Consider the following 133,394-nt stretch of genomic DNA (forward strand, 5'->3'; position numbering starts at 1 on the left):
TCTCTGCTGTATCTGTGCATCATGAATCGTGCTGTGTGTTAAAGGGGGGGCCCACTGAGACTCTTTCGCCTGGGGCCCTCTAAAACCTGGAGCCTGCCCTGCTACGCAGCATCAATAGTAACAAGATATAATGTTAAAAATAAAAATCGCAATATTCTCACCTTCCGGTGTCCCGCACAGCGTTACCAATGCTCAAGCCAGCTGGCGTTCCCAGTAATGCATTGTGAAACCGCAACGTCAGAGGTCATTGCATGCAAGGCATTACTGGGAACGCCAGCTGCCAGGAGCATCGCAAGCATCGGTAACGCTGCGCAGGACCCCGACAGGTTTTATTATTATTTTTAACCTGGGTTGTGTTGTGTATGCGTTTTCGCAGCGGAAAACCGCTGCGGAGACGCATACACAACAGTTGCACATAGCCTCGACGGATCCGTCAGAAAAACGGGCCCAGTGCACCCGTTTTTTACAATCTGCACAGGATCCATCTTTTCAACATTTTGACAGATCCTGTGCAGATTGTAAAAACGGAAGTGTGAAAGAGGCCTTACTGGGAAGCCGCAGCAGCGCGCCACACATTGGAACACCCCTCATGCCAGCCTGCGGCATCGCCCCACTCCTGACTCCTCCAGCAGCAACCCTGGGACCCTGCTTCACCGCAGCCACCACCCCCAGTAAGCAATAAGACGAATGGATTATAAGAAGCACCATTTTATTTAAAAAAAAATCCTATTTTTTTCCCCTCAAAATTTGGGGTGCATCTTATAATCTGAAGTGTCTAATAATCTGAAAAATACTAGTAAATTAAGGAGATAAAAAAGCGCAAATACGGTCTTACCCTTCGGATTAATTGCAGTTTTTAACAAGGAGCTGCTACCTGATGGCATAAAGCAAAAGCATGTGTGTATCGGCTGCTGCAGATCCACGGGCCGCCAACGCGACCTTTTCAGAGACGTTTGTAAAGGATAATTTGTGGATTAAATCCGCGCTGCCACAATGATACAAATTCAGATATAATGAAGAACTCTGGTGGTTTATTCAACGCGTTTCAAGGCCTATCTGACCTCTTCATCAGGAAATTTACCACAAAGGCATGATGATTATCCTTTACAAAGAATCCAAAAAATACGGTAGTTGACAAAGTCGCTGGTCTGCAAATCTGCTCTATAGAAGCAAAAGACCTCTCAGTCCAGGAGACCACGATTGCTCCAGTAGAATGAATTTAAGGTCCTTCTGGGGAATTTGGTCCCAAGATTTTTTTAAGATTCATAAATTGAAGATTTTTGGGGGGGTCTTTGCGCTAATTTTTGATTCATTTTATTAGCAGCCTGGAATTTTACAAATACAGTTATATAAAAAAGTTTGGGCACCCCTATTTATCTTATGTTGAATAATCTTTGTTTTCAGATCATTAGACAGTTGTTTTGAGGAGCCTATGATGCCACTCTTCAGAGGAGATTCAAACAGGAGAACAACTTGCAAGTGGCCACTTTAAGTAGCTTTTCTCATGATTGCATACACCTGGCTATGAAGTTCAAAGCTCAATGAGGTTAGAAAACCAAAAAAAGTGCTTTAGTAAGTCAGTAAAAAGTAGGTAGGAGTATTTAAAACAAGAAAATGATAAGGGTGCCCATACTTATGCACCTGTCAAATTTTGTTTGAATGCAGATTGCACATTTTCTGTTAGTACAATAAACCTCATTTCAAGGAAACATTACTGTGTCCAACAGTTATTAGATATATGAAACTGAAATAGCTGTTGCAAATTTTTTTTTATAAAACATTAAGCTTAAGATTAATAGGGGTGCCCAAACTTTTTCATATAACTGTATAGGGTTCACCCTTCTCCAAAAGCTTGTGGCAGATAAGTAGAATAAGAAAGGCAAGGCCTGAGAGAACAAAAGTCATGCAACCATCCTGATGAAGCAGTATTTAAATCAATCACGTGTAAGAAGAAGCAGTGATATCCCTGAAAAGCACTCTGTGGGATGTGACCATAGTGAAGAAAGACTGCCATCTGCTGACCGGGCGCAATCAGGTGGAACAAATTTGTACCCGAAGAATTGCACGTGGAGCAGCTTCATGTGCTGGACCTGGTCAGATGACTCGCAGGAAGAGTTCCGGATATAAAAGCCCTGCGCAATAAATCGTAGGCAGAGAGGAGCAGATGCGGACCAGGGATGGCACTGAAGCCAGCGTTATAGGCCTCAGCTGGAAGTATGCGCCATCAGGGTGCCAGTCACTGCCTGACAAGGTTCAGACTACATCTGGGAAGACCCAGAGTTCCGACTGCGCCGGTCAAGACCAGGACTTGCGCCAGTCAAGACTCAAGAGACCAGATGTCGCTTATCAAGAGCCAAGCCCCAGTCCTTCCCGCTGCACACCCAGGAGATGTCAAGTAGCGAAGATCTGAGCTGAAACTATGACTAGAGGCACACCTGCGATTGCAGAGGCACAGCGCAAATAAGCAGGGCCGTCACTTCCACTTTTGACATACGGCACAAGGGCCGGCCGGGACCAGGACAACAGTTTGGGAGGGGTCCAGTTGGTACGTGGAAGACACAACCTGCTTTAATAGACTTGGGCACAAAGACTTGCGGCCTAGCAGAAAAACTCGATGATCCCCACTAGAGTTAAAGAGAGAACCTACGTGGTAACTCCCTTGAATGGGCATACCACCTTTGTAAAAAGGACAGTAGTATTATATAGTGAAGAACTATTGTTGCTATTTCATTTGTATCGTTATTTGGTATATTGTTGATTTGCTTTGTTATCACCGACTGTTTAGAATTACTGTAAATTACTATTGTATTTTAACAGAATTTATATTATTCACTGACAGTTCCTACCTTGCGCTATCCGTATGCTGCACCCAGTCACCTGCATTACATGTGTACTGTCCAGTGAGCTAGTGTATTTAATCCTATCAAGTGTGATATTATCTGCAGAGTCTGGGATTTCCGAGGTGGAATCATAATCCACCCGCGGCTGTTAACCCGTTAAATGCCACTGTCAATCTCTGACAGCGGCATTTAACTTGCGCTTCTGGCAAGTGCACCAGAAATTCCGCCGCCCATCAGTGAACCCAGCGACATTTAACTTGCACTTCTGGCAAGTGCATCAGAAATTCCGCTGCCCATCCGCTGCGATCGATTACGTGATCGCGGGTCACCGATGGGTTGGCATGACAACCAGGTCTCTAGCAGACAGCTATGATTGTCACTGCTAGATTGCTATGAGCGCCGCCCGGTCGTCAGCGCTTATGGCAAGTGAACAATTCTGCTACATACAGGCGATGATCAGATCGCCTGTATGTAGCAGAGCCGATCGGATTATGGTAGCTTCTAAACTCCCATGGAGACTAATGAAGCATGCAAAAAGTTTAAAAAAAAAAAAAGTTTAAAAATATTAAAAAAATATGTAAAAGTTAAAATCACCCCATTAAAAATAGAAAATCAAACAAACATACAACATTTGGTTTTGCCCAATCTATCATTAAAAAAAAAAAAAAAAAAAGAATTAACCTCATTGTTAAACTGCGTAATGAGAAAAAGTCAAAACGTCAGAATTACGCTTTTTGGGTCGCCGCAACATTGCATTAAAATACAATAACGGGCGATTGTATCTGCACCAAAATTTATCATTAAAAACTTCAGCACTGCATGCAAATGATAGGCCCTCACCCAACCTGAGATCACAAAAATAGGGATTTTTGTGTACTCACCGTAAAATCCTTTTCTCCGAGCCAATCATTGGGGGACACAGACCGTGGGTGTATGCTGCTGCCAATAGGAGGCTGACACTAAGTAATACAAAGAAAGTTAGCTCCTCCTGTGCAGTATACACCCTCCTGCTGGCTCTCAGCTAACCAGTTCGGTGCAAAAGCAGTAGGAGATCAATAACAATATATGTGCGTATAGCATGTCACATTATATATGAGTATAGCATGTCAAATTATAAAACAAGCACAAGCTAATAAGATGGTGGGAGCTGTGTTCCCCAATGATTGGCTTGGAGAAAAGGATTTTATGGTGAGTACACAAAAATCCATATTTATCCTTCTCCTCATTGGGGGACACAGCTCCCACCCTATTATTAGCTTGTCCCAAAGCAGTCCCTTGGTGGGGGAAACATCAGATCAGGCCCTGTGTAACCGCTACTTACAAGTGCGACACTGCAGCCTGCAGAGTCCGCCTGCCCAGACTCACATCTGTGAAAGTCTGGGAATTGTAGTGCTTAAAGAATGCCTGCGGACTGGATGAACCCGCAAGCTTGCAGTCGTGCTGTGCCGACGCCTGGTGCCTAGAATCCAAGAAACCTCGATGGACAGGGAGATAGGCTGACATCTAACACGGAAGGATTCCTGGATGGTGTAACAAATCCACCAAGCTAACATGGCTGATGAAACGGCTAAACCCTTCCTGTAACAATCAGGAAGCAGTCCTCTTACAGTGAGGTATCCCAAATAAAGTGTCCAACCTTCGGAAGGACGCCGTCCTCGAGACGTACCTTCTCAGAGCACTCACCACGTCCAGAATATGGGGAACCCATTCCCTTATGTGGACTGGTGCCGAAAGAGATGAGGAAAGAACGATGCCCTCATAACTGTGGGAATACAATACCACCTTGGTAACAAGGGATGGGGATTGCCTGTAGACAACCTTGCCTTGATGGTAATCAGGTCTGAAACAACAGAGCGGCAAGTTCCGAAGACACGTCAGGATGAAATCCCAGAGAGAAAAGGGCGATGTTCCCTGATAGTAAAGTCTGTCCGGATCAAAAGGAGTCTGCTGTAAGACTCCCAGGATCATTAAGGTCCCAAAAATCTAATGGTATGCGATAGGGAAGAACTACATGTGAAGACTCCCTGCGGGGAAGTCCCTATTTGCAGTTTTATTGCAATAAGACGGAAAAATACTAGTTCATCAAACGAGAAAAAACCTGACATGGTCAGTGAGGATCTCCCAGGATCACTGGGGCCCTTCCTGCTTCTGAAAAGATCTTGGAAGTAGTGGAAGAGGGGTGAAGGAAACTGGCACCATGGAAGAACCAGAGCATGCACTGTGATGGCTTCTGGCCCTGGAGGCCGAACCATGAGCAGTACATTGGCGTTCAGTCTGGATGCCATCCGACCTACATCTGGAGTGCTCCAGAGAAGACGGATCTGATGGAAGACTTCTGGGTGAAGTTCCCACTCACATGAGGCGGGACCATGATGGCGTTCGCCGCCCAGAGTTCTACACCTGAGATGTGTAGTGCCGAGATCACCAAATGATAGATTGTGGCCCAACAGAGAATGTGAGGTACCTTCGGCCATGATGCCTGACCGTGGGTACCTGCTAGATGATTGACGTATGGCACAGACGTGGGATTGTCGGATTGAATCGGATGGGGTGACTCACCAGAAGACAGTGGACCTGCTGTAGAACTAGCTGTACCGTTCGGATCCCCAGAACAATGATCAGGAGGAGAGGACTGGCATCGGTAGTCACTAATAACTGGGAGAAAGGATCTTCTCTGAATGAGGAAGGAGCTCAGAGACTACCCTCTGAAAGCCTGATTGACCTGCAGAAAACGAGAGGAGCGAAGGAAACCACTTCCATTGTCACCAATTTTCCTCAGAACACTCCTAGCAAATCTAATGGAATGAGGGGATCCCTGCTGAAAGGCCACAGCCTTGTCTCAAGGGAGAATCACCAAACTTCTGGAAGATTCCAGGATCATCCTCAAAAAGGATATCTGCTGGGCTGGAAATGAGGAAAAAACTTGGTTTAGCTGCCAGCCCAGGAGAGAGAGGGTATCGCAAGAGATATAGAAGACTCAGCACCGGGCTGAAGGAGCGGCTAGAAAGTCGACCAGGTAGGGCAGGACGACCATGCCTCTAGGGTGCAAGAGGAACATGACAGCCCCATAACGCTTGCAAACACTGGGTAGCAGTAGCAAGGCCGAAGGACAAGGTCGTGATTTGAAAATGCTGTTCGCGAAAGGGAAAGCGAAGGAATTTTGAAGAGGGAAAAACATAGGAATGTGAAGGTAAGCATCCCGAATGTCGGTGGATGCCAGAAACTCCCCCTTTTCCGCTGAAGTAATGGCTGAGCGGGGGAACTCCATCCGAAGAAGGGGGACCTTGTCAAGCTTGGTAGAAGTTTGAGGTTCAGGGTTGGCCTTACTTTTCGGTCCCCATTTTGGAACCAAGATCCCTTACATCTAGACCGTTCTGGAAAACTGATCCACTGCTGGTTGGGTCTATAGCAAATCAAAATAGTTAAGGTCTCTGACCAAGAGACCATTGCTCTAGCAACACATGCGGCGGCTAAGGCACGGTAGAGCGCTGAACTGGACACCGCAAGAGGGAACAAACTAGATATGCTATCTGACATTCGGTTGAATTTTTAATTGATGACCCATCGGGTAGGGATACTGGTAGGTATACCACTGGAGATTCTACCCGGTTAATATGCCAAGTGGCAGAATGTGCGGCTGCATGCAGGAGGAGGAAAAACAGTCTCTTACTATCGCAGCTCTCTTTTGACTGTGCAGAGTTAAAACGATGAACCCTCGATCCACCATCCTCTTAACAGGGAAGTGGAAAGGGATCGTCCGCCTTCTTGACTCATCTGCTGAATAGCAGAGATGCAGAGGATGTTCGGACGCCAAAAAAAGGAGCCTCTGTACATCCAGAGAGGTAAGGTCCCTGGGTGGACAGCGCTGCTTGTCCGGCATTAGGCCTGGCTGTAGAAGAGGATACATGGAGGCGACACTCAACGCGCTCGTCTATTGCTGGTGTGGGGAGATCGGTGTCCTTTAACCCCTTTCTGCCATCTGACGGAATAGTACGTCAGCTGGCAGATCCCGTGCTTTGAGGTGGGCTCCAGCGGTGAGCCCACCTCAAAGCCGCGACATGTCAGCTGTTTTGTACAGCTGACATGTGCGCGCAATGAGCACGAGCGGAATCACGATCTGCCCGCGCCCATTAACTAGTTAAATGCCGCCGTCAAGCGCTGACAGCGGCATTTAACTAGCGCTCCCGGCCGCGCGGCCGGAGGTGCTCGCACCGCTGACCCCCGTCACATGATCGGGGGTCATCGGTACATTGCCATAACAACCAGAGGTCTCCTTGAGACCTCTATGGTTGTTGATGGCCGATTGCTTTGGTCGCCACCCTGTGGTCAGCGTTCAAAGTACACCTGCATTTCTGCTACATAGAGGTGATCTGTGCTTCACCTCTATGTAGCAGAGCCGATCGTGTAGTGCATGCTTCTAGCCTCCTATGGAGGCTATTGAAGCATGCCAAAATAAAAAGTGTTTAAAAATATAAAAAAAATAAAAAATATATAAAAGTTCAAATCACCCCCTTTCGCCCCAATCAAAATAAAACATAAAAAAAAAACAAACAAACATACACATATTTGGTATCGCCGCGTTCAGAATCGCCCAATATATCAATAAAAACAAAGGATTAACCTGACCGCTAAATAAAAACGCCAAAATTACGTTTTTTTGGTCGCCGCGACATTGCATTAAAATGCAATAATGGGCGATCAAAAGAACGTATCTACACCAAAATGGTATCATTAAAAACGCCAGCTCGGCACGCAAAAAATAAGCCCTCACCTGACCCCAGATCACGAAAATTGGAGACGCTACGGGTATCGGAAAAATCGCGTAATTTATTTATTTTTTTTAAGCGAACTTTGGAATTTTTTTTTACCACTTAGATAAAAAAATAACCTAGACATGTTAGGTGTCTATGAACTCATAATGACCTGGAGAATCATAATGGCAGGTTAGTTTTAGCATTTGGTGAACCAAGCAAAAAAGCCAAACAAAAAACAAGTGTGAAATTGCACTTTTTTTGCAATTTCATCACACTTGGAATTTTTTTCCCGTTTTCTGTTACATGGCATGGTAAAACCAATGGTATCCTTCAAAAGTACATCTCGTCCCACAAAAAATAAAGCCCTCACATGGCCACATTGACGGAAAAATAAAAAAGTTATGGCTCTGGGAAGGAGGGGAGCGAAAAACGAAAATGAAAAAACAGAAAAAGCTCCGGGGGTGAAGGGGTTAAAAGGACCCGTCGCCCTTAAGAATCAGACCAGGCATGGTATCTCACGTCTTAGGGAGGGAACACCCCGCGTATTTTCATAATGGCTGAAAAAGGATACCGCGCTTGCAGAGGTTTCTGTCCAGTGGATCGCTTATCAGGAAGCTCCCTGTCCGGGTGAATGGCAAATGCTCTGCGAGGGAGTTTAGTTTCCTCATGAGGGGCGCTGCGTGATCTAGAGTAGAAACGAAGTCCTTGTCAATCTACAGAGATTGGTTGATGGTATAAATAGGCGAATCCATCCTTTTCTGAAGTTCTGGCGAGTCCAGAACCAAGGCAATGTCCGATCCATATTCAGAGACTTGTTCTCAGCAAATCATTGGTGAGGGATCAGGAAATGAAACTTCCGTTTTCTAGGCGCGTGTACGTTTCTAGAATAGTTGCGGCCCCTGCTAGCTGACGGCTTTAAGACCAGGAAATACTGGTCATGTGCCTTTAAGACCAGGTAATACTGGTCATGTGCCTTTAAGTCCAGGTAATACTTGTCATGCACCTTTAAGACCAGGAATACTGGTCATGCGCCTTTAAGATTGGGAACACTGGTCACGTGCCTTTAAGAGCAGGGAATACTGGTTATGTGGCAGGAAATACTGGTCATGTTAAGTACAGGGGGAAGATGCAGGGGAAGAGATCAGAACTTCCTTACCCGGAAGTATTTCGCGGTGTTCCGGGACATAGCGTGCCGGCGCATGTGCACTAATGCTTTTCGGCTTTGCCCGCAGTTGGGCAAAGCATAATGCGCGTGCGCAAGGCAAGATTGCCTTGAGCAGGCGTGTACTACGGAGGAGAGAATGAACTTCAATCCAATATTGCGGCCAGCATGCAGCCAACAGGTAAGGAAAGGGTGAATCAAACACCCGAAAACTCCGCCCATATGACCGAAAACCGGTCCCGCCAAATTCAGGTTACAGGTTCCCTTTAATGTAAAACCATAGCCCCTGTGTGTGTGTGCCGGCTGGGTGGACCAAGATGGCAACCGGAGTTGCAGAGGTAGTAAAGTCTCGTAGAGAGCGAGAGGCGCAAATTCGGGGGGTGGGGCCACATACGTGATGTGGGCGGAGCCTTGTGACTTCCATGAATAGGCCCAAGCCGGGGCCTAAATTTCTGCAGCCGGCATGAGCAATACCAGCGTTGCTGAGGGAAGCGATCGCTCCCGTGCCAGGGAAGAAGCGCCAGAAAAGGTGGGCGGAGCCGCCTTAGCGTGGGTGCGGCTTCCGGAATGCGGCCTACACATCGGCCGAAGCCGGGTGCTAAATTTTTGCAGCCGGCCAAAGCGTTACCTCAGAGAGGTGGGCCACTGGGAAGCTGAGGATGCCTGTCAGCATGTGAATATCCCGCTGCAGAGGCCCACCGCTGATCCACTCACCATCGGTGGGAGTCCCGGCATGGAGCCGCCGCGATGACTGGGTTTTGGCGTCGAGGAAAGTGAGCACTCTACTGTTCTGCTGCAGGTCAGATATTGCAACGTGGACAGTGCAGGGATAAACCTCAATCCATCATCCAGGTGTTTTTTTTTAATCAGATAAATTTTTATTAAGGAAAATCAATGATAACAAGTGACATCAAGCTGTTATTCACAGATAATCATATATTTTATGAACATAACTCCCCCTTCCTTTTCCCTCCCTATCCCCCCCCTTCGAGACCCCTTTAATGCTCTCCCAAATTCCCATCAGATATTCCTTCCCCAATTCAAATACAATTGTATAGTATGAACATCATCTATAACATTATGCATCCTCCCCACAATTCTAATCCCATTCTATCCATGGCTGCCAAATCTTTTGAAATACATCTAGTTTTATTTCTCTTAGTATAGATACTTTTTTCCAATAAAATTATATGGTCCGCCTGCGTAAGAAAGTCTCGTCTAGTCGGAGGTTCCTCCCTGATCCAGAACCGAGCTATCAATTTCCTTGCTATGAATAACAATCTAGTAATCGCCAGTTTAACCATAGATACCGCTGCTATTTCTTCCACATAGCCTAATATACAGACCAAAGGGTCTCTGGGAATGACACACCTATATACCAATTCAATCCGATTCAATACAACTGTCCAGAAGGTAGACAATCTAGGGCAGTGCCACAGCATGTGTAACATGTCTGCCTGTTCCTGCGAACATCGTGGACACTCGGAATCAGACCTCAAACCCATCTTGAACAGTCTATCGGGAGTTCTGTAAGCTCTATGAATCACGTATAATTGAGACATCCTCCCAGGTTCGCTCATAGAGATCTTAGTCACATATTCTAAAATAGATTCCCATCTATCATCATTTATCTCTCCCAATTCAGCTTCCCATTTCACTCTAGACTTGATGGGATGTTTGGCTAGAAAGGTGAATAATAAATCTCTATACACTTCTGAAATTGCCCCCCTTGTCCCGCTGTTCTCCAAAATGGAAGCCAGCGTGATATCTATCTGGATCTCAATAAGTTTTCTCCGACATTGCGACCGATACGCATGCTGAATTCTTTTATAATGATATAAATTTAAATGTGATAACTGTAATTCTGTTTGTAACTCCACAAATGACTTAAGTCCCCCTTGACCCATTAGCTGACCCATCTTTCTAATTCCTGCCTCTCTCCATGGCCCATATCCTTCCATTTGCTTAAATTCTTGTAAGTTTATATTATCCCATATAGGTGAGTATTTGGTAAGGCCTGTGACACCCCTAATCTGTTTAACTTTTTCCCATACCTTATGAATTAGGAGAACAGTAGGAAACCGAGAACCCAGTTTCAAAAATTGCCCCCTTCCAAACGCTCACCCAGAGGCCATTTTCCCATCAAATACCTCAAACTACTGGGTGATTACCCCTTTCCCATCTCCTCCTCCCATCCTCCAATATGCTGGCATTGTGCTGATAAAAAATATACCCAAGGGTTAGGGAGCGCCAAGCCCCCTTCCGCCTTTGGCCTCTGCAAAGTTTCTTGTTTAAACCTTGGGTTTTTTCCCCCCCATATTAGTTCGCCAAACAGCGATTTAATTTTATGGAACCTACTCTGCGGAATCCAAATTGGAGAATTATGCAGTACATATAACAACTGCGGCATCACAATCATCTTCAAAAGGTTCACTCTTCCAATTACAGAGAGATGTAGTTTCTTCCATGCTGAAATTTTGGTACGTATTTTTTGTAGCAGAGGGCTTAGATTAAGTTCTTCAAACCTCGTCAGAGGAAGGGTGATTTGTATCCCCAAATATTTAAATTTCGAAACTACCTTCAATTTTGCTGACATTTCCACCTCCTCAGTACCCTTTTCTACCTCATCAATGGGCATAATGCACGATTTGTCCCAATTTATTTTGAGTCCAGAGAATTCCCCAAATTCCTCAATTAATGCCACCGCGTTATCCAGATTCTCCCGAGTCCCCCAAAAATAACAAAATATCGTCAGCATACAGAGACACCTTCTCCTCCTTCATTCCATAGACAAATCCTTTTATCTCTCGTGCCTCCCTTATTTTAGCAGCCAAGGGTTCCACAGCTAGGGCAAATGGCAACGGAGACAATGGGCACCCCTGCCTTGTACCCCTATGCAATGAGAAACTATCAGATAATTTATTATTTACTCTAATTTTTGCCATTGGAGAGGAGTATAGCAACCCCACCCAAGATATAAACTTAGGCCCGAACCCAAGGCACAACAGAACCGACCACAAGTAATTCCATTCTACACAATCAAAGGCCTTATGGGCATCCAAAGACACCACCACTCTCTTTCCAGCATTTTCAGCTGGAATTTGCATATTTAAATATAGTCTCCTTAAATTGATTGCTGTAGATTTGTTGGGAATAAATCCAGATTGATCTGGGTGGATTACTTTATCAATCACATGGATTAGTCTGTTGGCCACCATCATCCCTTTGTTAGGGTAGTGGAGAGGAACCGTTCGCCTCCTTGTGCCATCCGCTTTCACAGTGGTGGGACAGTGGGGGCTGCTCGGACGCCATAGAGGGGCCTCTGTACATCCACGGAGTTCAGCCTCCGGGTGGACAGGGCCAGTTGTCCGGCAATAGGACTGGCTCCAGGAGAGGATACATGGAGGCGACACTCCATGTGGTCGCCTGCTGCCGGAGTGGGGAGATCAGGACTCGAAGGAACCGTCGCCCCTGAAGTGAGCTCAGGCATGGCTTCCCACGTCGCAGGGGAGGATACGAGGAGATGACACTCCGCGTGCTCACCTGTTGATGATTTGGGGGAGATCGGAACCTTGAAAGGATCCGTCGCCCCCTTCACTCCGTTAATTAAAAAATAAAATTTTACAGAAAAGTAAAAAATAAAATAAAAACCTTGGGGTCTGAACCAGACCCATGTGCCTCCTACAGACACTAAGCAAGAACTGGTTAGCTGAGAGCCAGCAAGAGGGTGTATACTGCAGGGGAGGAGCGAACTTTCATGGATCACTTCGTGTCAGCCTCCTAGTGGCAGCAGCAGCATACACCACGTTCTGTGTCCCCCAATGAGGCATAGGAGAAAAAATAGAGAGGCTATGGGCATCAGAAAATGGCGCAATTTTTTTTTTTTTCAAACAAACTTTGGAATTTTTTTCACCACTTAAGTAAAAAAGAACCTACACATGTTTGGTGTCTATGAACTTGCAATGACCTGTAGAATCATTATGGCCGGTCAGTTTTAGCACAGATATAAGTTCCTTACACAATGCGGATGACGCTGCCGCTCTATATAACACCACAATAACTGTAGCTTTGGAATCTGCTGCCCCACTTACACATACCAAAGCTCGCAAAATCAACAGACAGCCCTGGCACACCAGCCTGACCAAAGAACTGAGGCGAACTTCCAGGGCTGCTGAGCACAGATGGAACAGATCCCACTCCAACGAGCACTTCATCGCATTCAAACAGTCCCTCACTACTTTCAAGACCACACTCGCCACAGCTAAACAAACCTACTTCTCATCGCTCATATCCTCCCTGTCTCACAACCCTAAACCGTTATTCAACACCTTCAATTCTCTCCTCCGTCCCCCAGCACCTCCTCCCTCCCCACTTATCGCCGCTGAAGACTGCCTTATTTTTCAAGCAGAAGATTGACAACATCAGAGACAGTTTTGGTCAACAACCCCCAGAGCCCTTCCTCCCGACTTCCCAGCCCTCCACCTCCAAAACCAACTTCACCACCATTACAGAAGATCGACTCTCCACTCTACTCTCAAGATCACAGCTCACCACATGTGCTCTTGACCCGATCCCATCCCACTTCATCACAAACCTCACCACAGTCTTCATCTCAACCATAACCCATCTCTTCAACCTATCACAAACAACTGGTGTTTTCCCCTCTAGCTTTAAACATGCCTCCATCACACCTATCCTAAAAAAGCCCTCTCTTGACCCATCCTCTGTATCTAGCTATCGCCCTATATCACTTCTCCCCTATGCCTCCAAGCTACTGGAACAACACGTCTACCTTGAACTGTCCTCCCATCTATCTTCTTGCTCCCTCTTCGACCGCTTACAATCTGGCTTCCGGTCACACCACTCCACTGAAACTGCCCTTACTAAGGTCACCAATGACCTCAACCACCAAAAGCAAGCGACACTACTCTGTCCTCCTCCTCCTGGACCTGTCGGCTGCCTTTGACACAATGGACCATTGCCTATTATTACAGACCCTCTCATCCCATGGCATCACAGACTTGGCCCTATCCTGGATCTCATCATACCTAACAGACCGGACATTCAGAATCTCCCACTCACACACCACATAGCCCTTTCCACTTCCTGCCGACTTCAACTCAAAAATATTTCACGAATCCGTTCATTCCTCAACCAAGAATCTGCAAAAACCCTAGTCCATGCCCTCATCATCTCTCGCCTTGACTACTGCAACCTCCTGCTCTGGGGCCTCCCCTCGAACACTCTCACACCCTTCCAATCTATTCTAAACTCTGCTGCCCGACTAATCCACCTGTCCCCCCGCTATTCCCCATCAATCCCTTCGCTGGCTCCCCATTGCCCAGAGACTCCAGTACAAAACCCAACCATGACATACAAAGCCATCCACAACCTGTCTCCTCCATACATCTGTGACCTCGTCTCCCGGTACTTTCCTGCACGCAACCTCCGATCCTCACAAGATCTCCTTCTCTATTCCCCTCTTATCTCCTCTTCCCACAATCGCATACAAGATTTCTCTTGCGCATCACCCCTACTCTGGAACTCTCTACCACAACATATCAGACTCTCACCTACCATCGAAACCTTCAAAAAGCCTGAAGACCCACCTCTTCCGACAAGCCTATAACCTGCAGTAACCACCGATTTACCAAACCGCTGCATGACCAGCTCTACCCTCGCCTACTGTATCCTCACCCATTCCTTGTAGATTGTGAGCCTTCGCAGGCAGGGTCCTCTCTCCTCCTGTACCAGTTATGACTTATATTAAGATTATTGTACTTGTTTTTATTATGTACACCCCTCCGCACATGTAAAGCGCCATGGAATAAATGGCGCTATAACAATAAATAATAATAATTTAGTGAACATGGTGATTTTTTTTTTTTTTACCATTTTCCAGTACACTATATGCTAAAACCAATGGTGTTGTTAAAAAGTACAACTCACCCCATAAAAATCAAACCCCCACATGGCCACTTTAACCCAAAAATATAAAAGTTAGGGCTCTGGGAAGAAGGGAAGCAAAAAATGAAAATGCAAAACCAAAAATACCTCTGGTCGTTAAGGGGGCCACAATACAGAAAACACATTTTAATAGGTGACATGTGGCTGTGCCTTTTATAACACTAATATGCATAATATTAACATGTATCAAAAACCTAATATACAGTATTTTCCGGTGTATAAGACGACTTTGTAACCTCTGAAAATCTTCTCAAAAGTCAGGGGTGGTCTTATATGCTGGGTGTCGTGTTATAGGGCGGGTGCAGAGCAATCTGCGGTCGCCGCATATGACGAGGTGAGGGGGTGCCTCACCGGGAAGGTGTAAGTGAAGCAAACTGCAGGCGCCCAGGGTATGAAAAAAAAGAGAGCGCGGCGCTGTGCCCAGAAAGACATGCCTTCGTCACCTGTCTGGCCCGCTCTTGTATCCTATTACCTCCTTCTCTGCCTCTCAGTTCTCGCACATGCGCCACTTCACTGCAGTCCTCAGGAGAGAAATCTGAGAAGCGGAGGAGGTAATAGGATGCAAGGGCGGGCCAGACGGGTCACAGAGGCATGTCTTTCTGGGCACAGCGCCGCTCTCTCTCTTTTTTTCATACCCTGGGCGCCTGCAGCTTGCTTCAATTACACCTTTCCGGTGAGGCGCCCCCTCACCTCATCATCGGGACCACTCCCCCACCATGTGCGGTGACCTCAGAATGCTCCAGACCTGCCCTATAAGACACCCAGAGTATAAGATGACCCTTGACTTTTGAGAAGATTTTCAGGGGTTAAAAAGTCGTATATCCCAAACTCTATATTTTAACTGGAAAAGTTGGGGGTCGTCTTACACGCCGGAAAATATGGTGTATCTTTTCGTTTATATTTCTGTGACATTCACTTATGCACCTACAATTACACAAATTCTTCAGCAAATTTGTTTTCAGTTTTACCCAAATCTTAACTTAATCATCCATTTTCATAGTTGATTTTATAAAATGCTGTCAAAAATTTCCAAACATCAGAGTCCATTTGGCAAAATATTTATTTATAATAAATCTGTTCAAAAGCAGTTGGTCACATCAGTTATTCATTGTACATTATTGGGCTATTACAATGGTATTGGTAAACGTATATAAACGAACTGCTTTTTTTGTACATTTTACAAAAGGAAATTAAAAACAAAGGAAGAAAAAAAAAAATCAAAGAAAAAAAAAAAACAACAGAAACACATGGAAAAAAGAACAGGCGGATTCCGTTAAGACAAAAGGCAAAGCAGGATGAGTCATTTGCACTCAGGCAATTGCTGCCATAATTGTTACCCGTACAAGTCCTCTGCACCATGAATGCAACAAGGCTTTAGTTTAGGTGCAGGCTCTGAAGAACGGAATCAGATGTCATGTACAGCAGCAGCTCCGGTCAACTGAACAACAGTACTGTATGTCAACACTGGGAATGGTTTCTGATAGAATTTCAAGCTGCACACAGTACTTTATACACCAGAATAAAACACATTACTCCCATTCAGTAGTTCCTGGTGGCTTTGATGTCAAATCATACATTACTCGAGAAATTCCTGGGATCTTCTTAATTTCAGTCACCATTTTCAAAACAACCTACAAATAGTAAAGGTGGAAATAAATAAACAGTTTAAAAAAAAAAGTACCGTATATATTTTGGAGACAAGTCTTATATGCCAGTTCATTGCAGATTCTATTCTATTAAAATGGAAAGTTTTGCGAAATTTATTTTTGCATTATTGATTAGAGAATACATTTTAATACGAAATGACATGTACTGGTTTAACATGTATCTGTTTAATATTTTTCTTCTGCCACCGCTGGGGGCTTCCATTTTTATCTGCGGTTTTATAAGTGTCTGAGCACGACACTAACACATACGGCAGCCCATGTGCATGGGAGATTGCAGTAGATGTCTGGCCGTATCTTCTATGCTGTGACCTGGGCACATCCCCTGGGCTGTCCAGTTCTTATGTGTGGAAAGAGTTGTGTGCCATTTAATTGCAATTCAGAGCTTTGCTCTAAATGACAATTTACCCAGTCACCATTAAGACAAAATTCTGCAGCAAGAGGTTACAGGAGTGTGAGAGGAGAGGCGAGTAGTGATGGAGAAGCGACTGCAGGTCAGGCAGCGGCGGTGACAAGAGCTCCGGCGGTGAGCTCTGCTCAGGCAGCCTGGTATTTTACTACCAATACAAGGCTACCAAGCTATTTTCACTGCTGGAAGAAAAAAAAATCATTTCAATTTAAAAAAAAAAAAAAATGATGGGTTAGGGACAGTAAAAATACTGTATTACTTGTTGTCTACTATGGTATTTTTTACTGAAGGGAGTTCGTGTTCGTATCAGAGGAAAAAAATATCACATCCGTGCGTCCATAGTACAGCCATCGAGTGCTGATCACTAACACATCAGTGATCAGCCTGTTTTTTTTTTTTTTAAATGTATTTAGAAGAGAAAAAAAAACTAAGATTACAACTAGTGATTAGTGAGTGGACTCGTTGCTCGGGTTTTCCCGAGCACGCTCAGGTTGTCTCCGAGTATTTGTGACTGCTCAGAGATTTAGTTGTTGTTGACCCAACTGCATGATTTACAGCTGGTAGACAGCCTGAGAACATGTGGGGGTTGCCTGGTTGCTAGGGAATCCCCACATGTAATCAAGCTGTCTAGTAGCCGCAAATCATGCAGCTGCGGCGAGGAAAACTAAATCTCCGAGCACTAACAAATTCTCGGCGGACACCAGAGCGTGCTCGGGAAAACCCGAGCAACGAGTATACTTGCTCATCACTAATTACAACACACAAATAAAAATTTGTTACACACCGCACACGTGAAAAAATGTTGTCCTGCTCATCCCAAATACGGTTTTCAGCGAAGGAGGCATACGTTTCCATGCCTCAAACACTGACAGTGAGAGAGAGGATGCCACCTTCCTTTAATTTTTCATCCTCCTCCTTTAGTGATACCGAACCACGGCCCAGGACAGGAACTGAACCAGCACCCACCTACTACAATACTGACCCCATATGGACTTTACTCCCATGAAGATTATGAGCCACTGATTCCCGATTTTGTGGTGAAAAGGAATCAAACCAGCCTCACAGAAATTGAGTTTCAATCTTTCTCTGAGGATTTAGTAAATCTCATGGTGGCTCAGACAAATTTGTAAAACCCAGCAATTTTTGTCACGGTGTACGTGCCGCAAAGGGACATCTGTGTGGATGAGGCCCCAATCCATTTCAAGGGGAGGCTCAAAGTCCGTCAGTACCTGCCAGGTAAGAGCAAGGTACGGAATTAAGCTCTACAAACTGTGCAAGAGTACCTCAGGGTACATCCACAAATTAAGTGTTTAGGAAGGGAAGGACGCCCGGATTGAACCCCCTGAATGCCCCTCTGTCCTGGGAGTGAGTGGGAAAATTGTGTGAAATTTAGTGCACCCACTGCTGGATCAAGGTTATCACACCTCTATGTAGATAACTTTTATTCCAGCATCCCACTCATCAAGTCCCTCTCTGCCCAAGCTACCACAGCCTGCAGTACTGTCTACAAAAATCAGAGAGGCCTACCTAAGACACTATTTAGGCAGCTGCTCAGAAAGCGTGATAGCAGAGCCCAATGTAGTGACAACATGCTGGTGGTCAAGTACAAGGAAAAGAGGACTGTCCTTTTCTTGACTACCATACATGATGATGGCAGCATCCCCAGAACTATACGAGGTACCTCTACACAGGTCCACAAACCAAACTGTGTACAGGGGTACAACAAGTACATGGGGGGAGTTGATCTCTCTGATCAAGTCTTCCAGCCGTACAGTGCGATGAGAAAAGCCAAGTTGCGGTACAAGAAGCTTGCTGTGCACATCGTACAGATGGCAATGTACAATGGTTTTATGCTATCACAATGTGCAGGTCAGACCGATGTACGTTCAGTTCCAGGAGGTAGTAATCAAGGCCTTAATCTTTGGATACCAGGAAAAAGCGGGCCCCAGTACTTCCGGAACAGACGTTGCTCGTATTGTACCCAGGCCAACATTTCTCTGAGAAGGTCCCTCAAACCACAAAAAAATAAATAAAGAGGTGCCGAGTGTTTTACAAAAGGGGATATGCAAGGACCCCTGCCCAGACAACTGGGCAGGTGTATAAAAGAATGCTTTAGACTGTACGACATATCAATGGACTACTGAATTCAATTCCGACGTACACAAGAAAACTGATTTATGCCAATCTGAGGTACACTATACAACTTACGTATGCCCACCTGATGCACTCTAGACAATTTACATATGCCACTACATTATACAATTCACACACCAGATCAACTCCAAAATAGGGCCACCTGTAGGGGATTCCACTGTTTACGCATATCAGGGTCTCTTCAAACGCGAGATGATGCCCACAGACCATTACATCAAAGTCTGCATTCCAAAACGTCACTCCTTTCTCTTATGAGCCTTCCTGTAAGCCCACACAGTGGTTTTCCTCCACATATGGGGTATTGGCATACTCCGGAGAAATTGCACAACAGATTTTAGGATCCATTTTCTACAATCATAAAGCAACTACTGTCTCCTTCACCATTATCCTGTAGACTAAGTCCGCCAGGACAGGGCCATCTCCGCTCTGTACCAGTCTGGCATTGCTAATTTGCTCACCGTAATTTAGGTTTGTATTTTTTATGTAACAATGCTTCATGTACAGCAACAAGGAATCAATGGGGCTATAAAAATAATTTCAGCTGGTCATTTTGTGCAGCGGATTTTTTTTACGTTTCATGTAGATGAGATTTCGTAAGATGTAGCAAATTTTCCAGATGGAAAATTCACTGCACAACCGCCTCGTGTACTCACCCTTTGAATGCTGCAAACTACAGGTCATTCATGGCCAATATTGAATTATTTGGTAGCTGCCTAAGTTTTTTGAAATGCACTGCCCCAGGCGATCCCACCAATACCTAGCTCATGCTTTTAAGTGGGCTTTAAAAACCTCTCTAGACAGGTCTATCACCTCACTTCACTAACGTAACTCTGTCCTATTCCCCCTTTCTAAATTTTTCTCAGAATCTGGTTCCTCCTATTCATCTGTCTCCACATCCTCCATGCACCCTATAGCAATTAGTAACTGCACTTAGATACTGGCCAAAAATCTTACTCTGTCGTCTCATTGGGGGACACAGGACCATGGGTGTTATGCTGCTGTCCACTAGGAGGCAACACTATGCATAATATGAAAAAGATTAACTGTGGCTCATCCTCTGCAGTTTACACCCCTGGACGGCGTCAGCCTTCTCCAGTTTTTGCTTAGTGTCGCATAGGAGGCCCACCTAAATTTTTTTTTACTCCATTTTTTCCGACGGGATTACAGATGAAGAAAAGTGGGTCTCCTGCGAGACTCCCGGCATGGCTCCTTCCTCGGCCCCCTATTACGGGGTGCCCGGTTGAAGTCGAGATGGCTATTCACCATGTCGCTCCTTCCCCAGTCCCTCGGGTGCTGGTTCTAAGTCGAGCCCCCCCTCCTTCCCCAATTCCTTTTGGTTTCTGTGTTGAGGTCGAGGCGAGGATAAAGCCCCCTGATGGTGACAGCAGCACCCTCCCTAATCCCCCTCTGGGGGCATTAGGTTGAGACGCCTCAGGTAGGGCCTGTACAGGCAGCACTCTGCAGCTCCCAGCAGCATGGGCCAACACACTGCGGCTGCATCCAGGGACCCCAGCTGCGGGATCCTGTCGGGGCCGGGGGGAATGCAGGCAGGCATGGCACATCTGAGACACAGGGCTCCCTGCTCCCCTGTCTCTGCGGCAGCACCAGCTCTATAGTGCCTCAGGGAGACCCCTCACAAGGCCCCCCCTTCCGCTTATAGCCCCACCGCTGTACTGCCTTTAAATCCGGGGAGTCCGGTTCAGATCCGACCCCCTCCCGGACTTCCGTGCCGGCCTGGAGCCTTTCTGGGGGCAAACTGGTGGGGTAAGATCACTTCTGGGTTTTTTACTCGGCTGTGAATCCATATTCCCTATAAGGCTCCCCTATAGGTTCCTCTGCATAGCCACCCCTGTAGGGTCCTCTGCATAGCCAGCCCTTCTGCACTCTGTGCACTATGCCGGGCTCAAGGTCCAAGAGAACCAGGCAGGACTGCTATTATGCATTCTGCACAGCCTGCAGGACCTCTCTCCCCAGTGGGAGCACGTACCCGCACTGCCAGGACTGTATCCAGACTACTGTGTCAGGGCCCCAAGAAGCCCCTGCCCATGCTTCGGTGTCTAATGTCACGCCGGAATGGGTCACTCAGATGTCGCAATCTATGATGCAGCCTATAGATAACCTCCACATTGCTTCAGGCTCTGCAAAGTCATGCCTCGGCTATGACTGCTACCCAGCAAAGGGAGAGCTTGACTCAGGGACAGGACGACCTTGGCACATCCACGTCTAGGTCAGGACGCAAGCGGACCCATAGGTCAAGTCCATCTGCGTCATCCCATAGCACACGGTCATCCCCTTCTAGGGAGAGACACCGTAGTTCCAGGTCATCTAGACCGTCCCCTTCCAGGGGCAGACAATGCAGATCTCCGCAATCCCCGACCAAAGAAGGCCTCCGCCCCAGCTCAGCCAGCAGGGGACGAGTCAGTGAAACACCGGATTCGAAAGGCATCTGTGACTCCGACTCAGACAAGGAAACGGAGGGGTCCCCGATCCCAATCCCCCCTAGCTATTCAGCGCTAGTTGAGGACAATCTCTTCTATCCATTGGATGCTGGACCTTTCTGATCCACCACCAGAGGCCCCAGAACACAAGATTTCCTTTGAAGGAGCTCTGAAGCCGCCTAAGGTTTTCTCTAACCACCCAGAGTTTAAGGCGATCCTTAAAGCAGCTCTCTCAGCCTGAGAAAAAATTCGCTATTCGCAAATATCTGGAGGCAAGGTACCCCTTCCCACAGAAGGACACCAAGGAATGGACAGATCCACCCGAAGTGGATCCTCCAGTCTCTAGGCTAGCAGCACAGTCCCTCCTTTCACTGCCAGATAGCACAACCCTCAGGGACGCAGCAGACCGGCAGGTAGAACGCATGGCCCGTTCAATTTTCGAGGCTGCATGGGCATCCCTGGCTCCCGCGTTCGCTTCAGTTTGGGCTGCAAAGGCCATCCTGGCTTGGGCCCAAAATTTACAAGCTGGCCTCCAAGCATCCGCTCCTGAGCTGTCGGACCAAGCGGTTCAAATAGCAGTTGTGGCAGATTACACGCTACATGCAGCTCTGGATTAAGCAAGGGGTGTAGCGGGGATAGCATCAAAAGCCATTACAATTCGGCGTATCTGCTGGCTGTAGGAATGGAAAGCGGACGCAGCCTCAAAGTAGTCCCTCACGCACCACCCCTACCTCAGCGGGCGACTTTTCGGTGAACAGTTGGCCACTATGATATCCAACGCCACTGGGGGTAAGAGTACCTCTCTTCCCAAACTGAAACCTAAACGCACTTACAAGAAGCATAACCAAACTCGATTCAGATCCTTTCGGAACTCCTCGGGCTGGTCCGTCTCGCATCCAGCACAAAATCGTAACGGTTTCCCACGCAGGGACAACTCACGTTCGACGCAAAGGTCGGACAAGACCTGGCAGTCAAAAGCAGGCCAGTCTAAGCCCAGAGAAGGAAAATCTCAGACTTTCTCCTCATCATGACTCACGGACTCCAGAAAACACCACACCCGTAGGCGGCCGACTTTTGCTCTTTCATGAAGTCTGGCTGCCCATTACAGAAGACAGGTGGGTCAGGGAACTAGTGTCTTCCGGATACAAGATAGAGGTCACCTCCAATCCACCGGACCGATTCTTCCTCTCTGTCCCCCCAAAGCCACCAGCCAAGGCTCGTGCCTTCCACCAAGCGGTCTCCTCGCTTTTTCAAGCAGGAGTCATAGTACCGGTCCCCATGGCCGAGCGCTTCCGAGGGTCCTACTCCAATCTATTCGTAGTTCCCAAGAAAGGAGGTAGAGTACAGTCCATACTGGACCTAAAACAGCTCAACAAATATGTACGGGTCCATCACTTCCGCATGGAGTCCCTTCAGTCCATCATTGTGTCCATGGAGAAGGGAGAATATCTCGCCTCCATAGACATACAAGATGCATACCTGCATACCTATTGCACTCGCCCATCAGAGATTTCTCAGGTTCGCAATCGACCAGGACCACTACCAGTTCGTGGCTCTCCCGTTCGAACTTGCCACGGCTCCGAGTGTTTACCAAAGTCATGGCAGCCACCATGGACGTTCTGCTCTCCAGAGGCATTGTAGTCGTTCCATATCTGGACGATCTACTCATCAAGGCTCCCACCTTCAAGGACTGCGAGCTCAGCGTCTCAATCACAATCGACACTGGGCTGGTTAGTCAACCTAAAAAAGTCATCACCAACCCCGAGTCAGTCTCTGACCTTCCTGGGAATGCTATTCAACACCTCCAGGGGTCTAGTGCTCCTTTCCAAAGACAAGGCACTGGCTCTCCGCCTAGGAGTTCGCACCCTCCTTTGCAAACCCCCTCGATCTCTCTGGTTTGACATGAGAGTCCTCGGCAGGATGGGGGCGGCAATAGGAGCGGTCCCATTTGCCCAGTATCACCTCAGGCCTCTCCAACTAGCCATCCTCAAGTCCAAGGACAAGAACCCTTTCTCTCTCGACAGGGAGTTCCGGCTAGCGTCGATATCCAGGAGGTCCCTGCACTGGTAGCTCAAGCCAAGGGGAAATCCTTTCTCACAGGTCAATGGAAGGTTCCGACCACCGATGCTAGTCTGACGGGTTGGGGTGCGGTGCACCTACACCACAAGGCAAGTGGTCCCCAGTGGAAGCGACCATGCCCATCAACATCCTGGAAATTCGTGCCATCCTCCTGGCATTGAGGGCCTTCCAACACTAACTGGCAGCTTCACATCAGAATACAGTCGGACAATGCCACGGCTGTGGCATATGTGAATCACCAAGGAAGGCCCACAGTACCCAGGCGATGCGAGAAGTGTCACACATCCTCCACTGGGCAGAGGACACAGGGTCGGTTCTCTCGGCGATAAACATTCCGGGTGTGGACAACTGGGAAGCAGACTTCCTCAGCCGACAAGGAATAGACTCGGGAGAGTGGTCTCTCCATCCCGAAATCTCTCACCAGATCTGCCATCGCTGGGGGACCCCGGATGTGGACCGAATGGCATCCCACTTCAATGTCAAGGTCCCCAACTTCATGGCCAGAACTCACGATCCGCAGTCGCTCGGAGCAGACGCTCTGGTTCAGGACTGGACCCAGTGCCAGCTTCTGTACATTTTTCCACCTCTCCCAGATATGCAGAGTGGTGAGGAAGATCAAGCAAGAGAGAGTTCGAACCATGCTAATCGCACCGGACTGGCCCAGACGTACATGGTACGCCGACATTGTACAACTTACAGCAGACACCCACTGGTGTCTCTCCGACCGCCCCGATCTTCTATCACAAGGCCCGTTCTACCACCAGAACTCAGGGGCCCTCAATTTGACGGCGTGGCCCTTGAAACCTGGGTTCTAATCCAGGCAGGGCTTTCGCAGGACGTCAGTAGGACCATGATCAGGGCACGGAAGCCAGCCTCTGCCAAGATTTATTACCGTACCTGGAAAGCTTTCTTTACCTGGTGCGAATCTCATGGCCGGACCCCATTCCCTTCCCAAACTACTTGGTTTTATCCAATCGGGTCTGGAGACCAGGCTGTACCTGGTCTCACTTAAGAGCCAGGTGTCAGCCCACTCAGTGCTTTTCAAAGGCACATTGCTACCAAGCCGCAAGTAAGGAAATTTCTTCAGGGGGTTTCCCGATTGGTTCCCTACAGACGACCACTAGAAACGTGGGACCTTAACCTGGTCCTGACAGCACTGCAGGAACCACCCTTCTAACCCCTTAAGGAGGTCCCGCTCCGCCTTCTATCCCAGAAGGTGGTTTTTCCTGGTGGCAATCACCTCGCTACGCAGGGTGTCTGAACTGACAGCACTCTCCTGCAGACGGCCCTTTCTGGCTTTTCACCAGGACAAGGTAGCCCTCCATACGGTCCCATCCTTCCTTCCAAAGGTTGTGTCCAACTTCCACCTCAATGAGGAAATTTCTCTGCCTTCCCTTTGTCCGGTCCCAGTTCATAGAGTGGAGAGGGCTCTGCATATGCTTGACCTTGTCAGGGCATTGCGTATATAAGTGTCTAGGACTGCGTCCTTCCGGAAGTCCGATTCTCTTTTTCTTCTTCCGGAAGGCGGCCGCAAGGGTCTGCCAGCTTCCAAAGCTACCCTTGTCAGGTGGATCAAATCCACCATACAAGAGGCCTACCGCTTTAAGAATTCTCCTCTTCCAGACGGTATTACGGCACACTACACGGGCGGTAGGGGCCTCCTGGGCCATTCGGCACCAGGCTTTGGAACAACAAGTGTGTAAGGCGGCCACTTGGACTAGCCTACACGCGTTTACTTAACACTACAGAGTTCATACCGAGTCCTCAGCGGACACGAGCCTGGGTAGATGTGTTCAGCAGGAGGTGGTGCCCCAAGTGTAGGGGCCTTTCTACACAATATTCGTCCATTGCTTCCAACCCAGGGACTGCTTTGGGACGTCCCATGGTCCTGTCCCCCTCAATAAGGCGAAAGAGTAAAAGATTTTTGTGTACTCACCGTAAAATCTTTTTCTCTTAGCCTCTAATTGGGGGACACAGCTCCCACCCTGTTGCCCTTTCCGGGCCGTTGTTACTGTTGAGTTCTCATATAGTTTTCTTGAGCTCGTACATAGTTGCCTTCTTATAGGCATGGTTATGTTATTCATGTTATGTTCCTCCTAATGCTTTTGCACAAAACTGGAGAAGGCTGACACCGTCCAGGGTTGTATGCAGAGATGGAGCCACGGTTAATCTTTTTCAGATTATGCAGAGTGTCGCCTCCTAGTGGTCAGCAGCATAACACCCATGGTCCTGTGTCCCCCAATAAGAGGCTAAGAGAAAGATTTTATGGTGAGTACACAAAAATCTCCTTTTTTACTATAACTGTTCACATTTTACGCCAAGTAAACTGTAAAATTACTCAGGTTATTACAGTTGTGTATACAAAAATTGTGTAGGTTTTTCGCTATATATGTACCAATATGTATTTGACAAGGAACAAAAAAAATTGGTATCATTGTGGGAGGTGAAATGAAAGACTGTGTGGCCTGGGCTTCATTTATTACAAATCTCCGGATAAAAAGAAAGATTATGTAAGAAAAACATGTAAATAGAAAAAAAAAAAATAATACCTCTTCTGGAATCTCATTGCCAGGAGTAGCAGCAATGCCAGTCATAAAATCGCTGGTGATAAAAGTGCGGATAACCACAGACCTCTGACATGACGGCTGTTTTTGCAGAGGATCTCGATCAAAATGTAATGGTGTCAAAATAACCGGCATCTGGCTTATCTTGCTGGCATAACCTGTGCAAATAAAGAGAAATAAACCACGGGTACAGGACTGTATGGAAAACTATACTATATGGTACTATACCTAGTGGAGACGTAGCGAAATTAGACACAGTCAGGTTTGTATAGCAGGTTTGTATTTTACATAAAAAAACAAAACAAAAAGCACAATTCTATTAAAAATAAAAAACTAAAATACCTACCTTGATATTAACGAACTATCCTAATAAACAGGTCAATATCGGTTTGGTGGCAGTCCGACACCCCCACTGATCTGCTGTTATTAGCACCGGGGAAAGCTAGATGTAAAGACTGGATGGTCTGGTATAGCAGAGCCGTCAAGTACTACAAGTCCTAGTCCTGCCACCACTAGAGCTGACAATACTGGGGTATCACATCCGCACCAATCAGATATTGATGACCTATGCTAGGATAGGTCATCAATATCATTTGCCCGGAAAACCGCTTTAAAGGGTTAAACAAAAATATATATAAAATATCTTGTCAATTAAGAAAAAAGCAGTGTGCAAGAAAAAAACAAACAAACAAAAAAAATGTGAGCATACCCAACATGAAATTTGATGAGGTGCAAAATAATTCCGTAAAGTAAATGCTAATAGTTACTTGGTGTAATATGAGGTCTTCCCTAAAGTTTCCCTCTAGCATATCCTAACACACTATATATTGGTTTAACTTTTAGTAACTTTAAAAAGAAATAAAAAAAATGATAATACCCCTCACTGGAAACTGCATACAGTCCCTTACATATACCAAATGTGGAGGACAAATAGTGCATGCACCTAACCCAAGGAAAGTTTTCTACAACTCCGCACAATCCTTACCAGATTCTCTTAAGATATTATGTGCCTCAAAGTCAGCTTGCCGCAATGTGCTGAGCACTCCTGTTGTTAAAAAGGTAGGAGTGACATCAGTGGGGGGCTCTTTCACCGGTGGTCCAAACACATATACAACTCTGCAAACGAAGATGTACAGAGCAGGTTAATCGAACCCCAAATAATCAGAAGGCAAAATATTGGGCATTTGAGGACACTGGAATACCACACAGTATGGTGCCCGCACAGACTAGACGAGTAGGTGACTTACCTGTTAATGTTGTGGCACATGCGAGGAATTAGTCTGGATAAGTACATGAGAGACTCCCAGTGCGGGGCGTCTTTACTGGAGATACCACAAACGTAGCTGTAAGAGCGACAGTCGCCCTACAAGAAAACAAGAACCTGTCTAATCACCTTGGTACCGCCAAACACAGAAAAAGAATTCCATATTTTTTTTATTTTTTTTGCCTGTGGAAATCAGATAGCTTTCAAAATGATTGGTTGTTAGGGGGCTGACAATTTTTGTTGACACATTGTTGAGGTACGCAAGAACAGTTCTCATGTTCAGCCAGAATAAGTTAAGTAGAAAAAGTTTAGTAGAAAAACGTAAGCGTTTAATTTACGGGGGTCTTTTTTAAAATAGATTGACTCTTTGTTTTCAAAATACATCTTTATTTTATTTTCTGCACAAGATTATATGAAGCATCTACCAAAAAGGTATTACAGTAACTGAATGGCCCCCAGTAAATATTTGGAAGAGGTCTCACTGGAATGCTCTGTGAGCATGCTCTGTAAGCTGTGCACAGGTCACTGCGCAGGGAGCAGGTGAGTTGTGACCATCACCTGTGGTGAATGGTGCGATCCAGTGTGTAAACGTGTGCCAAAGCTTTGCACTTTAAATGTACATGGTTCCCCGTGCAGCACAATATCCTTATTCTACAATCAACCCTCTTATCTACCATTGAAACGGTTGTAGGAGATGTTTTTCTTGAAGAATTGGGCATCTCTTGGAGATATTCATTATAGTCACATAATATACTATATTTTTCTTTAAAGGGGTTGTCCAGTCTAAAACGACAAGTCTGAAGTCACTATGTGATTGCAGACTTGTGAATCCTTACAGCACACGCACTGTGCTCTAAGGATTTGCTGGTGTCAGACCCGGGGACGGAGGACACAGGACCACAAGTATGCAATATGCACACTCCTAGCCAGAATCAGACTGGATATTTGCCGATGCGGTCAATGCAAGCGTACTGTGAGAAGCCAGAAACGGTTGTTATCAGATTCTGTCAAGGAGCATGCACAAAGCATAGTTGTGGTCACATGACCGCCGTTCTCAGCGTCGACACTAATGAATCCTCAAGTACATGTGCTAGAGGAAATACCCTTTAAGTGTTACAGAGAAAAAAAAAGCAAACAAAAAAAACAAGTCTGCTTGTTTTTTTCACGACAGTAACTTCACGGTATAATGTCTTAGCTTGAATTTTTCACAAAGTATGAACAAGAATCCATAATTATGGCCAAGTAAAAAGCTGAACACAGTTAGTGGGCAATTGTATCCATGAAATGGCGCTCTTTTTGGCACTCCAATGAGCCATAGTGAACAAGCTACATGTTGCAGTGAGCATATGTGAGGACCCCATTTCTCAGTTATTTCCCCTGGTCAGTAAGATGGAACATCACGTCGCTGCTTTATCCATGTTACGTAGGCCGCTTTTATGTTATTTATACTTTAACTCAATATTTTTTTCTTCAAAATACTAGGAAAAATTTTAAAATGGTAATCTTAACTGAGCACACAAACAAAATAACCTTTTATATCCAACAGAAATACCAGAGTAACTGCACAAATACAAGTCCTGACCTGCACTCCAACAGTTTTGATAGGTAACAAGAAGGCATTCAGTGAATGTAGACTAGTGATGTGCATCAGTTTCTCCTGGTCCTCTTCTGTTGTACAAGCTTTGACTCTTTGAAGGAGTGTGTGAGGCTGCAGGGGTTAATAAAATAGATAAGAAACACATCATTACAGTATCAAAGCGGTGCAATGTGCAGGCCGCTCAGGAGCATTTTCATACATACTATATAAAGGACATGATTAATATATCTATAATGTTGAATATATACAACCATATGTGTGTGTATGTATATATACAGCATCATGGATTATACATGTATATACACAGACATATATCTCTATTAGTGATGAGTGCACGTGCTGGGATAAGGTATTATCCGAACATGATCGGGTGCTAACCATGTATTTTCCGAGCACGCCGCATGTTTTGTGGCTGTTCGACACCCAGGACACATGAATGGATTGCTTAACAAATAGGCTATCCCTGCATGTGTTCTGGTTGTTGAACAGCCGCGAGACTTGCAGCCGCTGGGACTCGAACATATTATTCAAGCACGCTGAAGACACTGTTAGCACCAGGGCATGCTCAAATAACACCTTATCCGAGCACGCTCGCTCATTACTAATCTTCATTTATATAAAAAACTACCAACACATATATTCTCACTGCCTGTCATGACGTATTATATCTATCTATATCAACGTTTCCCACACGTCATGTTTTCATGATTTCCTTAGTACTGCACAGATGATGGCATTATTAAGGTATCAGACATTGCCACGTTCTCTCACCTGTGCAATACCAGGGATAACCCCAAAACATGATGTGATGAAGGCCGTGAGGACAGGGTTTGGGACCTACACACACACTAATTAAAACGTGTTTTCTGGGAAAGATGTGCTAGGACGCAACTCTTAGATACCTGGGGATCAGACCATCAAGTGAGCCACAAATTCTAGTAGTGTAATGTTCTTGAACGAGCTGACCAACAATTCCAGGCACAGTTGCCCCTATGGACAAGTCACCACGTCTGAGTACACATGGCAGGTGCAGAATTTTTTGTTCCGATGGTCATGGGCTCTGACCACCTCCGATTACTCATTGATCATTTACTAGGCCGTTACTGTGGGTTGTTTTTCTGTTTTTATAGAAATCACCCCTTAAAGTTTTACTGCTGGTCTATAATTTTAATACACTGCAAACAGGTGAACAAATACCTGATTAACCACAAGATTAACAGAATTAGCACACATACCTTTTTAACACTTGCTGAATAATCTGCAACTATTTTTAATATGTTGTTTGTTTCAGCAAAGTCTTTGCAGACATAAGGCTCTTCGGCACATATAACACGAATTGCTAATCCGGGACCTAAAAGGAAAATAATACTTTAAATTAAATGAAAAATTGATTAGACGCATTTTACTCCAGAGCAACATTCATCAACCGCTCATCAAGACTGGCGCGCACAACACCAACGATACAGTCTCCTCCACTGCAGGTTTCTTTATTGCTTTTGCTTGCGTACCTGGGAAGGGATGTCTGCTCACGAGTTCCTCAGGAAGCTCAAGTTCTCTTCCCAATATACGAACTTCATCCTTGTGAAAATCTTTTAATGGCTCTATGACTTTTCCCTAAAGAAAAGGTAACAGTAGTAATCTTATTAATGTGGAGCACAGAAGTTGCTGAAAGGAAAATATTTTCTGTCTGCCATAAATTCTCCTACAAAATTACTGCATAAAATTTCTGAGATCCAACGACACCAGTCAGTCTGAATAAAAGTTAAATTTTACTTCAAGAGGTCAAATTTTTCCCCATTCGCCCCTATAAAAATTAAATATTTGGGGCCAACACAACATTTTAGCAGTGAAAAGAATTATTCTTCATTCACCACCCAATGAAATAAAATTCTGTGAGGCACATGTGGCGTCAATATGCTCATTGCACGCCTAGATGAATTCATTGAGAGGTGTAGTTTGTAAAATGAGGTGACTTATGGGGGGGTTCTGTTGTCCTGGCACCTCAGGGGCTCTGCCAATGTGACATGGCACCCTAAAAACCATTCCAGCAAAATCTGAACTCCAATATGGCGCCTGTTCCCTTTTGAGCTTTGCAGTGTGCCTCAAAAGTAGTATTCCCCTACATATGGGATACTGGCGCACTCAGGAGAAACTGCACAAAAAATATTGTAAGGTATTTTCTCCAGATAACCTTGTGATATTTGTGAAAATATAAAAAATTTGGGGCTAAAAACATTTTTGTGGGAAAGATATATATTTTTATTTTCACAATTCTACCTTATAAACTTCTGTGAAGCACCTGTTCTTACCACCCATCTACATACATTCCTTGAGGGGTCTAGTTTCCAAAATGGGTTCACTTTTGGGGCGAGTTTCCACTGTTGAGGGACATATGGGGCATTCCAAACGCGAAATGGCTGCTAATTATACTGGCCAATTTTGCACTCCAAAAGTTAAATGGCCCTCCTTTCCTTCCAGCCCTGCTGTGCGCCAAAACAGTAATTTTCCTCCACATATTGGGTATCGCATACTGAGGAGAAAATGTATCCTAACATTTGTTGTGCAATTTCTCCTGTTTTTGGGGGGAAAAAAAAAAAAAAGTAAAAATCTTAATTTTTCCTTCCACAGTGCATTTTCCTTCAGGTGCATCAGTGAAGCACCTGAAGGGTTAAGAACCGTCTTGAATGTGGTTTTGAAAAGTGCAGTTTTTAGAATGGTGTCACTTTTGGGAACTTTCTGTCATATAGTGACTCAAAGTCACTTCAAATGTGATATGGTCTCTAAAAAAGGTTTTGTTTTGTTGTAAAAATGAGAAAATGCCCATCAACATCTAACTCTTATAACTTCGTAACAAATGTAAAAAAAAATTATGTTTCAAAAATTGAGCTGAAGTAAAGTAGATATGTGGAAAATGCTTCTAATTAACTATTTTGTGTGACATATCTCTTATGTCCTTAAATTGGAGAGTTAACAGTTTTAAAATGTTGAAATCGTCAAAATTTTTGCTAAATTTCCGATATTTTCACAAAAATAAGCAAGTCACATTGAAGAAATTTTAAGGCTATCGTCAAGTATGAGAAAATCTCAGAATCAGTGGGATACGTTAAAGCGCTCCAGAGTTATTACCTCAAAGTGACACCGGTCTGATTTAAAAACCGAGGCCTGGTCATTAACCTACAAAGTTTTTTTTTTTTTTATAAATCACACTACGTATAATAAAAAAAAGTCAGTTCTATCAAAATGTAAAATTAAACACAAATCGTAAACATTGTAACGAGAATAAAAATCCATACACCAGAATTGTGGTTTTCTGGTTTACACACACAAAAAATAGGGATTTTTGTGTACTCACCGTAAAATCCTTTTCTCCTAGCCAATCATTGGGGGACACAGACCGTGGGTGTATGCTGCTGCCACTAGGAGGCTGACACTAAGTGATACAAAGAAAGTTAGCTCCTCCTCTGCAGTATACACCCTCCTGCTGGCTCTCAGCTAACCAGTTCGGTGGAAAAGCAGGAGATCAGTAACATCATATGGGCATATAGCATGTCACATTATATATATAGGAGAGTATAGCATGTCAAATTATAAAACAAGCACAAGCTAATAATAGGGTGGGAGCTGTGTCCCCCAATGATTGGCTAGGAGAAAAAGGATTTTATGGTGAGTACACAAAAATCCCTATTTCTCCTTCGCCTCACTGGGGGACACAGACCGTGGGACGTCCCAAAGCAGTCAGTGGGTGGGGGAAACAACAGATCAGGCCCTGTGTAACCGCTACTTACAAGTGCAACACTGCGGTCTGTAGAGTCCGCCTGCCCAGACTCACATCTGTGAAAGTCTTGGATTTATATTGCTTCAAGAATGCATGCGGACTGGACGAACCCGCAAGCTTGCCGTCATGCTGTGCCGACGCCTGTTGCCTAGAATCCAAGAAACCTCGATAGACAGGGAGATAGGCTGATATCTAACACGGAAGGATTTCTGGATGGTGTAACAAATCCACCAAGCTAACATGGCCGATGAAACGGCTAAACCCTTCCTGTAACTGTCAGGAAGCAGTCCTCTTACAGTGAGGTAGCCCAAATAAAATGTCCAACCTTCGGAAGGACGCTGTTCTTCGAGACGTACCTACTCAGAGCACTCACCATGTCCAGAATATGGGGAACCCATTCCGTTATGTGGTCTGGTGCCGAAAGAGATGAGGGAAGAACGATGCCCTAACTGTGGGAATACAATACCACCTTGGTAACAAGGGATGGGGATTGTCTTTAGACAACCTTGCCTTGATGGTAATAAGGGAAAAAAAGGTCTGAAGGACAGAGCGGCTAGCTCTGAAGACTCGTCAGGATGAGGAGATCGCAGATAAAAAAAAAAAGGGGCGACCTTCCCTGATAGTAAAGTCTGTTCGGATCAAAAGGAGTCTACTGTTAAGGTACCGTCACATTAAGCGACGCTGCAGCGATATAGACAACGAGCCGATCGCTGCAGCGTCGCTGTTTAGGTCACTAGGAGACGTCAGACACCGGCAACAGCAGAACGATGCAGGAGCGATCCAGTGACGTACTTATCGTTCTCGCTGGTTGTTCGCTCCATGAAGAAACATTGCAGGCATCGTTGCTTTTGCTGTCAAACATGACAAATCACGCCGACTTGATGACCAAATAAAGTTCCGGACTTTCAGCTACGACCAGCGATGTCACAGCGGGATCCTGATCGCTGCTGCGTGTCAAAACACAACGAGATCGCTATCCAGGACGCTGCAACATCACGGATCGCTGTCGTTCCTCGTTGGCAAGTTGCTTAATGTGACGGTACCTTAAGACTCCCAGGATCATTAAGGTCCCAAAGATTTAACTGTATGCGATAGGGAAGAACCACATGTGAAAACTCCCTGCGAGAAAGTCCATATTTGCAGTTTTGTTGCAATAAGATGGAAAAATACTAGTTCAGCAAACGAGAAAAAACCTGACATGGTCAGTGCGGATATCCCAAGATCACTGGGGCCCTTCCTGCTTCCGAAAAGATCTCGGAAGTAGTGGAAGAGGGGTGAAGGAAACTGGTACCATGGAAGAACCAGAGCATGCACTGCGATGGCTTTTGGACCTGGAGGCCGAACCATGAACCTAGAGTACATTGGCGGTCAGTCTGGATGCCATCCGACCTACATCTGGAGTGCTCCAGAGAAGACGGATATGATGGAAGACTTCCGGGTGAAGTTCCCAGTCACATGAGGCGTCCGCCGCCCAGAATTCTACACCTGAGATGTGTAGTGCCGAGATCACCAAATGATAGATCGTGGCCCAACAGAGAACGTGAGGTACCTCGGCCATTACGCCTGACCGTGGGTATCTGCTAGATGATTGACGTATGGCACAGACGTGTGATTGTCCGATTAAATTGGGTGGGGTGACCCGCCAGAAGGCAGTGGATCTGCTGTAGAACTAGCTGTACTGTTTGGATCCCCAGAACAATGATCAGGAGGAGAGGACTCGCATCGGTAATCACTAATAACCGGGAGGAAGGATCTTCTCTGGATAAGGAAGGAGCTCAGAGACTACCCTCCGAAAGCCTGATTGACCTGCAGAAAACGAGAGAAGCGAAGGAAACCACTTCCATTGTCATCACCAATTTTCCTCAGAACACTCCTAGCAAATCGAATGGAATGAGGGGATGAGTGAACAAGTGCGCGAGCTCCCTGTTAAAAGGGCCACGGCCTTGTCTCAAGAGTGAATCACCAAACTTCTGGAAGATTCCAGGATCATCCTCAAAAAGGGGGACCTTGTCAAGCTTGGTAGAAGTTTGAGGTTCAGGGTCGATCTTACTTTTCGGTCCCCATTATGGAACCAAGATCCCGTAGATCTAGACCGTCCTGGACAACTGATCCACTGCTAGTTGAGTCTATAGGAAATCAACATAGATAAGGTCTCTGACCAAGAGACCATTGCTCTATCAACACATGTGGCGGCCAAGGAAGGGTAGAGCACTGAACTGGAGGCCGCAAGACGGAACGAACTAGATTTGCTATCTGACAGTCTGTTGTATTTTTAATTGATGACCCATCATGTAGGGATACTGGTACGTATACCACTGGAGATTCTACCCGGTTAATATGCCAAGTGGCAGAATGCGCGGCTGCATGCAGAAGGTTAGGAAAAACCGTCTCTTACTAATCGCCGCTCTCTTTTGACGGTGCGGAGATAAAATGATGAACCCTCGATCCACCATCCTCTTAACAGGGAAGTGGAGAGGGATTGTCCGCCTTCTTGCATCATGTGCTAAATAGTGGAGATGCAGAGGGTGTGTTTGAATGCCAAAAAGGGGGGCCTCTGTACACCCACAGAGTTAAGGTACCTGGATGGACAGGGCTGGTTGTCCGGCGTTAGGCCTGGCTGTAGACGAGGATACATGGAGGCGACACTCCATGTGCTCGTCTATTGCTGGTGTGGGGAGATCTGTGTCCTTTAAAAGGACCAGTCGCCCTTAAAAAAAAAAAAAAATCAGACCAGGCATGGCATCTCACGTCTTAGGTGGGAATACGTGGAGGGAACACCCCGCATGTTTGCATATTGGCGGAAAAAGGATACGGTGCTTGCAGAGGTTTCTGTCCAGTGGATCGCTTATCAGGACGCTCCCTCTCCGGGTGAATGGCAAATGCTCTGCGAGGGAGTTTAGTTTCCTCATGAGGGGCGCTGCGTGATCTAGAGTAGAAACGAAGTCCTTGTCAATCTACAGAGATTGGTTGATGGTATAAATAGGCGAATCCATCCTTTTCTGAAGTTCTGGTGAGTCCAGAACCAAGGCAATATCCGATCCATATTCAGAGACTTGTTCTCAGCAAATCATTGGTGAGGGATCAGGAAATGAAACTTCCGTTTTCTGTGTACGTTTCTAGAAAACTTACGGCTCCTGCTAGCCGACGGCTCACTTGAAGGAAAGCGACATCTATATTGGTCCTGCGAGCACTCCGAGCCACAGAGGGTTCACGGACGGACTCAATCTCTTGTCAGAGAATCCATGGGTTGCAGCAGTGACGAAACCCACTCAGGGAACTAGGTACTCTGGGATAAGCTAGGATTGGCGGCGGAAGGCTCCTGAGCTCATTTACGGTGACCGGCTTCGGACTGGCCATATGCCCTTAAGACCAGGGAATGCTGGTCATGTGCCCTTAAAGGGAACCTGTCACCTGAATTTGGCGGGACAGGTTTGCGGTCATATGGGTGGGGATTTCAGGTGTTTGATTCACCCTTTCCTTACCCGCTGGCTGCATGCTGGCCGCAATATTGAATTGAAGTTCATTCTATGTCCTCCGTAGTAAACGCCTGTTTAGTAAATCTTGCCTTGCGTAGGGATGTATTACGGAGGACACAGCATGAACTTCAACCCAATATTGCAGCCAGCATGCAGCCAGCGGGTAAGGAAAGGGTGAATCAAACACCCGAAAACCCCACCTATATGACCGCAAACCTGTCCCGCCAAATTCAGGTGACAGGTTCCCTTTAAGACCAGGAATACTGGTCATGTGCATTTAAGACCAGGAATACTGGTCATGCGCCTTTAAGACCGGGTAATACTGGTCATGTGGCAGGAAATACTGGTCATGTTAAGGACAGGGGGAAGATGCAGGGGAAAAGAGCAGAACTTCCTTACCCGGATGCAGAGTCGTTGTGCCCCTTTAATCCAAAACCATAGCCCCTGCGGGGGGCGGAGCAACAGACGTGATGTGGGCGGAGCCTCGTGACATCCATGAATAGGCCCAAGCTGGGGCCTAAATCTCTGCAGCCGGCGTGAGCAATACCAGCGTTGCTGAGGGAAGCGATCGCTCCTGTGCCAGGGAAGAAGTGCCAGAAAAGGTGGGCGGAGCCGCTTTAGTGCGGGCACAGCTTCCGGCCTACACATCGGCCAAAGCCAGGGACTAAATTTTTGCAGCCGGCCGGAGCGTTACCTCAGAGAGGTGGGCCACTGGGAAGCTGAGGCTGCCTGTCGGCATGTGAATATCCCGCTGCAGAAGCCCACCGCTGACTGGATCCACTCACCATCGGGGCGCGTCCCGGCATGGAGCCGCAGCGATGACTTGGTTTCAGCGCCGAGGAAAGCGCGCGCACTCTACTGTTCTGCTGCAGGTCAGGTATTGCAGCGTGAACGTTGCAGGGATAAACCTCAATCCATCATCCCTTTGTTAGAGAAGTGGAGAGGAATCGTTCGCCTCCTTGTGCCATTCGCTTTCACAGTGGTGCGACAGTGGGGGCTGCTCGGACGCCATAGAGAGGGCCTCTGTGGACAGGGCCAGTTGTCCGGCAATAGGCCTGGCTCCAGGAGAGGATACATGGAGGCGACACTCCATGTGCTCGCCTGCTGCTGGTGTGAGGAGATCGGGACCATGAAGGAACCGTCGCCCCTGAAGTGAGATCAGGCATGGCTTCCCACGTCGCAGGAAAGGGTATGGGGAGGTATACTCGCCATGCTCGCCTGTTGATGATTCGGGGGAGATTGAAACCATGAAGGGATCCGTCGCCCCCTTCACTCCGTTAATTAAAAAATAAAATTTTACAGAAAAGTAAAAAATAAAATAAAAACGTTGGGGTCTGAACCAGACCCGTGTGCCTCCTACAGACACGAAGCAAGAACTGGTTAGCTGAGAGCCAGCAGGAGGGTGTATACTGCCGGGGAGGAGAGAATTTTCATAGATCACTTAGTGTCAGCCTCCTAGTGGCAGCAGCAGCATACACCACGGTCTGTGTCCCCCAATGAGGCGTAGGAGAAAACAAATTCAGCTTGCCACAACAAAAACAAGCCGTCACACAGCTCCATTGATGGAAAAGTAAGAAATGTATGGGTCTCGGAAAATGGCGAGGGAATTTTATTTTCTGTTTCCTTTTACAAGTTTCTGAATTAATTTTTTCACCACTTAAATAAAAAAAAAATACAAGTTTTATTTTTACCATGCAATAAACACTGTAAAGAAACTGAAAATGCATATTTTTCACCATTTCACCCCACTTGGAAATCCCCCCCCCCATTCCCATACACTGTATAGTTGTATAGTAAAGTTAATTGGAATTACACTAACTGCAACTCACCCAGCAAAAAACAACACTAGTTAGTCAGAAAAATACAAAAAATTAAGAGATCTTGGACAAAAAGGGAGGAAAAAAAACAAAAGCGCTAAGAAGAAATATTGCCTGGGAGTGAAATCCATATACAGGGATGAACCTAAACTATTTGTGGCCACACAGAAGGTAAAGTGCACCCCTTCACCCCCTGGCCCTTTTCCGTCTTTGCGGTTTCTTTTTTGCTCTCCTTCCCAGAGCTATAACTTTTTTATTTTTCCATTAATAAGGCCATGTGAGGGCTTGTTTTTGGCGGGATGAGTTGTACTTTTAATTGACAACATTGGTACTGGAAAACAGGGGGAAAAAAATCAAAGTGTGGGGAAACTGAAAAAAGTGCAATTCCCCTTTTTTTTTTTTTTTCTTTTAACATGTAGACCAAGCACTAATACTTATCTGCCAAAATGATTTTCCAGGTCATTCTGAGTTCGTAGATATCAAAACGTGTATAGGTTTTTTTTTTTTTTTTTTTTAATTTAAGAGGCGGGAAAAAAAATCCAATGTTTGCTAAAAAAAAAAAAAATTGGCTTCATTTTTCAAGACCTGTAGGGTCTCTGTTTTCCGGGATCTAGGGCTGGGTGAGGGCTTATTCTTTGCGTGCCGAGCTGATGTTTTTATTGATTACATTGGGGTAGATCTGATTGTTGCGGTGACCCAAAGAACATAATTCTGGAGTTCTGACTCTGTCGTTACGCCGTTTACCAATCAGATTCTTTTCATATATATTGATCGATTGGTATCACCGCATTCAGAATCTCCCAAAACGTGTATTTTTTTAATGGTTTTATTTATTTTGAATTGGGCAAAAGTGTGTGTGTGTGTGTGTGTGCGCGCGTGCGTGCGTGCGTGCGTGCTTGTGTGTGATCATTTAAACTTTTATACATGCTTATTGTTTTATATATTTTTATAAACTTCTTTTTGGCTGCTTCAATAGTCCTGGGAAACTAGAGGCTGCGATCAGCCTATCGCTTGTGCTACATAGAGCAGGTCTTCAACACTTCTCTGTGTAGCAGAAATGCTCATGTGCTAGGAGCACCGACCGCTGGGCGGCGCTCATAGCTATCTGGCTATGACAACCACAGGGGTCTCCTGCAGACCCTGGGTTGTCATGCCAACCCATTTGGCAACTCACGGTCATGTGACTCCGGCACCGATGGGCGGGATTAGTGACGTACTTCCGGCGTGATCATGTTAAATGCCCCTGTCAGAGATTGACAGCGGCAGTCAACATATTAACAGCCACGGGTGGATCGCAATTCCACCCGCGGCTGTTTGGGGCACATGTCAGCTGTTGAAATCAGCCGACGTGCCGGAAAAGATATGGGTTCAGCGCCAGCTCCCACATCAAAGGTGGAGACCCGACATGTGCCGTACATGTACGGCACAAATCATGAAAGGGTTAAACATATCTATTAAGTCCCATAGGCACAGATTAACAAACAGCTGAAACTAATAACTATGCTACTTGTAGACAAGGAATCATTAATAGCCTAAATGAATTGGTCATTTCCAGGTGCACGGACATTACCTCTTCTCTCAGCTTCCTGATGAGTTCTGTATCATTGTGATGAGTTTTAATAACTTCTGCCTTAACGCTGGCAATGAGAGACGCACTTTCAATCAGATCTGGTCGTAACGTGCCTTGTGCAAGGAAAACTTCATCAGGGTTAAGGTTCATTTCACCAATAACTTCATTGGCAATCTAGAATCAAAGTATAGTATGTATAGGTTACTGTACATACTAATGTCAGGGTTACATGATCATTAAAAGCTCGTTAAGATGTCTGCCAGTGTCTTACACTGATCTATAGGCCGCCGACATATACACACCTTTACAAAGGTGTCACCAATAATTTTCCTCTTCTCCTCTGGATTTGTCGTCATGTTAAGGGTCTTGCTGATTCTTTTACGTGGAGTCCTGTCCTCCTCGGATATTGGCAACGTTGTGGTACCATTGTAAAATGAGTGTGCTGCGTTCACAACTGTGGAGAACACGAGGGATGAATGATTGTTTGTCTATAGGACATGAAGAACCAGGCTAAGTATGAGTCTGTTCTAATTAAAATGGTGATATACAGTAATTGCTACAGATTGAGCTGCTGGCTAGGTGAATGTAGAATAAGACGACCATTATAGGAGCGTGTGATTAGGTCAGAGTAACTAAAATGTAACCTGGTTCTTCATAAACATACCAATGTATCACCCAACTTTACTCTGAGTGTGTGGCCGCCAACTGCATTTTGCATTACCACTTCCACAAAACTAAGGACACGCAAGTTTCCCAGACTCAAAAACAAGGCAAACTTGTAATTTTACTTACAGCTTCAAACATGGAAAGTGTATGTAGGATTTTAAAAAGGGTAAAGAAAAGCTATAGGCTCAATTCAGATTTTTTAACCCCTTTCTGACATCGGACGTACTATCCCGTCGAGGTGGGGTGGGCCCCTATGACCACGGACGCGATAGTACGTCCAGCGCGATCGGCGGCGCTCACGGGGGGAGCGCGGCCGGGTGTCAGCTGCCTATCGCAGCTGACATCCGGCACTATGTGCCAGGAGCGGTCACGGACCGCCCCCGGCACATTAACCCCTGGCACACCGCGATCAAAGATGATCGCGATGTGCCGGCGGTGCAGGGAAGCATCGCGCAGGGAGGGGGCTCCCTGCGGGCTTCCCTGAGCCTCCCGCAGCAACGCGATGTGATCGCGTTGCTGCGAGGGTCTTACCTCCCTCCCTGCCTGCTCCAGACCCGGATCCAAGATGGCCGCGGATCCGGGTCCTGCAGGGAGGGAGGTGGCTTCACAGTGCCTGCTCAGAGCAGGCACTGTGAAGCCTGCAGCACTGTAAGTAAGATCAGTGATCTGACAGAGTGCTGTGCACACTGTCAGATCATCGATCTGTGATGTCCCCCCCTGGGACAAAGTAAAAAAGTAAAAAAAAAAAAAATTTCCAAATGTGTAAAAAAAAATATTCCTAAATAATGAAAAATAAAAATAAAAATATTATTCCCATAAATACATTTCTTTAAATAAATTTAAAAAAAAACAATAAAAGTACATATATTTAGTATCGCCGCGTCCGTAACGGCCTGACCTATAAAACTGGCCCACTAGTTAACCCCTTCAGTAAACACCGTAAGTAAAAAAAAAAAAAAAAAAAAAAAAAACGAGTCAAAAAACAACGCTTTATTATCATACCGCCGAACAAAAAGTGGAATAACACGCGATCAAAAGGACAGATATAAATAACTATAGTACCGCTGAAAACGTCATCTTGTCCCGCAAAAAACGAGCCGCCATACAGCATCATCAGCAAAAAAATAAAAAAGTTATAGTCCTGAGAATAAAGCGATGCAAAAATAATTATTTTTTCTATAAAATAGTTTTTATCGTATAAAAGCGCCAAAACATAAAAAAATGATATAAATGAGGTGTCGCTGTAATCGTACTGACCCGAAGAAAAAAACTGCTTTATCAATTTTACCAAACGCGGAACAGTATAAACGCCTCCCCCAAAAGAAATTCATGAATAGCTGGTTTTTGGTCATTCTGCCTCACAAAAATCGGAATAAAAAGCGATCAAAAAATGTCACGTGCCCGAAAATGTTACCAATAAAAACGTCAACTCGTCCCGCAAAAAAACAAGACCTCACATGACTGTGGACCAAAATATGGAAAAATTATAGCTCTCAAAATGTGGTAAACGCAAAAAATATTTTTTGCAATAAAAAGCGTCTTTCAGTGTTTGACGGCTGCCAATCATAAAAATCCGCTAAAAAACCCGCTATAAAAGTAAATCAAACCCCCCTTCATCACCCCCTTAGTTAGGGAAAAATTAAAAAAATGTATTTATTTCCATTTTTCCATTAGGGCTAGGGCTAGGGCTAGGGTTACAGTTTGGGTTGGGGCTAAAGTTACAGTTAGGGTTTAGATTACATTTACAGTTGGGAATAGGGTTGGGATTAGGGTTAGGGGTGTGTCAGGGTTAGAGGTGTGGTTAGGGTTACCGTTGGAATTAGGGTTAGGGGTGTGTTTGGATTAGGGTTTCAGTTATAATTGGGGGGTTTCCACTGTTTAGGCACATCAGGGGCTCTCCAAATGCGACATGGCGTCCGATCTCAATTCCAGCCAATTCTGCGTTGAAAAAGTAAAACAGTGCTTCTTCCCTTCCGAGCTCTCCCGTGTGCCCAAACAGGGGTTTACCCCAACATATGGGGTATCATCGTACTCAGGACAAATAGGACAACAACTGTTGGGGTCCAATTTCTCCTGTTACCCTTGGGAAAATACAAAACTGGGGGCTGAAAAATAAAAATTTTGTGGGAAAAAAAAAAGATTTTTTATTTTTACGGCTCTGCGTTATAAACTGTAGTGAAACACTTGGGGGTTCAAAGTTCTCACAACACATCTAGATAAGTTCCCTGGGGGGTCTAGTTTCCAATATGGGGTCACTTGTGGGGGCTTTCTACTGTTTAGGTACATTAGGGGTTCTGCAAACGCAATGTGACGCCTGCAGACCATTCCATCTAAGTCTGCATTCCAAATGGCACTCCTTCCCTTCCGAGCCCTCCCATGCGCCCAAACGGTGGTTCCCCCCAACATATGGGGTATCAGCGTACTCAGGACAAATTGGACAACAACTTTTGGGGTCGAATTTCTCCTCTTACCCTCGGGAAAATACAAAACTGGGGGCTAAAAAATAATTTTTGTGGGAAAAAATGTTTGTTTTATTTTTACGGCTCTCCATTATAAACTTCTGTGAAGCCCTTGGTGGGTCAAAGCGCTCACCACACATCTAGATAAGTTCCTTAGGGGGTCTACTTTCCAAAATGGTGTCACTTGTGGGGGGTTTCTACTGTTTAGGTACATTAGGGGCTCTGCAAACGCAACATGGCGTCTCATCTCAATTCCTGTCAATTTTGCATTGAAAAACAGGATTTTTGGATGCTTACCGTAAAATCTGTTTCTCGGAGCCTTCATTGGGGGACACAGGAACCATGGGTGTATGCTGCTGCCACTAGGAGGCTGACACTATGCAAATAAAAAAGTTAGCTCCTCCTCTGCAGTGTACACCCCACCGACAGGAATTATGATATTCAGTTAGTGAGAAAGCATTAGGAGAAGCAACGTGTAAAAGAGAAAGAATAATATAATAATAATAAACTTTATTTATATAGCGCCAACAAATTCCACGGCGCTCTACAGATTAACAGTTTCAAACACTCAAAGAGTGTTCAAAGAACCCAAACGTAAACCGTAAACAGAGCTGTTCAACTTGGGAGGATGCTGTGTCCCCCAATGAAGGCTCCGAGAAACAGATTTTACGGTAAGCAACCAAAAATCCTGTTTTCTCTATCGCCTTTCATTGGGGGACACAGGAACCATGGGACGTCCCAAAGCAGTCCCTGGGGTGGGAAAACAGACTTCCATCAGGTCCGAGGACTCACCACTGCCGCCTGCAGAATCCTTCTGCCCCGGCTGGCATCCGCCGAAGCATAGGTATGGAACTTGTAAAGTTCAGCGAAACGTATGGATGGAAGACCAGATTGACGCTTTGTAAAGCCGTCGGGCGAAAGCCCAGTGACTTACCACACAGGAAGTGTCGACTGCCCGGGTAGAGTGAGCCCTTATCTCAGGAGGGGGGCACTCTGTTCTTGACCCGGTAAGCTTCCAAAATTGCCGTTCTGGTCCAGCGAGCAATAGTCGCCTTGGAAGCCAGCAGGCCTCTACGCGCTCCATCAGGGATGGCGAAAAAGAGAATCCATCTTTCAGAAAGCGGCCGTGCTAGCCAGGGAGATCCTCACTGCCCTGACGAGATCCAGCATGTTCAACGATCGCTCCAGAGGATGAGTCGAAGATGGACAAAAGGAAGGTAGCACGATGTCCTCGTTGAGGTGGAAAGGTAAAAACCACCTCGGGAAGGAAGGAAGGCGGAGGCCTAGGACCACCTTGTCCTGGTGGAAAAACAAGAAAGGAGGTCGGCAAGAAATGGCCGCCAACTCGGAAACGCGGCGGATGATGGACACTAGAAAAGCCACCTTCCGAGATAGAACTGACAGGGAAAACTCCCTGAGAGGCTCAAAAGGGGGGAACCCCGAAGAACGTCCAACACAACCTTTAAATCCCATGAATCCACAGAGGCTCTGTACGGGGGGACAGAGAGGGCTACTCCTTGAAGGAAGGTCTTAACCTGTGGCTGAGAAGATAACGTCTTCTGAAAAAGAAGAAGAGCGCAGAAACCTGGCCCTTTAGGGCACTAGATCGAAGCCCCAATCCAGTCCTGCCTGAAGGAAAACCAAATGAAAGGCAGGGAGAAGAACATAGGTGAAAAGCGGTTGGACTCGCACCAACGAAAGTAAGCCTTCCATGTACAATAGTAGATCCTGGAAGACGAAGGCTTCCTAGCATGGATTATAGTGTGACTCATCCGGGCCGAAAGACCGGACGCTCTTAGAACTATGGTGTCCACAGCCACGCCGTTAAACTGAGCGACAGATAATTCGGGTGGCAGATCGGACCCCGAGACAGCAGATCAGGTCTGTCTGGAAGGCGCCAGGGGGTGTCCGCGAGAAGGTTGACGATCCCCGCAAACCAAGAACTCCTGGGCCAATCCGGGATGTCAGAATAACCGGCACCCCTTCCGCCTTGATCTTTTTCGACAGCTTGGAAAGCAAAGGAAGGGGTGGGAACCGATAAGGGAGCACGAACTGCGATCAAGGAATGGCCAGAGTGCCAATACTACTGCGAGAGGAACGCGGGACCTTGGGACGACCCGAGGGATCTTCCTGTTCAATCAGGACGCCGTGAGGTACACCTCCGGAGTCCTCCATCGAAGAGCAATCCGATAGGAGACCTCCTGAAGTAAGGACCATTCCCCTGCCGCGAGACCCTCGTGGCTGAGGAAGTCGGCGGCCTAAATGTCCACGCCACGGAAATGCACTGTGGATCTCACCAGGACCGTTGCCTCTGTCCAAAGTAGGATCCTGGAACCTCGGCCGAGGCCAGAGAACTCCGAGTCCACCCCTGGTGGTTGACATATGCCACTGCTGTGGCATTGTCTGTCTGGGTTCGAATTGGCAGGCTCCTGAGAATCCTTACCCAGTGAAGGAAAGAGAGAAAGATGATCCGGAACTCGAGGACATTGATCGGCAGAGAGGACTCCTGCGCCGACCAACAACCCTGAAAAGAACAGGTGACAAAGCCCCGCGCCTCAGCCGGGCAGGCTGTCGTCACCACCTGCCAGGAAACTGGAAGGAAGGATATGCTGTGAAGGATCTGCTCTGGGATAAGAGAAGTGACCTCGGCCACCAGTCGAGGAACCGTTTGACCCGGGAGATAGCCGGATCGGACGATGCAGGGAGAAGACAGGCTTGTCCCCCTGTGATAGAATAGCCTACTGAAGAAGTCTTGAATGAAACAGGCGAAGGGAAAATCGCTTCCGATGTTGCAACCAACCTCCTGAGGACCTTTATGGTCCATCGGAAAGAAGGGGAGCCGAGAACCCTGGAGCAAGCGAACTTTCCGACAAAGGAGGGATATCTTGTCTTCAGGAAGGAAGACTCTGGTCCGACAAGTGTCGAAGAACATGCCCAGAAATACGAGGCGCGGAGAAAGAACAAGACGGGACTACTTCCTGTTGACGAGCCACCCGCAAAGGCTAGAGTGTCGGGGAAGATGGATAGACTTTCGGGAGCCTGAAACCGAAATTCCTGAGCCTCTATGGAAGCGATTACTGAACGAGGGAATTTCATCCTGAAATGTCTCAGACGAAACGTCCTGTTCAGCAATTTGAGATCCCGACTGGGACGAACCTTGTCGTTCTCTTCCGGTACAAAGAGATTCGAAGAGAAGCCTGTGAACCATTGAACCGTTCTTTTTCTGGGACGGGAACGGTTACCCCGGCTTTGAAGAGAGACTCGATGGCTGCGAAGAAACCCGGAACTAGAGCAGGGTCTTTTGGAGGTCGGGATTCAAAGAAACGATCCCGGGGTCGTGAAACGAACTCTATCTTGTATCCCGAGGATACAACTTCCCTGACCCATGCGTCCTCCACCGAGGAGATCCAGACGTCCCTGAAGAAGTGGAGACGGCCGCCCAGCCTGGGAGGTGGGTTGACTACTAGCCGAGAGTCATGCAGAGGTGGTTCTTCCAGTCCTGGACCTGGAGGATCTACCCTGGGAGTAGCGAGGACGCCAGGAAGGAGTGGGCCTAAAGGATACCGTCGTCTTCTCTTGACGGGCTTGTGGGCTCTGTTGCTGCTGGGAGAAGGAATTTGATGCCGCGAAGCGCCAAAAAGACCGAAATTAATGTCTAGGAGGAGGGCATCAAGGCTTGGCCTGGGGAAGAAGGGAACTCGTGCCCCCTGTAGCGTCCTTCATTATTTGGTCTAGCTTAGAACCAAAGGGACGAGACCCCTGAAAAGGCAGGCTGCTAAGGGACTTTTTAGAAGACCAATCCGCCTGCCAGGCCTTAAGCCAAACTGTTCGGCGGATGGCAACCGCGTTGCTGGACGCCTGAGCCGCACAAGACGCGGCGTCCAGGGAGGCGGAGACCAGATATTCACCAGCTTGGGAAATCTGGTTGGCAAGTTCCGCCAGCTGTCCGGATGGAACTCCGTCCAGAATGCCCTGACTGAGCTATTTGGCCCATTTGGAAATGGATTTTGAGACCCAAGCGGAAGCAAATGCCGGGCAAAGACTAGCTGAGGCCGCTTCAAAGGCTGATTCCGCAAAAGATTCTACGACTATCGTTAGAATCCTTCAGAGATGCTCCGCCGGACAGTGGGAGGACTGTGTTGGTGGACAGTCTGGAAACTGGAGGGTCCAACAAAGGGGAGACAGTCCAATTAGCGGTGAGCTCCGGAGGAAAGGGATATAAAACGCCAAGTCGCTTTCTTCTCTGAAAGCGTCTGGTCGGGTTCTCTTTCTCTGGTCATAATCTCTTCGAATTCCGAGTAAGGAGCGAAAAACTTGGAAGGTGGTTTAGCCCGTCTAAACGAAACCGCCTGATCTGCGGGTTTCGTAGAGGACTCCTTGATGTCACAAGTTAGATTTATCGCCCCAATGAGATTCTGAACCATATCCCTCCTGGTAGCGATTTGGTTCGAATCCAGCTCCAAAACATCCTCCGAAGGCGCATCAGAGAACGCCTCGCCTGACTCAGGGGAGGAGGATCGGGAGGACGCCGACCGCAGAGGAGGACCGAGTGGCGAGATGGAGCGAGAAGAGGACTCAGACCGTCGTTCCTGTCTGGACCTTTGCGGCTAGCCATGGAGGGTTCGGACGGAGCGTCCTGCTACCCGCTGGCTACTGCGGGGTTTTGCAGGGGTAGCCGATCCAGCACAGACACCAAAGTTTGAGACACCTGACTTAGGTCGGCCACCGATTGTGACAGAGCGGAAGCCCAGCCTGGGATGGGGGTATCACTCCGGGACGGATCGGCCGGTGGATCCTGAGCGGTGGGAACAATCGGATTGCTGCAGGCCTGACAGAGCGGTAAGGACGAGAGCGGCCCCCTTTAGAGTTAAGACATGTTGGAAAGGTCCCTGAAGAAAATGCCAGTGGATTAGGGGACAGTGGGACAGAGGGGGGTGTCAGTCTGCAGTGCAGAGCTACTCACGGCAGACGAGAAAACGGATAACAGGATACTGCCGGCCTGGATGTCCCGCTTGCGTGGATCTCCGGAGAAAATGAGTGGAGCTCCTGCCCTGCGACCTCTGGTGCTGCAATCCGCGCAGATGGTGTGCTGTGAAGAAAGCACACTGCGGAGCTCTTTGACAAAAAGTGCGGGTCATGTGTGGAAAAAACTCCTGTCCTGTGTGACGTGGAGGAAGAGGCTGAGTCAGTCAGGATGGCGCCGGTGGGCGGAGAGTGCAGGGCAGTTTGTCGGGCGGGAGAAAGCCCGCCCGAAGAAACCGGAAGTGGAGGAGCGCGGTACCGGAAGTAGGCCCCTGCAGAAGCCGGGACCTAAATTAGAGGCCGGCGCGCCGGAACAGTGCGCCGCAGAGCCGTGCGGCAGCCTGCCAGGGCCGCCCGAGGGAACGAAGAGTCCAGTCGCGGCGCCGGAAGTAGGCCCCGGCCGGAGCCGGGACCTAAATTAAAAGGCCGGCGCCGCCGGAGAAGAGATCCGCGGCGCCGGCACAATACGCCGCAGGGACTAAGCAGCGCGGCAGTCTGCCAAGGCCGCCGCGCAGGAACAGAAAAAAACAATTTGGCCGCCGAACAGTGCGGCCCAGGGGGAAGCGGCGCGGCAGACTGTCAGAGTGTCGCGCTGATGCAGAGAGAGCACTGCGGCTGAAGAAGAGACAGAACCAGCGTCCCTAGCCTGCCATCACCGCAGCTCAGAAGGGAGCGCTGCTGCCCGACTGGCTGCGATGCTATTCTGGGATTCCTAACATATAAGGTAAAAATCGTTCCTCAGGGACCTCTGCTCCCCCACACTGCGAGTGATCTGGGAAAATGGAGCATGGGAAAATACTCACCTAAACATCCCACGCCGTTACTAACCTGAGGGGAATGAGACGTCCATGGAGCTGGTGATGGACGTCGTCGTCACCTCCAACCGACAGGCTCTGGAAGGCGAGTGGGTGGGGGACGGAGCCAGGACCGGACTTCTGAGCACGCTTGTGTGCTAGGATCTTGGTCCTGGAGAGGGATCTATGAGGATACGGGGTGGCAGTACACGCCGTACTCATAGACCGCATTGTGGGACTACAGGTGTGACTGTTCACCCTGTATCCCTTCCGGAAAACCTGAAAAGAAACGACGCACATTGAGGTAGATAAGGGTCTAATGAAAGACCCGTGTCCACCTCCTACTGACACTAAGCTAAACTGAATATCCTACTTCCTGTCGGTGGGGTGTACACTGCAGAGGAGGAGCTAACTTTTTTATTTGCATAGTGTCCGCCTCCTAGTGGCAGCAGCATACACCCATGGTTCCTGTGTCCCCCAATGAAAGGCGATAGAGAAAGTCAAACAGCGCTCCTTCCTTTCCGAGCTCTCCCATCTGCCCAAACAGTGGTTTACCCCCACATATGGGGTATCAGCGTACTCAGGACAAATTGTACAACAACTTTTGGGGTCCAATTTCTTCTCTTACCCTTGAGAAAATAAAAAATTGGGGGCGAAAAGATAATTATTGTGAAAAAATATGATTTTTTATTTTTACGGTTCTGCATTATAAACTTCTGTGAAGCACTGGGTGGGTCAAAGTGCTCACCACACCTCTAGATAAGTTCCTTAGGGGGTCTACTTTCCAAAATGGTGTCACTTGTGGGGGGTTTCAATGTTTAGGCACATCAGTGGCTCTCCAAACGCAACATAGCGTCCCATCTCAATTCCTGTCAATTTTGCATTGAAAAGTCAAACGGCGCTCCTTCCCTTCCGAGCTCTCCCATCCGCCCAAACAGTGGTTTACCCCCACATATGGGGTATCAGCGTACTCAGGACAAATTGTACAACAACGTTTGCGGTCCAATTTCTTCTCTTGCCCTTGGAAAAATAAAAAAATTGGGGGCGAAAAGATAATTTTTGTGAAAAAATATGATTTTTTATTTTTACGGTTCTACATTATAAACTTCTGTGAAGCACTTGGTGGGTCAAAGTGCTCACCACACCTCTAGATAAGTTTCTTAGGGGGTTTACTTTCCAAAATGGTGTCACTTGTGGGGGGTTTCAATGTTTAGGCACATCAGGGGCTCTCCAAACGAAACATGGCGTCCCATCTCAATTCCAGTCAATTTTGCATTGAAAAGTCAAATGGCGCTCCTTCGCTTCCGAGCTGTGCCATGCGCCCAAACAGTGGTTTACCCCCACATGTGGGGTATTGGCGTACTCAGGACAAATTGTACAACAATGTTTGGGGTCCATTTTCTCCTGTTACCCTTGGTAAAATAAAACAAATTGGAGCTGAATTAAATTTTTTGTGAAAAAAAGTTAAATGTTCATTTTTATTTAAACATTCAAAAAATTCCTGTGAAGCACCAGAAGGGTTAATAAACTTCTTGAATGTGGTTTTGAGCACCTTGAGGGGTGTAGTTTTTAGAATGGTGTCACACTTGGGTATTTTCTATCATATAGACCCCTCAAAATGACTTCAAATGAGATGTGGTCCCTAAAAAAAAAAAATGGTGTTGTAGAAATGAGAAATTGCTGGTCAACTTTTCACCCTTATAACTCCCTAACAAAAAAAAATGTTGGTTCCAAAATTGTGCTGATGTAAAGTAGACATGTGGGAAATGTTACTTATTAAGTATTTTGTGTGACATATCTCTGTGATTTAATTGCATAAAAATTCAAAGTTGGAAAATTGCGAAATTTTCATAATTTTCGCCAAATTTCCGTTTTTTTCACAAATAAACACAGGTACTATCAAAGAATTTTTACCATTGTCATGAAGTACAATATGTCACGAGAAAACAATGTCAGATTCACTGGGATCCGTTGAAGCGTTCCAGAGTTATAACCTCATAAAGGGACAGTGGTCAGAATTGTAAAAATTGGCCCGGTCATTAACGTGCAAACCACCCTTTGGGGTAAAGGGGTTAATCATTTTTCTTTTATACATTGCAATCTAAAAATGAGACCTTTTAAGTAAACACTTTTTATTTTTAGTTACCGTATTTTCTGGTGTATAAGACGACAGGGCGTATAAGACGACCCCCAACTTTGCCATATAAAACATGGAATTTGGGCTATACCCGCCGTATAAGACCGGGGTCATCTTATACGCCCAGTCATCTTATACAGCGTGTGGATCCCAGGGTCTGGAGGAGAGGAGACTCTCCTTCAGGTCCTGGGATCCATATTCATGTAAAAAATAAAGAATAAAAAATATGGATATACTCACCCCTCCGACGGACCCTGGCTCTCAGCGGTGCAAGCGTCTGCCTCCGTTCCTAAGAATGCAGTGAGTGAATGACCTGCGATGACGTTGCGGTAACGAGACTGCTCACGTGACTGCCCATGTGACCGTGACGTCATCGAATGTCCTTCACTCACTGCATTCTTAGGAACGGAGGCAAACGCTTGCACCGCTGAGAGCCAGGGTCTGTCGGAGGGGTGAGTATATCCAATATTTTTTATTTTTATTCTTTATTTTTTACATGAATATGGATCCCAGGGCCTGAAGGAGAGTCTCCTCTCCTTCAGACCCTAGGAACCATCCAGGATCGCTCCGTGCACCCGTACCCGGCGTATAAGACGACCCCCGACTTTTGGGACAATTTTTAGGGGTTAAAAAGTCATCTTATACGGCAGAAAATACGGTACTTGTAAATGATTTATGGAAAATTAAATTGTACCCTAAAGGGAAAGACAAGTTTGATGCTAGAAAATGGTGTAACCCGGAACTGTAAATCAGATGCCAGAGCACGAACATCTCTCAAAAATCACCATACAACAGATAATGCCTGTGTACAGACTGGAAGATGTATGGAAACATCAGCAGACAAGGGGCAGCAGCCGACAATCCACAATTCCAAAAGCCTTTACCACTATTGTGCCTGTAATTGGGCTACCCCAGAAGTGAGCGCACCCCCCGCTCATCTGTCTATATTGTGGTAGGAGGCAGGGTGTTTTTTTTTTTTTTTTTTTTTTTTGCAGCAACTATTATCTTCTGTTTTTAAACTGAAAACTCATTAAATGCTACATTTCATATTAGACGGTCATCCTGAAAGATTTTTTATTTTTTTTTAAAGTTCCAGCCTCATAGGCTCTAAAAAACCTATTAATGTAGTTTGTATAGGGAAATTTGAAGACAGCCGCTTTAAAGGCATTCCTTATAAAAAAAAAAAAAGATCCCAGTTACCTAAACTGCTGGTGAGAAGTCGCTGGCTGCTGATGTCCAGATCTGCCCTGGCTGTATATATACACTTATGGAGAACTATTAACATTTTGCACAATCTCACAGTAAATGTAACTTTTAACGACAACTCCTATATTGAAAACTTCTAAAATGTTCTGATTAAAGGGGCATAGAAAAGACGTCCCATTAAAGGAGACAGACCTTTAACTTGGATCCCCAGCTTTTTCAGTGCCTCCTCCACAGACTGACTCTCTCTTTTCCGCATAAATCCATTGTCTATATGAACGGCGATAACTTGGTCTTGGTTTAAGGCTTTGTTCAGCAGAGCGGTGCAGACTGTAGAATCCACTCCTCCACTCAACAGTACCTGGAGGGGACGATAACAAAACCTTTCCACGGCACTGCGTATGAATCCAACTACAAACTATTACCTCCGGCCATCTATATGACAATTACAAATGTGCACTTATTACTCACCAAGACCTTTGATGAACCGACTTTCTCCTTAATATCCCGTATACATTCAATCTCCCTATTCTGAACTGTGAAAGTGCCGCTACACCCAGCAACATCATACAAGAAATTCTTCAACATGACTTTGCCATTCTCAGTCAGGCCAACTTCTGGGTGGAACTGTACCCCATACAGCTTTTTGGATTCATTTGCTATGCCTTGGAGAAAAGGAAAATAAAAATAAAAAAGTGTAACAATTCTATGAATAAATCACGTTTCATATTTGTCAAATTTTAAGAAATAGTATATTGCTTGATTAAATAAATATTTTTTGTTTACTTTCTATTGTACCAACCACAGATACGTTCTAGCAGCGGTAGCAAAACATGTGCCGTGCTGATTTTCTATTGAGCTTGTGAGCGCTGCACGTAAACAGGCCAGGATTGCTGGAGCAGGATTTTAGCTTCCAAATCCCAAAAAATCGTCATTTTAATTTAAAAAAAAAAAAAAAGGGAAAAAAAAAATACAAATGAAAAGCAGTAACATTGTAACATATCTTTAAAAAAAAAAAAAAAAAGCCTCCTCCTGAACTGATCATTCATTTTCAATTCACAGATAAAAAGATAAAATTGGTCTTCAGTAGACACAGATTTTCACATTATTGCTATTGGAGATGTCTGCGTCTATTTCCTCCCTTCTCCATTGAATTTTAAAAGCACCAGCTGCCATCTCCTATGTCAGTAAGGTGGTTACCTGCGTTCACTTGGTACATATTTTATCCAAGAATTAAGAGTGAAAGATCAGTCCAGTAGTGGAAAGTAGTAGTTTTCTCTTCTAAGATATATTACAAAGTTGTTTTCATGTCTTTATTGATCTAGGAAATAAAAATGTAAACGATGGCTACGCTTTAATGGGAACCGGTCATCAGAAAAAAGGCTATTAACCCGAAGATATGGGATTAATCTGCAGGTTACCAGCGTTCTTAACATGCACGGAGCCCGCATTTAGTCCAACACAGCGGGGAGAAAATTAACTGGTAATCTGGTAACACCCAGATGTCAATTTACTTCTACATCTATGAGGGGCAACAGCACAACACAATGATACAAGGAAACATGCTCATGAATTGTTATTTCAGGGTACTACAAGTACTTACTAAAACTTATGTGTCAGGAGACATGAAAGGTCCTCCTTAAATTACAACTAGAATGCACAGTGCAAATACAAGTATATTTTTTTGGGGGGGACACAGACATTGCCAGTGCTAGCATCAAAATATGACAAGAAACCCCAAGTGCACAAATAAGAGCAGGCTGCGGCTACAGCTAGGAGTCTCAGCACTTGCTACATCCAGTGATAAGATGCAGGCTTCCATCTGGAGGATAGGTTATTACCCCGGTAGGGTATCTGTAAGCGTGGGACAGATCCATCCCTATAAATAGCACTTGTAAGAAGAAAACTCTGATCTGGCTATTACAGAGGAGTAAGAGCAATTAATCACTACAAACAGACGTGCATGTACAAGCAAGGCGACCTGGAATCACATGGCCATACAGTCACATATATACCTGCTACTATGTTTCCAGATTGTGCTACCACCTTAAATCCGTCAGCAACCTTGTCCACGCTGTCTCCATGTGTCAGCAAAACGACCTCCTCCTTCTGCAGCCCCCTGCAAGCAAAGAGCAGAACTATTACAGAAGCCCAGACAGTTTCCATGAAACCTTATCGGCAAGGAGATAACATCACTGCGACTCGGAGCCCGGCCAAACACACCAGCTCTACGGCTAGCTGGATTTGGTCAATTATCAACCTAGAAAACAGGCAACATCACAACAAACATCTCAGTAATTCATCTTAGACCACTAGGAAAGTGCGGAGATCATAGTGATAGGACACCTCCTACCTGAACAGAGAACATGTATTGTCAATGCCGACGCTGAAAACGCCATCTTCCCTCACATTTTTCTTGTGGACAGTCCCTCCAAATACTTTATTCATCATCTGCAGGTGACATGATAGAGTAGTTGTGTATGAATATAACGCAAGCAATACATTATTCTACTTTCATAAGGATTCGTCTTAAAGGGGTTACTGGGCGCCAATGAAGTTATGACCCCACACCTGCTGATACAAGTGCATAGTGAAAACAAGATCTGGGCATGAAGGCAGTCGTGTCCTACAACCCCTGGCAAAAATTATGGAATCACCGGCCTTGGAGGATGTTCATTCAGTTGTTTAATTTTGCAGGAAAAAAAAAGCAGACATGGCACAAAACTAAAGTCATTTCAAATGGCAACTTTCTGGCTAAAAGAAATCAAGAACTAAAAATGTGGTAGTCAGTAATGGTTACTTTTTTTTAACCAAGCATAGGGTAAAAATTATGGAATCACCCTGTAAATATTCATACCCAAAAATAGCACCTGCATCAAATTAGATCTGTTCACTATAGTCTGCATCTAAAAAGGAGTGATCACACCTTGGAGAGCTGTTGCACCAAGTGGACTGACATGAATCATGGCTCCAACACGAGAGATGTCAATTGAAACAAAGGAGAGGATTATCAGACTCTTAAAATAGGGTAAATCATCACGCAATGTTGCAAAAGATGTTGGTTGTTGACAGTCAGCTGTGTCTAAAATCTGGACCAAATACAAACATGGGAAGGTTGTTAAAGGCAAACATACTGGTAGACAAAGGAAGACATCAAAGCGTCAAGACCGGAAACTTAAAGGGAACCTGTCACCCCGTTTTTTCAAGAAGAGCTAAAAATAGCGTTAAATAGGGGCAGAGCTGGGCTTTACATTAGTGTATTTTGGAGCCTTTATTCCCCACCTATGCTGCCGAAATACCTTTGTAAAGTCGCCGTTTTGGGCTGTCACTCACGCTGGTCAGGTCATATGGGCATGGTGACAGCGCTGTTTCTCCCCCAGATCTCCGTTGGTGGCGTAGTGGTGTGCGCATGTCCAAGTGGCGAATCCACTGCGCAGCTTCAAGGAAAATAGCGCGATCTGCGCTATTCATCCGTTTATCGTGGGCGCGGCCATCTTTGTGAGGCCATGCGTGCGCAGATGGTTCTTCTCGGCTTCCCGGGGCTTCAGGAAAATGGCCGCGGAATGCCGCGCGTGCGCAGATGGAGATCGCGGCAGCCATTTTCCTGCAGCCGAGATGCGAACTCGGAGCCGGGTCCATGTTCATTACTGTAATAAGTGGTACCATGTGACCGCTCACTACAGGAAGAAGCTGCCGGCATCCGAAGAACCAGGGACCGCGCCAGGAGGCTGAAATTGCCCCCTCTCGCCTTATACTCGAGTCATACGCAGGGGAGGGGGAGCGGAGCTGTGTAATAATACTCACCTGCTTCTGGCGCGGTCCCTGCATGTCTTTTCCCCAGCGCCTTCTTCCTGTAGTGAGAGTTCACATGGTACAGCTCATTACAGTAATGAATATGGACCCGACTCTACTCCCAAAGGGTTGGAGCTGCATATTCATTACTGTAATGAGCTGTAACATGTGACCGCTCACTACAGGAAGAAGCTGCCGGCGCCGGGGAACAGACGTGCAAGGACCGCGCCAGGAGCAGGTGAGTATAACTCAGTGCGCTATATTCACCTGCTCCCCATTCCACCGTCGGCACCGCTGCATCTTCCACGTCCTCTGTAGTGATGCTCAGGTCAGAGGGCGCGGTGACGCGACTAGTGTGCGCGCCGCCCTCTGCCTGAGCGTCAGTGCACAGGACGGAGAAGACACAGCGGCGGTGGAACGGGAAGCATGTGAATATAGCAAGTGCCGGGGGCTTGAGAGGTGAGTATGTCATTTTTTATTTTTTTTAATCGCAGCAACAGCATAGGGGGCAAATATCTGTACGGAGCATCTTATGGGGCCATGTGCAGCACTCTATGGGGCAATTATCAGTATGGAGCATCTTATGGGGCTATATGCAGCATTATATGGGGCAAATATCTGTATGGGGCCATGTGCAGCATTATATGGGGCAAATATCTGTATGGAGCATCTTATGGGGCCATGTGCAGCACTATCTGGGGCAAATACCTGTATAGAGCATCTTATGGGGCTATGTGTCGCATTATATGGGGCAAATATCTCTGGAGCATCTTATGGGGCCATAATTCACATTTGTGGAGCATTATACGGGGCAAATGTGTCTATGGAGCATCTTATGGGGCAATAATCAGCATTTGTGCAGCACTATATGGGGCATATTTTAATATGGAGCATCTTATGGGGCCATCATGAACTGTATAGAGCATTATATGGGGCTCCTGATTCAATATGGATATTCAAAAACACAACCTACTGATGTCTCAATTTTACTTTTATTGGTATCCATTTTTATTTTTGAAATTTACCAGTAGCTGCTGCATTTTCCACCCTAGGCTTATACTCGAGACATTAAGTTTTCCCATTTATTTGTGGCAAAATTATGGGGGGGGGGGCAGCTTATATTCGGGTCGGCTTATACTCGAACGTTTTGCCATAATAATCTTCAAACATGTGATTAACATGCAAACCGTGATAATATGGTAATGTTTTGTAGTTGATTATCTGCGTTATGTGATATGTGTATGTAAATTAACTGTTTAGCATAATTGTAAGAACATTGATGAGAACCTGATGCCAATGGCAGACCTCTCGGATTTTCAAAGAGGCCAAATTGTTGGTGCTTCTATGGCAGGCCCTAGTGTAACAGAAAGTGTCCGAATGCTTGGCGTGTCAAGAGGTACTGTCTCCAACGTAATGACTGCGTTTGAAAGAGAAGGAAAAACGTCCGCAGCAAAGCACAGGTCCGGCCGAAAGTCAAAGTTGATAGAGAGACCGTCGGACTCTAAAGCTAATTGTGACAGAGGATCGCAAGACCACGGCTCCGAAAATCACTGCTGAGCTCAATGAACACCTACAGAATCCAGTTTCCACAAAAACTGTTCACCGGGAGCTGCACAAATCTGGATTCCACAGAAGAGCTGCAATTAGGAAACCGCCGTTAAGAGTGGTGTAGAAACCTCCAGAATTGGTCCCTCGAGCAGTGGAAACATGTGATATTCTCAGACGAATCATCGTTTACCCCATTTCCAACCTCCGGCTGAGTGTACGTTTGGAGACAGCCAAAAGAAGCATTCCATCCAGACTGCCTTCTCCCAACCGTAAAACATGGTGGAGGTTCTGTGATGATCTGGGGTGCTATTACGTGGAGATCCGCCGGGCCAATGATATCCCTTCATGGAAGAATTAACAGCATAGATTATTTAGGCATTTTGGGCGACCAAGTGCATCCAACGGTTCAAGCCATCTTTCAGGAAGATAATTCATATAGCTAGAATCGTTAAAGCATGGCACGAGGAACATTCTAATGAAGTTGAGCATCTCATCTGGCCCCCGCAATCCCCAGACCTTAACATTATTGAGCATTTATGGTTGATTTTAGAGATTCAAGTTAAACGTCGATTTCCGCCGCCATCGTCGCTCAAAGAACTGGAGGGTGTTTTAACTGCAGATTTGGCTAAAATTCCTTTGGAAACAATTCACACCATTATTTTGTCCAACCCCTGCATGATAGATGATATATATATATATATATATATATATATATATATATATATTTATTTTTTATACACGTACATACAGTACAGCCCAAAGGCTTGGACACCTCATTTAACGATTTTTCTGTATTTTCATGACTATGAAGACTGTACACTCACACTGAGGGCATCAAAACTATGAATTAACACATGTGGAATTATATACTTAACAAAAAAGTGTGAAACAACTGAAAATATCTACTATATAATTGTCTAAGGGTCACTTCCATCCGTCCTTCTGTCTGTGTCAGGGATATTCATTGGTCGCGGACTGTCTGTCATGGAAATCCAAGTCGGGCACAGTCCGGCGGCAACATGGCCGTCGCTGATCCTTCCCGCAGTCAGTGCCTGCTCCATATTCCCCTCCAGTCAACCCTCACACAGGGTTAATAGCAGCTTTAATGGACCGCGTTATGCCGCGGTATAACGCACTCCATTAACCCTGTGTGACCAACTTTTTACTATTGATGCTGCATATGCAACATCAATAGTAAATAGATCTAATGTTAAAAATAATTAAAAAAAATAATTTATTCTCACCCTCCGACGTGGCGCTGTCCTCGGCAGTGCAAGCGGCAGGTTCCAGTGCTAAGGATGCTATGGGAGAAGTACCTTCCATGATGTCACGGTCATGTGACCGCGACGTCATCACAGGTCCTGTGCTCTTACCAATCCTGGGATTGGAAGCTGCCACGTGCACCGCACACTGATGCCAGGACTACAAGGGGCCTACGGAAGGTGAGTATACATTTATTTTTTTATTTTAAGTCTTTTTTAACCACGCATATAGTGCCCACATTGCTATATACTACGTGGGCTGTGTTACATTCTGCGTGGGCTGCGTTATATACTACATGGCTGCTATGTACTACGTGGGCAGTGTTATATACTATGTGGGCAATGTTATATACTGCGTGGACTGCGTTATATACTACATGGCTGCTATATACTACGTGGGCAATGTTATATACTATGTGGGCAGTGTTATATACTGTGTGGGCTGCGTTATATACTACGTGGCCACTGTTGTATACTGCGTGGCCTGTATTAACGCATCGGGTATTCAAGAATATGTCAAGGCCTGTGCTATATACTATGTGGCTGCTATATACATATTAACACCCGATGCGTTCGAATCGGGCCACCATCTAGTGTCTTATATTCTAGGTTCTTCAAAGTAGCCACCTTTTGCTTTGATGACTCTTGGCATTCTCCTGATGAGCTTTAAGAGGTAGTCACTGGGAATGGTTTTCACTTCACAGGTATGCCCTGTCAGGTTTAATAAGTGTGAATTCCTCGCCTCATAAATGGGGTTTGGACCATCAGTTGTGTTGTGCAGAAGTCTGGTGGGTACGCAGCTGATAGTCCTACTGAATAGACTGTTAGAATTTGTATTATGGCAAGAAAAAAGCAGCTAAGTAAAGAAAAGCGAGTGGCCATCATTACTTTAAGAAAAGGTCAGTCAGTCTGAAAAATTAGGAAAACTTTGAAAGCGTCCCCAAGTGCAGTGGCAAAAACCATCAAGCGCTACAAAGAAACTGGCTCACATGAGGACCGCCCCAGGAAAGGAAGACCAAGAGTCACCTCTGCTTCTGAGGATAAGTTTATCTGAGTCTCCAGCCTCAGAAATTGCAGGTTAACAGCAGCTCAGAATAGAGACCAGGTCAATGCCACACAGAGTTCTAGCAGCAGACACATCTCTACAACAACTGTTAAGAGGAGACTTTATGCAGCAGGCCTTCATGGTAAAATAGCTGCTAGGAAACCACTGCTAAGGACAGGCAACAAGCAGAAGAGACTTGTTTGGGCTAAATAGCACAAGGAATGGACATTAGACCAGTGGAAATCTGTGCTTTCGTCTGATGGGTCCAAATTTGAGATCTTTGGTTCCAACCATCGTGTCTTTGTGCGACGCAGAAAAGGTGAACGGATGGACTCTACATGCCTGGTTCCCACCGTGAAGCATGGAGGAGGTGGTGTGATGGTGTGGGGGTGCTTCGCTGGTGACACTGTTTGGGATTCATTCAAAATTAAAGGCATACTGAACCAGCATGGCTACCACAGCATCTTGCAGCAGCATGCTATTCCATCCGGTTTGCATTTAGTTGGACCATCATTTATTTTTCAACAGGACAATGACCCCAAACACACCTCCAGGCTATGTAAGGGCTATTTGACCAAGAAGGAGACTGATGGGGTGCTACGTCAGATGACCTGGCCTCCACAGTCACCAGACCTGACCAAATCGAGATGGTTTGGGGTGAGCTGGACCACAGAGTGAAGGCAAAAGGGCTAAGCATCTCTAGGAACTCCTTCAAGATTGTTGGAAGACCTTTCCCGGTGACTACCACTTGTAGCTCATCAAGAGAATGCCAAGAGTATGCAAAGCAGTCATCAAAGCAACAGGTGGTTACTTTGAAGAACCTAGAATATAAGACATAACAAAAAGTGTGAAACAACTGAAATTAAGTATATAATGCCACATGTGTGAATTGATAGTTTTGATGGTGTGTGTGTGTGTGTGTAGCCATTTTCCCACCTTAGGGGTCAATGCTCCAAGTGCTCCTATCACCGCTGGGATCACTGTTGCTTACATCTTCCACAAGTTCTCCAGTTCTCCTTTGAGGCCCTGGTATTTTTCCAGCTTCTCATTCCTCCTTTCTGATGTTGCTGTCACTTGGCACTGCCACATCTATTATTATTGCCATCTTCTGATCCTTGTCTACTATCACAATGTCTGGTTGGTTAGCCAACACCTGCTTATCCGTCTGGATCTTGAAGTCCCACAGGATTTTAGCCCTTTCATTCTCCACCACTTGTTCTGGTGTCTCCCAATTTCTGTGCAGATGTTCCTATATACTATCACTGCTACTTGGATGTGGCGTTCGGTATACGCTGTTCCTGATTGCATTTTGCATCCTGCCCTATGTGTTGCGCGACGGTTTCTGAGGTTTCTTTGCATAGTCTGCACCTTTTGGTATTGTCTTGTGTGGTAGAGTCCTGCTTCTATGGATCTAGTACTTGGTGCTTGTCTTGTGCCGCTATGATTAGTGCTGTCTAGGAGTCCAGCTTTCTCCAGCCATTGGTAGGATTTCTCCATGTCGGTCATCTCCATTATCTGTCGATGGTACATCCCATGCAGCGGCTTGTTTTGCCATGACGCTTCATGTTCCTGCTCTTCCTTCCAGATCTGTTGTTGCCTTAGGCTTTCTCTCAGCATCTCATCTTTTGGTGCCATTTTCCTGATGTATTCCTGGATACTCCTCGTTTCACCCGTGATGGTGGCTTGGATGCTTATTAAGCCTCGCTCACCCTCCTTTCTGCTGGTATACAATTTTTGTGTGTTAGACTTAGGGTGGAGACCTCCATGCATTGTGAAGAGCTTTCGTGTCTTCACATCTGCAGCTTCAATCTCTTCTTTTGGCCAGCACACTAGGCCAGCAGGGTATCAGATAAATGGCAGGGCACATGTATTGATGGCGCGGATTTTATTCTTCCCATTGAGCTGGCTCTTCAGGACCTTACTTACCCTTTGATGGTATTTGGATGTATATATATCTCCCACTGATCTGCAGGCAATTAAATACAGTATATACTTGAGTATAAGCCGACCAGAGTATGAGCACCCCTAATTTTGCCACAAAAAAAGATGGGAAAACTTATTGGCTCGAGTATACGCCTAGGGTGAGAAATGCAGATGCATGTAAAGAAGCTGCGGAGACACCATCACGTGTTTCTCGATGCAAGCAGTGAATAGCCAGGCCTTTCCCCGGGAAGGAACAACCACGGGAAGGGCAGCATCCTATGAAGGAAAGCCACCTATGCCAAGCATGGTATCCATCCACAGACAGCTGTTTCGGGGTTTTTGCCCCTCATCAGTGTGGAGTAGGAATCTGGCTATTAGGAGCAGTGCCTAGTAAAAAGGCTATAAAGGCACAGATGATTGGCCTCGGGGAGACCAAAACATCCAACACCGCGGGGCAAAAACCCCGAAACAGCTGTCTGTGGATGGATACCATGCTTGGCATAGGTGGCTTTCCTTCATAGGATGCTGCCCTTCCCGTGGTTGTTCCTTCCCGGGGAAAGGCCTGGCTATTCACTGCTTGCGTCGAGAAACACGTGATGGTGTCTCCGCAGCTTCTTTACATGCATCTGCATATTTCCCATAAGGGATGGGGGCAGTGTTTTGGAATCACTGCGTTGAGAAACACGTGATGGTGTCTCCGCGGTGTTGGATGTTGCTGCTCCATAGAGGTTGATGGACCCATAAGATGCTCCATAGAATAATATGCCTCATATGCTGCGATTTGAAACAAACAAAAAAAAAAAAATTTACATACTCACCTCTCATCGCTGGGGGAGAGGTGCCAGTGTCCTGAGCAAGCGGGGACACCGGCGCTCTGTGGGGGCCAGGTGCCGGAGTCACCGCTGAAGCAGGCCCCCGGCACTTGCGATATTCACCTGTCCCCGCTCCACTGCCGCTGTGTCTTCCGGCTCTCTGCAGTGACTGTTCAGGTAGAGGGTGCGCACTAAACCCGTCATCGCGCCCTCTGACCTGAACGTTACAGCCAGAGGACGCAGAAGACAGTGCGGTGGTGGAACGGGGACAGGTGAATATCACATGGCTCACCCTCCCCAGTCATACTCACCCCCACCTGACGCGTCTCTGCAAGTCCCTGCTTCTCAGATGGTCTCCGGCAGCTTGTTCCTTGTTCAGCGGTCACATGGTACCGCTCATTAAAGTAATGAATATGCATTCCACGCCAATGGGAGTGGAGTCGCGTCCATATTCATTACTTGAGTGAGCGGTATCACGTGACCGCTGAACACAGGAAGAGCTGAGGGAGTCGGAGACCATCTGAGAAGCAGGGACGTGCAGAGACATGTCAGGTGGAGGTGAGTATGATGCGACAGCCGCCGCTCCCCCTCCCCTGCCGACCCCCTGGGACAATGACTCGAGTATGAGCCGAGAGGGGCACTTTCAGCCTAAAAAAAAATGGGCTGAAAATCTAAGCTTATACTCGAGTATATACGGTAGCTTGAAAAATTATTAAAAGAAAAAAATTGAACATGACAGTTGGAGGTCGACTTAAGACCCCCATTGCAGTCATCTTGGTCTCCTTTTGAAACTCAGCCACAAGCTAAGCTTAAAAGGGAACCGGTCGCCAGTTTTGGCCAATATAAGCTACGGCCATCACCTTTCAGGACGATATACAGAATTCTGTAATGATATATATCTGCCCCCAACCCAACCTGCAAGAGAAGAAAAATAATTATTATACTACCGTGCGTGGCAGTTCGGTCCGAGGGGTGACGCTCTCCTTGGTCCGGCGCCTCCCATATGCTTATGATCTCCACCCTCCTGCTTGCATGATCCATAACATTTTCCTTGGCACTGCGCTCCTGCACAGGTGTACTTCTCTGCCCTGTTGAGGCCAAAGCAATGTACTGCAGTACGCAGGTGCCAGGGCTCTCTGACCTTTTCCGGCAAAGAGGAAGGAGCGAGGAGGAGATTGTGGATGATGCAACGAGGCGTCATCCACACGAGCAAGCAGGAGGGCGGATCGCAAGTAGATGGGTGGATGCCACACACACTACTGAGCATCATTTCCTTGTCTTGAGGCATTTCCACTGAAGTTGGATCAGCCTGTAATTTGATTTTCCACATCGTTCCAAATCCAGACCTCCATGGGATATGGATTTTGATTTACATTTATCACTTTTATATTTTATTATTCTCAGCGCATTCCACTATGCATTGATAAACATTTACAACTGAAATATTTCAGTGATATCTAGGATGTGGCATTTTACTGTTCCCTTTATTTTTTGAGATCGATAAATGCACGCACAGTATGTTACAGAAGTGAGTACACCCCTCACATTTCTGTAAATATTTTATTATATCTGTCATGGAACAACACTGACGATCTGACACTTTGATACAATGTAGTCAGTGTTCAGCTTGTATGACTATAAATTTGGTGCCCTCTAAATAACTCTCACAGCCATTAATGTCTAAACCACCAACAAAAGTGAGTACACCCTTAAGTTAAAATGACCAAATTGTACCCAATAAGCCATTTTCGCTACCCGGTGTCAAGAGACTTATTAGTGATAAAAGGTCTCAAGTGTGAATGGGGAGCAGCTGTGTTAAATTTGGTGTCATCACTCACACTGATCACCAGAAGTTCAACATGGCACCTCATGGCAAAAAACTCTGAGGATCTGAAAAAAAAATTCTTACTCTACATAAAAATGGACGAGGCTATAAGAACATCGCCAAAATCCGGAGATTGAGGTGCAGCTCAGTGGCCAAGACCATGCAGCGGTGTAACAAGTCAGCTTCCATTCAGAACAGGCCTCGCCAGGGTCGACCAAAGAAGTTGAGTGCACGTGCTCAGCGTCATATCCATAGTACATCTATTTTGAAAAGATGACCAAGTGCTGCCAGCATTGCTGAAGAGATTACAGGGGTGGGGGTCAGCCAGTCAGTGCTCAGACCATTCACCACACACTGCATCAAACTGGTCTGCATTTCTGTCATCCCAAAGGGAGCCTCTTCTACAGATGATGCACAAGACAGCCAGCAGAGTAGTTTGCTGAAGACAAGCTGACTAATGACATGGATTATTGCAACCATGTCCTGTGGTCTGATGACCATGGTAAACTCATTTGGTACAGATGGTGTTAACCAGGTGAGGAGTACAAAACAGTGCAGGGCACCCTTTCAAGGTGATAACGATCCAAAACACACCTCCAAGACTACCCCTGCCTTGCTAAAGAAACGGAGGATAAAGGTGCTGGCCTGGCCAAGCATGTCTCCAGACCTAAGCCCTATTGAGCATCTGTGGGGCATCTTCAAAAGCAAGGTGGAGGAGCGCAAGATTTCCAACATCCACCAGATCGGTCCTTGATGTCATCATGGAGGAGTGGACGAGAATTCCAGTGGCAACCTGTGACGCTCTACAGACCACCATGTTCACAAGAGTTTACGCAATGCTGGAAAATAATGGTGGCCACACAAAATATTGACACACGAGCACAATTTGTCCATTTACACTTAGGGGTGTACTCACTTTTGTTGCTAACAGTTTAGACATTAATGACTGTGTGTTGAGTTATCTAGAGGGCACACTATGTTTACACTGTTACTGAAGCCATACATGGACTACTTTACAGTAGTAAAGAGAGCGTACATTCATTACGTGCACACACTCCCACTTTCCCCACCCACTTAAAAGGTGGGGGAAAAAAAAAAAAAAGGAGTCACATGCTTACATTTCCAGTAGTAAAATATATTAGTTTATAGTAAACGGGGAAGAAAAAAAAAATTGGCCAGGGAAGAAACTGGCAATGCAGGAGTACAGCACTGCTTGCTTTTATCATTCAGATGGCGCCCCGTGGAGGCAATGACTCTGGCTCACATGATACCAGGTAGGAATTACACAGAAATTGATACTATGTATAACCCCTCTGGCAGATTGAGTTAAAGAAAAGCAACAATTTACAAATACCTGCATGCCATAGCAGATCCCAAGCACTGGCTTGCCAATGGTGAATATAGCAGAGTCAAACCATGGAGCATCTTCAGCATACACGGAGTTTGGTCCGCCTGATATGATGATCGCTCTATAAAAAAAAAAAAGTTTTGTATAAAAGATCAAATAAAAATTTAAATGTAAAAGCGTTTCATATTATCCATCATATTTATATCAACAGCATATACTGATCAGAGAAGATGTAGCATTCTCATTAGTCAAGAAACGAATTGCCATTATTAAAGCACCACTCTGGTGTTTATTTTATTTCAGGGCTGGAGTGGTGCCGCTAATGTAAATTCCATGCCCCTAGTATATTTACCAAAAGCCAAAGCCTTCTTTAACCAACACCACTCCGCTTCATCTCCAGCAGTCTGTGACCTGTGGAATCGTTCCATCGTTTACTGGGAGATCTGGAAGTCACAATTCAACGCAAGTCTAAGAGGCAGTACAAGGCTCTCAGACAACATTGTGAGCTTGTGATAGTACCTCGGACTTTAAGTCAATCAGAAGTTGAGGTCACAAGTATGGAGCGCCAGACCGAAGTGGCAACGGGAAGAGCTGAAGATGGTGAGCAGCAAGTATAATACTAGAGACAGAAGTGGAATAACTCCAGCGGTTAAAGAAAAACCGCTGGAGTGGTGCTCTAACATACATACTCCTTTGGAGCCTGGGAAACTCCATGGGTATTACCCCCTTCCCAGGCTATAAAACATCACCCCCTAGCAGTTAGCTTTCCCTCAGCTTGTTTAAAAAAATTACATGGAAGCCAGCCAACGCCATTTTTTGCTGAAAAAGCTTTCATTAATTAAATAAATGTACTGTAAGCTGCACACACACTGTACTAATTGTATTTGTCACAGTGATCTGTATATCTACCTATGCTATATGTATTTACTGTATGTAATCCATCTATTCTATCCTGTCGGCTCCTGCTGTGATTTTACACTACGTGGCTGCTGAATTACCGGCTTTGCTTCTACAGTGCTGTGCAAATTAATTGGGACACAGCACTTTAAGTAAAATTGTAAGTTTTACCAGTCAGTGATTCAAACCAGTTTTAAAATATAATAAATAAATCTTGGTCAACTAGCCAGTGGAAAAGGGTCATTTTCAGAATTAGTATGTAACCGTGCATTATAACATTTTATTTTTTTTGCTTTGTCCCAATTAATTTGCACAGCACTATCTATGTAATATATATACACACATATGTGTGTGTCACTGACATTTATATATTCTGTGTGTAGAACTATTCTATTCTAACCTGTCACTCTGATTTTACTGTATGCGGCAGATGAATTGCTGGCTTTTCAAAAGGAGACCGATGAGTAAAAGTCAGACAGAACTCGCATGGTCCGAGTGCTGTGCGATTTTGTAGCGCACCCATAGGCTTGCATTGGCGAGTCTCGGTGACAATCGCAGCATGCTGCGGTTTTACATGCGCGCCGAATCCAGCTGAGAAAATAAACGCTGATGTGAGCTGCCCCATAGATTAACACTGTGCCGAGTGCTATGCAATGTTGTCTCGCATAGTACTCGGCCGTACTCTATGGTAGTGCGACTCCAGCCTTCCTATACAAATTAGATAGCCACACAAACAACCTGATGAATTCATTCAACCAGTTATTTAGTGTAAAACATGAACGGTTTATATAAGTCAACAATGAAAAACTTGTCTGGTCATTGAGGCTGTTTCAGACTAAATATTTTCAACATAAAAAGTATATTTCTACAAAATAAGAAAAAAATGCTTTGTCATTTTAACAGTAGGCGATTAAAAGAAAATAAAAAAAAAAAATAAGTGATCTGATTTTCTGCAGGACTAGTTCCACTACCACCTACATTTTCTTATGGTGGGCAGGCATGGTGTTGGGAAATGAACAATTTCCTGCATTTGTGGAGACAATTCTAGCTACCCCAGTCCATCAGATGTGAGATGACTTATCTCAGGACTGATATATGCAGGGGATGTGAACGAGACGCCTCCATAATCTTCCCATGAACCCATAATATAAAGTCTGTGTGGGAGAGAGTCTGTCTACATGACACTGGCATCCTGCAGAATTCTTATATAGAAACATTTCAAGGTTATGTGAAAACCCAGATAGCAGAAGGAGTAAATGGCAGCGGGGCCCTTACCGGAATCCCTGCTCTCGGATAGCAAACGCCGGCGTCTCCAGAGGATAGATCTCCGACTGCACAAAGAACTCTCGCACCCGGCGGTCTATCACTTTCCCATACTGTGCGCCAGCATCCAGAATCACCACGGCCCCCTCGTAGTGATGCTGGCCATCCTTTACTTCAGCTCCGGGCTTGGCAAGCTAAATAAAAGAAATGCAGGTATTAGGACAGCGCTCACAGGTCTCTTATTACCATTCATCCATGTGGATAGGACTGCAAGAAAATTAAAACTATATAAATCTGGACTTTGTTTTTACCTTGGCCATAACAGCCTGGGAATATGGGGCAGAGACCAGGCTGCTGTGTTAGTGGGGTAACTGGCAGAGGGTCCAGTAACGACACTGAATGAGCCCACGGCAGATTATACCCGCACACACGTGACCACACACAGGAAGGCATCAATGGCCGGAGGACAAGACTAATTCTATTAAATGCTGTTGCTACAGCTCAATAGGAGGAGGGTGAGGAGCCATGCCAGGACCATGTGAGGGCATGGAGACGTTATCTGCACACATCCTGCTCATCAGCCTCACGCCGGAGAATCACAAGACTCCAAGTCATGAGTCGCGGCCATTCCAAAGTGGAGTGGCGGCCTATAGCAACCACACACCGTCGTTTAGAAAATGGCAGCAGTAACCTCAGACATCTTTATACAAATGGGTGTAGCTGCTGAGCTTTCCCAAGAAATGCCAGAAGATTTTTCTTCTTTTTTTCTTGGTCTTTTCATTGTTTTAGGCTGTCGGCAGGTTTTTTAGCCTTCCCATTGCCTTTTATTGTGAAGTATAGAGCATCTCCAGAATGGCAGACACCCGAGGAACGGTCAGCTGCCATCTTTTAACCACTTGGTGTCTCTGGAAACATGAAGTGGTTAGAAGACACGAAAAAGACTGAACATGTGCACAGCAAGTCGTCTGTACATAGAAACACCATACATCTGCTCATTATTCAGGAGGGTTTCGGGGCAGATCCACATGGAAGACATTGTGCACAAATCCTCATTGGTTACTACTGCGACCTGGCAATCTCCCAGATGGCATTGTGTAGTAATGATGGCCTAGTTGCCCACAGCAACCATACACCGGGTTATTAGCTACAATCCTCAGAAGACATAGGGAAAAGGTAATGACGAGGCAAACTCCTCTAAGAGTAATAGATCTGAGCACTGTACACATCAGAATGACAATGGCCGGACCCACCGACTGCAGAAAGGATTTCAACATGAGTAATCCATTGCCCCATCAAAAGCAGAGTCACACTCGGACCAGGTGGGCATTCATATAAGAGGGGGCAGAAGAAGCCAACAGCTGAATGGCATCTAAACGTGAAGTGGCAGACATGGGGCATCCACTTATCAAAATTGCAACTCAGAGCAATAGTGTTCTTACAGGGAACTACTCGTACAAGTCCACCAAGAGGAACTATATTAGAATGAGCGACAAAGTATTAGATGAAACTTATCCAAATCCATCAGTTATGGTAGGACCGGGTGACCATCTAACGAGTGTGCGAGTTTACCCACACGTCCCAGTTACCAGATGTTGGAGAACAGAAGAATGGGGCAAGATAAGTCTCCCGACTCCCTAATACACATGAACCCCAACAGAAATTCTGGCACATTTAGAAAGGACAAAAAGGCGAGAATCATGAGCCTGTGTAAACATGGCCCAATCAGCCAACAAGCGAGCAGAACGCTTATTTACTGGGCGAGAAAAGTCACCATCACAAGCAATGCATGGAGCCGTGAAAACAGGCGAGATGCTGCCGCTGACATGACACTGTATGGGGGCAGAACGATCACATTAATGACAGTCGCCTCCTGTCAGTTGTCATGGGCCTCTAAACACAACAATAAATGAGCACCGGTAAAGTGCTGGACTATACACAGGTCTATCTACAGTACCCGAGAACAAAACAATTGACTTGTTTGGGTCCAACACATCCAGAATACCTCTGACCACCCTGATCTGATTCCGCGTAGTGTCGAAAAAACCCCATACACATAGGCCGAATTGCTTTATTCACTGGCACTTTACTTTTTTTTTTTTGTTACAACTTTTGGATGTGTTACCAGAAGTCAGACACACAGCAGAATTTCCACCCCAAAAATTTGATTCTTATTATAGAACCTACAAGGAGGATGAAGTTTCATTAAAAAAAAATAATAATTGGGAAATTAACTGTGTAAGCCAATCAGTGCCCATTAATGGCCTGTTTAGACAGTGCAACCCAAATTTTAGGCGCACAGAATGATTGCAAGTACCCATCTTGTGTCCATAGAATATTATGGGCAGCACGTCCCACTTACAGAAGACAATGTGCTGTTAAGAACGATTATTTTTAACCCTGTATAAAAGTGATCGCAATTGACAAATGAGTATTTTGCTTGTTTGTTGGGCAATTGTCAGCCTGTTCAGACGGGCCGATAATCAGGAAAGAGCATTCCTATCAACCCTCGCTCCCCAGACGCCAGTCAGCTTCCGGTCCTGACCAGCCGCACACCTTGGCAGCATGCCATCTGCCACATATAAGCCTGCTAGTCAGCGTCTGACACCACGCCCCTGATGAAGCGTATCGCGAAACGCGTGTTGGGGTCTCTCTTCCCATGTCCAGAGCAGGATGGTCCTCGTTGTCATTCTATGCCTCAGCATTAGCAGTTATCTGGTATATCCGGGTTAATGTTAAACTTTACACATGCACTTTGAATAAGCTTTTCTCTATATGTATACCATGAATTTATGCTATGGTATTTAGCCCTGTTTAAGGTTTTGTAGGGTTGCCTATTCTTATTATTGCACTTTATACAATATTAGCTATTAGATCACATACCTATATAGAGTCGCTACCCTTGTATCCCCCTCTTGACTTGCTCCAGGCACATATATAGACTACTAGATTTTACCAGCTTGCCTGCACGTGGCATCTCGGTGTCGCCACCCTTTCTGTATTGCGTCTTATAACTGCCTTAACTTAAATGTCTTTATTTCTAAGATTTTCATATTAATACATCTTTTGAATCTTGCTTTGGCATCCATTCCTTGCAGGTATTTGCTCCCCATTTAGCAGCTTGTATTATAGCCGGCATCACAAGTCTATGAAACACGGACTGTGCTCAGATCATCCACCAGATCTCCTCCACCAGATCTCCTGACAGTCACATATACGCCCATGAGACAGGTCGGGCCGAGGACTGCAATCCAAACACGGACCGCTGCCCCGAGCCCAAGTGTGGACCCTGGAGCACGGACATGTATGGGGTGGGGGTAGATACCGTACACGAGCGAGCGTATGGCCAGACCATCACTAGAAATATGTATTAAATGCACAGGCTCTTTTGGATAACTTATGGACCATCTATAGTCTCGATAGGAGACCACTGTAGGTGATCTCCTCATGTTTATAGAGACCCCCATACTGCAATTCCCACCATGTGCTCAGTTTGGGACCTGGCTACTGCTCAATTATAGGATAGTTGTTATATCCTGGAAGTGAGGGGGAGGGGGAACATGAAGGTCTACATGAGGAGGATGGGGAACATTAGGGCCTACACAGGGGAAGGGAGGCTTCAAAAGTTTACTAGCTTTTACTAATGTTGAAACCCCAAACAGGAAAAATGGGGTGAAAGCAAAGTGGTAAAGGGTAGTGGGGGTGACACAGCCGCGCTGTTATTGTGTCTCATAGAAACTGCCCATTCCAAAATTATCCAACTGAATTTGGTTAAGAAGCAGTCGCCCCTCCGAGATCCGAGTACTGCTGAGCACATGGAGGCTCAGTGGTTAGCACCGCAGTGCTGGGGTCCTGGGATCTAACCCCACCTTGGACAACATCTGCAAAGAGTTTGTATGTTCTCCCCGTGGGTTTCCTCCCACACTCCAAAGACATACTGATAGGGAATTTAGATTGTGAGCCCCATTGGGGACAGTGATGATAATGTGTGCAAACTGTAAAGAGCTGCGGAATATGTTAGCGCTATTTAAAAATAAAGATTATTATTATTTAAGCCCTGGCATGGGGTCAGCACCAGATGCCACCACCACTGGGCCTCACTGCACATGTCAGAGCAGCCGCAGGGCAGCACTACCAGGAATAACACCGGAGCCGGGCAGCACCAGGGGAATCACACACCTATACGGGCATCTGCAGCCACACAGACCACTGGGGCACGGCAGGCCCTCCGTGTACACCCCCGCACTGTCAGACACCACTTAGGGCTCAAAAAACAATCCCTTTAAAGGGCCTCTGTCACCCCCTCCAGCCGTTATAAACTAAAAGAGCCACCTTGTGCAGCAGTAATGCTGTATTCTAACAAGGTGGCTCTTTTAGTTTTTGGTGCATTTATTCCCAAAATAAAGCGTTTTATTACTTCTCCAAAATACCTTTCTTTCGCCAGGAAGGCAGGTCCTCACCCCCCTGCTTGAAACGCCACACTGCCGTCACTCAAATCTTCAGGGGTGCCGGGCGCCGCCCCCTCCGTGCTGTTTTCGCATGAAATCCGGCTCCTGCGCTGTGTAGTACTGTGTTGTGCAGGCGCAGTGAGCTCTGGCCGTCTGACGTCACAGCCAGGCTTGCAGACTGCGCCTGTGCGGCCACCCTGCCTATGAATCCCAGCCCCGCACTGTGCATAATGCATAACACACTGCGGGGCTGGGATTCCCAAGGTGGGTGGTCGCACAGGCGCAGTCTGCAAGCCTGGCTGTGACATCAGATGGCCAGAGCTCACTGCGCCTGCGCCAGACAGTACTACACAGCGCAGGCGCCGGATTTCATGCGAAAACAGCACGGAGGGGGCGGCGCCCGGCCCTCCTGAAGAATTGAGTGACAGCAGTGTGGCGTTTCATGCAGGGGGGTGAGGACCTGCCTCCCTGGCTAAAGACAGCTATTTTGGAGAAGTTATAAAACGCTATATTTTGGGAATACATGCACCAAAAACTAAAAGAGCCACCTTGTTAGAATACAGCATTACTGCTGCACAAGGTGGCTCTTTTAGTTTAGGGGGTGACAGAGGCCCTTTAAGGGCTACAGAGTCAGAATTGAGTGAGGGGTAAAAGATTCTGTCAGGATCCCTTTAAGGTCCCTATTGAAATGAATGTGAATGAAAGTTGCGTTTCCACAACAGCGGAGACCCCATCCCTGCAGCACATATAACAATGGAAGGCTTCTCCCCACATTCCACATGGTCTGCCCCGATCTCTTCCGCGGACGATCGCCTGCAGCGGCGGTGGCTGTGCTCGGATCTGAGGGGATCTGGGAGCAGAATCCTTTCACATCCGACCAGTGTGAACTGCGCCTAATTACAGGGACAGTGCCAAGGTCTCCAGGCCCAGAGGCCCCCACATGGCGCACACACATGCCGGCGGGCAGCCCCATGACAGCCCGGCACCGCTGTGCACCGTCACCGCACACAAGGCCTCGGCGGTGCGGGCTCTGCCCCCGGCTCAGTGCTGCCCCCCGGCACAGTGCTGCCCCCGTCTGTCCTCCCCCTCTCGTCACTGACCTTGGAGTCTCCGTTACATAGAGCCATGAGTGGCCGCGGGGTGAGCGGCAGGGCGGGATGTCTCTGAGCCTCGGCTTTGGCGCCGGAGAGAATGCTGGTACAGAGTGTGTGATCCGCAGTCTCCCCGCCTCCTGCTCGTCCGCCACTAGGGGGCAGCTTAGAGCTTCAACTGAAACCGAGACGGACTCTCACGACGCCATGTTATGTCCGGGAGAGACCCACTTTATTGTTCGCTCGCGTTGGAGAAACCGTCACAACTCTAACGTAAAGCAAGACACCGGGGTCCACGCTGTACGTCCGTGCTCCCAGCGCCTCGATACTGACTGCTGCCACCAACTACAAGACCTGCAGGAAGGTGCGTGCCCTCATTAAACATGGCGTCCGCAAAGTCTCGTCACGTGCGTCACATCTGTGGGAGCCAGGCCTCGATCCCGGTACAGCGGGATTGGATTGGGAGGTTGCTGGCTCCTCAAAACATCTTCCCCAAGAAGCAAAATACCGAACACTCAGTTCCGGACAGGTTTCATGACTTGGAAATTGTGCTAGGCCGGAAGGTATTACCAAGCTGGCCGGTGAGAGATGGTAGTGATGAGCTGTCAGTGCCAGGTAAGAGAGGACGGCGGCGAAATGGGCACAAGAGACCCCCGGTGTCCACGTACGGGATGGAGGGACTATCACTCCCAGCATGTCTATGCACTGTGGGAGTAGTACTAAGCACAGGCACAACAGTACACGGTGTACACAACACACGGGACAGTACACGGTGTACTTACATTACACACACGGGACAGTACACGGTGTACACACACGGGACAGTGCACGGTGTACACACATTACACACACGGGACAGTACACGGTGTACACACAGGACATACACATTACACACGGGACAGTACACGGTGTACACACAGGAGATACACACATTACACACGGGACAGTACACGGTGTACACACAGGACATACACACATTACACACGGGACAGTACACGGTGTACACACAGGACATACACACATTACACATGGCACAGTACACGATGTACACACAGGACATACACACATTACACACGGGACAGTACACGGTGTACACACAGGACATACACACATTACACACGGGACAGTACACGGTGTAGACACACGGGACAGTACACGGTGTAGACACATTACATGGGACAGTACACGGTGTAGACACACGGGACAGTACACACACGGGACAGTACACGGTGTAGACACATTACACGGGACAGTACACGGTGTAGACACACGGGACAGTACACACACGGGACAGTACACGGTGTAGACACATTACACGGGACAGTACACGGTGTAGACACACGGGACAGTGCACGGTGTACACACATTACACACACGGGACAGTACACGGTGTACACACAGGACATACACATTACACACGGGACAGTACACGGTGTACACACAGGAGATACACACATTACACACGGGACAGTACACGGTGTACACACAGGACATACACACATTACACACGGGACAGTACACGGTGTACACACAGGACATACACACATTACACATGGGACAGTACACGATGTACACACAGGACATACACACATTACACACGGGACAGTACACGGTGTACACACAGGACATACACACATTACACACGGGACAGTACACGGTGTAGACACATTACACGGGACAGTACACGGTGTAGACACACGGGACAGTGCACGGTGTACACACATTACACACACGGGACAGTACACGGTGTACACACAGGACATACACACATTACACACGGGACAGTACACGGTGTACACACAGGAGATACACACATTACACACGGGACAGTACACGGTGTACACACAGGACATACACACATTACACATGGGACAGTACACGATGTACACACAGGACATACACACATTACACACGGGACAGTACACGGTGTACACACAGGACATACACACATTACACACGGGACAGTACACGGTGTACACACAGGACATACACACATTACACACGGGACAGTACACGGTGTAGACACACGGGACAGTACACGGTGTAGACACACGGGACAGTACACGGTGTAGACACATTACATGGGACAGTACACGGTGTAGACACACGGGACAGTACACACACGGGACAGTACACGGTGTAGACACATTACACGGGACAGTACACGGTGTAGACACACGGGACAGTACACACACGGGACAGTACATGGTGTAGACACACGGGACAGTACATGGTGTACGCACATTACACACAAGAGACAGTGCACATTATACACATGGAACCACCTTCATCTACAATCTGAGTGTGACAATTATCCACCCCAAGTCTAATACGTGCTGGATAACTCCTAGATATCATGGTGTAATGTGGGTCATCAAGTTAACTGGGATATATATATAGTATATATAATATATTTGTGGTAGAGCGGCTCACTCAGCTGGACACAGAACACTGTCCCTTTAAGAAAATGCTTGGTTTATTGAAGACAGCATAAATCAAGCTTTGGAACGTAAACATAGCCTTCTGGGCACAACAGTAAAATAAAGAAACACGGTTCTTTTCCTAGCAGGCAGCAATGTTCACTGTTCAGATCAGCACACACTTTCCTGGAGTCCTTTCTCTCCAGGTGCCTCCTGAATACTGAAGGCTTTGGTAGTCAGCAATATAAGCCCAGACCTTGTGATCCCACCATCATGTGACTGATCACATGATCCTGACATCACACAGGTCCTGTAAGGACACTGCAGGGGAGATACGTGGACCTCCTCCCACCCGCTCTATGAATGTCAACTAAAACCAGCCCATCATATGACTTTATATAAAACTTTTTTAATAAATTTGTAAAAAATACTACATTTCTGTATGTCTTTTCCGTCAAGATGGGGTGCAGAGTGTATATTAATGAGAAAAGAAATTAACTTTTACCTTTTTGAATTTACTAAATGGCTGCTATGAAACAGTGAAAAATGCAAAGGGGTCTGAATACTTATAATATATATATATTCATGGCCAAAAGTATTCACACCCCTGCAATTCTGTCAGATAATACTCAGTTTCTTCCTGAAAATGATTGCAAACACAAATTCTTTGTTATTATTGTCTTCATTTAATTTGTCTTGAATGAAAATAACACAAAAAGAATTGTCCTAAAGCCAAACTGGATATAATTCCACACCAAATATAAAAAAGGGGGTGGACAAAAGTATTGGCACTGTTCGAAAAATCATGTGATGCTTCTCTAATTTGTGTAATTAACAGCACCTGTAACTTACCTGTGGCACCTAACAGGTGTTGGCAATAACTAAATCACACTTGCAGCCAGTTGACATGGATTAAAGTTGACTCAACCTCTGTCCTGTGTCCTTGTGTGCACCACATTGAGCATGGAGAATAGAAAGAAGACCAAAGAACTGTCTGAGGACTTGAGAAACCAAATTGTGAGGAAGCATGAGCAATCTCAAGGCTACAGGTCCATCTCCAAAGACCTGAATGTTCCTGTGTCTACCGTGCGCAGTGTCATCAAGAAGTTTAAAGCCCATGGCACTGTGGCTAACCTCCCTAGATGTGGACGGAAAAGAAAAATTGACAACAGATTTCAACACAAGATTGTGCGGATGTTGGATAAAGAACCTCGACTAACATCCAAACAAGTTCAAGCTGCCCTGCAGTCCGAGGGTACAACAGTGTCAACCCGTACTATCCGTCAGCATCTGAATGAAAAGGGACTGTATGGTAGGAGACCCAGGAAGACCCCACTTCTTACCCCGAGACATAAAAAAGCCAGGCTGGAGTTTGCCAAAACTTAACTGAAAAGGCCTAAAACGTTTTGGAAGAATGTTCTCTGGTCAGATGAGACAAAAGTAGAGCTTTTTGGGCAAAGGCATCAACATAGAGTTTACAGGAGAAATAAGGAGGCATTCAAAGAAAAGAACACGGTCCCTACAGTCAAACATGGCGGAGATTCCCTGATGTTTTGGGGTTGCTTTGCTGCCTCTGGCACTGGACTGCTTGACTGTGTGCATGGCATTATGAAGTCTGAAGACTGCCAACAAATTTTGCAGCATAATGTAGGGCCCAGTGTGAGAAAGCTGGGTGTCTCTCAGAAGTCATGGGTCTTCCAGCAGGACAATGACCCAAAACACACTTCAAAAAGCACTAGAAAATAGTTTGAGAGAAAGCACTGGAGACTTCTAAGGTGGCCAGCAATGAGTCCAGACCTGAATCCCATAGAACACCTGTGGAGAGATCTAAAAATGGCAGTTTGGAGAAGGCACCCTTCAAATATCAGGAACCTGGAGCGGTTTGCCAAAGAAGAATGGTCTAAAATTCCAGCAGAGCATTGTAAGAAACTCATTGATGGTTACCGGAAGCGGTTGGTCGCAGTTATTTTGGCTAAAGGTTGTGCAACCAAGTATTAGGCTGAGGGTGCCAATACTTTTGTCTGGCTCATTTTTGGAGTTTTGTGTGAAATGATCAATGTTTTGCATTTTGCTTCATTCTCTTTTGTGTTTTTTTTTTTCATTTAAGACAAATCAAATGAAGATAATAATACCAAACAATTTGTGATTGCAATCATTTTCAGGAAGAAACTGAGTATTATATGACAGAATTGCAGGGGTGTCAATACTTTTGGCCATGACTATATATTCTGAGACTTCCCAGATGACATCTGACCAGTACCCGTTTCTGTTTGAGCTAAAAAAATGTCTTATCATCTGGATTCAATGGATTAACATCATATTGTTTGGGTTATTTTCCTGGCATGTACAGAGGGTAGACCCATTGTGGCGCATTGTCGGTACCTGCCATATTCACCGATCAGCAGGGACATTTAACCTCTGTTATTTTGTGCCATGTGGTGTAGCATAAGTCACCAGTACCCAGGACAAGGGAAGTATTTTGAGCCCCTCCAACCATTGGACCATCCAGTATCTCCCAAGTACATGTATTGTACTTTACAGGAAATCTTTCTCCTTGGATAATACTATTAACCTGCAGATATAGGGTTAATCTATAGGTAAATAGTGTTACAAAGCTGTCCATCCACCTTACTGAAAGTGCGAATTTGGGAGAAAATGAACTTCTTTTCTCCTGGGAGCCGCCGGCTTTCAATCATGGAGATGTGCTTGGAGGGGCTACAGTCACCGCTGACAGCACAACACTGCTCTCTACACTGTGAGCGGGGCTGGCAGCATGCCCTGGCACTGTGACTGGCAGCTGGTTGTGCAGGGCGAGCTGTCGGTCCATGTTGCTGGTTCTGCCTGCAGCTGCTGCTGACATTAGAGTGCTCATTAGAGAGCGGTCAGTTTAACTTGGATGTGAAAGGCATCTTTTTTTCTGGGTCTAAAACCACTTTCATGGACTTATCTTCCGACTAGTGATGAGCGAATGTGCTCAGATATGGTGTTATCCGAGCGTGCTTGTGTGCTAACCGAGGGTCTTCAGCGTGCTTAAAAATTATGTCTGAGTCCCTGTGGCTCTTAACAGATGCAAAACATGCAGGGATTACCTAACAAACAGGCAATCCATGCATGTGTTGCGGCTGTCTAATAGCTGCAGGGACTCACACATATTTTTCGAGCACGCTGAAGACATTCGCTTAGCACACGAGCATGCTCAGATAACACCTTATCTCAGCACATTCGTTCATCACTACTGACTTCTGACTTTGTCCTTTCATTCTTTCCACAGATTTAACATTTCCAGAACGGAGATATCCAAAGAAAGAATCAAAAATGACCCTCACCCAGAAAGATAGCAGACAGCGCCGCCAACATTTGCAGTTTTCTGGAATGAACAGTGACAACCAAAACTACCAAGATGAACTGGAGGAAGGAGACAGAGAGGCGTTGTTACAGGACTCAGAAGTGCCTGCACACAGAGGACTGTCCGGCCTCCGAGGAGAGCTGGGGAATATCCTCTTACTGCTCTTCCTGTATATTCTGCAGGGAATTCCTTTGGGACTGGCTGGTAGTATTCCTTTGATTCTACAGAGTAAAAATGTTAGTTACACGGACCAAGCCATTTTCAGCTTTGTGTTTTGGCCTTTCAGCCTGAAGCTGCTGTGGGCACCATTGGTGGACTCTCTGTACATCAAGAGGTTTGGCCGCAGGAAATCCTGGTTAGTTCCTACACAGTACCTTATAGGGCTGTTCATGATGTACCTGTCCTTAACAGTCGATGACCTTCTCGGTGGAGAACATGGACCTGATATGTTGGCTTTAACCGCTACTTTCTTCCTGTTTGAATTTCTGGCTGCCACTCAGGACGTTGCTGTGGACGGCTGGGCCCTGACCATGCTCTCCAGGGAAAATGTAGGCTATGCATCTACATGTAACTCTGTAGGCCAGACGGCTGGATATTTCATGGGGAACGTTCTGTTCTTAGCTCTTGAATCTGCAGACTTTTGCAACAAATACTTAAGATCTACGCCGCAGCCTAAGGGAATGGTGACACTTCCAGGTAGATTTTCTTTCCGTCTTTCTGGCTTATAGTGTTTATCAGTTCTTATGAATGTGAATTGTTTGTCCAAGTTCTAGTGAACAAAAGTTTCCCACCTTAAATCCACATTATATGCCATGTGTCTGATTGGGGTCTCACCTATTGGAAGCATAGGGGTCTCCTTATCTTTGTGCTGCAAGTCAAGAAGGCCATGTCCAGTGGAGAGAGGTGGTCACAGACATACACAACTCTCACTATTGCAGTGTGTGGGAATTAAAATGTTTTTCTAATTTCAGAAAACCCCTCGGCCTAACTGCAACTTGTTAGTGCTTTCCTCATCTTCCCTGCTGAGTCTCCACCGTTGCTCTTGCTGTCTGTTATTGTCTGCAGCTCCTGATGTCATGAAAACAACGCTGCAGCTAATCGGTGAGCTCAGCGGCTCAGCTCAAGTAGACGGCACAAGCTGCTGAGAGCCGCGGAGCTCACCGATTGGCTGCATCACTGTTGACGTCAGCTCTGCAGACATCAGGAGCAGCGGAGGAGACTCGCCTCGATCTGGGGAAGATGAATCAGGGTTCATTGAGACGTCATTCATTTTTCTTGTATGCAAAAAAAAAACGTTCTAGGCTTCATCAGTGATTTTCATCTGTGTTTGGTCAGTCTGTTTTTTGCCATCTGTTTTACTCATATGAAAAAAAAATGATGGAGGTTTCTTAACCCCTTAGTGACAGAGCCAATTTGGTACTTCCCGACCTGTGACGCCACGTAGGCGTCATGAAAGTCGGTGCCAATCCAACCTGTGATGCCTATGTGGCGTCATGGCAGGTTCGCGTCCCTGCAGATTGGGTGAAAGGGTTAAGTAAAATTTCACCCGACCTGCAGGGACAGGGGGACTGCTACTTGAGCCCAGGGGGGTGTCCCCCCCCCCGTGGCTACGATCGCTCTGATTGGCTGATGAAAGTGATGTTTCACTTTCAATCAGAACAATCGTAATATTTCACCAATGAAAATTGGTGAAATATTACAGTCCAGCTATGGCCGATGCTGCAATATCATCGGCCATGGCTGGAGACCACGATCTGCCCCCACCACCGATCTCCTCCCCTCCGTCCTGTCCTCTGCTCCCTTCCGTCCTCCTGTCCGCTCCCCAAGCTCCGTTCCCACCCCCTCATACTTACCAACCCCCGGTGTCCGTCCGTTTTCTGCATGGGCGCCGCCATCTTCCAAAATGCGCAGTGCGCCCGCCAAATCTGCCGGCTGGCAGATTCGATTATTCATTTTGATCACTGTGATAGATCATATCACAGTGATAAAAAAAAAAGTAAATAAACCCCGCCTTTATCACCCCCATAGGTAGGGAACATAATAAAATAAAGAAAATATATTTATTTTTATTTTTCCACTAGGGCTAGGGTTAGAACTAGGGCTAGGGTTAGAACTAGGGCTAGGGTTAGAACTAGGGCTAGGGTTAGAACTAGGGCTAGGGTTAGAACTAGGGCTAGGGTTAGAACTAGGGCTAGGGTTAGAACTAGGGTTAGGGTTAGAATTAGGCTATGTGCACATGGTGCAGATTTGGCTGCGGATCCGCAGCGGATTGGCCGCTGCGGATTCGTAGCAGTTTTCCATCACGTTTACAGTACCATGTAAACCTATGGAAAACCAAATCCGCTGTGCCCATGGTGCGGAAAATACTGCTCGGTATCTTCCGCAGCATGTCAATTCTTTATGCGGATTCCACAGCGTTTTACACCTGTTCCTGTATAGGAATCCGCTGGTGAAATCCACACAAAAAACACTGGAAATCCGCGGTAAATCCGCAGGTAAAACGCACACTTTTCAAAAACGGTGCGGAAATTCCGCACACAAATCCGCAATGTGGGCACATAGCCTTAGGGTTGGATTTAGCGTTAGGGTTGGAATTAGGGTTAGGGGTGGAATTAGGATTAAGATTAGGGTTAGGGGTGTGTTGAGGTTAGGGTTGTGGTTAGGGTTGGGATTAGAGTTAGGGGTGTGTTGGGGTTAGTGTTGGAGTTAGAATTAAGGGGTTTCCACTTTTTAGGCACATCAGGGGGCTCCAAACGCGAAATGGCGCTACTATTGATTCCAGCCAATCTTGCGATCAAAAAGTCAACTGGTGCTCCCTCCCTTCCGAACCCCGTTGTGTGCCCAAACAGTGGTTTACCCCCACTTATGGGGTACCACCATACTCAGGACAAACTGGACAACAACTTTTGGGGTCCAAATTCTCCTGTCACCCTTGTGAAACTAAAAAAAAATGCTGGCTAAAAAAATCATTTTTGAGGAAAAATGATTTTTTTATTTTCACGGCTCTGCGTTATAAACGTCTGTGAAGCACTTTGGGGTTCAAAGTGCTCACCACACATCTAGACAAGTTCCTTGGGGCGTTTAGTTTACAAAATGGGGTCACTTGTGGGGGAGCTGCAATGTTTAGGCACACAAGGGCTCTCTGTACACAATATGGTATCAGCTAATGATTGAAGTTAATTTTCCATTCCAAAAGTCAAATGGTGCTCCTTCCCTTCCGAGCCCTGCCGTGTGCCCAAACAGTGGTTTACCCCCACATGTGAGGTATCGGTGTACTCAGGAGAAATTGCCCAACACATTTTAGGATCCATTTTATCCTGTTGCCCATGTGATAATGAAAAAATTGAGGCTAAAATAACTTTTTTGTGGGAAAAAAAAAAGTACTTTTTAATTTTTATGGATCAATTTGTGAAGCACCTGGGGGTTCAAAGTGCTCACTATGCATCTAGATAAGTTCATTGGGGATCTAGTTTCCAAAATGGGGTCACTTGTGGGGGAGCGCCAATGTTTAGGTACACAGGGGCTCTCCAAACGCGACATGGTGTCCGCTAAAGATTGGAGCTAATTTTCCATTCAAAAAGTCAAATGGCGCTCCTTCCCTTCCGAGCCTTGTCGTGCGCCCAAACAGTGGTTTACCCCCACATATGGGGTTTCGGCGTACTCAGGACAAATTGGACCACAACTTTCGGCATCCAGTTTCTCCTTTTACCCTTGGTAAAATAAAAAAATTGTCGCTAAAAGATCATTTTTGTGACTAAAAAGTTAAATGCTCATTTTTTCCTTCCATGTTGCTTCCGCTGCTGTGAAGCACCTGAAGGGTTAATAAACTTCTGGAATGTGGTTTTGGGCACCTTGAGGGGTGCAGTTTTTAGAATGGTGTCACTTTTGGGTATTTTCAGCCATATAGACCCTCAAACTGACTTCAAATGTGAGGTGTTCCCTAAAAAAAATGGTTTTGTAAATTTTGCTGTAAAAATGAGAAATCTTAACCCTTATAACTTCCTAGCATGAGATCAAATAAATCCGGTACTCAAATATCTGCAATAAGGTTTATTTAGATAACGCAATATCTCAAGATTCATAACTTTCGGTCCAACAATTGGACCTTCATCAGACTAGGATTGAAAACAAATAAACAAATGAGTCAACCTATAAATGCCTAACACTTAAGGTACCTTCACACTAAACGATATCGCTAGCGATCCGTGACGTTGCAGCGTCCTCGCTAGCGATATCGTTCAGTTTGACACGCAGCAGCGATCATAATCCTGCTGTGATGTCATTGGTCGGGGCTAGAGGGCCAGCACTTTCTTTGGTCGCTGGCTCTCCCGCTGACATCGCTGAATCGGTGTGTGTGACGCTGATTCAGCGATGTCTTCGCTGGTAACCAGGGTAAACATCGGGTTACTAAGCGCAGGGCCGCGCTTAGTAACCCGATGTTTACCCTGGATACCATCCTAAAAGTTAAAAAAAACAAACGCTTCATACTTACCTTCGGCTGTCTGTCCCCGGCGCTGTGCTTTCCTGCACTCACTGTGAGCACAGCGGCCGGAAAGCAGAGCGGTGACGTCACCGCTCTGCTTTCCGGCCGCTGTGCTCACAGCCAGTACAGAGAAGCAGAGCGCCGGGGACAGACAGCCGAAGGTAAGTATGAAGTGTTTGGTTTTTTTACTTTTAGGATGGTATCCAGGGTAAACATCGGGTTACTAAGCGCGGCCCTGCTCTTAGTAACCCGATGTTTACCCTGGTTACCGGCATCGTTGGTCGCTGGAGAGCGGTCTGTGTGTCTGTGTGACCAAACAGCGACGCTGCAGCGATCCGGATCGTTGTCTGGATCGCTGCAGCATCGTTTAGTGTGAAGGTACCTTAAGCAATCATGTTACAAAAGAGATTTCCATACAACGTCACATTAGGTAGCCACACACGATAAACAGTAGTATATGAAATGTATGTAAAGCACAAATGCACTAGAGAAAAAAAACATTTTTAAAACCTTATTGGTGGTTTCATAAGACGCACAGTCGATGAGAATATAAATTTGATAGATCCAGAGAAATGTCACTAACAGTAGCCATAACACATATAGAAAATACGTAATTTTCCTATCGCCACGACAGCACCCACAACGAGAGAGGGGATCCGCCCACCTTCCGGACAGGAACCTACAGGTTAAAAAGGGGTGGTCCCCCTCGCCCTCCAGTTTTGGGTTCCTGTCCGGACGGCGGGAGCCTACAGGTTTCGTTCTCTTACCCGTGTCCGCCAAGCCTCTGTGCGGTGTCCGGGGGGAACGGCAGAGTCGGGGGCCCGGAAGCAGCGTCGGGGGAAGTCCTGTGTCCAGCTTCCCCCCTCGTCTGGCAAGGAGCGGTGGCGTTCCCGGGGGAAGGCACGCCGCCCTGGGTCGTCCACACGCGCGCGACGCTGCAGGAGCAGGTCGGCGCTTATGACCCGGAAGTGAACCAACGACTTCCGGAGGAGGCCGGGAGGAGGAGCGCGGGACCTTTGAAAAGAAGGCAGCTCTTGGTGAGTGGTGTGCGGCAACATGTCTTCCACAGGAGACGCCGAACACCGACAGGAGAACAGAGGAGCAGCAGCAGATCTCATAGTGGAGATGTGGCACGCGGGCAGCAGGATCCTGGCAACCCGACGTCACGTCGCACCTCACCCCCTCAGAAACCGGTACTCTAATTTAATCAGCAGTGGTGAGTGTTATATTTGAGCCATTGGCTGATACAACTGTCTTCTATACTATGCTTTGTTGTAGGGGAAAAAGGTCTCAAAATCTAAGCATAAGCAGTGTGCGTTATGCACGGAGCCACTACCTGACACCTATTTAAAGAAATTATGTCAGACGTGTATATGCCGTATGTTAGAGGAAGAGGGCCCCCCCTCCGTGTATCAGATTTGAGGGAAGTAATTAGGGAAGAAATAAAATCGTCCCTTAAATCTAGACGGCATGAGAAGAGCAAGTGCTCGGAGAGTTCTTCACCATCCTCCTCAGATGAGGAGGGAAGACCTTGCTTTTCCACTGACAATATGGAGACTTTAATTAAGGCAGTCCGTGCAACTATGGGGGTTGCAGAGAGTAAAGAACCGAAAACAACCCAGGAGATCATGTTCGCAGGGCTGAGCCAGAGAAGTCGCAAAGCTTTCCCGGTGGTAGATTCCATTAAAGATCTGGTCAAACGGGAGTGGGACAAGTTGGATAAAGGGTTCTTACCTTCGGCCGCAAAAAGAAGGTACCCCTTTGAGGATGACACCTTATCCCAGTGGATGAAGATCCCAAAAGTAGATGCGGCAGTAGCCTCTACCTCGAAAACAGCCTCGCTACCATTAGAGGATGTAGGACTCCTTAAAGATCCTTCAGACAGGAAGGCTGACATGCTCCTTAAGAAGTTGTGGGAAGCGTCATCTGGAGCCTTTAAGCCCGCAATCGCAGGCACCTGTACGGCTAGATCAATTATGGTCTGGGTAACTCAGCTGGAAGAACAGCTTAAAGCTAAAGTACCCAGGGATAAATTGTTAAATTCCCTGTCTCAGGTCAGAGAAGGAGCGGCTTATCTAGCTGATGCCTCGATTGATTCCCTGAGATTGGCTGCAAGATCGGCGGGTCTTTCAAATGCAGCCCGGTGGGCACTATGGCTAAAGACCTGGAAGGGGGATGCTCAGGCAAAAGCCAAATTGTGCTCCATTCCGTGTAGGGGTGAGTACCTATTCGGCCCGGTGCTGGATGACATCCTTGCAAAGGCAGAAGACAGAAAGAAGGGATTTCCTAAAACATTTTTCCCACTTTTAGGAACGCCTTCCGGAGACGCATGCCCTTCAGAAAATTCCAGTCAGACCAACAGGGATATAATCGTGACTGGGAAACGTCGGATCAAAAGAAGAAAGGTGGATACTATAAGAACCCTTCATCTTTCTCAAGACGTAGACGTAATTACAGATAGAACAGATCTACCAGTAGGGGGAAGACTACGGTTCTTCTCAGCAGAATGGAAAAAGATAACTTCTAGTGCCTGGATAATGGGGGTAGTTGAGTCAGGGTTAAAATTAGAATTTTTGAGAACTCCCCCAAATCATTTTGTAATAACATCACTGGACACTCCGGCCCAACAACAGGCCTTAGAATTAGAGATTCAACAATTGCTTACAAAGCGAGTTATTGAAGAAGTACCAAAACATCAGGAGAAGACGGGCTTTTATTCTCCGCTATTCTTAATCTCTAAACCTGATGGGTCCTTTAGGACTATCATAAATTTACGTAAATTAAATAAATATCTTCAGTACCACGCTTTTAAGATGGAATCCATTAAATCAACAACTAAGCTTTTGTTTCCTAGGTGCTACATGTCGGTCTTGGATCTAAAAGATGCGTACTACCATCTTCCAGTTCACAGAAATCACCAGCAATTCCTCAGGATGGCAGTATGGGTAAACCATCAGATTAAACATTTTCAATTTTTGGCAATGCCCTTTGGCCTGTCCATGGCACCTAGAGTTTTTACAAAGGTTGTTTCGGAAGTAATGGCCCATATCAGGGAAAAGGAAACCCTAGTAGTGCCTTATCTAGACGATTTTTTGATAGTTGGAAATTCAATTGCTCAGTGTACGTCTAGGGTAAATGCCATAATATCATCCCTACAGGAACTCGGATGGATTATCAACTGGGAAAAGTCAAAACTGGAACCCACAAGACGTCAAATGTTCCTAGGAGTTCTTCTAGACTCAGAAGATCAGTCATCCTTCCTACCAGAAGAGAAGAAGCAGAAGATCGTTCAAAGGATCACGACCGTAAGGGAAGTTCCAAACTTAAGTTTAAGAGACGCAATGTTTCTACTGGGATCTTTGACTGCATGTATATCGGCGGTGAGATGGGCTCAGGCTCATACCCGAATGCTTCAATACGAAGTTCTTCAAGCAGAGAAAGATTTTCACGGTGCTCTAAGCAAAAAGTTCAAATTATCACCCGCCACTCTTCACGATCTGAGATGGTGGCTCAATCTAGCACATTTGTCAAAAGGAGTTCTCTGGACCATCACTCCGGACAATGTAGTTACAACAGATGCCAGTCCGTTCGGTTGGGGAGCCCATATGGGAGACATTCTAACCCAAGGGCGATGGTCGATTCAAGAGTCCCAGAATTCCTCAAATCTAAGAGAGCTTGCTGCAGTCAATCAGGCTCTTCTTTGCTTACTACCATCCCTGAGGAATTCGCATGTACAGATACAAACAGACAATATGACTGTGGTAGCCTACATAAATCATCAGGGGGGGACAAGGTCACGATCCCTAATGACCACTACAGCACAGATATTGTCTCTGGCCGAGAATCACTTACAATCCCTGTCGGCAGTTCATATAAAAGGGGAACTCAATATAGAGGCGGACTATCTCAGTCGCCATTCCCTTCGTCAGGGAGAGTGGTCCCTAAACCAACAGATATTCGACCAAATAGTCAATCTGTGGGGATTACCGATAATAGATCTATTTGCTACGAGGAAGAACAGGAAGGTCAGGAGGTTCGCATCCTTACACATAGCAGACCAACCATTCATAGTGGATTCCCTTCGTGTCCGTTGGGACTTCCAGCTGGCATATGCCTTTCCCCCAATGTGTCTGATTCCGATAGTTCTCAGAAAGATCCGGGAGGAAAGAGCCAGAGTGATTCTAATCGCCCCCTTTTGGCCCAGGAGGCCTTGGTTCTCTCTCCTCAGGACAATGTCTGTGTCCGATCCCTGGGTGTTGCCAGTGGTTCCGGAACTCCTTTCTCAAGGTCCATTTCGTCATCCAAATTTGGAGACTCTTCACTTAACGGCTTGGAACTTGAGAGGGAGCTTCTGAGGGAGAGGGGGTTCTCTAATGCTTTAATAGCCACCTTATTGAAAAGCAGAAAGGAGGTCACTACGAAGATCTATACAAAAATTTGGAAGAAATTCCTTATGTTTTATCAGCAACCATTAGAAGATAAGGCTCCGATTTCAGCTATTTTAGAATTCCTTCAGAAAGGCTGGGAATTGGGTTTAGCAGTCAACACTCTAAGAGTTCATGTTTCAGCCTTGGGAGCTCTATATAACAGTGATATAGCTGGTAATAGATGGGTTGCTAGATTTATTAAGGCATGTCAGCGTTCTAACCCAATCCATATTGTAAGAATACCCCCTTGGGATTTAAATTTGGTGCTTGAGGCGTTGACTGAACCTCCTTTCGAGCCATTAGACTCTATTTCAATAAAAAATTTAACCTTAAAAACAGCTCTACTTTTAGCATTAACATCTGCCAGGAGGGTCAGTGATATACATGCGTTATCAGTAGATCCTCCCTATCTAATAATTCTCCAGGATAAGATTGTCTTAAAACCTGATCCTGCATACTTGCCAAAAGTAGCAACTAAATTTCATAGAAGTCAGGAGATTTATTTACCATCTTTCTATGAAAGTCCAGGTTCAGAAGAGGAGAAAAAATATCATACCCTAGATGTAAAGAGGGCGATATTAGAATACCTGGATAGGACACAAAGCTGGAGACAGAGTAGGGCTCTGTTTGTTTCTTTCCAGAATCGGAAAAAGGGTTCTGGTATCACGAAGAACTCTATCGCTAGATGGATTAGAGAAGCGATATGTCTTGCCTACTCTGCCAGGGGAGTAACACCACCAGAAGGCATCAGGGCGCACTCCACTCGGGCTATGGCATCATCCTGGGCGGAGAAGGCAGATGTCCCCATTGAAATGATATGTAAGGCGGCAACTTGGTCATCACCTTCCACCTTTTATAAGCACTATCGCCTTGATCTATCTGCTAATTCCAGCTTACAGTTTGGCCGTTCAGTACTTAGTGCTGTGGTCCCTCCCAGTTAAATAGTCTTTGTAAGTCTCTCGTTGTGGGTGCTGTCGTGGCGATAGGAAAACCGGTTTTTACGTACCGGTAATAGGATTTTACAGAGTCCACGACAGCACCCATACATTCCCCCCCCCCGTATTTAGTTACTTATTCCTGCACTCTGTTGGAAGGTGTGCCTTAGAGATCACTCTATAGAGGTGGTGGTATTTAGTAGTGTTTAAGATAATATTGTCATGTACTGATTCATTGGCGGTATCCCTTGTACTCTGGAACACAAACTGGAGGGCGAGGGGGACCGCCCCTTTTTAACCTGTAGGTTCCTGTCCGGAAGGTGGGCGGATCCCCTCTCTCTCGTTGTGGGTGCTGTCGTGGACTCTGTAAAATCCTATTACCGGTACGTAAAAACCGGTTTCATGAGAATATGGATAAATTACAATAAGTGCAATATCACTGAAAATGGCTATCACATATAAAGATTCCGTAATATGTGAAAAAATACGTAATTTGTTAAAACAATAGATTCCATGCAACAAGTGCAATGTCCCTGTAGATCACTGTAACACCTATAGAAATAATTATAATTATGCACCATGTGGGTTATTGGAGGTAAAAATGAAAAATCTTTTTGAAAAAAAACTCTAGAAAAAAATAAGTAAAAAAAAAGTTTCCTTTGGAAGGGAAAGTGAAAGATGCCCACAGTGTGTATATTTTCATAGTATATAGGATAATATTGCTGTGGAAATATAGAACGTACCATAGGCAGCGCAAGATATGCGTTGCCTATGGTACTTTCTATAATGGCACAGCAATCCGGTAAGCATATCTTATAGCCAGTGGTATCTTTATATGTGCTTTATGTATTTTGTCTATCCTATATACTATGAAAATATACACACTGTGGGCATCTCTCACTTTTCCTTCCAAAGGAAACGTTTTTTTTTTTGTTTTTTTTTTACTTATTTATTAACCTAAGGGTTAAAAGTTGACCAGCGAGTTCTAATTTTTCCAACAAAATTTAGAAAACCATTTTTTTTAGGGACCACCTCACATTTGAAGTGAGTTTGGGGGGATCAATATAGCAGAAAATACCCAAAAGTGACACCAGTCTAAAAACTGCACCCCTCAAGGTGCGCAAAACCACATTCAAGAAGTTTATTAACCCTTCAGGTGCTTCACGAGAACTAAAGCAATGTGGAAGGAAAAAATGAACATTTTACTTTTTTCACAAAAAAATTTACTTTGGAACCAAACTTTTTTTATTTTCACAAGGGTATCAGGAGAAAATGGAACATAAAATTTGTTGCGCATTTTCTCCTGAGTACAATACCCCCCCCCCCCGCCCATGGACCCATAGACTTGTATGGGAAATTTTGATCTGTGAATCATACCAGAATGGGGCATGTCTTAGTCTTTTGCACGGACCACTCAGTCTGAGAAAATACACGGACGTGGGGACAGCCCATGGACTGTAACAGCTACGAGTTCTACTTAAGAAAATACACCGAACCTGTCTGTGAAAAACTGACATCTGAATGAGCCCTAAGATGCCACAAAAAATGAAGCGCCATTAGTGAAAATGTTATCGGTCTTGTGATGCAGCAACACAAAGGAACATGGCCTTAAAGGGAATCTGTCAGCAGGTTTTTGCTATGCAATCTGAGAAAAACTTCATAGAAAAACAACATAAAAGAGAGACTAAAAATCCTCCAAAAATTGAAGAAATAATACAGCACTAAGGACCTCAGTGCTTACCTGTCCAGGTCTTCTTTCTTCTATGTAATCTGAGAGCCTGATTCCAGCGATGCCACTTACTGGGGTATCACCACACCACTGATTGGCAGTGTCCATTGTCAGATCAGCTGGACTGGCCTGCATGTGAGACCTAGTCAGGATGTAAAAATCTCTTGCTGGTAAAACACACAAACCTGCTGACAGATTACACACATTTTTGATCAGTGTGCTGTGGGTGTGCAAAAAAGAAGGAACATCAGGATAACTATTATTAGTCAATCAATGTGTTAGAGGACATGAGGTCTGCCTGGGGAATAAAATCATAGTGCGCGATCATGGACGAGGCGGTCCGGTTCAGATGTCTGAGCGCTCCTGCACAGGCACAAACTATGAGTGTGAACACGTCCTAGCACTGGTTTCTGGCTTGCAGGAATAAATGGTCCCATTATTATGGTAAGCAGGACTCTTGAATATTGTGGGGAATTAAAATGCAATTTATATGATAAAGCTTTATTCCATTTTTTTTGCATAACCATTAATCTTTATTTAGTTCAGACATGAATCCTTTTTCCAGCTCACCTGTAGTCAAACCTGAAAATTCACTGTCATTTACTTTAGGTGAGCCGTTATCATGCAGGGCACATGTAAAAAACACAAAATGTGCTCATTAGTAAGTCTTTGGATTTTAGCGATTAATTGAAAGGGGTTGTCCACTACTGGACAAACACTGATTAATAAATTCAGGGCCCCACAGAAGATATAAAAAATCTATACTCTCCTCCCGCGGCTGTGACATTTCAACCATTTTGGCACTAGTTCTTGGTGTGACTTGACCGCTGCAGGCAATCAGAGGTGGCTGATCGGCTGCAGCTCATCGATATTCCGCCTGTAGATTGTGGTGGTGTGTGACCAATGCAGGTGATGTCATGTTACCCACCAGGAACTGCCGTGCCGACATCGCTGGATCAGGGCAGCTGCGGAGGTCAGAATACATTGTTTTTATTGTGGACTGGGCCCTGAAGTGATTAAGCAGTGGTCGTCCAGTTGGACAATTCCTTTAAAAAACTAAGATAACTATTCTGATTTAACATCTTGCTCGTCCACTTGGGAAATACTGCCCAGCACTCTACTACTCCGGTTATACACTAGTGTGAACCTGGGTGTTAAAGTGATGGCGATTCTGGACAATGAATCAGTATCAGATTATTCATGATGGCGATTTCTGCTTAGCCTATATGTAGACTGAGAACGTTAAAGGGGTTTTCTACCTTTAGGGACAAAATGCTTGTGTTTGGGGCTAAGATTAATTGCCTTCTATAACATCTGTGTTGCACTGTCTAGTGCTGGCTGCAGAATGAGTTAACTGAGAATCTGTCAGCTGGCTATGATGGGGGAGTAGGTAACTCTTTTGTCTGTCTTTTTTTCTAAACTCCTCAACTGATTTATGACCCCGGATCACATCAACATTGTATGTGAAGGAAACAAAGTGACTGTAAAAGCAAAACCGTGCAACAACCCAATTGCAAAAAATGATTTTTATCCCCGAATACATACATTTAGGTAACCAAATCTCTCCCAGAGGTGGCTATTCCCTTTCAGGCAGTATGTTGTATCCATGCATTGTAATGCCATGTAAGGCTATGTGCACACGTTGTGGATTCTCTGCGGATCCGCAGCGTTTTTTTGCAGTGCAGAAACGCTGCAGATCCGCAATTGATTTACAGTACAATGTAAATCAATGAGGAAAAAAAAATGTGCACACTTGGCAGAAAATCCGCTGCGGTTTAAATGAAGTAGAATTAACAGTAAAAAGAAAGCATTTGCACTACTAAAGCAGGATGGCACCATTGAAGCTCTAAAAAACTATAGGGAGAAAAATACTTTATCTAAAAAACTAATTAAAGCTGCCAAAAAGGAAACAGAGAAGCACATTGCTAAGGAGAGTAAAACTAATCCCAAACTGTTCTTCAACTATATCAATAGTAAAAGAATAAAAACTGAAAATGTAGGCCCCTTAAAAAATAGTGAGGAAAGAATGGTTGTAGATGACGAGGAAAAAGCTAACATATTAAACACCTTCTTCTCCACGGTATTCACGGTGGAAAATGAAATGCTAGGTGAAATCCCAAAAAACAATGAAAACCCTATATTAAGGGTCACCAATCTAACCCAAGAAGAGGTGCGAAACCGGCTAAATAAGATTAAAATAGATAAATCTCCGGGTCCGGATGGCATACACCCACGAGTACTAAGAGAACTAAGTAATGTAATAGATAAACCATTATTTCTTATTTTTAGTGACTCTATAGCGACAGGGTCTGTTCCGCAGGACTGGCGCATAGCAAATGTGGTGCCAATATTCAAAAAGGGCTCTAAAAGTGAACCTGGAAATTATAGGCCAGTAAGTCTAACCTCTATTGTTGGTAAAATATTTGAAGGGTTTCTGAGGGATGTTATTCTGGATTATCTCAATGAGAATAACTGTTTAACTCCATATCAGCATGGGTTTATGAGAAATCGCTCCTGTCAAACCAATCTAATCAGTTTTTATGAAGAGGTAAGCTATAGACTGGACCACGGTGAGTCATTGGACGTGGTATATCTCGATTTTTCCAAAGCGTTTGATACCGTGCCGCACAAGAGGTTGGTACACAAAATGAGAATGCTTGGTCTGGGGGAAAATGTGTGTAAATGGGTTAGTAACTGGCTTAGTGATAGAAAGCAGAGGGTGGTTATAAATGGTATAGTCTCTAACTGGGTCGCTGTGACCAGTGGGGTACCGCAGGGGTCAGTATTGGGACCTGTTCTCTTCAACATATTCATTAATGATCTGGTAGAAGGTTTACACAGTAAAATATCGATATTTGCAGATGATACAAAACTATGTAAAGCAGTTAATACAAGAGAAGATAGTATTCTGCTACAGATGGATCTGGATAAGTTGGAAACTTGGGCTGAAAGGTGGCAGATGAGGTTTAACAATGATAAATGTAAGGTTATACACATGGGAAGAGGGAATCAATATCACCATTACACACTGAACGGGAAACCACTGGGTAAATCTGACAGGGAGAAGGACTTGGGGATCCTAGTTAATGATAAACTTACCTGGAGCAGCCAGTGCCAGGCAGCAGCTGCCAAGGCAAACAGGATCATGGGGTGCATTAAAAGAGGTCTGGATACACATGATGAGAGCATTATACTGCCTCTGTACAAATCCCTAGTTAGACCGCACATGGAGTACTGTGTCCAGTTTTGGGCACCGGTGCTCAGGAAGGATATAATGGAACTAGAGAGAGTACAAAGGAGGGCAACAAAATTAATAAAGGGGATGGGAGAACTACAATACCCAGATAGATTAGCGAAATTAGGATTATTTAGTCTAGAAAAAAGACGACTGAGGGGCGATCTAATAACCATGTATAAGTATATAAGGGGACAATACAAATATCTCGCTGAGGATCTGTTTATACCAAGGAAGGTGACGGGCACAAGGGGGCATTCTTTGCGTCTGGAGGAGAGAAGGTTTTTCCACCAACATAGAAGAGGATTCTTTACTGTTAGGGCAGTGAGAATCTGGAATTGCTTGCCTGAGGAGGTGGTGATGGCGAACTCAGTCGAGGGGTTCAAGAGAGGCCTGGATGTCTTCCTGGAGCAGAACAATATTGTATCATACAATTATTAGGTTCTGTAGAAGGACGTAGATCTGGGTATTTATTATGATGGAATATAGGCTGAACTGGATGGACAAATGTCTTTTTTCGGCCTTACTAACTATGTTACTATGTTACTATGTTACTATGTTAGAATGTCACTTCTTTTTTGTGAATCTGCAGCGTTTTTGTACCCATTCCATTATAGAAAACCGCAGGGGTAAAAAACGAGGCAAATCCGCAAGAAAACCGCAGCAAAAACGCACAAAAAACGCTGCGGAACCGCAGGTGCATTTTCTGCCAGGAGAGGCAGAATCCGCACCAGAAATTCCTAAGCCTAATCCGCAGCGTGTGCACATATCCTAAGCGGTTCCTCTTCGCTTCTGACTGCACTTCTTGTCCTGTCCTCTGACTGCTCGCTGTTATATCAGGGATTATGGTGGCCGATGTATAATCCTTGGTTCTGGTCTTGCAGACTTCCTGTTCTTCTGGGGAGCAGTATTTCTCGTCACCACAACCTTAGTGGCGGTGCTGAAGAAGGAACACAGAAGTAACAGAGTTAGCAGAGAAGAGACGGAAAGTGTGAAAGAGGCGTACGGCTTACTGCTGAGCATAGTGAGGATGCCGGCTGTCCAGAAATTCTGCCTCATGATCCTAACGGCCAAAGTGAGTACCTCACATGTATCACATTGTACACACACATTTGAGTTTCAGGGACTGTGTACAGACCGCGGTCCTAGATCTCCTAACCCATACTAAGCTGCCTCCTGGCCAATGCCAGGCTCCCAAGACCCCCGACTGGTCTGTACACAGACTGGGTAATGCAGACTTGTAAAGCCACCTTAAATGAGCTGTCCATGATATTTATATTTTTATGAAGGCTGGGAATGCCTTAAAATTGCTATTAAAAAAAAACCCAAATCACTTACATATTTAATCTGCCATCTCTCTCCGGTTGTCCCACCATTAAAACTGATCATTGATTAGTTACTATGGACAACAAGGACTTTGTCTTAGACAGTTCTGAGGCCAATAGTGTGTAGGTAAACCTTCACATCAAGAGCACTATGGACTATATACTGTATTTGTTTGGAGTGTAAAGGTACCTTCACACTGAGCAACTTTCCAACGAGAACGACAGCGATCCGTGAAGTTGCAGCGTCCTGGATAGCGATCTCGTTGTGTTTGACACGCAGCAGCGATCAGGATCCCGCTGTGATATCGCTGGTCGGAGCTAGAAGGCCGGAACTTTATTTGGTCATCAGGTCGGCGTGATTCGTCATGTTTGACAGCAAAAGCAACGATGCCTGCAATGTTTTTTCATGGAGCGAACAACCGGCGAGAACGATAAGTACGTCACTGGATCGCTCCTGCATCGTTCTGGTGTTGCCGTGTTTGACGTCTCCTAGCAACCTAAACAGCGACGCTGCAGCGATCGGCTCGTTGTCTATATCGCTGCAGCGTCGCTAAATGTGACGGTACCTTAAGATGCACTCCTTAGCAAGAAAAATCAATCTTACTGAAAAGTGTGTGTGTCCAGAGGCAGCCCTCACCATGCAGTCTGATGTGGGAGTGTGGTCAGAAAGCTGCGCCTCTCCCTGCAGGATACTCACCTGTCTGATCAGTGCAGAGAAGGAGACGTGTGGTTCGGTCTGCCAGCCACCCCTCTGCTCCAGTTGGAATCTCATGTGCATGCTGCTTATTTTTTTCCTTGCAGATTTGCAAGTGCTGTTTCTTAATATTCGTACTAAGTCCTTTTCTTTGCACTTGAGGAGAGCATGGCTGACACCATCCTGCCTGATAAGGATGAAGGACATGTTCGCTTTGTGCTGTTGAAGGCTACAGCAGAGTTTTTCCTTTCATAGCTTTAATAGAGTTAAAAAGTCATAGAATCGTAGAATGGTAGAGTTGGAAGGGACCTCCTGGGTCATCTGGTCCAACCCCCTGCTCAAAGCAGGATTCACTAAATCATCCCAGACAAATGTCTGTCCAGCCTCTGTTTGAAGACTTCCATTGAAGGAGAACTCACCACCTCTCGTGGCAGCCTGTTCCACTCATTGATCACCCTAACTGTCAAAAATGTTTTCTAATATCTAATCTGTCTCCTCCCATTCAGCTTCATCCCATTGCTTGTAGTCTTTCCTTGTGCAAATGAGAATAAACATGATCCTTCTACAATGTGACAGCCCTTGAGATATTTGTAGACAGCTATTAAGTCTCCTCTGTCTTCTTTTTTGCAAGCTAAACATTCCCAAATCCTGTAAACGTTCTTAATAGGACATAATTTGCAGACCAGTCACCATTCTGATCGCTCTTCTCTGAACTCGCTCCAGTTTGTTGATGTCTTTTTTTAAATGTGGTGCCCAAAACTGGACACAGTATTCCAGATGAGGTCTGACCAAAGAGGAGTAGAGGGGGATAAATACTTAACGTGATCTAGACTATATGCTTCTGTTAATACATCCCAGAATTGTATTTGCCCTTTTTGCTGCTGCATCAAACTGTTGACTCATGTTCAGTCTGTGATCTATTAGTATACCCAAGTATACATGTGCTGTTGCTTAGCCCTATGCCTCCAGATCTGTATATGCTTTTTTCATTTTTATTGCCCAGATGTAGTACTTTGCATTTTTCCTTGTTAAAAACCATTCTGTTAGTTGCTGCCCACTGCTCCAGTTTATTTATATATTTTTGAATCCTCTCTCTCTCTTTTCTAGTATAAGCTATCCCTCTTAGCTTTGTGTCATCAGCAAATTTAATCAGTGTACCCTCAATTCCTTCATCTAAATCATTGATAAAGATGTTGAACAATACAGCGCCCAGGACAGAGCCCTGTGGTAGCCCACTTGAGACATTCTTCCAACTGGATATGCAGCTGTTTACAACCACTCTTTGGGTCTGATCACTAAGCCAGTTATGAATCCACCTAACAGTTGCCTTGTCCATTCCATACTCAGTCGTTTTTTTTTCTATTAGAATGGTGTGAGATACTTTGTCAAATGCTTTGCTGAAGTCAAGATATACTATATCTACAGCATTTCCCTGATCCACCCAGTCAGTGATTCTGTCATAGAAGGAAATTACCGTATATAGTTGAGTATAAGCCGAGATTTTCAGCCCATTTTTTAGGCTGAAAGTGCCCCTCTCGGCTTATACTCGAGTCATTGTCCCAGGGGGGTCAGCGGGGGAGGGGCGACTGTGACATACTCACCTGCTTCTGGCGAGGTCCCTGCATCTCCGGGCGCTGACAGCTTCTTCCAGCGTCGAGTGGTCGCATGGTTCCGCTCATTACAGTAATGAATATGGACCTGACTCCACTCCCATAGTGGTGGAGCTGCATATTCATTAATGTAGTAAGCGGTAACGGTGACCGCTCAACGCTGGAAGAAGCTATCAGCACCCGGAGAACCAGGGATGTGCAGGGACCACGCCGGGAGCAGGCGAGTATAATGGGGAGGGGGAGCACTGCATGATATTCACCTGTCCTCGTTCCGGGCGCTGCTCCGTCTTCAGCATCCCCTGCAGTGACGCTCAGGTCAGAGGGCGCGATGACGTGATTAGTCCGCGCCCTCTGACTGAAGGTTCGTGCAGAGGACGCTGAAGACGGAGCGGCACCCGGAACGAGGACAGCTGAATATTGTAAGTGCCGGGGGCCTGAGCGACAAGAGGTCAGTATGTCATTTTTAATTTTTTTTTTTTTTTAATCGCAGCAACAGCATATGGGGCAAATATGTCTATGGAGCATCTTATGGGGCCATAATCACCATTTGTGGAGCACTATATGGGGCAAATATCTTTATGGAGCATCTTATGGGGCCATAATCACCATTTGTGGAGCACTATATGGGTCAAATATCCTTATGGAGTATCTTATGGGGCCATAATCACCATTTGTACAGCATTATATGGGGCAAATGTCTCTATGGAGCATCTTATGGGGCCATTATTAACCTTTGTGCAGCATTATATGGGGCATATTTTAATATGGAGTTTCTTATGGGGCCCATCATGAACTGCATGGAGCATCTTATGGGGTGTATTTTGTATGGAGCATCTTAATGGGGCTCCTGATTCAATACGGATATTCAAAAACACTTAACCTACTGATATCTCAGTTAATTTTACTTTTATTGGTACCTATTTTTATTTTTGAAATTTACCGGTAAATTGTATTACACACTCCCGGCCAGAGCCCGGCCAGTGGGTGCGGCCTCACTCCATACACTTGTATTACACACTCCCGGCCAGAACCCGTCCAGTGGGTGCGGCCTCACTCCATACATTTGTATTACACACTCCCGGCCAGAGCCCCGTCCAGTGTGTGCGGTCTCGCTCCATACACTTGTATTACACACTTCCGGCCAGACCCCGTCCAGTGTGTGCGGCCTTGCTCCATACACTTGTATTACACACTCCCGGCCAGAGCCCAGCCAGTGGGTGCAGCCTCACTCCATACACTTGTATTACACACTCCCGGCCAGAGCCCCGGCCAGTGGATGCGGCCTCGCTCCATACACTTGTATTACACACTCCCGGCCAGAGCCCCGGCCAGTGGGTGCGACCTCGCTCCATACACTTGTATTACACACTTACGGCCAGAGCCCCGTCCAGTGTGTGCGGTCTCGCTCCATACACTTGTATTACACACTTACGGCCAGAGCCCCGTCCAGTGTGTGCGGTCTCGCTCCATACACTTGTATTACACACTTCCGGCCAGAACCCGTCCAGTGTGTGCGGCCTTGCTCCATACACTTGTATTACACACTCCCGGCCAGTGGGTGAGGCCTCGCTCCATACACTTGTATTACACACTCCCGGCCAGAGCCCAGCCAGTGGGTGCAGCCTCACTCCATACACTTGTATTACACACTCCCGGCCAGAGCCCCGGCCAGTGGATGCGGCCTCGCTCCATACACTTGTATTACACACTCCCGGCCAGAGCCCAGCCAGTGGGTGCAGCCTCACTCCATACACTTGTATTACACACTCCCGGCCAGAGCCCCGGCCAGTGGATGCGGCCTCGCTCCATACACTTGTATTACACACTCCCGGCCAGAGCCCCGGCCAGTGGGTGCAGCCTCACTCCATACACTTGTATTACACACTCCCGGCCAGAGCCCCGGCCAGTGGATGCGGCCTCGCTCCATACACTTGTATTACACACTTACGGCCAGAGCCCCGTCCAGTGTGTGCGGTCTCGCTCCATACACTTGTATTACACACTTACGGCCAGAGCCCCGTCCAGTGTGTGCGGTCTCGCTCCATACACTTGTATTACACACTTCCGGCCAGAACCCGTCCAGTGTGTGCGGCCTCGCTCCATACACTTGTATTACACACTCCCGGCCAGAGCCCAGCCAGTGGGTGCAGCCTCACTCCATACACTTGTATTACACACTCCCGGCCAGAGCATGCGGCCTCGCTCCATACACTTGTATTACACACTCCCGGCCAGAGCCCAGCCAGTGGGTGCAGCCTCACTCCATACACTTGTATTACACACTCCCGGCCAGAGCCCCGGCCAGTGGATGCGGCCTCGCTCCATACACTTGTATTACACACTCCCGGCCAGAGCCCCGGCCAGTGGGTGCAGCCTCACTCCATACACTTGTATTACACACTCCCGGCCAGAGCCCCGGCCAGTGGATGCGGCCTCGCTCCATACACTTGTATTACACACTTACGGCCAGAGCCCCGTCCAGTGTGTGCGGTCTCGCTCCATACACTTGTATTACACACTTACGGCCAGAGCCCCGTCCAGTGTGTGCGGTCTCGCTCCATACACTTGTATTACACACTTCCGGCCAGAACCCGTCCAGTGTGTGCGGCCTTGCTCCATACACTTGTATTACACACTCCCGGCCAGAGCCCAGCCAGTGGGTGCAGCCTCACTCCATACACTTGTATTACACACTCCCGGCCAGAGCATGCGGCCTCGCTCCATACACTTGTATTACACACTTCCGGCCAGAACCCGTCCAGTGTGTGCGGCCTTGCTCCATACACTTGTATTACACACTCCCGGCCAGAGCCCCGGCCAGTGGGTGCAGCCTCACTCCATACACTTGCATTACACACTCCCGGCCAGAGCATGCGGCCTCGCTCCATACACTTGTATTACACACTCCCGGCCAGAGCCCCGGCCAGTGGATGCGGCCTCACTCCATACACTTGCATTACACACTCCCGGCCAGAGCCCCGGCCAGTGGATGCGGCCTCGCTCCATACACTTGCATTACAAACTCCCGGCCAGAGCCCCGGCCAGTGGATGCGGCCTCCCTCCATACACTTGCATTACACACTCCCGGCCAGAGCCCCGGCCAGTGAATGCGGCCTCGCTCCATACACTTGTATTACACACTCCCGGCCAGAGCCCCGGCCAGTGGATGCGGCCTCGCTCCATACACTTGTATTACACACTCCCGGCCAGAGCCCCGGCCAGTGGATGCGGCCTCGCTCCATACACTTGCATTACACACTCCCGGCCAGAGCCCCGGCCAGTGGATGCGGCCTCGCTCCATACACTTGCATTACACACTCCCGGCCAGAGCCCCGGCCAGTGGATGCGGCCTCGTTCCATACACTTGTATTACACACTCCCGGCCAGAGCCCCGGCCAGTGGATGCGGCCTCGCTCCATACACTTGCATTACACACTCCCGGCCAGAGCCCCGGCCAGTGGATGCGGCCTCGCTCCATACACTTGCATTACACACTCCCGGCCAGAGCCCCGGCCAGTGGATGCGGCCTCGCTCCATACACTTGTATTACACACTCCCGGCCAGAGCCCCGGCCAGTGGATGCGGCTTCGCTCCATACACTTGCATTACACACTCCCGGCCAGAGCCCCGGCCAGTGGATGCGGCCTCGCTCCATACACTTGTATTACACACTCCCGGCCAGAGCCCTGGCCAGTGGATGCGGCCTCGCTCCATACACTTGTATTACACACTCCCGGCCAGAGCCATGGCCAGTGGATGCGGCCTCGCTCCATACACTTGCATAGAGCAAGGCCGCGCCCGTCTAGTTATTTGGCCGGGCAATGAGCCTGGCTGACTAGAGGCTGTGGCCTCGCTCCATACAAGTGAGTGGAACAGGGCCGCACCCACTAGACAGACCCTGGCCTGCAGTATGTATAACGCATACATAGCCTCTGGTCCCTGACTCCAAAAATGGCGAATTCCTGCAGCACACAGTGCGTGCAATGGGGGATTCATAAGTCGGCAGTCATACGGAGTGACTGCAGACTTATCGATTTGGACCGGTCAACCCTTTAATGTATTTCTCGCAGATTAGAAAATTAGGATAGGCATTTCTTATGGTGTGAGTAGTCAGCACAGCGTCCTAACAAATGCACAGCCATGTATGTTGTTTACATGTCCTATGGACGTTTTCAGCCCATCATTGCTCATAATGGCAGGTCAGTTTTAGCATTTAGTGAATTTGGTAGATAATAAACAATTGTGAAATTGCACTTTTTTTTTGCAATTTCTCTCTAGTTGGAATTTTTTTCCCGTTTTCCAGTACACCATATGGTAAAATCAATAGTGTCATTCAAAAGTACATCTCGTCGCACAAAAAAACAAGCCCTCACATGGCCATATTGCAGCAAAATAAAAAAAAAAAAGTTATGGCTCTGGGAAGAAGGGGAGCAAAAACGAAAATGCAAAAAATGGGGAATCGCAAGGTGGTGAAGAAGTTAACCGTTATCCATGTCTTTTCCAGATTGGATTTTCAGCTGCTGATGCCGTTACTGGACTTAAACTGGTAGAAAGGGGGGTTCCCAAAGAACACCTGGCCCTTCTGGCAGTGCCAATGGTTCCTTTACAGATATTACTGCCGCTGGTAATCAGCAAATACACTGCGGGGCCCAAGCCTCTCAATGTCTTCCACAAAGCCATGCCATTCAGGTGAGTGTGTGCGGAAACGTCAAATATTCTAGGGCTAGTGGTGTATCAATCAGGCACTGAGATATTTTCATTATGTGAAGAAAAGTCTTGATTTACTCATACCAGAACACCGTTTTAAAACCATTATGGTTCTTCAGCGTTTATGTGCTCTGGATGTGCGCTACAATAAGTCACTGGATGGGATTTAAAAGCTCCCACTAAATTATTCACACTTCATTACATTGTCACCTTGGAGGACATGATGGGTTGTGCTGATCATTAAAAAATAAAATGATAGACAGCTCCTTAACGGGACTCTGTCATCAGTGTTACCCTTCCCTTTCTGAGAAAAATAAAAAATGAATTTTATCAGACCTGCAACCTATGAAGTGATCCAGCGCTTCAAACCGGGTCTGTTCAGATTTTTTGTTATATAGTTTGACGCCCCCCTCCTATCAACGATTTATCCTCTTAATATATTACAGTCCTATATACAGCCCTGTGTGTACTTATAATTACCGCACTCATTTTTCCTTTCAACTCAGTTAATTCTTCTGTTTTCTCTACTCTATAAAGAAATCTAGAAACAGGAAGTCTCTTGTCCTGCATTTTCATTCTCCTCTTCACCTCCTGACCCAGCTGCTTCCATTGACTTTTGCAGTGATTGATGAGTCATACAGGGAAAAGAGACCTTGTTTTACTACATAGAGCTTAGAAGGATTCAGCTGGACAGTTTTTAACCCCTTCTTGATATGCTCCGTACATGTACTGCTCATGTCGTGTCCCTCCCTCTGATGTGGGCTCTGGCGCTGAGCCCACATCTTTCCCCGCATATGTCAGCTGTTTTGAACAGTTGACATGTGCCCCGAACAGCCGCCGGTGGAATCGCGATCCACCCACGTCTGTTAACCTGTTAAATGCCACCATCAATCTCTGAGAGCGGCATTTAATGGGATTGCGCTGGAAGCGCGTCACTATTCCCACCCTTTTGGCGCCTGTGTCACATGACCGCGGCCCGCCATGACAACCTGGGGTCTGCAGGAGACCCCTGTGGCTGTCATTGCCAGATTGCTATGAGCACTCATAGCGAGTGAGCATTTCTGCTACACACAGGTGATCTGATCATCGCATCACATCACAGGCGATTGGACAACTGCAGCTTCTAGTCTCCCATGGAGACTACTGAAACATGCAAAAAGTAAAAAAAAAAAAAATTAATATTACAAAAATATAAAAGTTCAAATCACCCCCCCTATTCGCCCCATTCAAAATAAAACAATAATAAAAAAATACATATTTGGTATCACCGCGTTAAGAATTGCTCGATCTATCAAGCTATAAAAAGAATTAATCTGATCAGTAAACGGTGTAGCGAAAAAAAAAAAATCAAAACGCCAGAGTTAAGTTTTTTGGGTCACCGCAAAATTGCATTAACATGCAATAACGGGAGATCAAAAGATCATATCCACACCAAGATGGTATCATTAAAAACGTCAGCGCGGAGCGCAAAAAATAAGCCCTCACCCAACCTGAGATCACGAAAAACGGAGACGCTGCGGGTCTTGGAATATGACGCTTTTCTTTCACCATATAAATAAAACTCAACCTCTACATGTTAGGTATCTACGAACACATAATGACCTGGAGAATCATAATGGCAGGTCAGTTATAGCATTTGGTATACACAGCAAAAATAAAATCCAAAAAAACAGTTGTGGAATTGGACTTTTTTTTTGCAATTTCACCGCACTTGGAATTTTTGTTTCCCGTTTTCGAATACTCAATATGGTAAAACCAATGGTGTTGTTCAAAAGTACAACTCGTCCTCCATAAAAACAAGCCCTCACATGGACATATCAACGGAAAAATAAAAAAGTTACGGTTCTGGGAAGAAGGAGAGCGAAAAACGGGTGCACAAACTAAAAAGGGCCCGTGGGTGAAGGTGTTAATAATGTGATGTCCAGAAGAATTAGCTGGGAAAGGGCAAAATAATCAATTGTAAGTACACTGGGCTGTATCACTGCAATTTATTAGGAGGATTAATATTTGGATGGGAGGAGGAGGGCTTCTTTTAGTGGTAAGTAATAAAAAAATGATTCTTTTTAGCATATACTAAAAGTCCATATATAAATTCCTTTCTTTCAGGTCAGTAGGTAATGGTATTCCAGACAAGACATGGCACTGTAGAAAACTAACTGCTTATTAATACTTTCTCACCTTTACTATGTACTTTGAAGGTTACTTATGGGCCTGGAATTTGCCTTCTTAGTTTGGTGGACCCCACATGTCAGCCACGAAGGAGGGTTCCCTCTATACTACTACTTCACTCTACTGCTGAGCTACGCGTTACATCAGGTGACTATATACAGAGACATAATCTCTCTTCATACCTCAGCACTGTGCAGACATTAGGCAGGTGTGGGGAAATGCTACAAAGCAATAGATTGTATTACGTTAACTGATAAAGTGAATGAACAAAAGAGAAAGCGAAAATCAATATTCAGTGTGGCCGCTCTTTACCCCTGCGCCTTCTGCCTATCACAGTCAGGGGGAGAGAAATGTAAACCGCCTGCGTCAGTCAGTGCTGATCTAAGGGGGTATAAAGGCATTTCCTGAAGAAGGCGTTGTGTGCACGTAACCTGTGCCTCCACTGACATGAGACTGCACGTTGGATGGCATGGGTGCCAAGGCAATATGTGACGCCCTGTGCAGGATACTCGCCAGCAGGCTGTTTCGGCTCTGTACACAAGAGTATCAGTGGGGAGGGGGTTAACAGTTAGTTCATCCTGTAAACTCCTGTATAGTATCAGGCTCCTGGATTTTTATGGTTTCTTCTTGTTTTCCAGGTTGCCCTGTACAGTATGTTTGTCGCAATCATGGCTTTTAATGCCAAAGTTAGTGACCCCCTTATTGGAGGGACATATATGACCCTTTTAAACACCGTTTCTAATCTTGGAGGGAACTGGCCGGCTACAATGGCTCTTTGGTTTGTAGACCACCTAACAAGTAAAGAATGTGTTGGAGCGGATGGACAGAGCTGTGCAGACCATGACGCCTCGGAGGTAAAGCTATACATGTGTTCAAGAGTCTAACAGAATAATAACTTTCTATCATATTCCTATATTTGTACATTATGATATTTAAAAAAAAAAAAGCAAAAATCTTCTGTTTTAATTACCGTAGTCATATTAATGACAAATATCTTATTACATGAGTAAAGTTTGTGGCGTTTATTATACAATTATTTAGATTGGTCGCTACTACAATCTTTTATTTTTAATGGTGAGAATTAGGATGGAGAAAACTAATCATCTGTTTTACTAGGTATTGTTCCTGTATTAAAGGGAATGTGTCGGCAGAAAATGACCTATTGTTTTAATCAGATATTTATGATCATTTTTTTTATATTGTTACTTTTGCAATTTTCACCCTCGTTACTAGGTTTAATATTAGGCCAAGATCACATTAGCATATAGCATTGGATGCCAGCGTGAGCCGAGTGACCGTGCTCCAATCTCATGCATCAGAATCATAACACGGGGGTGGAGGAGACAGAAAAAGTGATTTCTCCATCTCCTCCACTGCCGGCATCAACAGTAACCGCACCGCACTGGGATGACATTTGAGTGCAGTCCGATTCTCTGATGCACTCGCAGAATGCCGAATCGGCATCAGAAAATATTCTCAGATGTGAGCTGCCCCATAGAATAACACTGGGCCGAGTGCTGTCCATTGTTTTATCGCATAGCACTCAGCCGTGCTATACACTCGTGTCAGCGAGGCCTTAGGCTCATTCTTCATGTTTTCAGCAGTCTCATGCACAACTGTAGACTGAGTTTTCAGTCATAACGTTATTTGGGCAAAGGTTATACTGAAAGGAGTGGGAGCAGGGAAAATTGTGATATCACCTATTGTTAATGGTGGATCTTGTGTTATCCGCTGTATATAGAGGTGTTGTCACTGTAAACCTGTCTGTGATGATAATGAGACTGCTGAAATGCTGTGAAGAACAGGAAGTAAGAGTCTATCATTAGGTTTAATGTGAAAATTGCAAGATTTCTGAAGCAAAAAATTCAACCTCAATGTTTAACTCTGTGTGCGTGATAATGAAAATATCACATGAAGCATGATATTAACCAATATCTTCTCTTTTGTGTTTTTTGTTTTTCAGTTGTGTACAAAATTGGGTGGCTCCTGTGTTACCATCTTAGATGGCTATTTTATAGAATCGGTAATCTGTGTGGTCATTGGATTCTGCTGGTGGCTATTTCTGGGACCTGCATTTAAGAAATTACAGGATGAAGGCCAGACTTCATGGAAGTGTCGGCGGGGAAGTTTCTGTTAGTGAACCTCTTTCTGCCACAACGGTGGATCTCAAAGTGTTTCCTTCCATTATCCGAGAGAACAGAGTAAGGGCTACCATCTACATTACAGCCACAAACTGCGCCACCATTTGGTCTGTGGATGGATGTGTATTATTTCTCTAGATATTTCATCTAATTTTCTGTGCATTTCCCTGCAGTACCTTCCTTATGGGCAAAGCACATGTCGACCACTGAGAGAAGAGCGTGCATACAGACTGGTTATTACCGATATGATGAATGCTCATCCTTCATTGCTTAGATGCTTTAAAATGGAAACTACTTGACACGAGAAGGTTCATGTGAAGGGGATAAATATACATCCACTCTCTGGATGTGTGTTATAGTTATTACTGGTGTTCCCAAAGAAATATCAATTTCTTACAACTGAGCATTGTGCTGTTCTCATTATTCCTCCTAGAAATATATGAATAAATTATAAACTGGGGGTTACTATTTAATGTGTCCCTGCATAGTCGAACACCGACAACACTGACGGACACATCCACAACTAGTAACACCCAGGTGTCCGTTTCTTCCTAAATTTTATGAGAGAATAATAGATGATCGGCACAGGGCAGAATTATAGGAAAAGATGCTTTGGAATTGTTGTTTAATAGGGAATATAAGTGTTTATGAAATCATACATGTCAATCAACAGTTGCTCTTTAAAGGGAACCTGGCGCCTCCAGAAAGGCTATTGACCTGCAGATGTTAGGGTAATCATCAAAATCATGCCTGTCTTACTGGAGCAGCAGATACAAGGAAACAATGAGCTTCTATCCTCCCTGTAGCTGCTCCTTTCTAGTCATCAGCGCGCTGCAGTGAGCGATTAGTCGCCACACACTACACAGTGTGCGCCGTTGTAAATCTCCCCGGTACATTGACAGCGTATGTGTACTGAGCAGGCTTTCAATGTGCTGGAGAGTGATTTCAGCCATGCACACTGTGTAGTGAGTGGTGAATGTAGCCGCCTCCTGGCACCATTCCCTGTGACTGAGAGCGAGCGGGCGCATGGAGAATATAAGCTCATTTTCTCCCTCCAGCCGCTGCCGCAGTAAGACAGGCAGGCACAAATTTAATGCAGTTCATGTTCAGATAAACTTTTTATCTGCAAATAGCATTTCTGGACGTGATAGGTTCCCTTTGAAGTAAAATTTATGTAAGAGAAAAAACTAAAATTATAATTATACATTTAAAAGTTTATCTGCATAGAACTTTGCACCTAAACCTTGATAAAATGTGGATAATATTTTTAAGGTAAAAGGTAAAGAAAGATTTTTTTGTTTGTTTTATTCCAAGACACCAGCATTTTATAATTTGGAGTTTTTTGTTTTTTTTATAGTATCGATAATGCTAAAGTGCTCTGTTTCTTCGGTACTGGGCTCTGTGCCCACAGACATGGGCTGGTCAGTATGCGGCTTCTACTAGCCTGACTTGTGGCACTAGGTACTCCCATATTTCTACACATGATATTATCTGATTCATCAAAGCTTTCACACCAGAATTCTGGCGCTAAAGCTTTATAAAACTTTATAAAGTTGCAAATTTTAGGCACAACTCAGAGCTGCACCTAAAGTTTGCGACTTTGTGATTATGCTCCAGTTTCTCCCAGATCTGCTAAAATAGGCAAAGCTGGGGGGAAGTAGGGCAGGACGTCACAGCTCATCGAATTCATGACGAGGTGTAGTGTTCCATATTCCAGAAATCTCACTCCTGTCCATATCTGGAGTAAGATTTCTGGGGTGGTGCACTGAGGTACACGCCACTTGGCAGACGCTCTAGATTCATGAAGAGGCAACGTCTGGCTCCAGCACACCACCTCGTCAAAACTGGTATGAAGAACAGTCTTGATTAATCAGCCAATAGTTTGAAGAAACTGCTAAAATATTGGCATACCATAGTCTTATCAATTATATAGAACAATCAATCTACCTAATTTATAAGAATTCATATATAAAGAAGTATGGCAAGGACTCCTGAAAAATAAATATTATTCGTTGAAAGGTCAACCAAAGAAAACAACCTTTTGTGAAGAAGGTGAGTGCTAAAGTGAACTGTGAGCAAGTTCCCACCATGCATTCTGGCATGAAAATAACTCTCCAGAGAGTATCTCTTGGTGTCTAATAACCCGGGAGAAATAGAATAAACGGGGTTTGTAAAGCTCCACAGCAGACTATGTAAGCCACCTATTGAAATCACACTAACCGGACGCCTTTCTTATGATTGGTGGATGACTTCTCCTACGTGTGCCGCTCGTCTCTGGACATAATTGCCAAACAGCCGAAGACTGGAGCAGGCGCTGTTATAGGCAGAAGAATCAATGGTCCTGATGCGGCTTCCGGGTCATCGGCTTCATCACTCCCTGCTGCGGCATCTCTGCCTTCAAAGAGGCGTGCGCTCGGAAGTGATTCCTCTGCCCACACATGTGCCTGTCATATGCTGCACTGCAGAGCGTGCGAGCAGCATCCCGATGCTATAGGGGGCATCATTTACATCAGTCAAGGAAAGAGCGGCTGGCTTAGCAGGATTTCAAAGGGCATATTACACGGTCCAGACTTGCCCAGCTGACACTTGTGACCCACGTGGCATTCCGCATAGGAGACTAAAGTAGTTTCAGGGTTACTGAGCATTACGACATATTAGTTTGGGACGGTATTTTCAAGCCAAAAATGCATGCTGGGAACAGGCTTTACTCTAATGAACTAAGGACAGGCACGTCAAATTGTTGCATTTCTTCTTTCCAGAAGTGTTCTGCTGCTCTCATAATGTGACAGTACCATATGGCCATGTTTACATGGGGTATATTTACTGCGGATTTCCTGCATCAGACATACAGTACAATACACATGAATGGGTTTTAGAACAAATTTTAGGCCATGATGCAGATTATAGAATCCACAGAATGCTTTGTTCTGCCACAGATTTCTCCTACCTCACTATAAAGGTGAAATCTGCTGTAAAATCTTCTTGCAAATACACGTCAATACATTCCAGTTAATGAGTGTTTCCAGGAATAAGTGTCTTCTGCCTATCGGTTTGTGCTAGCTTAACCCAATAGAAAAGAACTGTTACTTCTCCCCCTCTGCTTTGGCTACATCTCCCCACCGCTACCCTGGCCTTTGCTGACAGGCTGCAGCGGTGACTTCATGACTACAGCACACATCACACTGCTGCAGTCATGCGCTGATTTTGCTATTTGCTGTAGTCTTGATGTGACCGCTGCAGCCAATCAAAAAAGCTGGAGCAGCAATGAAGAGGCGTTGCTGGAGCAGCAGAGGATGAGTAATGGCTTTTTACTAGTTAAGCCTTGTGCAGTTATAAGATATCTGCCTTGCCTGATGGTACAGATGATTTTACTCTCAGATTTTCATTGTTCTTTCAAAATGACTGTGAAACTGTTCTAAATCCTAAACATTGTATGCACCATATAATAGAAAAGTCATGTAGGTTGTGTAGCCCTTACACTGGCATACGCGGGAGCACCCGAGCTCAGGAGCTCCGGCCTATGCACATGTGCTGGTATATACAACCTACTGAGTGGGATATATAGTGCTGTCATATTGACAGCTGATAACAATAACTCCTAGTATTTCAGCACAAGGAGGTCAATTCTTCTTACAAGAACTGAATTGTGAACACGTTGCATAAAGCCTTTCCTATTTCTACGATTATACATCACTACTAGTAGCCTCGGTTGTACATATTTGACTCTTCCGTACTCCTCTACGGGCTGGGACCAGAAAATCCAAAGGTTATTTTACTATCATTTCTGTGTTTTTCTTTTTTATGCTTTTTAAATGTAAAATAAATCAATTATTTTTATTCTGACATCAGCCGGACATGATTATCTTTGAAATAATTATCAAAAGAAAGTTTTTGTATAAACTGGAATCATTACTTATATGATCTATTTTCCTAAATTGCTTGATTTGATCACAAACAGGAAATTGCCGAGGGTGAATCTTTAAAATAAATATTAAAGACAAAGATTATTGATTGTATGTATCGTGTGTATTATTTTTATTATTGTATAGGCATAAAGTGGCATGTCCTCCATGTAATTCTCTTGTATAAAAAGAAAAAAATATTTCACATCATGATTTCTGCATAAAAAAACATAGTTGACCAGACAAAAAAGTAAAGTGAAAAAAGCCAACGTATTCTGTCCCGACATAGGCCAAAAGGACACTTGTCAGGAAAATATAGCCCTATGAATACACTTTATGTATGCAGCGGTCTCAGTAAATACCCAAATATAGACCATTACAGCATGTGGAGAGAGCCTGAGACTTTACCATTTTTTGCCTTCTTTTAGAGGTACAGTTGTGGCCAAAAGTATTGACACCCCTGCAATTCTGTCAGATAATACTCAGTTTCCTCCTGAAAATGATTGCAATCACAAATTCTTTGGTATTATTATCTTCATTTAATTTGTCTTAAATGAAAAAACACAAAGAGAATGAAGTGAAAAGCAAAACATTGATCATTTCACACACAACTCCAAAAATGGGCCAGACAAAAGTATTGGCACCCTCAGCCTAATACTTGGTTGCACAAACTTTAGCCAAAATAACTGCGACCAACCGCTTCCGGTAACCATCAATGAGTTTCTTACAATGCTCTGCTGGAATTTTAGACCATTCTTCTTTGGCAAACTGCTCCAGGTCCCTGATATTTGAAGGGTGCCTTCTCCAAACTGCCATTTTTAGATCTCTCCACAGGTGTTCTATGGGATTCAGGTCTGGACTCATTGCTGGCCACCTTAGAAGTCTCCAGTGCTTTCTCTCAAACCATTTTCTAGTGCTTTTTGAAGTGTGTTTTGGGTCATTGTCCTGCTGGAAGACCCATGACCTCTGAGGGAGACCCAGCTTTCTCACACTGGGCCCTACATTATGCTGCAGAATTTGTTGGTAGTCTTCAGACTTCATAATGCCATGCACACGGTCAAGCAGTCCAGTGCCAGAGGCAGCAAAGCAACCCCAAAACATCAGGGAATTTCCACCATGTTTGACTGTAGGGACCGTGTTCTTTTCTTTGAATGCCTCTTTTTTTTCTCCTGTAAACTCTATGTTGATGCCTTTGCCCAAAAAGCGCTACTTTTGTCTCATCTGACCAGAGAACATTCTTCCAAAACGTTTTAGGCCTTTTCAGTTAAGTTTTGGCAAACTCCAGCCTGGCTTTTTTATGTCTCGGGGCAATAAGTGGGGTCTTCCTGGGTCTCCTACCATACAGTCCCTTTTCATTCAGATGCCGACGGATAGTACAGGTTGACACTGTTGTACCCTCGGACTGCAGGGCAGCTTGAACTTGTTTGGATGTTAGTCGAGGTTCTTTATCCAACATCCGCACAATCTTGTGTTGAAATCTGTTGTCAATTTTTCTTTTCCGTCCACATCTAGGGAGGTTAGCCACAGTGCCATGGGCTTTAAACTTCTTGATGACACTGCGCATGGTAGACACAGGAACATTCAGGTCTTTGGAGATGGACTTGTAGCCTTGAGATTGCTCATGCTTCCTCACAATTTGGTTTCTCAAGTCCTCAGACAGTTCTTTGGTCTTCTTTCTTTTCTCCATTCTCAATGTGGTACACACAAGGAAACAGGACAGATGTTGAGTCAACTTTAATCCATGTCAACTGGCTGCAAGTGTGATTTAGTTATTGCCAACACCTGTTAGGTGCCACAGGTAAGTAACAGGTGCTGTTAATTACACAAATTAGAGAAGCATCACATGATTTTTCGAACAGTGCCAACACTTTTGTCCACCCCCTTTTTTGTGTTTGCTGTGGAATTATATCCAATTTGGCTTTAGGACAATTTTTTTTGTTTTTTTCATTTAAGATAAATAAATGAAGATAATAATACCAAATAATTTGTGTTTGCAATCATTTTCAGGAAGAAACTGAGTATTATCTGACAGAATTGCAGGGGTGTCAATACGTTTGGCCACAACTGTAGGGTGATTTTAATCACAAACCTAACCTAGTCTTAGGCCTCATTCAGATGTCTGTGTTGCACATACGTGTTGTATCCTTTTTATCCCATCATAATCTATGGCGCTGTTCTCCTGTCTGTGCAAAACTCAAGTCGTGTTCGTTTATCACTGGTAAAAAGGGCCAATACAAGTCGGAGTCCAATAAAAACACGTACAGAACATGGGTGGCATTCATGTGCTGTCTGTATTTAGCATTGCAAAGAATAGCTTTGTCATTCATTTATGAAAAACTCTGATGACACACTGATGGTAAAAACGGACACATGGAGCATACACTGATCCATAACCCTGACACTGGTGCCATTTTATTCACGTATATGTTTAATAAACAAGGACATGTGTATGAGACTTTAGGTACGATTCTTGCCATCAAGAATACCATTGAATAGACTCGGTCACTAGATCTTACAATATAATCTATTGTACGTTCTTTTAGAATCCATCCCATAATAACTATAATCCGTTCTGAATGCGCAGCATTTTGTGAGTCTAGCTATACACCGCCAGAGCTGAAGCGTATCCACGGCTGAAATTCTGTGTCCACCCATCGAGCTGGATGGACAAGCTGTTTTCACCGTTATCTAGTGCTGCAGCTGAATTCTGACACCTGCTCAATAGAAGTCTCCATAGCACTGCAATATGAAAAAAGTCTTCCTGCAGCAATTTCCATGTGTAATAATCTCTAATGCAAAAAACAAGTTCACCAACGATATGTATGCATATTTGTTTGTATACATACTGCTAAAAAATAAAGGGAACACGAAAATACCACATCCTAGATATCACTGAATGAAATATTAAAGTTGAAAATCTTTAATCGTTTCATAGTGGAATTCAGAACTGTAAAACATAAAAATGATCAATGTAAATCAAAATTAATATCCCATGGAGGCATTAATGGGAAGTGACCAAAACAACAGCCAAAAAGGATAAGAACAGAGAAATGGTCTGTGGTCACCCCCTCAGAAATACTCCTTTATAGGAGTTGTCTTGCTAATTGCCTATAATTTCTACTTGTCTGTTCCATTTGCACAACAGCAGGAGAAATTGATTTACAATCTGTTGCTTCATAACTGGACAGCTTGATTTCCAGAAGTGTGATTGACTTGGAGTTACATTGTGTTGTTAGTGTTCCCTTTTTTTTAGAAGTGTATCTCCCTCTCCTCTCTTTCTTTCTCATAAAATATATGGTAGAACATTAAGTTTTCTCAGACTTCAGGAAGGTTTTGGCTGTCAATCACAGTGCTAGGATGGGAGGGAGGAGAGGACACTGGATATTGCCGAACCACCCCTTAGCACGATTTATATATTTGACAGGAATAGAAGCATGGAAGGAATCTAGAAACATTTCACCAAGCACTGTGGGTCCTTAACGAAGCTGATACTATGGTGTTATTTGATGGAATAGTTGTTCTAGTGACATCCACTTCAAAGAGGACCTGTCACTTGAGAAACTGAGTTAAATACCTTGTAAATACAGTGCCTTGCGAAAGTATTCGGCTCCCAGGAACTTTTCAACCTTTTCCCACATATCATGCTTTAAACATAAAAATACCAAATGGAAATTTTTGGTGAAGAATCAACAAGTGGAACACAATTGTGAAGTTGAACGAAATTTATTGGTTATTTTCAATTTTTGTGGAAATTCAAAAACTGAAAAGTGATGCGTGCAATATTATTCGGCCCCTTTAACTTAAGGCTATGTGCACACGTAGCAAAAGTGGTGCAGAATTTTCTGCTCAAAATCCGCATCTCCTGGCAGAATCCACAGCCGCGGTTTTTATGTGGATTTTGTGCAGATTTGCCACGGAATTGATGCAGATTTTGTGCGGATTTTCTGCAGTTTTTGCCACTGCGGATTTCTATCATGGAGGGGTGCAGAAATGCTGCAGATCAGCACAAAAGAAGTGATATGCACTTCTTTAAATCCGCAGCAATTCCGCACTGATTTTTCCGCACCATGTGCACAGCTTTTTTTTTTTTTTTTACATTGATGTACATTGTACTGTAAATCACAGTGCGGATCCGCAGCAAATCCGCATCGTGTGCACATAGCCTTATACTTTGTTGCACCACCTTTTGCTGCGATTACAGCTGCAAGTCGCTTGGGGTATGTCTATCAGTTTTGCACATCGAGAGACTGAAATTCTTGCCCATTCTTCCTTGGCAAACAGCTCGAACTCAGTGAGGTGTGATGGAGATCGTTTGTGAACAGCAGTTTTCAGCTCTTTCCACAGATTCTCGATTGGATTGAGGTCTGGTGTTGTGAATTCTGTGGCTGAATTCACTCCTGTGGTCACAAGTGGTACTGCAGCTTCTGAGCTTCCTCCCTCAGGTGTTCTGGTGAGCTCGTTAACTGCTTCATTACTTAACTCCGCCTGATGCTGCTATCCTTGCTCCTTGTCAATGTTTCAGTGTTGGATCTGAGCTTCTGATTGTTCCTGTGACCTGCTGCTCTGTATAGCTAAGTGCTTTTTGCTTTTTTGTTGCTTTTTTCTGTCCAGCTTGTCTTTTGTTTTGCTGGAAGCTCTGAGACGCAAAGGGTGTACCGCCGTGCCGTTAGTTCGGCACGGTGGGTTTTTTTGCCCCCTTTGCGTGGTTTTGCTTTAGGGTTTTTTGTAGACTGCAAAGTTCGCTTTACTGTCCTCGCTCTGTCCTAGAATATCGGGCCCCACTTTGCTGAATCTATTTCATCCCTACGTTTTGTCTTTTCATCTTACTCACAGTCATTATATGTGGGGGGCTGCCTTTTCCTTTGGGGAATTTCTCTGGGGCAAGTCAGGCCTATTTTTCTATCTTCAGGCTAGCTAGTTTCTTAGGCTGTGCCGAGTTGCCTAGGTAGTTGTTAGGCGCAATCCACAGCCGCTTTTAGTTGTGTTTAGGATAGGATCAGGTGTGCAGTCTACAGAGTTTCCACGTCTCAGAGCTCGTTCTTGTATTTTTGGGTATTTGTCAGATCACTGTGTGCGCTCTGATCGCTAAGCACACTGTGTTTCTGGATTGCCTTCATAACACCTGTCATTAGCAGACATAACAGTACAAGGAGCCCAAACTAATGATTCTCAATAGAGGGAAAGAAAAAGTTCTGACATCATTTTTTTTTTTTTTTTCTGCTCTGTGTTCACTTTTTTTTTTTCCCCTAGACATTTGGGTGATTCTGGACACAGGTGTGGACATGGATATTCAGGGTCTGTGCTCTTCAATGGATAATCTCGTTATAAATGTACAAAAAATTCAAGATACTATTGATCATAAATATATGTTAGAACCAAGAATTCCTATTCCTGATTTGTTTTTTGGAGATAGAACTAAGTTTCTAAGTTTCAAAAATAATTGTAAGCTATTTCTGGCCTTGAAACCTCATTCTTCTGGTAATCCTATTCAACAGGTTTTGATTATTATTTCTTTTTTGCGCGGCGACCCTCAAGACTGGGCATTTTCTCTTGCGCCAGGAGACCCTGCATTGAGTAGTGTCGATGCGTTTTTCCTGGCGCTCGGATTGCTGTACGATGAGCCTAATTCAGTGGATCAGGCTGAGAAAAATTTGCTGGCTTTGTGCCAGGGTCAGGATGATATAGAAGTATATTGTCAGAAATTTAGGAAATGGTCAGTACTCACTCAGTGGAATGAATCTGCGCTGGCAGCTTTGTTCAGAAAGGGTCTCTCTGAGGCTCTTAAGGATGTCATGGTGGGATTTCCTATGCCTGCTGGTTTGAATGAGTCTTTGTCTTTGGCCATTCAGATCGGTCGACGCTTGCGCGAGCGTAAATCTGTGCACCATTTGGGGGTACTGCCTGAGGTTAAACCTGAGCCTATGCAGTGCGATAGGACTATGACTAGAGTTGAACGGCAGGAATACAGACGTCTGAATGGTCTGTGTTTCTACTGTGGTGATTCCACTCATGCTATTTCTGATTGTCCTAAGCGCACTAAGCGGTCCGCTAGGTCTGCCGTCATTGGTACTGTACAGTCCAAATTCCTTCTGTCCATTACCTTGATATGCTCTTTGTCGTCGTTTTCTGTCATGGCGTTTGTGGATTCGGGCGCTGCCCTGAATCTGATGGATTTGGATTATGCTAAACGTTGTGGGTTTTTCTTGGAGCCTTTGCGGTGTCCTATTCCATTGAGAGGAATTGATGCTACACCTTTGGCCAAGAATAAACCTCAATACTGGGCCCAGCTGACCATGTGCATGGCTCCTGCACATCAGGAAGTTATTCGCTTTCTGGTGTTGCATAATCTGCATGATGTGGTCGTGTTGGGGTTGCCATGGCTACAAACCCATAATCCAGTATTGGATTGGAATTCCATGTCGGTATCCAGCTGGGGTTGTCAGGGGGTACATGGTGATGTTCCATTTTTGTCGATTTCGTCATCCACCCCTTCTGAGGTCCCAGAGTTCTTGTCTGATTATCAGGATGTATTTGAAGAGCCCAAGTCCGATGCTCTACCTCCGCATAGGGATTGTGATTGTGCTATCAATTAGATTACTGGTAGTAAATTCCCTAAAGGTCGATTATTTAATTTATCCGTGCCCGAACACGCCGCTATGCGCAGTTATGTGAAGGAATCCCTGGAGAAGGGACATATTCGCCCATCGTCATCACCACTGGGAGCAGGGTTCTTCTTTGTAGCCAAGAAGGATGGTTCGCTGAGACCGTGTATTGATTACCGCCTTCTTAATAAGATCACTGTTAAATTTCAGTATCCCTTGCCATTGTTATCTGACTTGTTTGCTCGGATTAAGGGGGCTAGTTGGTTCACTAAGATAGATCTTCGTGGTGCGTATAATCTGGTGAGAATCAGGCAAGGAGATGAATGGAAAACTGCATTCAATACGCCCGAGGGTCATTTTGAGTATCTAGTGATGCCGTTCAGACTTGCCAATGCTCCATCTGTGTTTCAGTCTTTTATGCATGACATCTTCCGTGAGTATCTGGATAAATTCCTGATTGTTTACTTGGATGACATTTTGATCTTCTCAGATGATTGGGAGTCTCATGTGAAGCAGGTCAGAATGGTTTTTCAGGTCCTGCGTGCTAACTCTTTGTTTGTGAAGGGATCAAAGTGTCTCTTCGGTGTGCAGAAAGTTTAATTTTTGGGGTTCATCTTTACCCCTTCTACTATCGAAATGGATCCAGTTAAGGTCCAAGCCATCCAGGATTGGATTCAGCCGACATCTCTGAAAAGTCTGCAAAAGTTCTTGGGCTTTGCTAATTTTTATCGTCGCTTCATCTGTAATTTTTCTAGCATTGCCAAACCATTGACCGATTTGACCAAGAAGGGTGCTGATTTGGTTAATTGGTCTTCTGCTGCTGTGGAAGCTTTTCAGGAGTTGAAGCGTCGTTTTTGTTCTGCCCCTGTGTTGTGTCAGCCAGATGTTTCTCTTCCGTTCCAGGTCGAGGTTGATGCTTCTGAGATTGGAGCAGGGGCGGTTTTGTCACAGAGAGGTTCTGATTGCTCAGTGATGAAACCATGTGCTTTCTTTTCCAGGACGTTTTCGCCCGCTGAGCGTAATTATGATGTGGGCAATCGAGAGTTGCTGGCCATGAAGTGGGCATTCGAGGAGTGGCGTCATTGGCTTGAAGGAGCTAAGCATCGCATGGTGGTATTGACTGATCATAAGAACTTGACTTATCTCGAGTCTGCCAAGCGCTTGAATCCTAGACAGGCCCGTTGGTCGTTATTTTTTGCCCGCTTCGACTTTGTGATTTCGTACCTTCCGGGCTCTAAAAATGTGAAGGCGGATGCTCTGTCTAGGAGTTTTGTGCCCGACTCTCCGGGTTTATCTGAGCCAGCGGGTATCCTCAAGGAAGGAGTCATTGCGTCTGCCATCTCCCCTGATTTGCGGCGGGTGCTGCCAAAATTTCAGGCGAATAAACCTGATCGTTGTCCAGCAGAGAAACTGTTCGTCCCTGATAGGTGGACTAATAAACTTATCTCTGAACTTCATTGTTCGGTGTTGGCTGGTCATCCTGGAATCTTTGGTACCAGAGAGTTAGTGGCTAGATCCTTCTGGTGGCCATCTCTGTCACGGGATGTACGTACTTTTGTGCAGTCCTGTGGGATTTGTGCTAGGGCTAAGCCCTGCTGTTCTCGTGCCAGTGGGTTGCTTTTGCCCTTGCCGGTCCCAAAGAGACCTTGGACACATATTTCGATGGATTTCATTTCTGACCTTCCCGTTTCTCAAAAGATGTCAGTCATTTGGGTGGTCTGTGATCGCTTTTCTAAAATGGTCCATCTGGTGCCCTTGGCTAAATTGCCTTCCTCCTCTGATTTGGTACCTTTGTTCTTTCAGCATGTGGTTCGGTTGCATGGCATTCCTGAGAATATTGTTTCTGACAGAGGTTCCCAGTTTGTTTCAAGGTTTTGGCGAGCCTTTTGTGGTAGGATGGGCATTGACCTATCCTTTTCCTCGGCTTTCCATCCTCAGACTAATGGCCAGACCGAACGAACCAATCAGACCTTGGAAACATATCTGAGATGTTTTGTTTCTGCAGACCAGGATGATTGGGTGTCCTTTTTGCCGTTGGCTGAGTTCGCCCTTAATAATCGGGCCAGCTCGGCTACCTTGGTTTCTCCATTTTTTTGCAATTCTGGGTTCCATCCTCGTTTCTCTTCAGGACAGGTTGAGTCTTCGGACTGTCCTGGTGTGGATTCTGTGGTGGATAGGTTGCAGCAGATCTGGACTCAGGTAGTGGACAATTTGATCTTGTCCCAGGAGAAAGCTCAACTTTTCGCTAATCGCAGACGCCGTGTGGGTCCCCGACTTCGTGTTGGGGATCTGGTTTGGTTATCTTCTCGTCATATTCCTATGAAGGTTTCCTCTCCTAAATTTAAACCTCGTTTTATTGGTCCGTATAGGATTTCTGAGGTTCTCAATCCTGTGTCTTTTCGTTTGACCCTCCCAGACTCCTTTTCCATACATAATGTATTCCATAGGTCGTTGTTGCGGAGATACGTGGCACCTATGGTTCCATCTGTTGAGCCTCCTGCTCCGGTTTTGGTGGAGGGGGAATTGGAGTATATTGTGGAGAAGATTTTGGATTCTCGTGTTTCTAGACGGAAACTCCAGTATCTGGTTAAATGGAAGGGTTATGCTCAGGAAGATAATTCCTGGGTTTTTGCCTCTGATGTTCATGCTTCCGATCTTGTTCGTGCCTTTCATGCGGCTCATCCTGGTCGGCCTGGGGGCTCTGGTGAGGGTTCGGTGACCCCTCCTCACGGGGGGGGTACTGTTGTGAATTCTGTGGCTGAATTCACTCCTGTGGTCACAAGTGGTACTGCAGCTTCTGAGCTTCCTCCCTCAGGTGTTCTGGTGAGCTCGTTAACTGCTTCATTACTTAACTCCGCCTGATGCTGCTATCCTTGCTCCTTGTCAATGTTTCAGTGTTGGATCTGAGCTTCTCCTGATTGTTCCTGTGACCTGCTGCTCTGTATAGCGAAGTGCTTTTTGCTTTTTTGTTGCTTTTTTTCTGTCCAGCTTGTCTTTTGTTTTGCTGGAAGCTCTGAGACGCAAAGGGTGTACCGCCGTGCCGTTAGTTCGGCACGGTGGGTTTTTTTGCCCCCTTTGCGTGGTTTTGCTTTAGGGTTTTTTGTAGACTGCAAAGTTCGCTTTACTGTCCTCGCTCTGTCCTAGTATATCGGGCCCCACTTTGCTGAATCTATTTCATCCCTACGTTTTGTTTTGTCTTTTCATCTTACTCACAGTCATTATATGTGGGGGGCTGCCTTTTCCTTTGGGGAATTTCTCTGGGGCAAGTCAGGCCTATTTTTCTATCTTCAGGCTAGCTAGTTTCTTAGGCTGTGCCGAGTTGCCTAGGTAGTTGTTAGGCGCAATCCACAGCCGCTTTTAGTTGTGTTTAGGATAGGATCAGGTGTGCAGTCTACAGAGTTTCCACGTCTCAGAGCTCGTTCTTGTATTTTTGGGTATTTGTCAGATCACTGTGTGCGCTCTGATCGCTAAGCACACTGTGTTTCTGGATTGCCTTCATAACACCTGTCATTAGCAGACATAACAGTCTGGAATTTGACTTGGCCATTCTAACACCTGGATATGTTTATTTGTGAACCATTCCATTGTAGATTTTGCTTTATGTTTGGTATCATTGTCTTGTTGGAAGACAAATCTCCGTCCCAGTCTCAGGTCTTTTGCAGACTCCCAACAGGTTTTCTTCAAGAATGGTCCTGTATTGGCTCCATCCATCTTCCCATCATTTTTAACCATCTTTCCTGTCCCTGCTGAAGAAAAGCAGGCCCAAACCATGATGCTGCCAACACCATGTTTGACAGTGGGGATGGTGTGTTCAGGGTGATGAGCTGTGTCGCCTTTACGCCAAAAATATAGTTTGGCATTGTTGCCAAAAAAGTTTGATTGTGGTTTCATCTGACCAGAGCACCATCTTCCACATTTTTGGCATGTCTCCCATGTGGTTTGTTGCAAACTTTAAACAACACTTTTTATGGATATCTTTGAGAAATGGTTTTCTTCTTGCCACTCTTCAATAAAGGCCAGATTTGTGCAGTGTATGACTGATTATTGTCCTATGGACAGACTGTCCCACCTCAGCTGTAGATCTCTGCAGTTCATCCAGAGTGATCATGGGCCTCTTGGCTGCATCTCTGATCAGTCTTCTCCTTGTTTCAGATGAAAGTTTAGAGGGACGGCCGGGTCTTCGTAGATTTGCAGTGGTATGATACTCCTTCCATTTCAATATGATCGCTTGCACAATGCTCCTTGGGATGTTTGAAGATTTGGAAATTATTTTGTATCCAAATCCGGCTTTAAACTTCTCCACAACAGTATCGCGGACCTGCCTGTTGTGTTCCTTGGTCTACATGATGCTGTCTGTGCTTCAAACAGAACCCTGAGACTATCAGCAAGCAGGTGCATTTATACGGAGACTAGATTGCACTCAGGTGGATTATATTTATCATAATTTGGCATTTAGGACAATATTGGATCATTCGGAGACCCACAATGAACTTCTGGAGTGAGTTTGCTGCACTGAAAGTAAAGGGGCCGAATAATATTGCACGCCCTACTTTTCAGTTTTTGAATTTCCACAAAAATTTAAAATAACCAATACATTTTGTTCAACTACACAATTGTGTTCCACTTGTTGTTGATTCTTCACCAAAAATGTACATTTGGTATCTTTATGGTTGAAGCATGATATGTGGGAAAAGGATGAAAAGTTACAGGGAGCAGAATACTTTCGCAAGGCACTGTATCTCTGAGCTCCACTGATTCTTCTGCTTTTTTCCCATTTTGCATTTCAAGGCTCCATTATTATTATTATTATTTATTTATATAGCACCATTGATTCCATGGTGCTGTACATGAGAAGGGGTTACATACAAGTTACAAATATCACATACAGTAAACAAACTAACAATGACGGACTGATACAGAGGGGCGAGGACCCTGCCCTTGCGGGCTTACATTCTACATTCCATTGCAGAGATATTCACATGTGTTGCTTTTGTAGGACAGCATGTCTAATCTCTGTGTGCCGTCTGTGTGTTGTCAATCTTTTCTGGAGGTAAGTGCTTTCACTCCTCCCAGACTCTGCCAATTCCAGCTCTGCAGCTGATCTAGCAGACTAGTAGTCTTAGATGCTAACTGTCAGTGGCAGAGGAAAATGTGATGAAATGTCCAGCTGGTCTACAAGCAGAGATTGCACAAACTGCTTTACAAAAGCAACAATTGAGAATATCTGCAATGATGCAAAGTAGCACAAAACTAAAAAGAGTTGAGAGATTTTTACGAGGTGTTCAGTTCAACTGACAGGTCATATCTGTCACGAGTGTGTCAGATGATACAGTCGCTCTGCATCTGGCTGCAGAAGGTCTCTGCGTTTGGCATTGCAGACGCCTTCTTAATCCTGACATTTGGACCCAGCGGCAACCTCCCTCCGGCTATAATTGACATACCTGGGAAATGCCGGTATTCACCTTTTCCCATTGTGAAGGCTTGGAGCTATAGCAGTCGGCTTACTTCCACTCTGGTGCTGCAGTGATCCTCTGTCTGCTGAACCGCCGCATGACCAACTCTACCCTCTCCTAATGTATCCTCACCCATTTCCTGTAGACTGTGAGCCCTCGAGGGCACGGTCCTCTCTCCTGTACTTGTTTGTGCCTTGTTTTACTCATGTTTATTGTACTTGTCTATATTTGCCCTGTTCACATGTAAAGCGCCATGGAATAAATGGCGCTATAAAAATGTATAACAATAATGTTTGGTGTTACCTCTTTGAGTCTGCTCAAGATAAGTTGCTCTCCCCCTGTTTGTCTCCCTTCTCTTTAGTGTTCAGTGAGGACTGACCAGTGCACTCCCCGCTTCCCCTTCCCTATTCAGGGCCTAGTTCTAGGGATATACAGGGCTTAGGTTCCTACTCAGCGATTGGTGTGGAACCAATATTGGGACGGTGGGGAAGGCAGAGTGCTATTAGATCTTACTAGGGGGTCTCCACTCTCTCCCTAGCATTTGGGCTTCCTTCCCCTCGTGTTGCACTTATTCTTCCCACACTGTGCGTGACAATATCTGATGCAATAGTGTGCATGAACACACTTTGCAATCTCTATTATGCTCACTTGTTCTCATATGAAATATGGACAGTGGTTGTCTTTCTTAAAACAGAAGCTGTGACGGTGGAGTGAGCAGAGCCCAAGATAGCAGATTTATTTTGTCATAGTAAAGCTACATTGTACAATATCACTGAATTCTGTCAGGACAACATGCATTTGTAAATTGTCTCATCTGACAATAGTAAAATCATAATATACTGTGGGCTGTAGGCAGTGGCGTAACTTGAAACTCATGGGCCCCGATGCGAAAGCTCCAATGGGGCCCCCAAATATTTTAAATCTTTAATAGCAATAGTCTTTTCTATAGGCTAAAGAGACTCTTAGGGCCCTCTAGGCTCAAGGGCCCAGGTGCGATTGCAACCGCTGCACCTGTTGTAGTTACGCCCCTGGCTGTATGTCACATTTAAAATTATAGTAAACCTCTTGATTTATCTGAAAACAAGTGATTTATTGCATATTTAAATGTAAAATTCCCCTAAAAATATTTTTTGTTGGTATTTTATTATAATAGTCAAAAATATATGATCACTAGAAAACTACATCCATGCATACTTATTAGACAATGGAGTACTGCCAATGGGGGCAACCCAAGAGCAGGGAGGCCCGTTGCCATATGGCATGGCTCCTTACCTGACTTCCGCGCACTTCACCTGACATGTGCTGAGTGCCAACTCTTTCACACAGCTGACATCTGCCAGTAACTGCAGCTGTTGGAGCTAGCGCAGAAGTTTAATCCTTTAAATGCCATTGTGAACAGCAACCATGGCATCTTAGTGGCTAGACCAGGGGTGGGGAACCTCAGGCCCCAGGGCCATTTACGGCCCTCGATGACCTTTTATCAGGCCCCCGAACAGATTCTCAGGGGCCGCATTCTTGGGCAGGGAGGTGTATTTTGATTACAACCAGCTCATTAATTTCTTCTTGCTCTGTTAGCACACACACATGGTGTTCACTACTGAACACTGAAGGGCATGCAATGAAAGATTACGTCCTGAAACCAGAGCCAGAGTCAGGATGTACTCTGTGGGCGGAGCTTGTACGGCCCCCGAAGGATGGTATAAATATCCAAATGGCCCTTGGCAGAAAAAAGATTTCCCACCCCTGGGCTAGACTGTCACTCCCATTCAGCCTCCACTGTTACTGGCAGAGAAAGGAGGAGGGAGTGGGGGAAACACAGGCGTCCCTAAGGCTGGTTTCACATTTGCGTTTTTTGCTGCTGCGTTTTAACGCATATAAACGCATGCGTCTTGTTTTCCTATATTTAACATTAAAAATGCATGCGTTTTTTTTGTACGCGTTTGGCCGCGTTTGACGACGCATGCGTCGTTTCGATGCTTGCGTTTTGGTGCGGAAATGCAACATGTAGTAATTTCTAGAGGCTTTTTTTGCCGCAAAAAAACGCATGCGTTCGATTGCGTCAAAAAAACGTGTTGCTGTCTATGTAAACGCATGCGTTTTTAAGCACATGCGTTTGGTTGCGTTTTTGAACGCATGCGTTTCAATAGAGAAAAACAAGTTTAGACACTGATAACCCTAACCCTAACCCATCAAGGTGATAAAGGGATCCTAACCCTAGCCCTAAAGGTACCGTCACATTTAGCGACGCTGCAGCGATCTAGACAACGATGCCGATCGCTGCAGCGTTGCTGTGTGGTCGCTGGAGAGCTGTCACACAGACAGCTCTCCAGTGACCAACTATTCGAAGTCCCCTGGTAACCAGGGTAAACATCGGGTTACTAAGCGCAGGGCCGCGCTTAGTAACCCGATGTTTACCCTGGTTACCAGTGTAAATGTAAAAAAAAAAAAACTACATACTTACATTCCGGAGTCTGTCCCCCGGCGCTCTGCTTCCTGCACTGACTGTGAGCGCCGGCTGGCCATAAAGCAGAGCGGTGACGTCACCGCTGTGCTTTACGGCCGGCCGGTGCTCATGGTGCAGGGAAGCAGGGCGCCGGGGGACAGACACCGGAATGTAAGTATGTAGTGTTTGGGTTTTTTTACATTTACACTGGTAACAAGGGTAAACATCGGGTTACTAAGCACGGCCCTGCGCTTAGTAACCCGATGTTTACCCTGGTTACCAGTGAAGACATTGCTGAATCGGCGTCACACACGCCGATTCAGCGATGTCTGCGGGAGATCCAGCGACGAAATAAAGTTCTGGACTTTCTGCTCCGACCAACGATGTCACAGCAGGATCCAGATCGCTGCTGCATGTCAAACACAACGATATCGCTAGCCAGGACGCAACGTCACGGATCGCTAGCGATATCGTTGTTAAATTGTTCAGTGTGAAGGTACCTTAACCCTAACCCTAACGGGAAAATGGAAATAAATACTTTTTTTAATTTTTCCCTAACTAAAAGTTGATGAAGTGGGTTTGATTTCTATTTATAAGGGGTTTTCTAGTGGATTTTTATGATTGGCAGCTGTCACACACTGAAAGACGCTTTTTATTTCAAAAAATATTTTTTGCGTTACCACATTTCGAGAGCTACAATTTTTCCATATTTTGATCCACAGAGTCATGTGAGGTCTTGTTTTTTGCGGGACGAGTTGACATTTTTTATTGGTAACATTTTCGGGCACGTGACATTTTTGATTGCTTTTTATTCCGATGTTTGTGAAGCAGAATGAACAAAAACCAGCTTGTGAAATTTCTCATCATGTGTACCAAAAGCGCAAACGCAGGAAAAAACGCAGCGTTTTTTTAACCGCATGCGACAACGCATGCGTCTAAAAAAGGCAGTGTTTGTACACGTTTACATGCGTTTTTTCACCACTCGCGGATGCGTTTAAAACGCTGCGTTTTTAAACGCAAATGTGAAACCAGCCTAAGAGGTGGAAAAAAAATTGTAAGAAAAAACTTATTTAGTTATGTCACCATATTCCGAGAAGCATAGCGTCTCCATTTTTCTAGGGCTAGGTGAGGACTTATTTTATGCACCCCGAGCTGATGCTTTTGATACTGTTTTGGGGTAGATTCAATGTTTTGGTTCCCTGTTATTGCATTTTATTGCAATGTTGCGATGATCAGAAAAACGTTTTAAACTTTTTTCTCGTGTTGTTTACCGTTTGAATTTACTTTAGATTTTGATAGATCAGACTTTTCTGAGCGCAGCGATACAAAATATGTAATTTTTATTGTTTTATCTTCAATGAGGAAAAATGCGAGTGATTTGAACTTGGTTTTTTTTTTTATAACTTTTTTTTTTAACTTTTTTAATAGACTTGAATCTGTGATCTTCCTATCTCTTGTGCTACACATAGCAGGGCTTCAGCTCTATGTGTAGCAAAAATCACGATCTATGAATGCCGATCATGAGTCGGGGTTCCAATGAGATTTACAATGACAGACACGGGGGTGTAATGTAGACTGCCGGCTGTCATGACAACCCATTGGACCCTCACTATCATGTGACAGGGGCGCCAGTGGGTGGGGTTAGTGATGCGCTTCCAGTCGGCGTGTGTTAAATGCCACTGTCGGTGATTGACAACAGCATTTAATTGGTTAACAGCTGCAGGTGGTAATTGGTTAACAGCGGTAGGTGGATCTCTGATCCACCCGCGGCTGTTGGAGGCACTTGATGGCTGATTAAATTAGCTGTCATGTGCAGAAAAGATTCAAACTCAGCATCAGACCCCACATCAAAGGCAGGGAGATGACCTTTGACGTACCTATAGGTCAAAGGTTGTAAAGGGGTTGTCATATCTAAAGCTACAAGTCTGCAGGCACTCTAGGTCACTGAAGACTTAGCGCATGCTGTGAGAATATTTTGGTGCTGGGAGCAGGCGTGTTGTGAATTCTGTTATCTAACTCCCTCCTGTGGTCATGAATGGTACGTCGGCGAGTTCTGTCCATGGACTCCCTCTGGTGGCTGTGAGTGGAGCTGCTGCTTCTGAGGTTCCTTCCACAGGTGACGTAGTTTATTCTTTGGCTGGCTGCTCTATTTAACTCCACTCAGATCGTTACTCCATGCCAGCTGTCAATGTTCTTGTACTGGTTCAGTTCGCTCTTGGATCTTTCTGGTGACCTGTCTACTCCAGCAGAAGCTAAGTCCCTGCTAGTTAATTATTTGTTCATTGTTTCCTTGTCCAGCTGGCTATCATGATTTTGCCTAGCTAGCTGGAAGCTCTGGGATGCAGAGTGGCACCCCCGCACCGTGAGTCGGTGCGGAGGTCTTTTTGCACACTCTGCGTGGTCTTTTTGTAGTTTTTTGTGCTGACCGCAAAGATACCTGTAACGCTCGCACCGAGACTGGTTGGCGCGGGCGCCTGGGGGTGTGGCCCCACTGGACCACAGACCGAACTTCCCTGGAAGGGGCGTAACTAAGTAGCTTCCTAGGTGTTCGCTGGAGCCTCTGATGGTGAGGTCAGACTTGTGCAATAGGAAGCTACCAGGTGCTACTCCAGGGTGGAGTCGGACTGTGGATGCTGATCCCACCGGGGACAAGACACGGGCAGGCAGGCACGGCTGTGACACTGGCTGACAGACGGGTATGGCAGAGGCCCTGATGGGCGGACTGGCTTGACGGAGATGCAGGCAGACAGGCGCGGCTGGCACTCAGGCAGACAGGCAGGCACGGCTGGCACTGGCAGACAGGACTGATACTCTGGTAGGAACTGGGATTCAGATGGATGTGTGGAAACAGGTAAGAACCTGTTCAGACTGGAGAATATAAAGCAACAGGTAGAGACCTGTATGGAAAGTTGCAGAATAAAGATAGAGCAAGAGTGGAAGCAAAGCTGAATCGCAGGAGGCTGAGTACGAGTAGAAGGCGGAGCTAAGAGAAGAGAAGGAGAAGGCAGAGCTATGAGCAGAGAAGGAGAAGGCAGAGTAGAGAAGGAGAAGGCAGAGCAGAGAGGAGAGAAGGAGAAGGCAGAGCCAAGGACGGTGCCGCAGGAGGCGGACCCAAGAGCAGAGACGCTGGAGGTGGAGCCAAGAGCGGAGACACTGGAGGCGGAGCCAAGAGCGGAGACGCTGGAGGCGGAGCCAAGAGCAGAGACGCTGGAGGCGGAGCCAAGAGCGGAGACGCTGGAGGCGGAGCCAAGAGCGGAGACGCTGGAGGCGGAGCCAAGAGCGGAGACGCTGGAGGTGGTGCCAAGAGCGGAGACGCTGGAGGTGGAGCCAAGAGCGGAACCGCAGGAGGTGACTCCAAGAGCTAAAGCCGTAGAACCGCAAGCAGCGGTGCCAGGTGGAACCGCAAGGAGCGGAGCCGCAGAGCAAAGCCACAGAGTGCGGAGCAAGATCAGAGAGCAGAGCTGAGAGAAAAGCTGAGAGACACAGAACCACAGGTTGTGGTAGAACTGAGCAGAGAGAAGAAGAGCCACAGACAGTGGCGAACAGAGCAGAAAGATAAGGCAGAGGTACACACAGCAGAGTGGGAAATGACTAATGACAAAGAAGGAGCAGAGACGGACATAGACCAGAGTACAGACAGGAATGGACACGGATACACAAACAGAACACAGATGAAGGCCTGCAAAAGTGCAGCCCTCTGAGACAGGAAACACACGACCTGGCAGCTCAGTAGCAAAGGCTAACTGAGGGGAATAGTTTGCTCAGGCATCCTCCAATGGGTGAGGATGCCTTAAGTATCAGAAGCCTCAAGGCTATTGGCCAGAAGCACCTTAGGGAGGTGCACACAGTCTCAATAAGAATCCGGAGTGGCTGGCGCCGCCCCCCTATGCACATAGCCAGGAAGTGTACACAGAGCAGGCCGCCATGAAGCACATGGCATGGAACCAGCAGCAGACAGATCTCACAGCATGGCACTGGGTGAGTGAGTAGATGTAACAGGCAGGTGGGGAATGGAAGGCCATGCAGTGATGCCGGCAGGGTTGTTACAATACCTTTCCTATCCTCAGTCTGTTTAGTAAGTCTGGCCTCCCTTTGCTGAAACCTGTTTCATTTCTGTGTTTGTGACTTTCATCTTAACTCACAGTCAATATATGTGGGGGGCTGCCTTTTCCTTTGGGGAATTTCTCTGAGGCAAGGTAGGCTTTATTTTCTATCTTTAGGGCTAGTTAGCTCTTAGGCTGTGAAGAGGCGTCTAGGTCGAGTTAGGTACGCTCCACGGCTATTTCTAGTTGTGTGATAGGATTAGGGGTTGCGGTCAGCAGAGCTCCCACTTCCCAGAGCTTGTCCTGTGTGAGTTTAACCATCAGGTCGTTCCGGGTGCTCCTAACCACCAGGTCCATAACACAGGCGGTCATGTAACCATAAGTATACGCTATGCATAGTCCCGGCCACTATCTGACTAGACTGTTTCCCGCCTTGATCAATACACTTGTATTGAACAATACCACACACGTCTAGTTGGAATGTGGCCGGGACTATGGATAGCGTATACTTATGGTCACATGACCGCCTGCTCCCAGCACCAGAAAATCCTCACAGCGTGTGCTATGTGAGGATTCACAAGTCTTCAGTCATATATTGTGACCTGTCCATTCTTCTGACGGTTTCTGCTCTGAAGATGCTCTGTATGTTGCAATAAAAGTCAATGGAAAACCTCAAAAGATGTCAGGAAGGCACCTGAATGTTTTGGGTTTTTTTGGAGCGTTTTGCCCTTGTTTTTGCTTACAAATCAGCCAGCGATTTCTTCAATATTCTATAGAGTGAAAAAAAAAAACAACTGAAAAATTAGAAGAAAAAAGATGATAAAAGAATGTAACAATGAACGTTGGAAAAGCTGGATAAGACAGAACCCCCCCCCCCCCCAATGTGTCCTGAAAGATAAGAAAAAGAGGTTAGATTATACTCACCCAGGGGTGGTCCAGTGCGGGGCCTCCCATCTTCACAGGATGACGTCTTCTTGTCTTCACGCTCCGGCGCAGGCGTACTTTGTCTACCCTGTTGAGGGCAGAGGAAAGTACTGCAGTGCGCAGGTGCTGGGCCTCTTTGACCTTTTCCGACGCCTGCGCACTGCAGTACTTTGCTCTGCCCTCAACAGGGCAGATAAAGTGCGCCGGAGCCGGAGCCGCAGCATGAAGACAAGAAGAGGATGTCATCGTAAGAAGATAGGAGGCCCCGGGCTGGACCGCAGCGGGACCGCCCCTGGGTGAGTATAATCTAACCTCTTTTTCTCATCTTTCAGGTTACATCGGGGGCTTATCTACAGCATTCCAGAATGCTGTAGATAAGCCCCTGATTCCGGTGGGCTTAGCTCACCTTCCATTTTGGGGGTGACAGGTTCCCTTTAAGCCAGGTTAACACGGCCAGTATCTCACATTAGTATTTTACCTCAGTATTTATAAGTCAAAACCAGGAGTGGGTGATAAATACAGAAGCGGTGATGTGTTTCTATTATACTTTTCCTCTGACTGTTCCACTACTGGTTTTGGCTTACAAATACTGGGGTCTAAGGGGTATCGTTTCTCCTTATGGAGAGTGACATACCATCTCTGGCTTGTCAAGGTAAGGAGGCTTATTCGCCGTGCAATGCTCCTCTGGGAAATATAATATGCAAATTGCCTCTTCTGAGAAAAAGAGTCCAGAGCCTCTCACCAAGCAAAATTAGTTCTCATGCTTCGCACTGACGAGGGCCAACAGCCCGAAACACCATGTCTGTGAATTGAGATACTGATTTGGCTTTTATGCTAAGTCATATTATTAATATTATATTATTATTATTATTTATTATACATAATAAAAACAAGTACAATAATCTTAAACAATACAAGTCATAACTGGTACAGGAGGAATGAGGACCCTGCCCGCGAAGGCTCACAATCTACAAGGGATGGGTGAGAATACAGTAGGTGAGGGTAGAGATGGTCATGCAGCGGTTTGGTCGATCGGTGGTTACTGCAGGTTGTAGGCTTGTCTGAAGAGGTGGGTCTTCAGGTTCTATTTGAAGGTTTCGATGGTAGGCGAGAGTCTGATGTGTTGTGGTAGAGGGTTCCAGAGAAGGGGTGATACGCGAGAGAAATCTTGTATACGATTGTGGGAAGAGGAGATAAGAGGGGAGTAGAGTAGGAGATCTTGTGAGGATCGGAGGTTGCGGGTAGGTAAGTACCGGGAGACGAGGTCACAGATGTATGGAGGAGACAGGTTGTGGATGGCTTTGTATGTCATGGTTAGGGTTTTGTAGTGGAGTCTCTGGGCAATGGGGAGCCAGTGAAGGGATTGACAGAGGGGAGAGGCCGGGGAATAGCGGGGGGACAGGTGGATTAGTCGGGCAGCAGAGTTTAGAATAGATTGGAGGGGTGCGAGAGTGTTAGAGGGGAGGCCACAGAGCAGGAGGTTGCAGTAATCAAGGCGAGAGATGATGAGGGCATGGACTAGGGTTTTTGCAGATTCATGGTTGAGGAATGAATGGATTCGTGAAATATTTTTGAGTTGAAGTCGGCAGGAAGTGGAAAGGGCTTGGATATGTGGTTTGAAGGAGAGATCAGCGTCAAGGATTACCCCGAGGCAGCGAGCTTGTGGGACTGGGGAGAGTGGGCAGCCATTTACTGTAATGGATAGGTTCGTTGGGGGGGTAGCGTGAGATGGGGGAAAGATGATGAATTCTGTTTTGTCCATGTTAAGTTTCAGAAATCTAGCGGAGAAGAAGGATGAAATAGTGGACAGACATTGAGGGATTCTAGTTAGAAGGGAGGTGATATCTGGTCCAGAGATGTAGATCTGTGTGTCGTCAGCATAGAGGTGATACTGAAAGCCATGAGATTCTATGAGCTGTCCCAGGCCAAAGATGTAAATGGAGAAGAGCAAGGGCCCAAGGACTGAACCTTGTGGGACTCCGACAGATAGAGGGCGAGGTGAGGAGGTGGTGTGTGAGTGGGAGACGCTGAATGTCCGGTCTGTTAGGTATGATGAGATCCAGGATAGGGCCAAGTCTGTGATGCCAAGGGATGAGAGGGTCTGTAATAATAGGGAATGGTCCACTGTGTCAAAGGCAGCCGACAGGTCGAGGAGGAGGAGGACAGAGTAGTGTCGCTTGCTCTTGGCGGTTAAGAGGTCATTGGTGACTTTAGTTAGGGCAGTTTCGGTGGAATGGTGTGACCGGAAGCCAGATTGTAGGCGGTCAAAGAGGGAGCAAGAAGACAGATGGGAGGACAGTTCTAGGTAAACGTGTTGTTCCAGTAGTTTGGAGGCATAGGGGAGAAGTGATATAGGGCGATAGCTAGATACAGAGGATGGGTCAAGAGAGGGCTTTTTGAGGATAGGTGTGATTGAGGCATGTTTAAAGCTTGAGGGGAAAACACCAGTTGTTAGTGATAGGTTGAAGAGATGGGTTAGGGTTGGGATGAAGATTGTGGTGAGGTTTGGGATGAGGTGGGATGGGAGCGGGTCAAGTGCACAGGTGGTGAGATGCGATCTTGAGAGTAGAGTGGAGAGTTGATCTTCTGTAATGGTGGAGAAGTTGGTTTTGGAGGTGGAGGGCTGGGAAATCGGGAGGAAGGGCTCTGTGGGTTGTTGACCAAAACTGTCTCTAATGCTATCAATCTTCTGCTTGAAAAATGAGGCAAAGTCTTCAGCGGAGATAAGTGGGGAGGGAATGCGATGAAGTGCTCGTTAGAGTGGGATGTTTTCCATCTGCGCTCAGCAGCCCTGGAAGCTCGCCTCAGTTCTTTGGTAAGGCTGGTGTGCCAGGGCTGTCTGTTGATTTTGTGAGCTTTGGTATGTGTAAGTGGGGCAGCAGATTCCAAAGCTACAGCTATTGTGGTGTTATATAGAGCGGCAGCGTCATCCGCATTGTGTACGGAACTTATGCCTGTGAGGGGGAGGAGGGATTCAGAGAATGAATGTAGGTCAAGATGTTTAAGATTTCTGCGAGGGTGTGAAAGTTTGTGGGGTGGGGATTGTAGACATGGAGTGGAGAGAGATGAGAATGTGAGAAAGTTGTGGTCAGAGAGTGGAAGAGGTGAGTTAGAGAGGTTAGATAGGGAGCAGAGGCGGGTGAAGATGAGGTCCAGTGTGTGACCGTCTTTGTGAGTGGCTGCAGAAGACCATTGAGTGAGGCCGAAGGAGGAAGTGAGAGTTAGAAGTTTAGTGGCAGCTGAGAGGGAAGTGTCAATGGGTATGTTGAAGTCGCCCATGATGATAGTGGGGATGTCATGATGATAGTGGGGATGTCCGCAGAAAGGAAATGAAGTAGCCAGGTGGTGAAGTGGTCAAAGAAGGTGGTGGCTGCACAACTCGTTAAAGAGTTGATTGTGACTTGTAGGATCGCTACTTCCAACAGGTGGCGCTATAGAGTTTAAGTCCACTTTTTTTCAGAAGAGGCAATTTGCATATAGATACTGAGGTAAAATAGTGACCATGTGAGCGCAGCCTTATGGTGTGTTCACACTGTTGTCTTGTTGAGCTTTTGCAGCATAAACTGAGCAAAAACTCCCAAATTTTTAAGAAGGATTTGGGACCTTTGAGTTTGCTCACAAGTGCAAATTTGACATTTAATTGCTTCATTATTCGCATCAGAAATCCGAAGCTGACGCAGACGTGATGCAGATATGCAGTGCGAAGGTTTCTCTAAAGTCTATGAGGCATCTCTGGAGTACATA

The 133,394-nt window shown here is 45.8% G+C and overlaps 2 protein-coding genes across 3 annotated transcripts; one reads left to right on the forward strand and one right to left on the reverse strand.

The window, feature by feature from the left end:
• Nucleotides 1-15,765: 15,765 nt before the first annotated feature.
• Nucleotides 15,766-73,428, reverse strand: GMPS (guanine monophosphate synthase). The gene is made up of 16 exons (XM_069727457.1): nt 73,072-73,428; nt 67,539-67,720; nt 65,373-65,487; nt 54,165-54,262; nt 53,827-53,930; nt 52,283-52,476; nt 52,007-52,172; nt 39,833-39,984; nt 39,531-39,704; nt 30,401-30,506; nt 30,128-30,243; nt 28,878-29,003; nt 27,279-27,394; nt 27,017-27,147; nt 26,017-26,189; nt 15,766-16,354 (listed from the first exon to the last, which is right to left on the reverse strand). The coding sequence occupies exons 1-16, from the start codon at nt 73,096-73,098 to the stop codon at nt 16,253-16,255; spliced, it is 2,082 nt and encodes a 693-aa protein (XP_069583558.1). The 5' UTR covers nt 73,099-73,428; the 3' UTR covers nt 15,766-16,252.
• Nucleotides 73,429-73,586: 158 nt separating this feature from the next.
• Nucleotides 73,587-110,297, forward strand: SLC33A1 (solute carrier family 33 member 1). 2 transcript variants are annotated; one of them, XR_011312477.1, is made up of 8 exons: nt 73,587-73,677; nt 78,754-79,524; nt 94,522-94,712; nt 101,771-101,955; nt 104,172-104,289; nt 104,781-104,996; nt 106,106-106,343; nt 106,457-110,295. XR_011312477.1 is itself a non-coding variant. In XM_069727458.1 (7 exons), the coding sequence occupies exons 2-7, from the start codon at nt 78,798-78,800 to the stop codon at nt 106,277-106,279; spliced, it is 1,611 nt and encodes a 536-aa protein (XP_069583559.1). In that variant the 5' UTR covers nt 73,592-73,677; nt 78,754-78,797; the 3' UTR covers nt 106,280-110,297. The 2 variants fall into 2 exon arrangements, 1 of the variants encoding a protein (XP_069583559.1); XM_069727458.1 differs by having other exon boundaries at nt 73,592-73,677; nt 106,106-110,297.
• Nucleotides 110,298-133,394: the final 23,097 nt, after the last annotated feature.

This window comes from Ranitomeya imitator, chromosome 5 (genome assembly GCF_032444005.1).
Source record: "Ranitomeya imitator isolate aRanImi1 chromosome 5, aRanImi1.pri, whole genome shotgun sequence".
In the NCBI taxonomy this organism is placed as follows: Eukaryota; Metazoa; Chordata; class Amphibia; order Anura; family Dendrobatidae; genus Ranitomeya; species Ranitomeya imitator.

Coding starts and splice junctions, on each gene's coding strand:
- GMPS (XM_069727457.1), bottom strand. CDS start 73,098: ATGGCTCTATGTAACGGAGACTCCAAG. Junction 65,488..67,538: donor ATCCGAGAGCAGGGATTCCG/GTAAGGGCCCCG, acceptor TTTTTTTTATAG/AGCGATCATCATATCAGGCG. Junction 27,148..27,278: donor ATGTGCCACAACATTAACAG/GTAAGTCACCTA, acceptor CTTCGTTTGCAG/AGTTGTATATGTGTTTGGAC.
- SLC33A1 (XM_069727458.1), top strand. CDS start 78,798: ATGACCCTCACCCAGAAAGATAGCAGACAGCGCCGCCAACATTTGCAG. Junction 79,525..94,521: donor GGGAATGGTGACACTTCCAG/GTAGATTTTCTT, acceptor CTGGTCTTGCAG/ACTTCCTGTTCTTCTGGGGA. Junction 104,997..106,105: donor CAGACCATGACGCCTCGGAG/GTAAAGCTATAC, acceptor TTTGTTTTTCAG/TTGTGTACAAAATTGGGTGG.